Here is a 123,353-nt window from a genome sequence, read left to right as displayed (position 1 = left end):
ACCTGAGCTCCTGGTTCCTCTCCTGCCTTTGCCACCAAGCTGGGAGCTCCAGAGCGGGGGACGATGACTGCCATGTTCACCACTGTGTCCCCAGGGCCAGGCACAGAGTACATGCTAGATATTTGTCGAGTGCACCAAGCGTTGTGGTCTCACTGGATCTGAGTCAGTAACCCTTCCCCCACTTCACCAATGAAGAAACTGAGGCCTTGAGAGGCCAAGGGCCTGGCTGGGATCACATAGCCTGGAGTGGAGAATGTGATTCCTGGTCTCCCTGGCTCTAACGCCCAGGGCATTCCCCTCTAGCCTTGACCTTTCTGAGAGCCCCAGCTATTGCTGAAGGCTGATGATTAAACACATGAGCTCTGGGACCAAGTTTCTGGGTTCAAATGCAGTTCCGCCACTTAGCTGTGTGACCCTGGGCAGGCCGCTTACCATCTCTGAGCCTGTCTTTCCTCATCTGTGACATGGGATAATTATAGCTATCCCCACATGTGGCTGTGAGGATAAGACAGGATGAGCCATGCAGAGATGGGCGCAGAGGGCGTGGCCAAGGGGCAGGGTGATGGAGAATGAGCCCTCTTCGTGCCCCTGTGTCAGTAACTCCCTTAGAACAGAGCTTGTGCTGGGCCCATGAGGGGTGCTGTGCACTTGGGGGCCAGGGAGAGCGTGGGGTGTGGAGCTCAATCCAGACGAGGCAGGCCCACCTCCAGCAGTAAGAAGGAGCCAAGTGAGTTCAGGGCTGAAATCCCAGCATGCAGGGCAGGAGGAGTGTGGGTGACAAGAGGAGGAGAGACCAGCAGTGAACAGGTCACAGGGCTTCTGTGAGCCCTGCTAGAGGAGGGAGCTGAGCTGGAAACGTGTGCCACCGTGTCCTACGCCAGATGCTAGAGCCCAGTGACTCCCCAGAGCCAAGAGGGAAGGGTGGTTGGACCTCTCTGGCCTAGGGTGGAAGCAGGACCAGGACCTGGGGTGGAAGCAGGACCAGGAAGCAGGACCAGAATGGGTCCCTGGCTCCTGGCTGGGGGTCCTCCACTCTGAGAGGGGGGAACCTCCCGCATCCCAGGACATGGGTTGGGGCTGGGGTTGAGTGATCCGGAGGGCCAAGCTGTCCCTCCCGTGAGGCCTGGAAGCACCAGGAGCCAAGAGCCAGGCAGGGAGATTAATTTCAGGCCCTTAGTAAGTGCAGAAGCGAGACACGTCCCACACAGTTACTCTGGGATTTCCTAATCCTTGGGCTGACGTGCAAAGCCTTTTTAAAGTTCCTCTGCTGCAGGAAGGAGTGATGTCAGTTCAGGATTCCTGCTCCTCCCCCTCCCAGCTGCATCACTACAGCTTCCTTGCTGGGTATCACGGCACTGAACCTCAGGTCCTGTCCATCCCGTGGCCAGCATGTTTGCTGCTGGGGCCCACACTCTGTGCATTAGCATAGGCTCTGCACCCAGGCTGCCTGGTTCCAACCCCAGATCTGTGTCACCTGCTGGCTCTGGGACCTCGGGCAAGTGACCTAACCTCCCTGAGTCTTAGTTTCCTCATCTGCAAAATGGGAATAATCACTAGAACCAGACTCACGGCTGAGAGGATGAAACAAGGTAAATGTACAAAGGTCCTGACGTGGTGCCTTGCACACAAGCCACACTCAGAATCGGGGGCTTCTGAGGCCACATTCCCAGGAGGGGAGAGTACTGTCCTGCTTGCAGAGTTGGGGAACACAGCATTTACTCGTGGACTCTTTCATTCTCCAAATATCTAAAGTCGGGGGATCAGAATGGTTATGGACACCATAGGCTCAAGAGGCAGGAATACCCTCACTGGCTATGTGACCTTGGGAAAGTGACTTAAGTTCTCTGAGCTTTGGGATAATAACAACACCTACCTCTAGGCCTGAAGATTCAGTGAGAAAACTTCAAAAAGGGAGTGGGATGCTTCTGACGCATAGTAAGGTCCTGATCAACCTTTGCTAACCCTCACCTGCCGAGTGAGGAAAGTACTGGGCTAGCCTGGGACGCATAGGAAGGACACTTGCCCGTCTGTCAGGGCTGGGGAGCCCTCCTGGAAGCATGGAGGGTGAGGAGCGATGGGAGTTTGCTGGAAGGACAGAAACGACAGAGCGAGCGGCTTCTTCTGAGCTGGGACAGAGACAGGTTCTGCGGAGGTGATCTAAGCCACCTCGCCGGCCAAGTCTCTTCTCTACCTTCACTCCCTCCACCGGAGAGGGTCTCTGCTAGACTGGGTCAGGGACTTGGTGAGAATGGCATGGAAGCCGGCCACCAGATCCTGAGATCAGATGCAAACTTCACCGACATGATAGGGGTTCTCAGGTTTCCCTGAGGCCATTCATGAGGTTTTGAGGACAGTGGCCTCCACCATGAGTGCACATCAGAACCCCGTAGGGAGATGTTTCCTGTGCAGGTTTCCACCTCTCACCCATAATTCAGCAGGCCTGGGATGGCCTTGGATTCTGCATTTTAACGGATACTTGTATGAGTCTGAGGCCGGAGTCCCTGGACCATACTTGGAGGCACCCATCCACAGGCTCCCATTAAGAGCCCATGGCCATGGCCAACCAGATAAAGTCTGAGCTCCAGGTGGGATTGTCAGGGACTCTTTGCACCCAGACCTCACTCCTTCCTACTTCCACCTCCACTCCCTCCCTCTGGCTGGCCCTGCTTTTCCCCCCTCTCCGCCCCACACCAGTCCTTCTCCTAGATTCCCTTTCTGCCTGGTGGACTCCTCCAACGCACCTTCTAAACCCTCACAGAAACACTCTGTCCTTTTTCCTCCACAACATCTGTACCCCCTCGTACCTCTACATAAGGGGGCTCTACACAAAGGGGCTCCCTCCAAATGTGTTGGACTTGAAAAAGTTAATGTCACATTCATGACCCTGCATATGCTGAAGATCTGATGAGGATGACCAGATGTGTTTGGAGACCAGGTCCGAGGAGGACGGCTAAGGGACCAGCACACCCAGCCCAAGATGCGGTGCCTCCAGGGAGCACAGGGCTGCCTCCACACACGGGAGGCCCATCGAGAGGCAAGGAGCAAAGCTGTCGGGGAGTCCAGAATGCAGCACTAAAAGGGACAGGAGGTGCCCCAGGGAGGGAAGAAAGGGCTACAGCTTTCCGACAACAGGAGGCAGGCAGGTCACCTGCTGGGGGGTGGAGTGGAGGGGTGAGAGGAATGGTCTTGGCCCAGTGGTCCCAGGAGTAGGGAGTGGTGACCTTGGCTGAAGGCTCTGAGAATCCCCAAACTGGCTCTGAGTCTTCCCCGAAGTAACTGGGTGACCCAAGGTAAGTCACTTACCCTCGGTGACCTTCCCCTTTCTTATCTCTCCAGTGGAGATAATATGCACTTGCTGGGTCCGGGTGGCCCAGGCCTGTATGAGAACATGGAAATGAAAGTGCCTTGTAAACAATAAATGGCTCACCCTGCCTAAGCAAGACATGAAACCCAGAAGCCAGAAATGAAAAGACCAAACGATTTGACGACGTATAAGGTAAAAACTGTGTACGTAAAGACACCAAAAAAGAGGGTTCAAACAGAAATGGTCGAGTGTGGAAGATACCTCAACATATATGATGTTAGGGTTAATAGACATAAGAGAGAATAGAAATAGTCCCACAAATCAACAGAAGACAAAAACCCATAGAAAAATGGACAAAAGATAGATGTAGAAGAAATATACTTAAAAAAACGTGTGGCTAGCTGATTACTTGCTATCCTTCCATTGGGAAGGCTGTCCTTCCCCACCCTGCAAACTCACACTGCCATCTCCATCATTTACCAAATGCCTGCATGTAGAGATCTCTTTCTAGGATCTTCCTTTTGTACCATCTGTCTGTCTGTGAGTCAGTAGCAAACTCAACGGTACTGTCTTCATAGTATTTCTTCATACGTAGTAGAACAAGGCTTTCCATTCCTTTCATCTTCTTTAAGAATGTCTTGGCTAGTCTCAACCCTATACTTTTCATCTCCATTTGTTCTGTTTAAGGTTTAAGTAACAGTAAAATTCACCCTCTTTAGGCTGCAGTTCTTTAGTCTATAGTGCTACTTCCATTTTGTTTTGTTTTGTTTTACTTTGTGTAATCTCTACACCCAGCTTGTGTCTCGAACTCAACACTTGGAGCTCAAGGGTTGCATGCTCTTCAGACTGAGCCAGCCGGGCACCCCCATCGTGCTACTTTTGTCAAATGTATATGTTCATGTTATCACTACCACAATTAAGACATAGTTCCATCACCCGTTATTGGATGTATCATTTGCTAGTATCTTCTCCCACTCAGTAGGCTGTCTTTTCATTTTGTTGATGGTTTCCTTTGCTCCTTTGCTAGGCTAAAGATTTTCATTTTGGTGTTGTCCCAATAGTTCAGTTTTGCTTTTGTTTCCTTGCCTGAGGAGATAAATCTAGAAAAATATTTCTAAGGCCATTGTCAACGAGATTTCTTCTAGGATTTTCATGGTTTCAGGTCTCACAGCTAGTTCTTTAATCCATTTTGAGTTTATTTCCGGGTATAGGGTAAAACACTAGTCCAGTTTCATTCTTTCCCATGTAGCTGTCCTGTTTTCCCAACACCATTTTTTGAAGAGACTGTCTTTTTCCCATTGCATATTTTTGTCCCCTTTATCATAGGTTAATTGACCATATAAACATGGTTTGTTTCTGGGCTCTCTATTCTGTTCATTGTTCTATGGGTCTGTGTTTGTGCCATTACCGTACTGTTTTGATAACTACAACTTTCTAGTACATCTTGAAATCTGGGATTGAGATCTTCAATCCCAACTTCGTTCTTTTGTCTCAAGATTGTTTTGGCTATTCAGGGTCTTTTTTCGTTCCATACACATTTTAGTATTGTTTGTTCTAGTTCTGTTAAAAACGTTGTCAGTATTCTGATAAGAATTACATTATATCTGTAGATTGCTTTGGGTAGTATGGACATTTTAACAATATTCGTTCTTTCAATCCATGAGCATGGAATGCCTTTCCATTTGTGTCATCTTCAATTTCTTTCATCAGTGTTTTATAATTTTTGGAGTACAGGTCTTTCATCTCCTTGCTTAATTTTATTCCTGGTATTTTATTATTTTTGGTGCAGTTGTACATGGGATTGTTTTCTTAATTTCTCCTGCTACTTCAATGGTAGTGTATAGAAATCTAACAGATTTCTGTACGTTAATTTTGTGTCTTGTGACTTTACTGAATTCATTTATCAGTCCTAGTAATTTTTTGGTACAGCCTTCAGGGTTTTCTATATATGGTATCCTTCCATCCGCAAATAGTGAAAGTTGTATTTCTTCCTCATCAGTCTGGATCCCCCTTATTTCTTTTTCTCATCTGACTGCTGCAGCTAGGACTTCTGGTAATATGTTGAATAAAAGTAGTGAGGGCGGACATCCTTGTCTTGTTCCTCATCTTAGAGGAAAAGCTCTCACCATGCAGTATGATGTTAGCTGTGGGTTTTTCATATATGGACTTTATTATGTTGAGATATTTTCCCTCGAAACCTACTTTGTTGAAAGGTTTTATCATGAATGGATGTTGTATTGTGTCAAACGTCTTTTCTGCATTCTATTGAGAGGATCATACCAGTTTTTTATGTTTTCTCTTGTTAATGTGATGTAGCACACTGATTGATTTGCAAATACTCAAACCACCCCTGGAATGAATTCCACTTGAACGTGGTAAGTGATTTTTTTTTTTAATGTATTGTTGGATTTGGTTTGTTAATATATTTTTTTAAGATTTTATTTATTTATCTGCCAGAGAGAGAGCGAGCACAAGCAGGGTGGAGGGACAGGCAGAGGGAGAAAACAGGTTCCCCGCCGAGCAGGAAGCCTGATGCGGGACTCAATCCCAGGATCCAGGGATCGTGACCTGAGCCAAAGGCAGAGGCTTTACTGACGGAGCTCCACAGCTGTCCCTGATTTACTATATTTTTGAGGATTTTTTGCATCTGTGTTCATCAGTGATATTGGTCTGTAGTTTTATTTTCTTATAATGTCCCTGTATAGTTTTGTTATCAGGGTAGTGCTGGAATAATACAATGAGTTGGAAAGTGTTCTCTCCTCTGCTACATTGTGGAAAAGTTTGTGTGAACTTGGTATTATCTCTTCCTTGTTTTGTAGAATTTGCCAACAGAAATATCTGGGTCTGGAATTTTGTTTTCATTATCTGGGGTCTGTTGTTATTGTTAGAAGGCTTTATATAAATACAGGGCCATTCACGTGAAATTGGCACTTTGTGTCATTCAAGGGATTAGTCCATTTTATCTCACTTAATGATTTATGGTCTTAGCATTGTTTAGAGCATTTCCTTATTAACTTTTTAGAGTCCAAACGGTTAGTAGTAATGTCTATGCTTTCATTCTTGATATTAGTAATTTGTGTCTTTCTTGTTTTGTTTTCCTGGATATTTTATTCATTTGTTTCAATGGTTTTACTGGTTTTTCTCTAACATTTTTGTTCTGATCTCACTGATTTCTGGTGGTATCTTTAGTTTCTTCCTTATAGTTGTTTTGGGTTTTATTCTTCTTTTTCTAGTTTCTTAAGATAGAAGTACAAATCATTGATTATTTTTTCATTAAATTCTAAATATTTTCTAATTTCTCTTGTGATCTCCTCTTTGACTCATGGGTTGTTTATAAGTGTGTTATTCAATTTCCAAATATTTGGGATTTCCCAGATCTCTTTCTGTTAATGAATTCAAGTTCAATTCTGTTTTGGTACGAGAAATAATTTATGGGGCTCCTGGGTGGCTCAGTGGGTTAAGCCCCTGCCTTCGGCTCAGGTCATGATCTCGGGGTCCTGGGATGGAGCCCCTCATTGGGCTCTCTGCTCAGCGGGGAGCCTGCTTCTCCCTCTCTCTCTGCCTGCCTCTCTGCCTACTTGGGATCTCTCTGTCAAATAAATAAATACAATCTTTAAAAATAAAAAAAAGAAATAATTTATAAGATTTAGTTATTTGTGTTTTGTTTTAAAGATTTGATTAATTTATTTGAGAGAGAGAACAAGATAAAGAGAAAGAGAGAGAGTGCATGAGCAGGCGGAGGGGTAGAGGGACAAGCAGACTTCCCACTCAGTAGGGAGCTGACTCGGGCTCCATCCCAGGATCCAGAGATCATGACTTGAGCTGAAGGCAGACGCTTAACCAACTGAACCATACAAGTGCCCCTAGTTATTTGTGATTTTTATTTTATTTTATTTTATTTTATTTTATTTTCCAGAATATAGTAATCTTGATGAATGCTCCATGTGCCCTAAAGAGGAATGTGTATTCTGCTACCATTAAGTGGATTATTCTATAAATCTCAATTAGGTCAGGTTGGATTATAGCCTTGTTCAATATCCTTACTCTTTTCTCTCCCCCGGTGCTATTTATTATGGGGAGAGAAGCGTTGCCAAAGATTTGTCTGTCTGTTCTTTCCATTCCATGGGTCTTGTTTCCTATATTTCGAATTACCTGCTGTAATTGAGGTGTGTATGCATTTGGAATCTTTACGTCATCGGGGGTGATTGACTCCTTTGCCATTACGTAATGTCCTTCATTATCCTGAGACGTAGTCCGTGTCTGAAGCCTACTTGGTCTGGTATCAGTGCTGCACACCAACCCTTTCTGATTATTGTTACATGGAATATCTTTTTCCATCCTTTTGCATTTATCTTGTCTGTGTCTTTATTTTTAGAGTAGGTTTCTTGTAGAAAGCAAATAGCGGGAGTGTGCTGACCATCTCTGTCTTCACTTGGTACGTTTGGGCTGCTTACCTCTAGGACACGAGCTGACGCTTAAGCTAATAAGACAAACCTCTCGTCTTGTTAGATGTTTCTTTTTGTTTTACCGGTCTTCCCTTCCTACTCTTTTTCCTTCTTTGGATTAATTGACTATTTCATGACTCTATTATGGCTCTTTCTTACCTCCACTGTTGGCTTATAACATATACCTTTCAAACAATTTTTTTCTTAGAATTAGACTTTCTTTTTTTTTTTTTAAGATTTTATTTATTTATTTGACAGAGATCACAAGTAGGCAGAGAGGCAGGCAGAGAGAGAGGGGAGAAGCAGGCTCCCCGCTGAGAAGGGAGCCCGATGCGGGGCTCGATCCCAGGGCCCTGAGATCATGACCTGAGCCGAAGGCAGAGGCTTTAACCCACTGAGCCACCCAGGTGCCCCACCTTTTAAACAATTTTAATGATTATTCTAGATTTTAAAATATATATCTTTAATTAACCAAAACCTGCCTGCAAATCATATTATACTGCTCTAAATATAGTATAAGCCTTACAGAGTACACTTTTGTGTCTTCTGTAATATTCTTGTCCTACATTGTACCCCCACCAGAAGCCAGACACACATAATGCTCGGCTACCTTCTGTGCTTTAAGTCAGCCCACACCCAGCCTGCGCTTGTTTCTGTAAGTCAGGTCTCCCTGGAATACAGCTGTAGTCAATAGCCGGGGTGTCGTCTGCTCTGCGGCTGCTTCTTTACAATGATGGCCTCGTTAAGCAGTTAGTTGCCACCCAAACTGAATGGCTTGCCAAACCTAAAATAGACACTATCCGGTTCTTTACAAAAAATTTCAACAATGTCTGCTTCAGACAGTCTGTTATCTTCTTGAGGGAGAAGCAGGCTCTCTGCTGAGCAGGGAGCCTGATGTGGGACTCGGTCCCAGGACCCTGGGGTCATGACCTAAGCCGAAGGCAGCTGCTTAACTGACTGAGCCACCCAGGGGCCCCAAGGTTTTTGTTCTTTTTTTTTTTTTTTTCTTTTGTAGTGCTGATCTCCTGGCAATGAATTTTATGGTTTTGTTTTTCCAAGAAAGTCTTGATCTCTTCTTCTTTTTTTAATTGAGGTAAAATTCATATAACATGAACTTCAATACCCACTACTTCAATTCAGTGATGTCGAGTGCACTGTGTTGTGCAACCATCTCCTCCCTCTAGTTCTGAGACATTTTCATCACCCCAAAAAGGAACACTCTCCCCATCAAGCTGTCACTCCCCACTCTCCCCTCCAGCTCCTGGCAACCACCAGTCAGCTTTCTGTCTCTGCAGACTTCCGTATTCTGGATGTTTCATATAAATGTAGTCGGACTGTAAGTGACTTCGTGTCTGGTTTCCTTCACTTAGCATAACGTTTTTGAGGTCTGTGCGTGTCGTGACATTTATCAGTATTCATTCTCTCTTTTCTTATTATTTATTTTATTTTTTTAGTAATCTCTACAACCAGTGTGGGGTTCAGACTCACAACCCTGAGATCAAGAGTCTCATGCTCTTCCGACAGTGCCTCTCATTCTCTTTATGGCTGAATAACATTCCGTTGTGTGGAGATGCCAGGATTTTTGTCTATCCACTCATCAACCCCTTCCACCTTTTAGTTATTATGAATACTGCTGCGTTAAACATTCATGTGCAGGGGTGCCTGGGTGGCTCAGTGGGTTAAAGCCTCTGCCTTCTGCTCAGGTCATGGTCCCAGGGTCCTGGGATCGAGCCCCCCATCGGGCTCTCTGCTCAGCAGGAAGCCTGCTTCCCACTCTCTCTTTGCCTGCCTCTCTGCCTACTTGTGATCTCTGTCTGTCAAAATAAGTAAATAAAATCTTAAAAAAAAAATTCATGTGCAAGTATTTTCTTGAATCTCTATTTTTAATTCTTTTAGATATGCCTAAGAGTGGAATTGCTGGGTCATGTGGTAATTCTGTGTTTAACTTTTTTTTTTTTTTAAAGATTTACTGATTTGTTTGAGAGAGAAACAGAGCATGCACGAGCTGGGGAATGGGCAGCGGGAGAGGGAGAGAGAGAATCCTCAAGTGGACTCCCCACTGAGCACGGGGCTCGATCCCAGAACCCTAGATCATGACCTGAGCCGAAATCAAGAGTCAGCCTCTCAATTGACTAAGCCACCCAGGCGCCCCTGTGTTCAACTTTTTGAGGAACTACCAAACTGATTACCACAGCCGCTGCACCATTTTATAGTCTCACCAGCAATGCACAAGGGTTCACTTTTCTCTGCATCATTCACTTGTTATTTTCTGATTTTTCAATTATGGACAACCTAATTGGTGTGAGGCTGTATCTCCTTGTGGTTCTGATTTGATGATGAGCGATGTTCAGCATCTTTTCACGCTTGTTGGTCATTTGTACATCTTCTTTGGAGAAATAGATACTCAACTTTTTTGCTCACTTTTAATTGAGTAGTTTGCCTTTTTGTTGGTGAGTTAGAAGAGATATATATATTCTGGAGATCAAATCCTTATCATACATATGATTTGCAAATATTTTCTCCCGTTCTGTGTGTTGTCTTTTTATTCTTGATAATGTCCTTTGATGCACCAAAATGTTGCATTTTGATGGAGTCCAACTTATTGACCTTTTCTTTGCTTGCGCTGCTGGTGACATATCACAGAGGCCATTTCCATGCCTAGGTCATGAATATTTACCCTTATATTTTCTTCTAAGAGTTTTTTTAGTAGTAGCTTTTATATTTAAATCTGATCCTTTATCATTTTTATATATGGTGTGAAGGATCTAACTTCATTCTTCTCTATGTGGCTATCCAGTTCTTTTAAGACCCTTTGTTGAAGACATTGTTTTTTTCCACATTAACAGTCTGGGTACCTTTATTGAAAATCAATTAACCATAGATATAAAGGTTTATTTCTGGACTTTCAATTTTATTCTGTTTATCTATATGCCTATCCTTATGCCAATACCACACTGTTTTGGTATCTGTCGCTTTGTAGTAAGTTTTGAAACTGAGAAGTGTGACTCTTCCAACTTTGTTTTTTTTTTAAGATTCTTTTGGTCACTTGGAGTCCATATGAACTTGAGAATCAGCTTTCCCATTTCTGAGCAAAATGCCACTGGGCTTTCAATAGGGACTGCATGGAATGTGCAGATCACTTTGGAGAGGACGGCCATCTTTACGATGTTTACACACAATATTTACAATACAATACCAATGCATAAACACAAGATGTCTTTCCATTTATTTAGTCTTTTTAATTTCTTTCAGAAGTGTTTTGTGGTTTGCAGGGCAAATATCTTACATCTTTTTGGTTAAAGTTATTCCCAAGTATTTTTACTCATTTTGGTGTTATTGCAAATAAAATAATTTTTAAACCTCTTTTTTGGATTGCTCATGGTTACTGAATAGAAATAAAATTGAGTTTTGTGTGTTGATCTTGTACCCTACAACTTCGATGAATTTATTAGCTCTAATGGGTCCCCCCCCCCCATAGATTCTTTAGGATTTCTCTATACATAGGATTATCTCATACGTGAAGAGAAATAGTTTTACTTCTTCCTTTTGACTTTGGATTTTTTCTCTGTGATTGCTCTGCCCAGAACTTCCAGTATAGTGTTGAACAGAGGCAGTGAAAGTGGAATCCTTGCCTTGTTCCTGATTTAAGGGGAGAAGCTTTCAATCTTTCACCATTGAATTAACTGTGAGTTTTTCACCTACTTATTTTTTTTTTAAGATTTTATTTATTCACTTGTCGGAGAGAGAGAAAGCACAAGTAGGGGGAGCAGCAGACAGAGGGAGAGGGAGAAGCAGGCTCCCCACTGTGCAGAAAGCCCGATTCGGGGTTTAATCCCAGGACTCTGTGATCATGACCAGAGCCAAAGACAGACAGTTAACCAACTGAGCCACCTAGGTGTCCCTCATTTACGGTTTTAATCATGTTAAAGATGTTGCCTTATATTCATAGTTTGTTGGTGTTTGTCAAATTTTGTCAAATGTTTTTCCTGCATCAATTGGGATGATCACATGGGTTTGTTTGTGTTTTTTTTCCCCACTCTGGCAATGTAGTGTTTTAGACTAATTTTCATGTGTTGAACCATCTTCGCATTTCTGGGGGTAAATCTCACTTGGTCCTGGTGTACAATCACTGTAATGTGCTGTTGGATTTGGCTTGCTAGTATTTTGCTGAGTAAGTTTACATTTATGCTCATCAGGGACATTGGTCTGTAGTTTTATTTTCTTGGGATGTTTTCATCTGCCTTCAGTATCAAGGTAATGCTGTCTTCATAGAATGAGTTGAAAAGTATTCCCTCATCTTCTATTTTTTGAATGAGTTTGAGAAGAATGGGGGTAAATTTTTTGGGGGGGGGGTAAATTCTTTAAGAAGTTTGTAGAATTTACCAGTGAAGCCATCTGGTCGTGGGTTTTTCTTTGTTGGAGGGTTTTTGTTTATTGATTTAATCTCTTTACTAGTTATAAGTCTATTCAGATTTTCTATTTCTTCTTGAGTCAACTTTGGTTGGTATTCATGGTTACTTGAGGTTCAAAACACTTTTCTGGAAAAAAAATGTATATATAAAATATATCATATAGGGGTCCCTGGGTGGCTCAGTGGGTTAAAGCCTCTGCCTTTGGCTCAAGTCATGATCCCAGGGTCCTGGGATCGAGCCCCACATTGGGCTCTCTGCTCAGCAGGGAGCCTGCTTCTTCCTCTCTCTCTGCCTACTTGTGATCTCTCTCTCTGTCAAATGAATAAAATCTTTAAAATATATAAATATCACATATACCTGGACATGGAAAGACTAGTCATTTTCCTGGATCGATGTTATATGGGAATTTTTTTAGTTTCAAGAAATAATTTTACAACCAAGAAATAACTTTACAACTTTACAACTTTAGAAATAAGGAGGAAAACTAAGGCAATCCATTAAAAAGGGGTAAAAAACAATTGACTGCAGGAAAGGAAGGAGCAGAAGAATGTGATTTTTCTGAAGAAATACAGCAGCAGAATTAGACTCTTCATAAAAACAAACAAAAAATAACTTAAGGGGCACCTGGGTGGCTCAGTGGGTTAAAGCGTCTGCCTTCGGCTCAGGTCATGATCCTGGGGTCCTGGGATCAAACCCCGCATTGGGCTCTCTGCTTGGTGGGGAGCCTGCTTCCTCCTCTCTCTCTCCGCCTGCCTGTCTGCCTACTTGTGATCTCTGTCTGTCAAATAAATAAACGAAATCTTAAAAAAAAAATAAATAAGTGATATAAAAAAAAAGTTCTACAACCAGGCTGTCTAGATCCAAATCCCATTTCTGTCACTCGGTAGCCCTGTAACTCTGGGTAAGTTTAAGGTGTGTGATCTCTCTGAGCCTCAGTTTTTCCATTTGCAAAATGGGAATGGCAGTAGTGCCCATTGCATAAAGGTTCTATGGAACTGGAAGAAACAGTGAATGTAAAGGGCTTAGCGCAGAGAGTCCTGGAAATGAAGCTGCTTGCTTCGATCACCAGGCTCTCCCAGAACAACCAAACTTTGCTTTTGGCTAAGCCAGAGCTGCCTGGTCACCCTGGAGACTCCCCCATTTGTGCTACTGACTGCTTGACTTTGGGCATGTCTGTTCTCCCAGGATTCTTTGGAGGTGGCTTGAGAAGGGCCCTAAACTTAGCCAGCTCCCCCAGGCTCAGGCTGGCCCTGTCCCAGTCTCCAACCCCTCCCTCTGGGGGTCATGGCTTTGTTTTCTTCTGAAGACCCAAGATTTCCAAACTCTGTGGTTGCCTTGCCTAGCTAAAAGGGGAAGAAGGGGATCGGCCCAAGGAGGAGGAGGAAGAGGAAAACAAGAGAAACAGCTAGTACAGCAGAGAGGAACGTGTGCCCAGCGATCCTGGTCCCTGTGGAACTAGAAGCTGAGACCCTCCCTGTGCCTTGCCCACCCCTCAGCCCCGCATCAGCCTGCCACCTCCCCACTGAGGCCATGGGCCCAGGGGCTCTGCTGGTCCTGCTGGGGGCCACAACTTGGCATGGTAAGAGCAAAACTGGGGACTCTGCGCGTTGGGGGGATGCGTGACAGGGAAGACCGCTGTGCAAGGATCCCGTAAAACCTTGCCCGTCCCCAGGGGTTGCCACTCTGGACCGCAGGTTTGCATGTGTCTGCTTTGGAAAGGCAGTGGAGGGAAAAGAGGGTGTGTGTGGGGTGGAACCAGCTCCACCAGGGCTGCGGATCTGTCCCAGCTCAGAGGCGGACTCCCCAGGTGTCCTGAACAAGCCCCTGATGCCCCAGGACGTCAGTGTCCCCATCTATTCAATGGCAGGTGTTGGGGGCCGTGGTGAGCTGGACTAAAGAATGCTGTTCAGACTCTACTCTGCACACAGATTCCCCGGGGATCTTGTTACAACGTGCATTTTGACTCAGTAGGTCCCAGGTACAACGTGAGATTCTGCATTTCTAACAAGCTCCTAGGAGATCCGGAGGCCATAGAGAGCTCCTGACGGCTCTGCTAGCTCCCAGCCTGTGAGCCTTAGAGAGCAGGCAGGACCTGACTCAGAAAGGCCTGAGGGGGCAGCAGTCATTCCTTGGGAGGCGTGGATAAGGGGCTGGAAGGGAGATAAGGGGTTAGCCTCTCTGGCCCAGGGCTCGGGTGAGGTGAATTTGGGAGGAGAGTAGAGGAGGACGAGAGGAGGGCTGGCGGGGAGGGCAGTGCAGGTCTCCCTGGCCAGAGTGCTCCCAGACACGGGCTGCTGGGCCTCGGCACAGAGAGCTGTGTGGCAGACCCGGTCCCACCTCCAGCTCCTGTGGCAGCAGCCCTGGTGGACTCCATCCCAGGAGGGCGCCTCACTGGAGGGGAGGGGCTGCTGCTTGGCTGGTAGCTTCAGTTATATTTTATCACATGCTTATTTGGGGGGATCTTAGGCCAGGATGGGGGTGGGGTGGGGTACGATGGGAAAGCAGCCTCAGCTCTGGCCTCCCCATAGTTCTGGGGCTGCAGGACCCTGGGGAGAAGGTGTATCTGGACCCCAGTGAAGAGACGGCCCGCTGAAGGTCTTTTTGTGGCCCCGTCAATCTTCTGGACTTGAGCGTCTGTTCTGTTATTGAGATGTAATTTACATACAGTAGAATGCTCAGATTCTTAAGTGTACAGTCTGATGAGGTTTGACAAATGCTTGTGCTTGGGTACCCACCACCGCAATGAAGACAGAAACTGTTCCCCTCTCTCCAGAAAGTCCCATGGGTTTTATTTCACTGCCTTGTCCTATCTGCCTGCCCAGCACCTGCTTGTGCAGCACTGTTGGGGGGTGGAAATGTTGTCCGGCATCTAGACCCAGAAGAAAGAACATAGGAGGCAGCAGGCTAGAAGCCTCAGGTTTCAGCCCCACAGACCAGTGGTGAGAGAGTAGGGGTATAGGGGTGGCCGTGAGGGAGTCAAGGGCCAGGTTCCAAACACCCTAGAGTTGGGGAGAGGCCCGCTAAAATTCTAGGCTGAGGAGGGACTATGTCCCAGGCCTTGGTGTGCAGTATGGGGGCAGCGTTGAGAGAGAGGAGTGGAGTTTGGGCCACATCTCAGTTCTGGGAGCTGAGACGAGAGACAGGCACAGAAGGCGATCTTGGTCAGTGTCCGCCAAGCCCCAGCTCCCACCCGCAAGGAGGATGGGCCTGAGCAGTCTTTCTCTTCCCGCCAGCCAAACCAGCAGGGGGAAGTTAGGGGCAGAAGTGGAGGGTGTCAGCCTGGCCCTGCGTGAATATCTGGGACAACAGAACAGGACAAAACAGGACACATTTCTCTGACCACATTTCCAGGAGGCTGAGACAGGGGCTAGAGGGACAGGCCAGGGTAGGGGAAGGAGAAGGTGCCACTGAGACCGGGTGGGTGCGGAAGCGGAACCCAGTGAGAATCACAGAATCTGAGACCTCGGATGAGACTGTGACCTTGAAAAGTTAAGAACTTTTGGCTCAGGCGGTTAGGCGTCTGACTCTGGATCTCAGCTCAGGTCTTGATCTCAGGGTCGTGAGTTCAAACTCTACGTTGGGGTCCACACTGGGCATGGAGCCTACTTTAAAAATAAAACAAAAAATAAAAAATAATAAAAAATAATAAAATAAAAACAAAAAAGTTTAAAACTTTAGATACTAGAGTATCAGAACCAAAAGGGAGGTTAGAAATGTCTCAACAAGCAGTAGCCCAGGGCAAGAGCGGTGGACTGGACCTGGGGCCGCTGTGGCCTCCCTGAATCCTCCAGGGACCTCCCAGGTGGAAAGGGACTATTCCCATTAGAAAGAAGAGTAGCCTGAGGGCCAGAGAGGGTAAGCAACGCACCCAGCGTAAGGGAGAACCAAATGTCAGGCTGTGTGGATGTGACCCCATAGCCCGAGCTCATCCCTACGGTCAAGCCCCAGCTGGGAACCCACGTTGCGGCAGCTCGGCTGGGATTCGCCCACAGCCTGACAGAAATGATGCTTGCCCCTCTCCCTGGGGGTCACGTGGCCCAGAGCGGAGGCAACCCCCAGGCGTTGGCCTTGGCAGTGTTCACCAGTGCGCTGGATTCTTCACGCTGACTGGAAGTTCAGGCAGCGAGGCCAATCCCTCTAGATGGTGTAACAGCAAAACACCAATGAGGCCATCCTGGAAGAACTCGACAGAGAAATCTTTCCAGGTCTGGAGTCTGTGGTGGGGATGGGGAGGAAAAAACCCACTTCGGCCACTTTTGTGCAGGACAGTGGAGAACCATGAATTCAGCTGAAGCCCTGGGGGCAGCAGGATCCAGGACCCTGTCCCCGGAGTGGAGGGGTCGGATTCAGTGGGGACACCCAGCTGGTCAGTGGCAGAGCCAGGCCCTGCAGCCCAGAAAGTTCCAATGGGTTGCAGGTGGCCCTCCCTCTTCCGGGGGTCTCTCCGCGGGAGAGGGGTCGGTAGCCAGGAGGGCCAGGAAACAGAAGTGAGAAGGGCTGCGGGCTGAGCGGAAACTAGGGGCCGGGCTGGACACCAGCAATGTGCTTCCGCCCACACGGGCTCGGGGGGCGCCTGGCTGCCCCTCCAAGGTCTTGAATCAGCTCTCACTTCCCTCCTTTGCCCCTATTTTAGGCCTGGAGAAATGCTGACACGGCAGAGGCAACGGGCCTTCTTCCCGGAGGGCCTGATAGGGGTTTCAAGTTCTCTTTTTTCCTTCAAGAAAATTTTCCTTAAAAGAGATTGGCTTCCTAGTAAACACAGCAGTGCCGCGTGCTGGGCTTGGCTGCCGAGCCGCCCTTACAGAGTATTTCCTTGGTGACAGATGAGGTTCCAAAGGCCTCTCATGTGCTCAATCCTCCTGGTATCCCGAAAAATGTGCACAATTATTGCCCCCACTTTGCAGGCGGGGCAACTGCGGCACAGAGCCTCTGAGCCGTCCCACTTTGCGGCAGGGCAGACGTCCAGTGGTGGGAGTGGGCACGACACAAGACCCCCGGTACCCTCCTAACTCTGCTGGGCCGACATCCCACGACCCTTCTCTTTTTCCCAATATGGATCATATGGACTTTGCCACGAACATTCCATTCCCTTATTTTTTTCCATTGCTTGTTCGAGCCCCCTGCTTTGAGCCAGGTCCTGGGTGTGGCACTAGGGACACAGCCCATTTTGTACATAGGGCCGAAAGGGTCCGCCCGTGGGGATGACATTCCAGTCACAGCTGGGAAGGCTGAGGCAGGAGGCTGGGGAGGACCAGCGGGACAGCAGCTGCCTGGGTGCCCAGAAAGCTCCCAGGGCCCGTTTCTCGGAGGAGGGGGCTGCTGGACATCGGGCCCTCCATGAGCAGATTAGAAATGGGGGGCTGAGCAAATGACAGAGTGAGCCAGGACTTGCTCAAGGTGACCCCCAGTCACAGCTAAACCCCAGCACCACACATCTGCCAAGAGGACCTCAGAGGCTAGGATCATCAGACCAGCGTGTGTCTCCTCAGGGCTTACTTCTGTCCCCTATTCACCACCTCGCCCCTCCCCCTGCCACCAGTACAAGGAGTCCCCATGATAGAACCCAGTGGCCCTGAGCTGGTTGTGGAGCCAGGCACGACGGTGACCCTGCGTTGTGTGGGCAACGGCAGCGTGGAATGGGACGGCCCCATCTTCCCCTACTGGAACCTGGACACTGAGGCCCCCAGCAGCACCCTGACCACAAATAATGCCACCTTCCTAAACACTGGGACCTATCGCTGCACGGAGCCTGGAGGCCCACTCGGGGACAGTGCCACCATTCACCTCTACGTCAAAGGTGAGGACTCTGGGCCCACTCAGTCCCAAGATGCCTGGCCCAACAGGAACCACCAAGAATGGGCAAGATAGCTGGGCCCTAACATTAGCAACCACAGTAAAGCAGCTCCACCCCAAACGAGGGCCTGCACTTGACCATGACCAGTGGCAGTGCTTCCAATTCAATGTAGTTCTCATAGCAACCATGTGACATAGGTGCTGCGATTATGCCCATTTTCCAATGGCTCAGACAGGTCGAGTCATTTGCCCAAAGTAACCCAGCACCGAGTAGGGGGTGCTGAGTCTGGCTCCAGCACCCCCCACTCAGAAGCATCCGCGGGGCTGCTCTGGTACATGGTGTGACCTCAGGCAAACCATCAGCCTCTCCGACCCTCCCCGTCCCCAGGGTCCAGGCACCACTTAGCCTGGTGGAGGGAGGGCAGTTGTAACCCTGTATCCCTCTTCCCCAGACCCTGTCCGACCTTGGAAGGTGCTGGCCGAGGAGGTGACGGTGATGGAAGGTCAGGACGCGTTGCTGCCCTGCCTGCTCACCAACCCCGCGTTGGAGGCCGGCGTCTCGCTGATGCGGGTGCGTGGCCGGCCCGTCCTGCGCCAAACCAACTACTCCTTTTCGCCTTGGTATGGCTTTACCATCCATAAGGCCCAGTTCATGGAGACCCATGGCTACCAATGCAGTGCCCGGGTAGGCGGCAGCATGGTGACATCGATGAGCATCTGGCTGAAAGTGCAGAAAGGTGCGTGGGGCTGGGAGGGACAGGCCAGGGCAGAGGGCAGGGCCGGAGAGCCCGCAGACACGGGAGCCAAGGGAGGACCTGGGCCTGATGGGGAACAACGGACCATCCCTCTTCTTTCACTTCTTCCTTCCAACTGCACCATGGTCATCCACAGGGCTCCTGAGGGGGCAAGACAAGCAAGCTGTGCTGGACAGAAAGAGACAGCCTGGGATAGTCCGGGTGGGTGCACGCGACAGCTTTCATGGTGGAGGTGATAATGGTTTGAAGTCTCCCCCTTGCCCCGGCTGGGTTGGTACACAGGATTCTCATTTCTGAAAGGCCTGGCATGAGTATGCAGAACCCCAGGCTCGACACCTGGCTCAATACAGGAATCAGGTTCCTGCAACAAGGGCCAGGGTCACAGCCGTGTGGCAGGCAACAGTGCCTGGGCCATGAAACCTGTTTGGGAAGTCATGGGACCCCACCATGTGGGCAGAGGGGGCCATTAGGTCTCTTTCCCCCACACTCCATCTGTCAAGCCCTGGGCCCTTGGTGACCTTGGATGAGTCCCTTAGTGTCTCTGGGCCTTGAGAAACTGGATTAGATCATCTTTCAACATAAGTAATAGCCATGAACTTGAATTCAATGCGTGCTCTGCATCAGGCACTGTACAAGCTGCTGGGGATAGCATCATCTTCCAGGGAGAGACAGAATAGAGAGAGCAAATAACAGGCTGACTGATCCACAAGAAGTTGCGCTGGAGAAAGCTGGATGTGTGTGGGCTAGGGGAGGCTCACCCAGCTGACCGGTCACAGAAGGCTTCTCAGAGCAGAAGATCTGAAGGGTGAAGGCAGCTGTTGGCTCCCGGTGTGGAAGGAAGAGCACTCCAGAAGCGGGTGGGGGGGTGAGTGTGCAGTTTCTGGTGGGAAGGCCAGTGAGGTTGCAGAGCAGGGCATGAGCACGAGGCGGCAGGTGCTTGGGGGGTCGGTCATGGGCCCGGGCTTGTATCCCAAGAGTGATGGGAAGCCACTGGAGACTGGCCCAGAAGATGCATGTGATCCAATCCACGTTCCTAAGAGGCCCCTCGGACTGCTTTGAGGAGTCTGCATCGTGCGGGAGTCCGAGGGGAAGTGGGGGCCTTCTAGGTGGGTGTTGCGGGTGCCCAGAGCAGAACACAGGGTGAGACTGGGGAGAGGTGTGGTGACAAAGGGGAGTGGACTTCTCAGAGTCTGTTTCAAAGACAAGACGAGCTGTAGAGGCCTCTGGGCTGCCTCCCAGGATTTTCAAGGGGACGTGGGGGGCCCCCAGCCAGTTTCTGGCCTGTGGCAGGGAGCAGAGTGATGACAGCTCCAGCCTGGGTGTTCATGGGTCGCTTCCCCTGACCTCAGTCATCCCAGGGCCCCCGACCTTGACACTGGAACCTGCAGAGCTGGTACGGATTCAGGGAGAGACTGCCAAGATCGTGTGCGCAGCCAGCAACGTTGATGTTAACTTTGACGTCTTCCTCCAACATGGAGACACCAAGGTCAGTCCGTGGGGAGACAGCAGGGGGAAGGGTGCCCATCTTCCCTGCACACCAGGCACTGCAGGATGGCGCCCTAGCCCCACTACCAGCTGGTTCTCTGGACTGAGGGCATAGCCCAGGCCCTAAGATCTTACTGCCAGTCAATAACTAATTCAAAACCAAGACTTGGGCTCATGCCACTGATTATTGTTGGAGGGGGAGGTGGTACTCTTCCCCCTTGACCCATGAACTTTGCCCCAGCCTGTAGACAAGAACCAGAGGTCAGTTCACCTCTGACTTAGCAAGGGGTTCCTTGCCACCTTGAAGCCCAGGAATATAAAGGCCATTTCAGAAAGACGAAGAGAGGGGGAAGCAGAGGGAATATCCCCAAATGGCATCGGGCAGCTTCTAAGAGCTCCTCCCTGCCCCACTGTGTCTACCCCTATTTACATGTAATAACTCGTTATTCTTCACTACAACCCTAGGAGCATGGGCTGGTGTTCATCCCATTTTACAGATGAAGACTGAGGCTCAGAGTTCAGTCCCTTGCCCAAGGAAAGGCAGATAGTAATCTTTAAAGGCTGACAATTCAAACTCAGAGTTCTCTAATTCCTAAACAATGTTGCTAACCTATTTCCACTCCTTCTGACTACAGCTCACAATCCCTCAACAATCCGACTTCGAAGGTAACCAGTACCAAAAGGTCCTGACCCTTGAGCTCGATCACGTAGGCTTCCAAGATGCCGGCAACTACTCCTGCGTGGCCACCAATGTCCGAGGCATCAACTCCAGGTCCATGGTCTTCCAGGTGGTAGGTGAGCGTCAGGGTGATGGGGGAGGGCTGCCAGGGATCCTGGGGTGAGGGAGTGTGTAGGAAGATTGGGAAGGAGGGAGCTGATGGTGGAGGGAGCCACACTGCTGGGAGGCTTCCCAGATCCTTCCCCAGAATCCCTCGCTCCCCTCCTGGAGCTCCTACAGGGCATTACTGCCTTCTGTTTTGTGACTGGCCTCCAGGAGCTCCCTATTAGACTGCTGTTCTCTCCTTCATTCATCCTTCATGCCTGGAACAACCATATCACGGGGACACAGGAGCAGACAGTGCTCACCCTGCGAGATCACGCCGGAAGCATGGGGTTGCTGGGAACACCAAGCCCCGCCCCGCCCATCCCCAGCTTGAACAAAGTGGCCTAAGCTAGGCCCAAAAGAACAGAGATAGGTTAGCGATGCAGAAGAGTGGGAAAGGACAGGCAAGAGCACAGCATGTGGAAGGCCCAAAGGGAAAGAGACGTGGAGAGAAGCTGCCCATGGCAGGGCTGTGAGTGGTGTGACATGTGGCCAGAGAGAAGCAGGGATGGAGGCAGCGTCCAGAGGGTAAAGCGGGTGTTGGTTTGCAGCCCATCCTGTTGGGAAGTCATTGAGAGTTGAAGAGAGAGTGACGGGATCAGACTGCATGGCGGGGTACGTCATGGTAGCCAGCAGCCCACACTCCTAGCAGTCACTATCTCATAGTTGTGAGAATTAAGTGAATCTGTCTATCCATCTATCTATCTACTCTGGACCAGAGTAAACACTAAGTGTGCACAGGAGAGGTCATCTGAGAAGGTCAGTCTAATGTCCTATGCTTTGAATGGGAGATCGGAGGCTGGACAAGCTAAGGGGGAGTTTCTCAAGGTCAAGACGGGCTGAGTGATTGCGGTCTGGCCACGCCTTGTGTGTTCAATGTTATGGGAGACAGAGGGGCATCGGGGAGAGCACGCATGACCATCACCCCCGAGAGCAGCAGCACTGCACGAGGCTTGCCGTCAATGTGAGCTCCGCCGTGGCCCCCATCCTGTGCTGGGAGCCACGCGAGGTGAAGGAGGAGAGGAGCACAGCGAATTGTTGCCCAGCGGTGGGCTCTGAGCCTGAGTGTTTCCCATGGCCCGGGTACAGCAGTCACTCCATGTTTGTGTTCGTGCCCACTTCTGGTCAGACACTGCTCTGGAAGGCTGAGGACACGGCTGCAAACACGGAGGCCCCTGCCCACGGGAAGTTTGCGCTCCAGCTGGGGAAAGACCAGCAATGAGCTGACATAAGTTCTGGAGACGAAATCAGTTCTCTAGGGTTTGCTGTTTAAAATAGGGCGTCCTCAAGGATGCTCTCACCGGTCAGCTGCCATCTGAGCCATGGCGTGAAGCTGGCGGAGGGGTAAGCTTGCAGGTGCGCGGCAGCATGGAGCCCCGGGCAGAGGGCGAACGGCACTGTGCTGGCCGCGTTCAAGGAACAAGCTGGCCAGCATGGCCAGGGTGGGGCTCAGGTGAAATCAGAGGGGTGAGCGGGAGAGGTGGCAGTTTCCACAGGGCCCTAATGGAAGGACTTGGGTCTTCTCCCCTTGAGAAAGATGGAGCACCATGGGAGGGTCTGAGTAATGGAGTGTGATATCATCTGACTTGTATGTAATGAGATTTAATATGCCTTTCCCGTGCTGCGTGGAGGGTAGAAGGAGGGGGACAAGGTAGGAGGCTACTGCTATTATCCAAGCTAGAGGAGAAAGTGGCTTGATTGAGGCGGTGGTGGAAGAGGTGGTGGGAGGATGGATGGAGGACGGGTAGACAGATAGATGACCGAGTGGGTGAGAGAGAAGAGGACAGAAGCCTTGCCCTGAAAGCTCACAGGCTAGTTGGACAGAGAGGATGGCTACCCAAAGGGAGAAGCAGATGCCGGAAGTAGCTTAGATGTGGTGCCTAATGAATGTGTAATCCAGAAGGGGCGCAGGAGTCCAGGGCAGGGAGGGCTCCCTGTGGCCTGGACTGGGGGGCAGAAACCCCTGACAGGGATAAGCCTTGAAGGATGAGAAGGCTTTAAATAGAAAAGAGGAAGAGGACAGGGCTCCTGGTGGAGGAAATGGCTTGAACAAAACCTCCAAGGTAGGAAAGACTGTTGTGTATTGGTGTGTTCAGGGGATGTTAAGAGACTCAGATGTGTGTGTGTGTGTGTGTGTGTGTGTGTGTAGGAAGAGGGGGCTGGCTACATGGGCATAAAGAGGAGACTTGATTGAGAGAGGCTTGAATGCCACTTTGTCTGGTGGAGGCAATAGGGAGCCATAAGGGCATTAGAGCAGGTGTATCACCGGGTACAAGAGTGAACTTTAGGTTTCATAGACCTGAGTAAGTAGAGGAACCCTTAGAGATCATATAGTCCAGGGCTTTTTGCAAAGTCTTGGGGACTTAAGAAAGCTTTTCAGGGGTTTCCCTAAGAGGCATGGAGAGGCTGAGTGAGCGGGATCCTTGCCATAGCTCCTTTTTGTGAGGTTCAACCAGAGCAACTTGATTTGAATTCATGCAAGCTTTAATTAGAAGAAACTAGTCTGGACTTTTTCAGGCATAGGGAACAGAAATCAACTTGAGCTAGCCTGATCATAGCCTGAGGATTTTTGTTGGCCTTCTAGCTAAAAAACTAGTGGATAGGAGAGTCAGGTAAATCGGATCTAGGGGTTCAGCTGATGTGGACAAGAACTCGTTGCTTCTCACCTCTACCTCTTGCTCTACATTTTTCTTGTGGATTCCTTATCATATAGGGCTTGACAACCCCAGTGACGTTAGGGCCTCTCCTTTCCCAGCACTCCAACAAAAATCATGGAAATAAGTGTCATAGGACCTATGGGCTCATGACTTACCCCAAACCACTCACTGTTCCAAAGGGGACATGCTACTTTGATTGGCTGGCCTGGGTCATATGCCCCCTTAGAGCTGGATGTGGAAGCTTCACTGCCCCAACTATTAGCAGGAGAAGGGGAAATAGGTGCGGGTGTCCAAAAAACAACCAAAAAAGCAGACTTTTTTTTTTTGCCACTGAAAAACATTTCAAAGAGTTGTAACAACACAAGTATATTCAATCTCTTTGTTATATAAATAAGGATCTAGAGGTACCAAGGAGGATAGGAATTTGTCCAGGTTCTCCCAAGAACTCAGCAAAGAGAAAAATTTGGACTTCTGTGGGGCAGTGGTGGGAGGGGAGGTATCAGAGGGCGAGTCTTGGTTAGGGGCGGGGACTATAAGCCTGGCACACAGTAGGCACTCAGGAAGGCTCCAGCTGAATGGCTGAATCAGTGGGTAGATCACCAAATGAGCAACCAAACAGAGACATCTTCCCGCTAATGCCAGATCTGTATGTATTCTGCTTTCCAGAGAGAGCTTACCTGAACTTGACCTCCAAGCAGAACCTCCTCCAGGAGGTGACTGTGGGTGAGAAGGTCGATCTTCAAGTCCAGGTGGAGGCCTACCCAGGCCTGCAAGGTTTGAACTGGACCTATCTGGGACCTTTCTCTGACCACCAGTCCAAGCTCAATTTTGTCACGATGAAGGACACATACAGGTATGGCCTATGAGTTCCCATCGGGATAGCCCCACAACCACAAGGGGAATGCTTCAGCCAGAAGGCAGGACACTGACTGGGTCATGTCTCAACCTTCCTGGTGACCTGGAGTAAATCCCTTCCCCTTTCTGGGTCTCACTTGCCCTGACTCTAGGAGCTCAATATCAGTCATCTGTGTTTGACTAGGACAAAATTGGCTTGCCCCTCTGTCCCACATCCTTGGGAAGTCCCATGCCCCCCTCAAGAATTCTACCATTTCCTGGGACATGCATTCTCATGCTCACTCAAGAACTCTGAATCCCATCAGTCTCTTCTTTCGTGGCCAATCCAAATGTAGAAGACACTGTTCCATGATTTCTACTCCTAGGTACACTCCTAATAATGATGGCTCAGGGGAGTCTGCCACATAAGCCATGGGCTTGGGGGGCAGAGAGAATCAACATCACACCAACACAGACACATCAAAATTCTTTAAAGGCCTGTGGTCACCCACCCCTGAGAATTTCTCCCTCATTCTTCTTCACAGGCTCAAAATGCTTCTCATAAAGTGCCATCTGACTCTATCTCCTCTTTCCTCCCTTCTCTCCACTTCCAGAATCTGGCTTCTCCCCCACGCACAGCATGTTAGAAGTCCATTTCCTGTCTCCTTACATCCTCGGGGTGTCACTTGCCCCTCCAAAGTGGCCTCACAGGTAGTTTCCTATGTAAGAGCCTTCTCCACAGGAGGAACACCAATACCATTTGTTAAAACGATAGCTTCTTTATCCACTTGTGTTTGAATGAGAGGACGGTGCTCAAGGACAACAAGCATGTGCTGTGCGTGCAACCCATTCCCCTTGCACGCTTTTGACAGACATCTCTAATCCGCTGTTGAGCCCTTTCCCACAGGGTCCGAGTGCAGCCTGGGAGTCCTTCTTGACACAGTCTCTCAGCCAGTATTTTCATTATAACTGACTCAGGAGAAGAGACGTGTTGGCCATTATTTGGGGATTTGCTAGATATTTGCTAGGTAATCCCTTAGCCATCTTCCAATTCCAGAACTCTCTGGGGTTCTCTTCCTAGCTCCTGAAGCCCAGACCTCATGAATGCCTGGCCTCCAGTTTGCCAATTGTCAGAATCAAAACAGAACAAAATGTTCAACAGGACAAAAATGTTCCCTTGTCCTCATTTTTCTCCTCTCAGTTCCCTTCTCATCCATTCTGGTCAGGATTTCTAGCTTCCCTTTGTCTAAAGCAGAAGTTCTGAAACTGGAGTCTATAGACCCCTAGGAGGGGGTTGGTCCACGGACAGGTTTCAGGGGTCCAAATGCAACAGGGACAGTGAGAAAGAAACCATGGAGATCCCCCAAAACACAGTAGCGTGGGGCCAGTTGGCACAGGGCAGATAAGCCTGGGCAACCAACAGCCGCAAAATTGAGCTCATGTGATGGGTGTGTTCATATGGTGACTTTGAGTCATGCAAAAAAGTTGAATTCTTTCCCCTTAAGAGGTAGATGTGTAGAGGGGTTCTGTATGCCAAAGGTCTGGCTGAATGAGAGTGCCCTTTGAATACCGTATGTATTAGTCCAGTATAATTTATAATTAAATGCTATAATCGACTTAAAAAAACTTACTACCTAAACAATACATGTCCATTAAGGAAATGCTAAAATAGAGCTTAAGAAAAAAAAATGAAAAATTACCTGGAATCAGCTGAGAATAAATTATATTGTCCGCATCTGCTTCTGGGTCTTCTGTAACAAAGGGCACCATTGAACAGTGTAGCTGCAATGAGTTGGGCTCTGTGTCAAGCACCCTGAATGTATGTCCCTTTAATCTTCAGGCCAAGCCTGTGGAAGAATTACCATCAGTGTCACCCTCATAGAAAAGGAAGCAAAGGATCAGAGAGGTTAAGTACTTGTCTAAGATCAAAGAGCTAAGATATACAGCGCAAGAACTTGAACCCCAGTTTCTGTAGCCCCGCGGCTACATCCTGACTCTCATCCCTCTCACAGTCCCTCCTGGCAGGGTTGGTGTTTCAGGAACAGCAGCTAGCCTGGGTGCTGGTGTTTTGAGCAGGGACTCCTTAGCCCAGTGACGATGGTGAAAGTAGGTACACTTAGTGCAGGCCTGGGGTGTGCTGTCCAGTGTCGGCACTTCATGGACATAATTCCTATTAGACCTCAGAACAAAACCACTTTACAAATGAGAGAAGCAAGTTGGCCTGGGCGGCTCAGGTCGTGATCCCAGGGTTCTGGGATGGAGTCCCGCATGGGGCTCCTTGCTCTGCGGGGAGCCTGCTTCTCCCTCTGCCTGCTGCTCCCCCCGCTTGTGTTTGCTCTCTCTCTGACACATGAGTAAATAAAATCTTAAAACAAATGAGAGAAGCAATTAAGGAAATTCGGTTAGTGGTTTTCCTATATCTTAATGGCACTCAGCTTGGGTCCCTGGCTCAGCCAAGGCCCTTGTGTCCTGGACACTTTACCAAAAATAAAACAAAGCCCTTTAGGAAGGTTGTCTGAGCCCACTGTCTTGCAGGGGCCATACCAGAACTGGGGTTCACACCAGATGGCTTGCCCCCTTTGTGCAGGTACACCTCTATCCTCTCCCTGCCTCGTCTGAAGCCCTCGGAGGCCGGTCGCTACTCCTTCCTGGCCAGAAACACTGGAGGCGAGACTTCTCTGACCTTTGAGCTCACGCTGCGATGTGAGTGATGAGGCAGGTGGTCGGGGGGTGGGGGGAGACAAGGGCTACGGGAGACTAAGGTCCCTGGGGCAGCTTGTGCATCCCTGAGGCTTGCAGATGGGCATGGAGGGTTCAGAGTGGTCAGACAGGGTGCATGGGACCTCCGGGGCTGATCCCTCCCTCTTCCACCCCTTCTTTTCTGCTCAGACCCCCCAGAGGTGAGGGTCACATGGACCGTCGTCAATGGCTCCGACGCACTGCTCTGTGAAGCCTCTGGGTACCCCCAGCCCAATGTGACATGGCTGGAGTGCAGGAGCCACATGGATAGGTAGGTAGCTCTGGTCTCCCTCTTCACCCCAGGCCGAGGGGCCAAGCATGGGGGTGTCCTGACACTCTAAGCCACACTCTGCTCTTCCCAGGTGTGATGAGGCCCAAGGGCTGGTCCTAGAACACTCAGACTCGCAGGTGCTGAGCCGGGAGCCCTTCCACAAGGTGATCGTCCACAGCCTGCTGGCCATGGGGAGCTTGGAACACAACCGGACTTATGAGTGCCAGGCCCTCAACAGTGTGGGGAACAGCTCCCAGGCCTTCAGGCCCATCTCTGTAGGTGAGCCTTCGCCCCTCCCAGGCAGGGTGGGAGGTGGGCCCAGGAAACTGCCCCAGCCCCAGGGAGCCAAGGAGCCCTGGCCTGAGTGCCAAAGTGAGCAGGTCCCAGCCATACTGAGTTCCTCGTCTCTGGGCCCAACTGCAGCCGCCTCCTGACCAAAGGTCTCCTGCAGAGGCCAGGTGGAGGATCTAGAACCCATGGGACTAGCAGCAGGGAGGAGAGGAACAGAGGGCAGGAAGCCATGAGGTCCAGGGAGACACCAGCTGGAAGCGTGGCCTCATCTGGGCTTCTGCTCATTTTCCTGCTTTTGAACTCCCCCATGAACTCACAAGTATGTACTTGGCATGAGCTGTGTGCCAGGCGCTCACTTGGTGTCAGGGAGCAGGATGTCCATGGAGATTACAGGCTGGGGAGAGACACAGGCCAACTGCACCCTAGCGCCAGCCCCGACCGCTTCCTCCATTCCTCCTGGACTCTCTTCCCTCCAGAGACACAGTCCTATCTGTTCAGGGCCACTGTCCCCGGGTGGGGCTGATGGCCAGCCCCGGGCGCTGACGCAGGCTGGGTCTCTTCAGAGGAAGGCATGCCTTTCCCCATGTGGCACAAAGGCCCCAGCTGTCTGAGCGCGAGAGGCCCGCAACTGTGGAGACCCACAGCTCCCCCCAGACTTCCACCAACCGGGACTCAGCACCGCTGTGTGCCAGGCCCCGGCCAGATTCTCTGGGCAGACAACACAGAATGGAAGCCTCTGTCTGGCTCAGAGATGGCCCCGCAGGTGCCTTGAAGCCGGGGCGACTGGGGCCGGACTCCACACGCCTGAGGCCTGTGGCTGCTCGGCCTCACTGCTGGGGTCCCACAGCAAACCTTCTAAATGGCCGTTCCACTGAGTGTGCCCCCTGTGCCAGGCACTGCGCTGAGCTCCACACAGTCATTATCTCCCTGAGCTCACACGGCCCTAGGAGGTTAGCACTGTGTTCCTTCCCACTTGGGAGATGAGGAACCAGAGGCTTAGGGAGAAGTCCCACATTCCATGTCACATGCCTCCTAAGTGGCAGAGGTGAGATTTGGCCTCAGACCCACACTGTTGATCTGGGCAAGAGGATGGACACTGTGTCCTTTACACATATTAAAGGAAGTAAGATTATGGATCTGGAGGAGGAGACCCAGGAGCTATAAGCGAAGCTTTCAGACCCTAAGAAGGGCTGTGTGGCTCCAAGGGACGCTCGGGAAAGCAGCGGGGGAAAGGCCAGGAGGACAGATTTCAGGCTAACCTCTAGGTCTTTCTGTCTGAGCTGCCTGAAGGTGCAGGGGGTGGACACCCATCACTGGTGTGTGTGTGTGTGTGTGTGTGTGTGTGTGTGTATCTGTGTGGTGTGTGCGCACGCACACACAAGCCACAGCTGGGCACGAGGCCAGTCTGCTGCAGAGAAGGGGGTACTATGTGACCCGAGGGGCTCCCCAACCACAGAGGCTGTGACTCCAGGCAGGGTCTGGGGCTGGGCAGGAGCAGAACTGGAGGAGCTGTCCTCCTGGCCCCTGGCTGGGGGAGGGTCTATAGGAAGACCCTCTGAGGCTCTGGAGGCTACTGGGTGAGAAAACGCTGTGTTCAGTCAACAGGCATTTATTGAGCACCTACTGTGTTCCAGGCAGTGCAGTGGTCTGATTTCAGTGGTGGCAGGAGGTCTCGGAGACCCCCTCTGCTGGCTCACTCCTCTGCCCCACCCCTTGCAGGAGCCCATGTGCAGCTTTCTGACGAGCCACTCTTCACACCTGTGCTGGTCACCTGCATGTCCATCATGGCCTTGTTGCTGCTGCTGCTCCTGCTGCTTTTCTACAAGTACAAGCAGGTGAGCCTAGGCGGGGCCAGGATGGGGGTGTCCAGGCACCCGAGTGAGTCAGACCTGGGACGCTGCCACCAGGTTGCAAGGATTCACCCTGTAGTCCCCCGAGAACCCACTCGTTCTGTCAGCCATTCAGCCAACAGCTCCTCAATGGGTGTCATCTCTATACCAACGCGGGCCGCTGGGTGTTGAGTGAGCCTAAACTTGGAGGCTCGGAGGCTCTTCCCTCATGGGGTTCATTGTCTAGAGCAGGAGATGGTTGCGCGTCCAACAACCAGAAAAGTGAGGGTGCGGAGGAAAAGATGCAATTGGGGGAGGGATGAATTATTCCAGGACAGCGTGAACATGGGGTCCTGTCCCCCCCTGGGGGACACAAGCACACAGAGAAGGCATCGTGGGGCCAGGCCCGTGGACCCCTGCAGGTGGTGGGTGGTCTAGTGGAGGAGGAAGGCTTAGCCATCATCACCCTCCTCATTAGTTACTACTCATAGAAGCTGCCGCTGATGGCCCATTGACATGTGGTGTGCTTCCTGTCACTGAGTTCAGAGTTGGTGATGGCAACTTTAGGGGCATTTTCGTGAAGTCTGTTACTCGCATCCTCTCGCTGAATGCCCTTGACAGTCACAGCATGTGGACAGCATCCCTAACCCCATTTTACAGAAGTGGAAGCTGAGATTCTGAGAGGGAGAGGCAGCTGCCCTCTTCTACAGCTGGCGGGTGGCAGAGGCTGGGTTTTAAGAAGCCGTATTTGTAGCCATTATGTGAAACACTGACTCATCTTATCTTACCCGCACAACCTGGAGGCAGGAACTGTAGCAGTCAGTATTTTACAGTACGGAAACTGAGGGCTGGCAAGGGGGAAGAACTGGCCCAAGGGTCCCCGGGGCCTCCCCACACGATAGCCCGAGGCCTCTGCCACCCTGCCTCACTGCCATCCTACGTGAAAGATGGTGTCCGTTGTCCCTTGTGGAGAAAGGAGCCCATTTGGAGAAGGTGGTAGGCATGGGCAGGACAGGTCTGGGAGAATGGGTGGTGCAGCAAGGGGAGACGAGACTCAGGGCAAGGGTATCTCTGGGGGAGAGGGCACTGTGTGCAAAGGTGAGGGTGGGGGGGACCAAGAGAGTTCCAGAAATATTGGTGCCTGGAAGAGGAGGCAGGCTGTGGGTCCAAGGACTTGGGCCCATCCTGTAGGCTCAGAGCCGTCAGTGGGTTTGAACAAGGGAGCAGTGTGATTTAGGGGTGAATAACCCACCTTGTGGGTCTCCTCCTCTGCATTTTCTCTTCTGCACCCCTGCCTTGGGGGTTTTACTATGAGAAGAGGACCAAGACACTGTGGATGGGATGTAGGGGCCCATAGGGGCAGCTCTCATGCTCGTGCCAGAACCCAGCATGGAGAGGCAGCTCTGAAGGCAGACTCCAAGAAACAAAGGTCCTGGGATCTGGGTCCAGCTCTGAAACTGTCTTGCCATGCGACCTTGGCTGACTCACTGCCCACTCTGGTCCTCAGTTTCCCTACCTGTACCATGGAAGTCACAGTCTTCCGCCTCTGGTTTAAGAGCCAGGGGTTGGGAATTGGACAGATGTGGGTCCTGCCTCTGCCAGTCTCCAGCTATTGTAACTCTGGGGAAGTTGGGGGGCGGCGGTTCTCTGCCTCTGTTTCTCCGTCTGTGAAATGGGTTTAATAATGGAGGCCACCCTGCCAGGCTGTCAGGATTCAGTGATGGACTGCATGCAGGGGATTTAGCAGGGTGCTGGATACAGTGCTCAGGGTGGACCCTGCACGCCCTTGGCCCAGGAGAAAGCTGACTGTAGGGAAACTGAGTTAGCTCACACTTCTCGGGTTTGTAGGAGTGTCTGAGGTTGGGCACCTCCTTGACCACACACTCACAGTGGTTGTCCGGCCTCACTCACCCACCCCTGTGGACAGGCCTTAACTCACTCTTATGAGTTCCTTCTCTGAACAGCTTCTTCCTTTTATGGAACAGAAAACTGCCTCCCAGTGCCCCACAGAGCTGTGGCCTCAGCCCAGGACAATTCTGCTGAGATTCTGGAGAAGGCCCAGTTCCCTCTCCAGCCCCTTCTACCTTTAGGTGCCCAGCCCCCTTGGCCAATTTTGGTTTGGGAACACCTTACCTTCTCTCCATGGGACCATTTTTGGAACATGTAGTCCCAGCTACCTCATTTCCCATCCAGGAAATGTAACTGTCCCCTGAACCCATCGAAGGCCAAGAAAAGGAGGGCATCTCATGGGACGAGACCTTGAAGGGTCAAGATGGTAATGCCCTTACCTCTGGGCCCTCCAGCCAATTCCCCTCTTCTGTGCCCCATGGGGCTCTGAGCATTGCCTCTGCCCTGGGGATTCTGTCTGGCCCGTCCTCACTGCCTGAAACTGCGGTGAGGGGTGGCTCTGGTGGGGGGAGGGGTTGGTTCTGCCTCAGAGCTGAGTCATCGCCTTTTTGGCCCCCAGAGAGACCACAAGGGGGGCCGAGGGGGGAGGAGAAAAGGGCAGGAGTCAGCAGGCTGGAAGGAGGAAGGACGCAAGGAGGAAAGGATGAGGTAGGGAGGCACGAAGGCTGGGATTCTGGAGTCAGAACTGAGCTCTGGGGCTTGGAGGCTGACTGGGGCCAGATGGGAGGCCCCCCAGGTTTTCCAGCAGGAAGTGTTGAGGTTGCTACCTTCCTAAGAGAGAACATCCAGTAGCCCAGAACAATCAGGCCTAGATGGGGAGGGTCATAGGACTGGGATGTCTCCCTGCCCATCTCGGTCACCAAGGGGAAGTGGGGTGAGCCTGGGCTTGTCCTAAAGAGTGAGATGACGCACACTGAGGGTGCTGCCCAGCGCCGTGCTCACCAGGGGCGATCAGGGATCACTCCCTCCTATCCTGACAACTACTTCCGTTAGGAAACCTGGCCGAAGTGGCCCATCCCAACTTCCCTGCAAGGGCTGTCCTTCAGAGGAGACCCCCGCAGGTAGAAGCCCTAGGTAGCCAAGGTGGTACAGAAGCAGAGCTGCTGGCTGTCTTCCAGGAAGGGGCAGGGATGCCAGAGGCGCAGGGGGAGGCGGGAGAGAGCTGTTGTATTCCTGCGGGTAGAGTCTGGGATTCAGAGAACTGAGATCCAACCAGATGACCTCTTCCTTCTTTGACAACCCCCTTTCCCCGACCTTACCCTCTTATCCTCTGCCTGGCTGGGGGCGGGGCCGCGCTGGGGAGGGGGCTGACTCAGGCTCAGCTGCAGGGGCCAGAAGAAGGAGAAGTGGTGAGAAGAAAAACAACTTTGGCCACAGAAGCCCCTGGAGATGGAAGTTGCTTGGGCGGGGGGTGTCCAAGAACCCTCTCCTGGCTTTCTCTCCATGTTTAGGGTAGGGAAGGGACCCACACGCGGGGCTTGAATCCTCTGTGATTCACAAGGTTCCTCCTTTGGTCCCACTTCAGACTCTTCCTCCCAAGCCACGGCATGGGTGTTCTTAGGTTTACCTGCAGCCTCCCTCAGAACCCAGAAGTTCTTCCTTGTGTCTAACCACAGTCTCCTCTCCCAAGTTCCGGAAGTTCTTCCCTACGGCTCTCTGGAGTCTTTCTCCTAATCCCGTGCAACTTGCAGCCACAGACTGCCTCCCTCCCCAACACCCACTCGCACACCCGTTAGGTCCCCCAGGCTGGGTGCCCAGAGAAGGAGCCCAGCTGCTAAACACAGCCCAGCTGGTCCCTGTCCCCTAGGACTGACCGGAAAGAGTGGGACTGCTGACCCAAGGCCTCAGTGTTCTCCACCACCCAGGCCCAGCTTCCACTTTCCACCCAAAGTCCATCTTCCATCAGCACTTCTCATGGGCACCCCCTGGAGTGACGCCCCCAAGCAGCTGCCATCCTGGGCAGGAAAGAGCGAGGCAGCTGCTCTCCTCCCTCCCTGCATCTGGCTGTGCCCCCTCCCTCTCCTTTGACAACATAAAGTCCGAAGTATCCCTCACCTGTGTCGCACCCTCAAGGGCTTTTCTCTGCAGTTAGGAGGGAATCCACTCACCTATCCCAGCGCTCAAGACCTTCCTGTCTCTGGAACATCCGCACCTCCTTCAAGCCCTCCACCCCTGGGGAAACTTCCTTCCTGTCCCTCAGACTTGCCAGGACTCAGCCCACCTGCAGGGCTCTGCATCTGGTCTTCACCGAACCTGCAAAGAGCTTCCTCCATCAGTCATCTGGCCGCCTTCTCCTCACCTCCTCAGGGGCCTTCCCTGACCTACCTTCAGTTGCACTTGGTGCTCTCTGTCCCACTACCTCAATTTACTATCTTCATGGCACTGTCGGAAAATGTCTGACCCATGTGTGTATGTGAGTTGAATGCCTGTCTTAGCCCCTTGCCTGGGGGAAAGGACTTTACATTTATCTTCTTTAGCTCTGAATCAATAGTGTCTGGCACAAATAGGAATTTGGTGAAATATTTGTCTGAAAATATTATTCAGCCTTAAAAAGGAAAGAAATTCTGACACACGGATGAACCTTGAAGACATTAGGCTGAGGGAAATAAGCCAGTCACAAAAGGACACTTGGAATTAAGTGAGGTACCTAGAGTCGTTGGATTTGGGAGACAAGTGGCCAGGGGCTAAGGGGAGATAGGAAAGGGGAGTCACTTAATGAGGACGGAGTTCCAGTTTTGCAAGACGGAAAGCATTGTGGAGGCTGGTGACACAACCGTGTGAATGAACACTTCTGAATGGTACACTCAGAAATGGTTGAGATGGTCAATTTCATGTTGTGTGTATCTAACCACAACCTGAAAACAAAACCAGACTGTATTTGGAGTGGAGGATGGACGGATGGAGAGATGGAAATGTCCCCCCTGCTGGGTCAGAAATTACCAAGTTATCAGGGCTGGCAGGGTTCTCGGAGGTGATCCTGCAACACCCACCCCCCAGGGATGGTCACATGGTGAGGCCAAGCCAGGCAAGGACAGGCCACCCCGCCTCCTCCCGCACGCCTCAGGCCTCCCACACCCCTGCTCTTGGGGGTCAGGGATGAGATACCAGATCTGCCTGCGGGCAGCTGACGTATGCTCCCCCCTCCCCCCGCTTCCCTCTACAGAAGCCCAAGTACCAGGTGCGCTGGAAGATCATCGAGAGCTATGAGGGCAACAGCTACACCTTCATTGACCCCACCCAGCTGCCCTACAACGAGAAGTGGGAGTTTCCCCGAAACAACCTGCGGTTCGGTGAGCCGGGTCCTAGCACACCCCCCACCCCGTCCCCCATCATGGGGTCGGCATGTGCTGTAGGGAGCCTGTGGGCCCTTAGACAAAGGGCTCTTTGTCACCAGGGACCTAAGGAGACTGTGTGTGTGTGTGTGTGTGTGTGTGTGTGTGTGTGTCCAGGGAAGACTCTCGGAGCCGGTGCCTTTGGGAAGGTGGTGGAGGCCACAGCCTTTGGTCTGGGCACGGAAGATGCTGTCCTGAAGGTGGCCGTGAAGATGCTCAAGTGTGAGTGAGGGGAGGGGGTTTTGGGAACTTCGGGGAAGGGGGAGGAGGAGGTGTCTGCTGGGGGAGGGCCTCCCGGTCATCACAAGAGTCACCACCCACATTTTGGGCCTGGGGTAGGACCTGGGATTGGGGGCAAGGACTCTTGGCTTCTTTTGTGAGCTCCAGCCTCCCCCTGGCTCCTGGGTGTGGAGGGGCTTTTGATGGAGCCCCAGAGAGGCTGGGGCACACAGAGGCCACCCTGGGCCACGGTCTGGCCACAGCTTGGTTTCCTGCCCCTAGAGAGCAGCTCAGGGATGGGCCATCTCTCCTCTCTCCCTAACTCCAATCTGTGTGTCCGAATTTTTCCTTTTCTCTCATTTGGTCACTGATCACTTTGGGGCACTGGGTGTGCCCTGCTTGCTCTCCTGGGTGTCTCATGTCTGTCTATGTGGCTATCTATACCCTGCCCTCTCCCCATCTATGGGACCTGTGGTTCCCTCTTCCAGCCACGGCTCATGCAGACGAGAAGGAGGCCCTCATGTCAGAGCTGAAGATCATGAGTCACCTGGGCCAGCATGAGAACATAGTCAACCTTCTGGGAGCCTGCACTCACGGAGGTGAGGGGTCCTGGCAGGCATTGGGGCCCATGGTCTTAGAGCCTCTTGGGTGTCTGAGGGCCCAGGGCCACCTGACTCCATCTTCTTACCACCTGCTCTAAGTGATGGCAGGATCTCTACCTCAGCATTCCTCAAATTCCTAGACCAGGTGCCTGGATTCGTCAGAAGCTACTTATGACTGAGGGACAGTTCTATGAGCTCTGTTCGTTGGTTCTCAAACCTTGGTGGATGTCCAAGTCAGCCAGAGAGGACTATAAAAGTGCAGTTCTCTGGGCCTTGCTGCCGGGAGTCTGGTTCTGGGAGTCTGGAGTGAAGCTTCCACCCAGAGACACTTGGACACTCATGACAGGGTCCAGAGGTGCCCCAGGGCCTGTCAGGACTCCCAGTCTGTCCCATTCTCTTCTGTAGCAGCCTTGACCCATATGGAACAGCCACAGATTTCCTTTGAAGGAGGAATTCTTGGGCTGCAGTTTTTTGAGATTCCTCTGCTTTAGACAGATGGGATTACTGAGGCACAGAAAGCAGAAAAAGCTGCTCATAGACAATCAGGATTAGAACTCAGGGCTCCTGAGTCCCATTTCAGAAGGCCATAGCACCCCACCCCATGTGTCTGTGGGCTAAGGAGTGCACTTACCCCTCGGTCCTGGATGCTTTAGGCCCTGTTCTGGTCATCACCGAGTACTGTTGCTATGGCGACCTGCTCAACTTCCTGCGAAGGAAGGCCGAAGCCATGCTGGGACCCAGCCTGAGTGTGGGCCGGGACCCCGAGGCAGGCACTGGCTACAAGAACATCCACCTGGAGAAGAAATATGTCCGCAGGTAGGACCCTGGCAAAGGACAGGAAGGAGGCTGGGACTGGAGGGGGGGGGCACTGCGTCTGTCTGTGAAGCTAACTCAGGCTTGGGTGGCCGTGTGACTCTCACATTCCCATCTCTGCCGTGGGGAGTAGTCACCCCAGCTTAGATGGGCCAACTCGGTTTTTCTACTACTTATTCCTATCATCCAACAAATATTTGGGCAATTTGGGCAACTAGGAGTATGGAGGCAAAGATGGGCAGCTCACAGTCTGGTGGAGACAGGCGTTAGTTAACAAAATCATCACTTTAATGTACATAAAAGATCAACCAAGATCCTTTCAGCACTCTAGCCAGAGATGGGGAGAGCTTGAAGGCAAACTGCCCTGTTTTTCCCACAGGCTCAGGCTGTCAGGGGCTGCACAGCACCCGGACAGAGTCTGGGGACAGGGATAAAACAGGGTGACTGTGGCCAGGCCCCTGATCTACTTGGGCCTTGGTTTCCCCGGGGTGAGCCATCGGGGGATTGAACCTCTCAGAGTCTTTCCTACTCTGTCATTCTGTAATGCTGTGATTCCTGGAAGCCACCCTTGAGGCAGATGGACAAAGCCACACAGGGAACCAGAGAGAGGAAGTGGCCAGTTTTGTGTCACACATGAGTCAGGGGCAGAGGCGGAGCCCACACTAGAACTAGGCTCCCTTGACTCCTGGCTCGGTACTCACCTAAGCCTCCTGGCTGTCCTGAAGTCTCAGTGCTGGGGCATGTGGGGCCTCAGGGCGAGGCTGCTGAGACAGAATCGGAACAAGAAGGGTGTACACGGGGCCCCTGTCTCAGCTAGCTGTTAGCTGCCAAGCCTGAGGAGGCAAAAGGGGAAGGAGGCCATTTCATTCCATCTGGTATCCTCAAAAATGAGGGCTGAGCAGGATCTGCTTCCTCTTCTATTCTCTGCCGCCCTTCTGACAGGGCAGCTCACACTGGGCCTCTGCAGGCTGGAACCTCAGGCCAGGCAAATCAAAATGAGAACTGAAGTAAACTATTAACTTCTGATCTTCAAATGTGCAGGTGGGGAAAGGCTTCAGTGATGTGACCTCAAGGGCACACGGCATGTGAACCAATCCTGCCAGTTGGTTCCCAGGCTACATTAATGGAAGTAGAGTTTCTAAACCAAGGGAGGGGATGGTTTTTGCCGTGGTCAAAGCGTAAGTGGGCCACCTCCTTCTCTTTCTGGGAACACTAGAGTATGGGCATTGTCGAGGTGCACATCTCCATCACAGAGGGGATCGGGGAGAGGGAAGTCCAGAAATCATACCTAGTTGGATTATTAGAAGCAGCAGTGGCTATTCAATGTAGAAAAGTGCTTTCTCCAACCGTAACCCAAAGAGTGAGCTCAAAGGCGTCACCTGAGAGCTGTTAGAAATGCAGGAGCTCAGGCCCCCAGACCTGCTGCATCAGAATCAGCATTTCAGTAAGACCCCCCACCCCAGGTGGATTATGTGCTCGTGAATTAGTTTAAGAAGCGCTCCTCCAGACCAGTGGCCTTCACCCAGGCTGCACACTGGAATCGCCTGGAGAGCTTTCAGAGTGTGACCGACTGGGTTTTGCCCCTAATTTCTGAGGTGGTCTGGGCACAGGGAGAGTTGACAGCTCCCCAGGTGATTGAATGTGAAGCCAGCCATGAGAGCCACTGTCTGGAGAAGGGGGCCTAGAGTATGTTCAAATCCCTGCAGGGCTGCTACGGGAAAAGCGAGCCTCATTCTCTGTGGCCCGTGAGGACAGAGTGAGGACGAGCAGGAGGAAAATCTCAGGGGCAAAGTGGCATTAGGAACAGTGAAGAACTTTCTAACAGGCAGAGAGCTGCCCAACGATAGAACAAATTGTGAGCTTCCTCCCTGGATGGCCAAGCAGAGATCAATCATCACACGCACAGAATGTGGCAGGGGATTCCCTGTCAGAAACAGATGTTTGAGTGGACCTTGACATCCCCGTCCTTCCCTGCCGATTGGAGAGGCCATGGGGAGCCAGTGGCCAAGGCCTGAGCTGGGCAGTGTAGCAACAGGTTCTCACCCATCCCCAACCTTTCTCCTGTATAGGGACAGCGGCTTCTCCAGCCAGGGTGTAGATACCTATGTGGAGATGAGGCCTGTCTCTACTTCTTCTTCAAGTGACTCCTTCTCTGAACAAGGTAAGGATGTACTGGGATGCAGGTGGGGGAGAGGCAGGGGAGAAGGGTGACTGGGGGATGGGCAGGAAGGGGCAGGGGTGTGGTGGGGCCGCCATGACACTTCTCCCCACACCAGACCTGGACAAGGAGGATGGGCGACCACTGGAGCTGCGGGACCTGCTCCACTTCTCGAGCCAGGTGGCCCAGGGCATGGCCTTCCTTGCTTCCAAGAACGTGAGTTGTAAACTGGGTCTGAATGTGGTCACCCAGGGTGGCCGGGAGGCAGCTGCCCCCCCACCCCCACCCCGCTGTGAGGCTGGATGATGGAGGACAAGGGCAGGAAAGGGGGTATATGATGGAGCCAAGGCAGAGCCAGAGTGCCACACAGCCTCTAGGAGTGCGCAGGAGAAACCCACGGCTGAGCGCTCCTCCACGGCGGGACGGTGGGAGCCACCAGCCTGAGCAGACCCGTTTCCCTGGTGTGCAGCAAATGGAGGAACCCATTTCCAAGAACAGGCTTTATTCCTTCAGTTTTGGTCAACAGTGTGAACAAGACAACCATTGTGTCCCTTTGTGAAGGCCCTGATCTTATGGGGCTGATAAAGGAACCTCCCTGAGTTGTGAGGGGATAAGACGTATGCAACACATTCAACCCACGAAGGTCCCAGTGAGTGGGAGCTGCGACCGTGCCCCTTACAGATTTGGGGGTCCAGAGTTTGATCGTTGGCTCTGCCATTTGCTGCGTGACTTTGAGCAACTACGGCAATTCTCTGAGCCTTGGTTTCTGTACCTATAAAAATGGGCAAAATCACAGGGTTGTCTTGAGGGCAAAACAGGGTTGTAAGGTGTGCAGATGCTTTGAGAAGAGCCTGGCATGGCAGGGCCCTGGAGGTGGCAGCTGCCATCATTGGTAACTGGTGGGGGGCGGGTCCAGAGGCTGTTCCCAGCACCAGGGCTCATTGCTTCTTGCCCAAGCGGATTGCCTCGCTGTAAGTCAGCGGCCGCTGCTCAGGGCCGGAGGGCCGCAGTGACAGTGGTTCTTAAACATTGAACTGACCACATTAAATTTCCTCAGACCTGGGTCTTGGTAGAAGGTGGGGACAAGAGCCAGAGTAGAGAACCAAAATGGATGCCAATTCCCTCAGTCAGGAGCCCAAGGCCTTCTAGGGCCCCGGCTGTTCCCCTGGCACCTCAGGCTCAAGCAGGGGAGGGGCCGAGACTAACCTGCAAGTGCTTCCCTTCAGTGCATCCACCGGGACGTGGCAGCCCGAAACGTCTTGCTGACCAGTGGACGTGTGGCCAAGATTGGGGACTTTGGGCTGGCCAGGGACATCATGAATGACTCCAACTACATTGTCAAGGGCAATGTGAGTGCTGGGGAGGGTGGGCCCGGCTGGGGAGGGGGCAGTGAGCCAGGGTCCGAGGTGACTGGGGTCTGCTGTGCCAGGCCCGCCTGCCCGTGAAGTGGATGGCTCCAGAGAGCATCTTCGACTGTGTCTACACGGTTCAGAGCGACGTCTGGTCCTACGGCATCCTGCTCTGGGAAATCTTCTCGCTCGGTAAGCTGCCGGCCCCGGGCTCAATCATGTTCGGTTACCACAGTGTCCTATGCATCATGGAGGATGCCAGTCAAGGATACTTGGTGCCCAGGGCAAAGGCTGGTGAAATGACGGGCAAAGCATCTGACAATGAGGCAGTGCAGCTCCTGTGTGGGCTGGGCCAATGCTCCACTCTGCTGGGCATTCCGTCCGGGCTCTTCCCTCCTCTGCCTGCCCGAGCAGATGCTGCTTCCTCGAATGGTTTTCCCTCATAACGTGCATATCCCACTTCTGGAGCACTAAGCACAGGGACTTGGGCTAAGCCTTTCATCGAGTTCCTCTGACCTCTTATTCCAAGCCCTGTGCTGGAATTCTCTGTGGGGTCTGGTGAGGCCTGGGTGAAGGCTCCCCAGTTCCACTGAAGCCTATGCCCTTTGTAACTCTTCACAGCCCAGTCTCACCAAGATGCACGTGGGTGTGGGGGCAGGTGAAGGTGAGCACTGAGCATGGTCTCCTACATGATCTTGGCCTTTGCAGGGCTGAACCCCTACCCTGGCATTCTGGTGAACAGCAAGTTCTATAAGCTGGTGAAGGATGGATACCAAATGGCCCAGCCTGCGTTTGCCCCAAAGAACATGTAAGTGAAGGACCCCAGGGAGGAAAGAGGACACCCCAGGCTTTGGCTGAAGGGGATGAAGTGTGTGTGTGAGCCTGATCTCCCTGCCCAGTGTTCCAGGGCCAGGCTTTATCTCCCCCACAGTAGGCTAAACCAAACCCTTTTCCAAGTGAGTTCAGGGTTTCCACTGGTTCCCTAGGTAGCCTAGAGGATGTGCTCCGAGGTCTCTTAACTGGGACTGATCCTAACTCAGATGATAGGTTTTTAAGTCAGACTCTCTTATTATGACCTCGGGGAAGGCTCTTGTCATTTCTTCTGTCCTGGCAATCTGTGGTGCTGACCAGCCAGCCACCACAGCCCCTCCACCAACTCACTGCAGCTGGCCCATCACGAGCCGCCTCCCTACCGTCACCTTTGCACAGGCCAGCGGGCCATGAATTCACCCACTGCACCTTTCCCCTGCCACTCTCAGCACAGCCACCCCCCATGCCCCGCACTCACTGCTCGAAGGCTCGCCAGATCCATGGCCCCTGCAGCCCACATGCCCTATTCACCTCTTGCTACAGCTGGCCACTCACTCATCTCTCAGTCCACCTGGCAAACCTACCTGTAAGCAGCAAAAGTGCCCCTTCTTAGTTCTAGGAGTTGGGGAAAGAGAACATCTCTGAACTTCTTCTCCTTTCAGTTGTCAAATGGGCAAGATGGAAATACCTTCCAAGGGCTACTGGGGAGATTGAATAAGACAATGCATGTCAAGGACGTAGCACAGTTCTTGCGTCAGGCTTGCTTCTCACTAGGCTTCAGGACCTCTGCTGGGCAAGACTGCAGGGTGTGTGCGTGCGCATGCGCACAGGCACGTGGGTCACGGTCCCCAGACCCACAGGCAGCCTCTGTTCGGTCTCAGATACAGCATCATGCAGGCCTGCTGGGCCCTGGAGCCCACCCACAGACCCACCTTCCAGCAGATCTGCTCCCTCCTCCAGGAGCAGGCCCCAGTGGACAGGAGAGCACCGGTGAGTGGGGCCGACCTCAGGGTGGGTGGCTGGCTCCAGCAGGCCAGGCTGGGCCTAAGCCAGGACTGACCTCTCCTGGGCTCTCGCACCCTCAGGACTACACCAATCTGCCAAGCAGCAGCAGCAGCAGCAGCGGTGGCGGCGGTGGCAGCGGCAGTGGTGACGGCAGCAGTAGCGAGCCAGAGGAGAGCTCCAGTGAGAACCTGGCCTGCTGTGAGCAGGGGGATATCGCCCAGCCCCTGCTGCAGCCCAACAACTACCAGTTCTGTTGAGGGGATGGCCAGGAAGCACTGCTTTCCCCTTCCTCCAAGCTTCAACTCCACCGTGGATGGGGCACTGCGGGGAGAACATACAGACTCTGCCCTTGGTCATTTCACTCAACAGCCCGGCCCAGCTCTGAAACTCAGGAATGTGAGATCCACAGGAGTGTGGGGAGGACCCCACTTCCAGGGCCTGGGCCATCACTGCCAGTCAGGGGCTAGGGCTGAGCCCCCCGCCCACTGTTCTCAATGCTATGGCCTCGTGTTCACTATGCCAACTGGTAGAACCCCCATCTCACTCTCTTAACCTTGTTCCCACTTCTAGGAACCCCTTTTCCTACTCCCCACTATCTCACTGGAAATGGATCCGTGGTGTACCTCCCAACGCTGAAAAGCCCAGGCATCTCAGAGCCGTGGCATGGCTCCTTTCTAAGAAGGAACTATACCTCTTAGTCCCCACCTTCTGGTCCCTATAGCCCCACCCACCCCGGATCTGGTCGCTACAATGAGCCAGGTGGCAGCTAAAGTTCGGGGTTCTGCCCAGTCCCCCATCACTCCGAGCTGGAAGGCTGGGGGCCCGTGTGGCTGGCCACACCAAGCAAGCGGCATGCATGCCACCAAGCTGACTCCCTGTAACTAACAGTCACCCTGCGGGATGTCTCGGTCATTAAACTAACAGCATTAACACAGCTGGCCTCCAGTTCCCTCTGCCACTCGGGGGCCTGCGGATTCCCTGGGACCTCTTCCATCCTCCTTCATGTTGAGTGACCAACTCAACACCTGGGGTGCCACCACGCTGTGCCCCACACAATGAGCATGGAATTGACTCTTGCTTCACCAGATAATTTAATAAATTTTATTCTTGGCGGGGGAAGAAGGAGGGAAAAAAGCCACCTACTCCACTCCTCTCAATAAATTAAGTAACACACGGCCAATTCCCGTGCCCTAAGCAAACCTCAGGCACTTGAGCCAGTCCCGCTGTTTCCTTATGGCCCAGTCTGCTTCCCCTTCACAGAAGGGAGTTTTTCCTACTGCCGCCAGGTTATGTCATGCCAACGGGCCACATCCCCTCTATGGTGAGGGTCCAGAGCCCAGAAAGGATGTAGGGTGCAGCAGCAGTGGCCAGGGAAAGGAGGAAGGGGATCCTCTTCCTCAAAGCTCAGGGCAGAGAAGACAGTCCTGGAAGTAAGCTGTGGCTGTTTCTCCCCTCCTCAGCTTCCCCCCAATTTGGGTGCAGGAAGAGTAGGAAGGATATGCATCCCTCCTCTGAGAAGATCAAGAGCCCAAAGGGACCCCTAGAGCTAATGAGGCCCCCAAGGCCCCAAGTCAAAGGCAACAGGCTAAGAAGTCGTGTGGCTGCAGGGGCTGGAAAGAGTGAACCCCAGGGGTGGGAAGAGATACCTCTGCAGCCTTCCCCCTCCCCCGTGCTGGATTCCACCTTCGCCTACCCCAGGACCTCCACCCTGACCTGCAGGAGGCCCCAGGGAAGCCACCAGCTACCAGCATTCCTTCAGCCTCCTTTCCCCTCTGTTGAACATACTAAGTCCCCAAGTAAGGAGTGTTCTGGTGCTTCTCCTGACCCCGGGCCCCACCGTGCTCAGGAAATGGAAGCTCTTTGGTCAGTCCCAGCATCAGAGGCCTCCCCAAAGGTGAACGCGCCGGCCGGTCCCCTGGATGGATCTGCCTTGGGCAAGGGCCTCACTATGGCTTGACGGTGAAGTCCCTGTGCAAGAGCCTGGCTCAGACTGTCACTGCAGCCACCTCCTCTTCCTCACCCTCCTCCTCTGCCTCTGTCTTAATCTGAGCTACCCCGAGGCGGTAGAGGGTATCTCGGATGACCACCTCGCCAGGCTGGCAACTCTGTACAATGTCATGGATCTGCCGGTTGACAATCTCACGGCTGGTGAGGAAGTCCATGAGGCGGTTGTAGAGGTAATAGTGGGTGGCATTGTCAAAGGCAATGGGCCGCTGGCGGACACTGTTTGGTTTGCTGTCTGTGATGGAGGCCAGGATGGTTGTGTAGGGCGCCAACTCAGGGCACAGGGCTGAAGAGTGGTGTCCAGTACTGGGGTCACCAGGACTGGGCTGTGTGTCTACATGGACGATGTGACGTGTGGCAGTCTTGGTGACTGGGTGCTGGACAGAGTGCTCAGCCTCCATCATGTCCACTGTGTAATGCTGGTCCAAGAGCTCTGGGCAGGATACGCTCTGGAGGAGAGAGAAGAAACCAATCTGACATGAGGGATGACTAAGGTAAAAGTTGTGGGGTGGGTGAAAGTGAAGGGGGGGCTGTCAGCACCATTTACACCCTCACGTCACCATATATGCTCACACCTCCTGGGGCAAGTCCCCTTCCTCTGTGCTTCCCTCTCCTCATGAAGACGGGGACAGTCACAGGGACCACCTCTCAGAACAGATGCTCGATTACCTGAGCTGCTACTGCTTAGTGCCATGTCTAGCTGACTCTGGCTGGGGCTGCAAGGAGTGGGCAGCAGAGGGCTCTTGCTGAGGCTGTTGACTTCCGGCAGTGCCAGGCACAAGCTCACACAGCCAGTGAGTCCCAGGGACTAAGGAAAAGGCTGAGTGGTGACAATAATGTCCCCTTCGTTCTGTTGCCAGTCCTAACATCTCTTCCCAGCAAAGGGCACGTGGGTCTAGGAAGAATCACTGTCTCGTACAAAGCACCAAAATACACAGTACAAGGGCTCTGCCACTTATCTGCTGTGTGACACTGGCTAAGTCCATCTCCCCTCTCTGGACCATTACCTTTTACTAAATGGAGAGAGTTGGATACGGTGGTGTTTTCTAAGTCTCTGTGCCTCTAGGTCACAACAGGTATGCCATGTAGTACATTCATGGGCAGACCCAAGACCTGACTGGTCCGGACCTTTAGTACACCAACGTGTTTGAGGTCTCCCAAAGGCAGCAATTTCACAGGCTTATCTGGAAGGCAACCGCAAAATACCTGTTTGGGACACCCTGGGCACTCCTAAGTGACATGCTGGGGCCTCACACACACAGGGTTTGGTGAGTAAAAATCTGTGGAGGAAATGTTGGCTCAGAGCATCAAGATAAAATATTAGTGGAGACAAAGGATGCTGGAGATGGCTCCCAGAAGGCCTTCCCAAACAACCAGGAGGTGAGACATGGGCTGAGGGATTTATTCCAGCTCTTCAGAAGGGAACTCACCACAGGTGGCTCTGTGGGGCTAGAGAAACAGCCCTGGTTCCTCCCCCACATCTGGTTGGTCAGCTCTGGGTAGCAGAGGTCAGCACAAAGGGCCACTGGTGTGGCCATGTCTACCACGTAGACAGGTGGCCAATGGCGAGAAGAGACCAGCAGATCCACATGGTCGCGGGCACTCTCGCCCCGCACAAGATACTTGGAGCCACAGATCACCTGAGCAGGGAGAAGGAAGTCACAGCAGAGGGTGAAGCAGCACACAGAGTTGAGTCTTCTTCCCATAAAGATGAAAAATCAGGTTTCATGACTAACGCCACAGCCATCCTTCCAGAGCCCATCACGTTCTACTTCCCATTTCTGTCCCCAAATGAAGTCGCCAGCTCATCCGTGACTTCCCGAGAGAATATGGCTGGGAGTCTTTGACTGAGGCTGAGAGGCCCCTATGAGCATCCACTCCAAACCCCACCCTCCACACTGCCATACCAAGCACCCTCTAGTCCAGGGACTCCAATTCCCAGCCCCACAGCACTGGCAACTACAGCTGGTTAGAGACGGAGGTTCCTGGGCCCCACCCCAAACCCAAGGCACTAGCCTCTGGGGGTGGGGCATTCTGAGCAGCTCTATTTTGGGCAGCTCCCCACCAGACCCAGATATGCTGTGCAGATGGGAACCTCATGGGAACCTCAACGTAGACTAGTAAACACCTGCACCGACAGTGCTTCCAGGCACCACTTTGTGGTTGGGGAGGCAGAGCTCTGTGTATAGTGGGAAATCCTGCATCAGCCGCCGCCTCCCTACCTTCGCCCCCCCAGCCATAGCTATCACCTCCTAGTAATGCTGCTCGCCCATCACAGTCTGGAGGCTCTGTAACTCTCACAGCCCCTTGTGGTCAAGTGCTTCTCACAAGAGGGTCCCTAGTCATATGAACACAGTCCACTGAACAGGCTCTGTTCCGCCAGGGCAAAGGCACCCAGTCTGTCCCTCAAATGCAGCTTTGGTTGAAGAAGTTGAGAACTGGATTCTCTTTTGACAGCCTGTTGACACGCCCACTCTCGCACCTGAGAGTACTGAAGATTCTGCTAGCAATCCCTCCCTCAGTTAGTACCCGTTCAGGGGGTTATCAACCCCAGTATCTTCCTGGGCCTGCTTTGTCATATAGTGCTCAGCCTTCCCAGTGCTATCCCAGTGCCTACCCTGTCCACGCTCCACAGACATGAAGGTGCTCTCCTTAAACCAAAATCAGAACTACGTGCTCCCCAATTCCCACACAGAACTGTCCAGTAGGCCCCTCAGCACTCTCAGAGGAAAACCTAGACCACTACTGTGGCCTACAAAGTTCTACATGATCTGCTCTCTGGTCCTCTGGAAGGTCCCAACCTTCCTCCTCTGGGCTCACCAGGCTTCCCCACTCAGGACTTAGTGGTCAGTCTTCCCTCTGCTGGAACAGTCTTTCCATAACTCATCACTGGGCTCAGCCTTCCCTAGCTACCCCAGACAGCAGGTCCCTCTCAGTCGCCTTCTATCTCAGGGCTTTGTCTAGTTCCTTTAGAGCTAGCTCCCTAAGCCAGGATGACTCTACCTCCCCTCTAACATGAGGTCAACTAGAGAAGAATGAATCTTCACTGCTCACCTCTGTACCCTCAACAGCTGACGCAGGGCCAGGATGTGAAAGGGTGCTTAATATTCATTGGTGATGACCCAGGTTCCCTTCCTAGTCCAAAGGGTGGCACCTGACCCATAAGAAGCTACCCCACAGGCTGCCCAGTGACCCAAGTGCTGGCTCCCACAGAATGAGCTGCATCAAACAGAGTCTCTGTGTGGGCAATCGGACACAGACAAATTCAGCCCAAGCTCCTCCTTACTACCCCCTTACCTGATGGGGGCACACCTTGTAGATTTTACCCCCTGTGAGATGAGATGGGGGCTGTCTAGCTCTGGTTCCATTCTGTACAGATTCATAGAGGGCCAATAAGGAGAAGCAGAGCTGTTCCTGGAGCAGGACAAGATTAAATACAAAGCAGTAAATGCTAAGGGACCAGGCCTGGTGTGCAGCACCAAACACTCACTTCAATACCCAAAGCAAAAGAAGAAACTGTCAAGGCCAGTGTGTGCCTTGGCGCCTCACTAGCTTAACGTCCTCTAGGTACAGATGGTGATTTTGAGGCCCTGAGAGGACCAAGTAGGTCTCAGGGAGAGGCAGCCAGAGCTATCAAGGTGCTATCTTGAGCCTAGCGGGTCTTCCTACTTCTCACAGGGCAGGGGGCTTCAAAGAGAAGCTAATATTTGAGTCTAAACTTGAAGGAAGCATGAAATTTCAGCAGGACTTTAGTATGAAGTGAATAATGTATGGATAAAACACGCCCCCCTCCCCTTCCCCAGATAGAACGATGCTCATTCCCTAAGGGCCTGGAGAGGAGATAAACCACACAGGGCAAAGTGCCTTCCTTACAACATTGTCAGGTCAGTAGTTTGGTTATTTCCAATTTGTGAACCAGGAAAATGAGGCTGAGATGAAAGGCAGCTTAGCAAGGTCATGCCCAGTCAGTGTGGGAGCCAGGACCTGACCCGAGTCTGGACCACAACCTTCGCCAGAGGAACTGATTGGAGGGGAAGGACTCGCATAGCTATGGTGACCTGGCTGTGAACGATCTACACCCCTGACTGCTAGCACCTTCTGTCCAAAACAGGCACTTGTCACAGGTGGCTCCTCTCCTCGCCCAGAAAGGCGGCCACCAGCCTGCTCCCTAAGTCCCTCTCTGCCCTGCCGCCCCCGCCACTCACCTTGGAGTCTTCTGTCCCAAAGGGGATGCCACACTGCGTCAACAGGTGCCGCAGCTCCTCCTCACCATAGGAGCCAATGTCCTCGAGCTTGCAGGCGCCCTCGTGAAGCAGCCTCACCAGGGCACTGCCATGGCCTGCAAGAGACGACCCTGCTGAGGGGAGGGCACTGCCACCAGACAGTACAACACAGGGAGCCTGTCATGTGTGAGGATGAGGACCCGGGGATGAGGCCCAAGTCCAGGAAGTGGCGCAAGCAGGCTCTACCCTGAGCACTGCCCTAGGTGCTAAGGGCGGTGGACCGAGGCAGATCTTCTAACTTCTGCAGATATACGAAGTCTCTCAGAACTGGCTTTCTGCCCCTGCAAAGGACCCCAAAACGGGTAAGCTTTTATTCTTTTAAGGTTTTTCAGAACCAAGCTCTCAGAGGCTTGCCACAAGGGCAGCAACATGATGAGCAGGAGGTCTCATTCCAAAAACACTCTCTTTACACTGTGTTCCTGAACCTGTATGAGCACGGGTGAGCTAGGTGGGAGTCTTAACAAAAACCAACTTCTGGGCCTTGAAACAGCAAGTATGAGGTGGGCCCTCAGCATCTGATGTTAAGAAGCACTGTGTGAGAGCCAGTGGACCACAACATATTAAATACTTATAAAGTCACCTCAGTGCGTCGATATCTTACCTCTCCATGAGCCTATTCCCATTCCGCTCTGCCACTGATACTGTCTAGCCATGGAAATGTTCCCGACTCTGGACTGGGCTGTTCCCTGATCCAAGTCAGCCACCAGGTGCTCTTACCAGGTACTGGCTGCACATCCAGGTTTTTGTCCTTCTCAGTGTTGACGACCACAGCTCCTCTCATGAGTGGTGGGAAGAAGGGGGCAATAACAGAAGCATCAAACTTGGTGATAGGGATGCTGGCAGGGAAGGCCACCTGCTCAATCACCTCGGTCTCCATCGTGGCCCAAAAGTCCTCCACGTTTACCTCACTAGGGCCCAAGAACTCAGGCCAGGTGAACTAAAAGGTCAGGATAAAAAAAGATCAAAATGTAGGAACCATAGACTACTAGCAACACAAGAGTCCCCCTTCTTGATCCACTCGGACACAAGGTGGGGGTTGGTGTCAGACAGCCACGCACTGCCAGGGCACCCGGCCCCAATTCTGACATCTTAGTACCTACCTGCCTTTGGCCACATTCCCCTCTCCCATACCACAGCTGTCCCCAATACCTGAACAGCCCTTAGTCCCTTCTGCACCTGCCTTTGTTCAAGCTCTTTCCCTGAGCCTCCAGGAAAGGGGAGCTACCATAGCCGAAACCTGTCACGTGTCGGGACACTGCCTGATTAACTACTGCACAAGTCTGGGGGGCTGTATGAGGCGAGACCACCGCAGTAAGGGGCAGAATAAGAATGGGAACGAAAGTCTAGTTCCAAAGCCCAAGTCGTGTGTCCCCACCACCTATGACGCCAGTGCATGCTGTGAGTACACAGCACGAAACGCCCACCACACTTCACAGCTACTGAGCCCACTCTCTCCCCAAAACAAAGGGACAAGGAATGCCAACTGAGAGCGATGTGCTGTCTTTAGTCTAGAGGGTCCTCCTCTATACAGTCCCTGAGGGGAAAGGCCACCAAACTGTCTCCTCCTGGACAACTGCCAATTTGAGTTTCGTTCAGTAACTTCTTATTTCCTCTCACTGACCTCAGAACACCCTCTACCAGCTTCTCTGCCCATGCACCACACCACTCCGCACACGCACAAGGGAGAAAATGAATTAGATTCGGTCTCTCAGAAGATATACCCAGTATTGTAGAAGAGGAGAGACAGGCACACCAAGAGTGAAGGGACTTCTACTCCATTCTGTGAAAGAGCCTTGATCAGACAAGGCAGATGCTAGGCAGGACTAGGAGATGCGAGCTTTTGCAGGGGGGTGGGCCTCTCTTCACTTCTGAAAACCAAATGGTCTCTGCAGCTAGATGTGTTTTTCAGTCAAGCATTGAGCACAGTGTAAGAACCCAGCATAGGTAGTAACGTGCTCAACGTGATTCTAGCTGGGCACTGCTAACACTGCCATTAGGGGCGTCTGGGTGGCTCAGTTGGTTAAGCGCCCGCATTCAGCTCAGGTCATGATCCCAGAGTCCTGGGATCAAGTTCTGCACTGGGCTCTCTGCTCAGTGGAGAGTCTGCTTTTCCCTCTCCCTCTGCCTCCCTCTGCCTGCTTGTGCTACCCCTCCCTTTGTCAAATAAAGAAATAAAATCTTAACAAAAACAAAAAACAAAAACCACCGCCATTAGATTACCATCAGACAAAGAGATCTGAATGAGTATAGAAATAGCCTCTTGGTTAAAATTATTTTTAATTTTTTAATTAAAAATTATTACCGGTCATTTTATCTACAAAGAACATTTAGAAGACTCCAGAAAGCATTATACTTACTTTCATGTATCTTGTTATGCAACATCATCCTTTCAAATGGGATATGTGAGCAAAATGTATACTTTTTTTAAAATTGGGAATAAAAGGAGATATATGTATTAAATCCCTCACAGGATCAGCTGGCCATGCCAAAATGCACCCAAGCTTTTCTCTCAAGGGCCTGTACCACCCCTGGTGGTGAACAGGTGAGCTGCAGGTCCAGTGCCTAAAGGGAGAGTTCATGTTCCAGTCCTCTCTGTCTCTGTGCTGGAGTTCAGGGTTGGAAAGCTCACCCCCCCTCCCCAAGTTATTACTAGCATACCCATGGGGCACTCCATAGCTATGCACACAGACCACACTTCTCAGCATGATCACGGGAGAGAGTTCAGCAATCTATGTGATTTTTTTTTTTTAAAAACACTGTGTACCAGGTCAAGAAAGATTCTTACTCTTCTCAGTTTACTAGGAGTTTTATCATAAATAGGTGTTGAATGATAATGAAACCCTTTTCTACAACTATTAAATAATCATACAGGTTTTCTTCTTTTAAACTGTACAGGAGCAAATTACATTAGTATATTTTCAAGCAATCTTGCTTTCCTGGGTTAAGCCTGTCATTATGGGTTACTTCCTTCACTGTTATAGATGACTGGCTATTATCTTATTCAGCACTGGGGCAACTATAGTCAAGAATACAATTAGCTCCAATTTGTTCTCTTATATTAAATGTCTGGCTTTATTTTCAAGGTTATCTGGCCTTATACAATGAAGTGGGGAAATTTATCTGCTTTTGCCAGTCTTTTATGATCAGGATCATGTATTTCTTGGCTGTTAGAATTAATGTCTAAGGCCATATGAATTTGGTATTATCTTCATGTGAACACTTTTTTAGTTAAGAACCAAGCCACAGATCAGGTGTCTCTTTTCCATAAAACCCACCCTTGGATCTCCAGCTCACTGGGTATAAGTCCTCACAGTGGCCCACATGCCCCCATGGAGAGCATGGCCACCCGCAGCCTCTTGAACCTCACAAGTCCTACCACTCCCTTCGCTGCTCTATGGCTCCAGCTACACTGGCCTTCTTGCTGCTCCTCAACCAAGCACAGTAAGCCCACTTCAGACTGTCTTGCTGCTCTCTCTGCCAATATTCCTCCCCTGAAAGCTTTGTGGGCTTCAGATCTCCCCTCAAATGCCACCATATCAGAGGGGCCTCCCTCTGACTATCCTCTAGATAGTCTCTGTCTCTCCGCCACACTGTTCTCTCCTTACCTGCTTTACTCTTACTATGCTACTTTTAATTCTACATACTGCCTATACAATAGACATTAATATAACATATGCAATTATTAATAATGTTTTTTCCTATCTTCTTACACCAGAATTTGAGCCCCCTGAACACAGAAACTTTACGGGTTTTTAACTGCCCTGTCTCAAGTGTCTAGAAAATGCACCTGGTTCACATTTAATGAATTCATTGGAAAGTAACAAATGCTTCTATTTCCATCCAGCCTTCCTTAGATGAAAAAGCCACTCATCTCCCCCAGGCAGGACTGGAGCCATCTGCTCCTGGGGCAGCTTGCAGGAACGTGGCTGCTGAAGTGTGAGGACAGTTCTAGAGGTGGCCAGGAGGCACTTACTTCCACACTCTTCAGTGCCAACACGTTTTCTTCATTCCTCTGGGCCATTTCCACTTTGGGGGCCACACCACAGATGCCACAGATCATGTCATTGTAGTCTCGGACAGTGAGGCATTCGAAGGCCCAATAGCCATTGCACAGCAGCTCCTGCAGCTGGCTCAGCTCCTCTGAGGTCAGAGTCTTCTCTGCAAGGAGGGCAAGAGCTCTGAGAAGGTCACAAAAAAGACCCTGAGGCCACTGGGGATGAGCCAGTGGCCAACAAGAATAGCAACTCCACAAGATTCCTGCCCAAAGGACACCCGAGAGTACTAACCACCCTAAGGGTCAAGTACCCTGGCCTTCGAAGGTGCAGATGGCAACCCCAAAGGGCAATTCCAAACAGAATTATTAAAACCGCCTTGCGCTAGCAAACTACTAGGCACCAGATCATGTGCTGACAGCTTCAAATACATTATTTCATTTAATTCTCACATCTTTATGAAACAGAAGATATACTCATCCTCATTTTACAACTGGAGAAACTGAGACATAGGATAACTGCTCAAAAATCATGCTGCCACTAACTGGCAGAGCCAAGACTCAAACACAGGCCTCTCTAACCCTAGAACTTTGCCCTACTCCATCTGACCTCATAGCAGGCAAGCTGCAAGTGAACTGAAGTTTACAAGGATAGGAAGGGGAAAGCATCAAAAGAAAGAAGGAAAGCAAAGAGAAAAATCATTTCTAATATTAAGGAGGGTGACCTCCACCTTCAGGTCTCAATATGAGCCTCAGGACTGGCAGCAGACCTCCAGAAGCTGTGTATTCAGAACAAGTACAATTAACATGTGGCGAAGCCAACTCTACCGATCGTCAAAGGATCCACTTCTAAAGAGTCAGCTTAATCTTGTGCTGAGGGTCCCTGGGTGGATGGAAAGACTCACGCTCTTGGCATATATAAAATTCAGAAAGAGCAGTGTATCAGGAAGTCAAGAATGTCTCCTTTTCAAACTACCAGATTCTTCTCTCTTTGGAGAAGCAGCGCTGAAAATTCCCAGGAAACTCAGGACTAGTATGGGAAAGGGAGCAAGCCAAGCTGTACCTGTCTGCTCCTGCACCGACTTCAGAACAGCGCTGATGGACACTCTGGGGTCCTCTCCCAGCTTGATCTGGTTCCGCACTGCAAAAAGCAAGTCCAGGCTCACGAGTAGCTTGTTCCCCACATTAAAGAGACCTGCAAAGTTAAAAAGAGGCAACAGATAAACTCACTATAAAACATCCACAATGGCAAAAAATTAGAAACAAACTAAATATCCAGCAATAGGGGAATAATTAAATTAATAATGGTACACTCCTAAAATGGAAAATTATGCCTCATTAAAAAAAGAATAACATAGACTTAAATGCTCTGGCATGGAGTTGTCCATAATACAATGTTAAATGAAAAAAGCAAGCAGTGAAATCCATACAAAAATTTTTTAATTAAAAGAACAAAAACAAAACCCTCCATACCACCCAGCTCAGCCCTCATGACCACCGAACCCCACTCTTCCTCTACTTTTCAACAACTGCACCATAAGTAAAGGCCAGGAGCACCTTCTAGCCCAAGGAAATAACAATAGCTATCAATATCTCTAGCCAAATCCGGGGATAGATGACTCAGAAGGATTTAAATGCAGTCAATTTAAGACAAATAAAAGAGAGTGATTTTATATTTGCAGGAAGTATAATGCACAAATTTGCACAAAATCAAGTTCTGGAATATGTGTTTCCATAAAAGAGTACAGAGGAGTGGGGAAGACCTTTCTGAGCGTAATACCATATGCTGAAACCATAATGGAAAAGATTTAATCTGATTACATAAAAATTAAAAGAAAAACAAAAGACAATCTCCCCCTGCAAAAAAAAAAAAAAAAAAAAAAAAGAAAAAAAATTCCTTTGTGTCCAGAAAAAAAAAAAATGACAAAGCAAATTAAGAGACAACTGATAAACTGGGGAAGAACTTGGTCAATATTCCAATAAAGAATGGAAATGTTCACAAAATTCACAGAAGAGAATAAAAGACAAAAAAAACATACAATCCTCCTAGTAATCAGAGAAATGCAACAAATTAAGAAATGATACACTAGTTTTTACCTAACAAATTGGCAAGCTTTAAAATATTGTAATACTGATCTACAAAAAGTTCCTTAAGTTGGTAAGTTTAGCATGGTCACTGGATAAAAATTCAATGGACTGGGTTTTGTCTACCCAATTGTGTTTCTACATTAACACTGAAGTTAGAAATTGAACCATATCGCTTACCAATGAAAAAACTGAAATAACTTACGTATAAATCTAACAATATGTGCAGGATCTATATGCTGAAAACTACAAAACACTGATAAGAAAATAAACTCTAATAAAATAGAAAGATGGACAGGTTTAGGGATTAGAAGACTCAGTATTTCCAAGCATGTCAAGCTTTCATAAATTGGTCTATAGATTCAACGTATTCCCTATTAAAATTGTAACAGGATTCTGTAGATACTGAGAAGTTGATTTTAAAATTTATATGGAAATGGAAAGAACTAAAATAGCCAAAACAATTCAGGTAAACAATCCAGGAAGAACAAGGCTGAAGGACTCACACTAACTGATTCTAAGACCTACTATCCAGACTACAGTAATCAAGACCAGTGTGGTACTGGCAAAAGAATGGCCAACATAAACCAATGGGTCAGCACAGACCACAGAAATAAGACACACACAGGGGCGCCTGGGTGGCTCAGTGGGTTAAGCCGCTGCCTTCAGCTCAGGTCATGATCCCAGGTCCTGGGTTCGAGCCCCACATCGGGCTTTCTGCTCAGCAGGGAGCCTGCTTCCTCCTCTCTCTCTGCCTGCCTCTCTGCCTACTTGTGATTTCTCTCTGTCAAATAAATAAATAAAATCTTTAAAAAAAAAAAAAAGAAATAAGACACACACATATGATCAACTGTTTTTCAACAAAGGAACCAAAGCAATTCAATGGAAGAAAAGACTACCTTTCAATAAATGGTGGTACAACTGGATGTCCATATGCAAAAGAAGAAAACAAAGAACTCAATCTGGGCCTCCCACTTTATATAACAATTAATACAAAATGAACCGCAGATCTAAATGTAAGTCATAAAATCTTAAAACAACTAGGAAAAAAAACAGAGAATACTGATGATCTTCACCGAAGGAGAGAGACCTTACAGAGACCATCAAAAGCATAATCCCTAAAAGAAACAACTGATGAAGTAGTCTTTGTCATGACTAAGAACTTCTGCTCTATGGAAGATTCCACTGAAAGAATGAAGTCAAGCCAGAGACCATAAGAAAACATTTATAAATCACTTATCTGACAAAAGACTTGTGGATCCAGAATATATAAAGAATTCTCAAGAAAAAAAAAAAAAAAAATTCAATAGTTCAACAGGCCAAACATGGACCAGATTCTTCACCAGAGACAACACATGGCTAGCAAATAAACCCATGAAATGATACTCAATATCATTGAGGAAATACAAATCAGAACCACAATGAGGTACCACTTCATAAAACCATCAGAATGACTAAGAAAAACAAGAACCAAAAAAATAGTACCAAATGCTCACAAATGGAGCAAATCAAAACTCTCACTCCCTGCTGGAAGTAACAATGGAATGGGACAAACATTCAGATAAACAGTTTGACAACTTTAAAAAAATTAAATGTATACTTAGCATATAGCCCAACAATTTGACTCCTAGGTATTCACCCAAGAGAAATGAAAGTTTGTGTTCACACAAAAGCCTTTATGTGAATGTTCACAACAGCTCTATTCCTAAATGTCAAAATCTGGTAACAACACATAAATCCTTCAACAAGTGAACAGACATGTAAACTGTGGTACTCCACACAATGGAAAATTACTCAACGTGAAGAAGGAACAAACTACTGATACATGCAACAATATGGATTTTTTTTTTTTTTTTTTTGAGAGAGAGAGCATGCGAGTGGGAGGAGGTGCAGGGAGAGAGGCAGAATGCCAAGCAGACTCCACAATGAACAAAGAGCCTGATGCCAGGCTTCATCCCAGGACCTCGACATCAAGACCCGAGCTGAAACCAAGAACTGGATGCTCAACTGACTGAGCCACCCAGTTGTCAACATGGATGACTTTCAAAGGCATGACGTTTAATGAAAGAAGCCAGACTCACTTAAAATGCTGCATATACTGTGTATCAACTCTACTTAAATTTTTTTTTTTTTTAAGATTTTATCCATTTGACAGAGAGAGATCACAAGTAGAGAGAGAGAGAGAGAGGAGGAAGCAAGCTCCCTGCCCAGCAGAGAGCCCGATGTGGGACTCAATCCCGGGACCCCGAGATCATGACCCGAGCCGAAGGCAGAGGCTTTTAACCCACTGAGCCACCCAGGCAGCCCTCAACTCTACTTAAATTTTTTAAAAATTTGTAATTTTAAAAAAACTTTTAAAATGCTACATACTGTGGTAAGCGACATTCTGGAAAGATGGAGTAAAGAGAAATGAAGAACATTATCAGATGGTTGCTAGAGGTGTGGGGTGGGTTTGAGTACAAGGCACACTACAGGAGAAAGGGTGTGGTCAATGGAACTATTCTATTGGCTGTGGTGGCAGTCACACATCTTGGTGCATTTTCAGAACTCATGTAAATGTCAAACAACAAGGTAAATTTTGCTGTATGTAAATTTAAAAGTAAAACTAAAATTAAAAATATATATATATATACATATATATATGTGTGTATATATATATATATATATATATATATATAAAATAAAATCCTAGGTACTACTGGCCCAGACAGACTACAGGGATATAGCATTCTCATTAACTGCTGGCTAGAGCAAAAAATACGAGATTCAAATGGGCAACACAAGACATTAAGAGCATAAATTCAAAACAAGGCACCATAAGGTTCTAAAGATAAAGAGAATAACAAACACTCCTTAATCTTCAGCACTCAATTCTACATGTGAAATTCAAGATCCAAATTCTAACACTGTTGGCACATGGTGAATGCTCTGTGGTGTCTGACGCTGATGAATGTACAGGGGGAATGGGTGAACACGCAGCAATTCCATGTGTAGTACTCGCCCAAAGGAAATAATGAAGGCTTGTACACCGTGAGTTAATTATAAAGAGATTCTAAAACGGAGTCCCACACACCCCTTAAAAATGGTCACGTGTTTCTCCGTTTGTTGGCACGGGAAGATGCCCATGAGACACTACTAAACTTAAAAAAGAATATTCCAGGGGCACCCGGGTGTCTCAGATGGTTTAGTGTCTGCCTTTGGCTCAGGTCATGTTCCCCAGGGCCTGGGATCGAGCCCCATGTCAGGCTCCTAGCTCGGCGGAAGTCTGTTTCTCCCTCTCCCTCTGACTCTTCCCCTGCTTGTGCTCGGTCTCTCTCTCCCTCAAATGAATAAATAAAATCTTAAAAAAAAAACAAAAAACAAATCAAATACTCTAAAATAACACCCAGCACAATCCCACTTTTGTTGAAAGAAAAACTATATACCCCTCACCCTCCTACTTCCTTATATTCTGTGCAGATGAATACCACACCTGAAAGATTCAAGAGCGTAACGTGAAGTGTCTGTCTCATGGCAGCACGATTGCTACTGATTTTAGTTTCTTCTTTATACTTGTCAGCATGTTCCATTTTTTCCACAAATAGGATCTATTCTTTACGAATGAACTTTGTTTCAAGAGTCCCAACACTTGAGAGAGAACATCGTCTTCTGGGGCTGAGATATCCAGGAGGAAAACTGCCTCTTTCTCAGAAGCCCCATCTGAGAGAAGGTCCAACGCTCAAAGGCACAGAGGTCTGACCCACAGAAGCTGCTCCGAAGCCTGCCTTGGGGCTGTCTGCGGGAAGAAAGAATGACACCCACCTGTATAGATGTCCATGAAACTGTGCAGGGCCAGACAATGAGGATTCAGACACATCTTCACCTGCGCAGTCACCACCTGCAGCCGGCTGGCTGTCAGCAGCCAGCACTCCTGGGGCCCAGCCAGGGAGCTAGTACCAAAACATCACCAACAGAAAAAAAAAAAGAAGGGAAATCGACTTAATGCAGTTCTGAGGCTCAGTGATCAATGGCAAAATTCTCAAGACTAATGAAATAGGCAGATGAAGGTGCTGGGGCTTGTGTCCCAGGGTTTTCTAGGAGGGTGGTCCCATTCTGTTGGAATGAGGTCTGTGGAATCACCCCTAAAGTTAATGTAACTCTGAATTTATTACCCAATTTAACCAATCCCCTTGAACTTCCAAATCCAAGCATTATGCTGGCCAGTCCAGATGTAAATAGAATCCTAACTTGGTGGCAATACTTTCAGACATTTTTCAATAGAAATAATATGCGATTACTAATTATTTTACTTTAGCAATTCAAAAGCAAAGGAAACCTAAGAGAAGCAGAGAATAACACCTTAAAGACTGTAACTTTATAGTCTGAAGAAAGGGGCAATACGGGCCAAGGAAGACAGGGCAGCTGGGGACAGGGCAAATCTGAAAGGGGTGCTTACTTTTGTCCCCCTTTGAATAATGGGCTGCTACAGAGTAGGCACTGCGTGGACGGAGACTCATAATAATTCGACCAAGAGGTTTGCTCGATGGTGACTGTCTCTTCACTCACGTTGGACAGAATGAGTCGAGAGCTGTTGAGCTCGTGAATCAGGGCGAAGACCTCGGCCAGCTCTGACTCGTTCTCAGGAATCTGCAGGACTTTGCGCAGCAGCTGTAGCGTGGACTGGCGCTGGATCTCCCTCTGGGCCAGGCTCAGCGGCTCTGTGGCACTCAGCACATCTGGGAGAGGTGAGCTGACCTCCTGGGAAGAGAGCGGACTGAAGGATCAGCCAGCACCCAGGGTACCACAAGCCTCAGGCTAAAACATGGGAGAGACTGCAAGTGACAGAGGCATGGGCCCAGCCATGGTGGAGAGGGGAAACCTTGGCTTTGAACCAGCTCAATTAGTAACTCGCTGTGTGACTCAAGGCAGCTGCTTCCTCTCTCTGGTGTCAGGTTCTCTCTCAGTTAAATGAGAGGATGATACACACTGCTTGGTAATAGTTGCAAGAGTCAGCTTCCATTCACCAGGGATGGGGTTTGGAGAATAACACACCCAGGTCTCAATTCTGGACTTGCCATGAAACACCTATAGATGTGTGAACCAAAGCAATTTACTTATCTTCCTGAGCCCAGTTTCCTTACCTATGAAATGAAGGATGAAACACTAGCGATATTCCAGAATTGTTGAACAGAGTCAATAAAATATTCCAAGTAAAGCCCTTAGAACAATACTGGAGATGCAATGAAAGCTCTATGAACAGTTGTTTTGATATGTAAACAACCATCCGTACCGCTTCAAATATTTCTCTTTAACGCTTTTATCGTCTGTGTACAAGGGAACTATATTAGACACCAGTCAGAGGCTTTCAGAAACAAGGTTCTGAAACGCTCATTAAAAACAAGTCCTGGGATGCCTGGGTGGCTCAGTGGTTTAAAGCCTCTGCCTTCGGCTCAGGTCATGATTCCAGGGTCCTGGGGTCAAGTCCCACATCGGGCTCCTTGCTCAGCTGGGAGCCTGCTTCTCTCTCTGCCTCTGCCTGCCACTCTGCCTGCTTGCACGCTCTCTCTCTCTGACAAATAAATAAAATCTTAAAAAAACAAAACAAAACAAAACAGTTCCTTTTCAGTGGAGGTTCCTCCCTAATCCTTTGTACAAACGCAGCAGGAATCAATCTCTCCCCCATGCCCCCAGAGTCCGTTCTTTACTGCAGAATTCACTAACTCCCAGTTGGTGAGATTATTCCCCCATCTTTTACAAGTCCTTGCTTATTTACAGATTCTCAATACCAGCATAAGGGCACACAAAAATGCTAATTCATATTTTACATGTTGTTTTGCAGACATAACATGCTAAATAACAAGAAGGAACTTTTGAGTAACTGCACACATGCAGCAACTCCTGTCTAATTATTTGTAAGTTTGGCTACCTTTCTCCCACACTAGACTGTGAGCTCCTCAAGGAAGGGACCATGTCCTATTTATCTTTGTATCTCCAAAGACCTGACCTATAGTAGGTATTCAATGTATGCTTGCTGAAAGAATGAATGAATGGCTGCAGAGAGCTGACTGACACTAGGAGTTGCCTTAGGAGATAGTGTGTTCCCGGTCATGACTATGTTGAACCATGGACTGGAAGAGCTGGCAGGAATACTATATCCTTTTGTTCTGAGCAACAGATGAAAGATGGAAGGGAATGAAGACCATTCCTGTCCAGAAATTGTTATAGTCTTAATTATACCCACCAAGGACAAGCTGCACAGGAAACATATGGCCACCAGGGGGCCCCCAAAGAGCACTACACACAAAGATCCCTGGGTCTCTGACTAGTGTTTCAGTTTAGTATATTTCTCTAAAATTCAGGAAGTTGAAAGGTGACAGAATGTCAGAAAGTAAGTGTCCCGTGGGTAGGCAGCTATTAGCCAAAGAGAGAAGAATATAAATTTCAAAGAGCAGGATTTGAAATCAATTGGCTCCAAGTCCCTAGACCATTCCTGGAAAATTAGGTCAGCTCATTATCTTAAATCTAGGGAGCAACATCCATTTGCATACTGCAAACCACATCAACAACTACAATCAAATAGGAGAAAGGAATGTTTGAGCCTCTACTGATACAGAACATAGACCTGCCCTAAAAGAGACTGTGGTGTCACTGGGAGCTAAGAGGAAATCAAGACAGAATGTCATCAACCCTAAGTGAAGAGCAGCACATTAAAGCACGGGCCTCAATGTGACCCTACGGCCTAAAAAACAAACTGCCTGGTTTAGCTTTAAAGATCTTCCACAATATGGCCCCAATGTGCCTTTTGTGCCTTATTTTCTATACTCCTCCCTACATATCCTTCTCTTTCAGGTGATTGGAACACCCTCTCTAGCTCCTTCCTCACTTTTGCCACTGCTTATCCTTGAGTATGGAATGCCTTCCCCTTCTATCCAAATCCTGCCCACCTCCCAAAGTCAGCTTAGATCTGGAGTGGCCAGGCTCCATGTTGGATATCCTGACCTATTCTGGATGCCATCCTCTGTTCCCCCAAAGCAGATCAAGAAGATCTGTCTTTTTTTTTTAAGATTTGTCAGAGAGAGAGAGAGTGAGTGCGCGCACACGCAGGCAGAGTGGCAGGCAGAAGCAGAGAGAGAAGCAGGCTCCCCGCCAAGCAAGGAGCCTGATGCAGAACTCGATCCCAGGACCCTGGGATAATGACCTGAGCCGAAGGCAACGGCTTAACTGACTGAGCCACCCAGGCATCCCCAAGAAGATCTGTCTTCTGACCCTCATCTCCTGCCTCAGGTGCTAGGTCTTTCTGCTCACTTAAAGAAATTCAAAAGACCTCTAAAGATACCCATTTTTCCTGGTTCTGATAAATAAAAAACAAGCCCTAAGGAGCCAAGTGGAATGTGTTTTACTATCCAAACAGCTTGGTCCAACTTCAGAGAGATTTGCCAAGACTACTAGAAGTAAAGCTTTGTATTGAGCCAAAAGCTCTGCAAGGAACCTAAGAAGCAGTGATCTCATCTATGAAGTCTAGGGCTGGCATTCTCTACTTACCAAGACAATATTTACAGGTCTTCCACCAGGTCTCAGATCTAAAAGAATGTAACCCTTCCATCCCGCTCCTTCCAAATTCTCTTTAAAGCCTCTGTTCCCATTCATCTTGGCGAATGACCTCTTGGTCCACTGGGCTAGATGGTTCTCGGAGATTAAGGTACCTACCCAGCCTTCTCGACCTAACAATGAAGTCAAGGAAGCCCAGAGAAAAGGCAGCTCGATTCAGAACTTAACAACTGGTTACAGTTCTGGTGTTCTAACTACTATCATGTGCTAAAAAATCATTTTATTTCTACTAAAACAGGCACACTAACAGAGCTCACACAAGGCGATGGTATGTGTTTAGGGAAGGAACTCACGAGAGCCTTGGTGGTTTTCTCAGTTCGGTCTTTGGCAAGGTTAAAACCACAGCTGGGACAAATCCGCGGTTTATGCCTGTTGGTGTAGACGTAGTTACAAGAGGGATTCTTGCACTTTCCCCTGCCTCTTGAAGTAGCCAGGCCCAAATCCTAAAAAAGTAAGACCAATATTCAGTTCTACAAAAGTTACACTCGGGCAGAGTCAAACACCAGGATGACCAGCTATCAGTCAATCAGAGATGAGAGTGACAACTGCAAAAGTACATGTAGAATAGTCAATCAGAGATGAGAGTGACAACTGCAAAAGTACATGTAGAATAACTTCCAAGAGCCTTGAAATAAGACCCCCAGAGTCACATATTTGCTTACTGGGATAATACAAGCAGTGTTAAAAACAAAAGATGGGTGGGGAGGGAAAACCTTGGTAGGATATGCCAACTGAAACAAAGCTGCTTTACCAGAGCACTTCTCAAATGTTCTGAGATACCACTACTGAATGTAACTGGTATTTTAAGAAGAAAAATACAGCTTTCTCAAGCATATGTATGGAAAACACATCTGAGGTTAAAAGGTCCAAAGACTGCTGAATGCTAGAGCTGGACTAGATTTTCATCTCCAATTACTCTCCAAGAAATATCCGGGACTCAGCTGGCCTGTACCCTTAAAGATATCACCTGGGACAGGCACCTAGGTGGCTCAGTGGGTTGGGGCCTCTGCCTTCGGCTCAGGTCATGATCTCAGGGTCCTGGGATCAAGCCCCACATTGGGCTCTCTGCTCAGCAGGGAGCCTGATTCCTCCTCTCTCGCTCGCTCGCTCTCTCTCTCTCTCTCTCTGCCTACTTGTGATCTCTGTCAAATAAATAAATAAAATCTTAAAAAAAAAAAAGATATCACCTGGGAGAAACCCAGCTGATTCACTCAGCAGCTATTATTTGTATCAGTGATGGCCTCTTCAGAACCAATGATCTATCCCTGACCCTACTACCACTCTGAACGACCACTCCCCACCTCCCTCAGACTTTTACTCACCCTCTGCCAGAAAACCAGAACCATCTCTCCATGTCAACCCACTGGCTACACTTACCAGCGTTACAGTGCAGCTGTACTTGTATGGAGGAAACATATCAGGCTTGACCTCTACAACTTTCACCTGAGATGTCCTACTGGCCGGGCCATTTGGTAGCTGTGGATCAGAACAAATGATTTGGTGTTTTTCCTAAAACCTCAAACTGCTGAGGTCCTGTGTCCTGAAACAGCTTGAGGAAATAGTTTCCCAAGGGAATGTACACAGCTATGCTCCATGTAAGCCCTCTAGGATGCTAGTCAGCATCAGCAGCCCACCAAAGGCTGAGTGTCACTTCCAAGTCCATGGATGCCATACTCTTCTGTGCAACTTCTAATACTGCATATTAGAAATACTGTGAATCAGATGGACAACTAATACCAAGTGAGAAAAGCTCATGATTATTATACACGCAAATATGTGGTTAAATGTTGGCACAGAAGTCTGAGAGATTACTCATGAAAATGTCACAGGATGAGAGGAAAATCATGACTGCTTCCCCATTTATCACCACTTACGAAGTTTTCCAATGTTCGGGGCACCTGGGTGGCTTAGTCGGTCAAGCATCTGCCTTCGGCTCAGGTCATGATCTCAGGGTCCTGAGATCAAGCGCCACATCAAGCTCCCTGCTGCTTTTCCCTCTCCCTCTGCTTTTCTCCCTACTTGTGCTCTCTTCCACATACTCTCTCAAATAAATAAAATCTTAAAAAAAATTTCCAATGTTCTATACAGAATGTAGATATTACTTACAAAACTGAAGAAGATGAAGATACCATTCTAAAGGTAATTATTCTATAATACTGAATTTAAGTTGATATTTAGAATATAAAAGTTCATGTAATTTGACAGGCTTAAAACTAGCAAAAGGACTATGGCTTTTAACAAATAACCCAATGTTGCCAGTCAAAAGGAAACTACTTACATGGATGACTGGGGAGTTTACACAAGTAAAGGGAATCTCAGGGCTGGGAGTCTACAAAGCAATGGAAGCTGACTAAATAATCAGCCTTCTATACCCAGAAATCACTCACTCACACACACACACACACACACACACACACACACACACACACACACACACAGTGCTGACACCACATCCGGGTGACAAACACATCAGCCTTCAAAGTAAAAGTCAGTTGATATTCTTTTGGGGACAAATCTGGAGCAAGGGAAATTGCCCGGCAGAACACCCGGTAAGGGATAAGCCAGCCTGATTTTCCTATTTCAATTTTGGTCTAACAGGGTTTTCAACTACAGAGGGGTCGTGAAATTAATTAAATGAGTTGAAACCAGCATTTTGCAAAATGAAAAATAGCAAAGTGACTGCATATAATAAAGGCATAAATAGCTTCCCTCTACTTCTTAAGTATACAGGTACAGATAAGTTTACTGGGCTGTGATGTAAAAATGTGCATGACCCAAAAAAAGATGTCTAGTAAAAAAAATGCTGATTTAGGGAATTCTGATCATAACTATTCTAGTCACATATGGAAAAAGAACTAAAACAAGCAAAAAACAAAACAAAAAACACCTAAGAGTAAATGTGCTTGAATACACTGAATTTTTGGCATCTGGGAAGCCTCTAATAACCCTATCATTAAGTTTAAAAGATTATACTGGCTACAAACCACAATGTGAAGTAAGAGCCATGTTTTTGGCTTAAAAAAAATCATATTAAAAAACACAAACACAGGAAAGGACTCAAAGGCTGAATGGGCGCAGACTGCCAATAGTAGTTAGCTCTGGGTGGCAGGATTACAAAGGACTTACTTTCTTTCTGCCTTACCTTTCTACAACAGTCATGCATTCATTTTTTTCAAGAGGCTGAAGAAACAAGACAACTAAATGCAATTATCCAATCCTAGACTGAATCCTCTAATGGAGTGGAAAAATGCTATAAAGGACATAATTGGGTAAAACCGATGAAATGGGAATGCAAATGACAGACTGAAATATTGTATCAACGTGTCAGTAGCAGAATATCCTTATTCTTAGCAAATACACACTGAAGTATTAAGAAGCAAAAGGACATGTAACTTCTCCTTAAATTACCTGTATTTTAGAAGCACACAGGAGCACAAATGACAAAGCAAAAGGGGCTATTAACAGTAAGTGACTATGGGTAAAAAGTACACGGGTGCTCTTCGTACTATCAATTTGTTCACTAAGTTTCAAAATTATTTTTTTAAGATTTATTTAAGAGATAGAAGAAGAGTACAAGTGGTGGGGAGGGCAGACAGAGATACAAACAGGCTCCTCACTAAGCAGGGAGCCAGATAAAGGACTTGATCCCGAGACCCCAGGATCATTACCTGACCCAAAGGCAGATGCTTAACTAACCGAGCCACCCAGGCACCCCTCAAAGTTATTTCTAAATTAAAAGTTTAAAAGCATGCATTCATTTTATAACAAGAAAAGAAATTTCACTAAAAATAAATAACTCATCATGCTCAACTTCATTCCAGAGGTCTACCAGTATAAGAACAGGCTTTTTGCTTATGGCTTTGAGACACTAAATAGAAGTCCTGTTCTCAGAGCAGCAGGCCTCCTGGAAAGCTCCACCTCTGGAGAATGAGTCTTACCTTCACCTCGCTGGTGTTAGATGGCTGTTGGATCGGCTGGCCCAGCTGCTTCAGTGTGCTTGGCTTCAGGCCACAAGTCCTCACAGAGGAGGTTTTATCTGAGACAATCAGGAGCCAAACTGGTGACTTCAGTGCATTCAGAGTCTCCCTAAGTCTCTCATCTCCATTCTCAACAACACCCACTCCTGTCCCCTTCCCATAAGACAGCTCCCCACTCCCAGGTTTGTCCCAGCCCCTTACCACTTAGAGGAAAGGCCTGCCTGGCCCTAGGCAGTCCCATGCTGTTGCCTCGGCCCATGTTAGATGGGGCTGGGAGAATTGCTCTCATGGGTCTTGCTGCAGCTAGTAATGAGGGCTTGCCCCGAGCTTTGCCTTTAAGCTCCGGGACTCTAGCCCCAGGGGTGAGCAGGTCAACTCTGGAAAAAAACAAACAAACAAACAAACAAGGCAGCAAATCTAAAAATTCCAGACAAAGGGGTGAAGAAAACCAAAATATAATCTCCAGATAGCATCTGAGTAGAGGGACAGTATAATCAACTGTCAGGCTTTAGAGAGATATTTCATGGGGTCATTATGAAGATAAAAAAGCACAAAAGAGTGCCTACAATGCAGAACATCGACAGCTACTGTAGTCATACTATCTGATCTGCTTCTAATTAGTATTTCAAGTTGCTCAGTCTCCCACATGAGGGCAGCTAAGAGACCCAGCAGAACAAAGTCACATTTTCTTTGTAGCTCTGGCGCTGAGCATAGTCTACATCACAGAAGGCCTCAATACACATTTGCCAAGTGACTCACTTGCCCAAAGCAAAAGGTCTAAACCGCATGGCTTCATTCTCTGAGGATACAGAACCATCCCAAAGTATACTGTTAAATATAAACAGGCAAGGGGTGCCTGGGTGGCTCAGTGGGTTAAGCCTCTGCCTTCGGCTCAGGTCATGGTCTCAGGGTCCTGGGATCGAACCCTGCATCGGGCTCTCTGCTTGGCAGAGAGCCTGCTTCCTCCTCTCTCTCTCTCTGCCTCTCTCTCTGCCTGCCTCTCTGCCTACTTGTGATCTCTGTCAAGTGAATAAATAAAATCTTTAAAAATATATATATATATATAAACAGGCAAGATGCACAAGTATTTAAGTTATGCTTCCATCTGTGTAAAAAAGGGAGGGAAAAAATACATATATATATACACATACACATCTATACATATACACATTGTGTAAAATTATGTCTAGAAACACAGGAAGATGGGAATACTGTGTATGGAAAATGGAAATGGATGAGTGAAGGATAGGCTAGAAGAGAGATGTGTTTCAGTTTATATCTCGAGTTTGAAACATGTGAATATATTTCCTATTCAACAATAAAACATCAAATTGAATATTATACACCACATTTTCTAAGCCTTGACACTGCTGACATTTTGGGCTGGCTACTCCTTGTTGGGGGCCTGTCCTGTGCACTGTAGAATGTTGAGTCGCACATCTGGCCTCTGCCCACCAGAGGCCTGCAGCACCTCTGCCCCCCGTTTTCACAACCCCAAATGTCTCAATGTCCCCTGGGGCCAAAGTGCTCCCTGTTGAGAACCACCAATATAAACAAATAAGGGCAGGTTAAGACAACAACAATGTCTGGAAAGGGGCCACATGAAAAATCCAGTCAGGCCTTTAAGGAGGTAAGGGAGAGGAAAAATCACCCATATTTATGGGCTTCCTCCCATCAGCAAGGCACTGGGCTGTGTATGCTTTACACATAATCCTTTTCGGTCTGTGCAGGCCAGCCATTAAATTTTAGATTTTTTTTTCAATACCCAACTCAAGATTTTTTCAGAGGCGAGAATGAGCATGAAGGGACAATGCCAAAAGTCAAACGGAGAATGAGACAGATCATAATCAGAACAGAATCCTCTGACCACCAGGACAGGAATCATTCTAGAAGATGGCTTAATAAGGGTTTTCTTTCCAAATCTAGTATCCAGGATTGGATACTAGTTTGTAACACCGCCCTCAGCCTGTACCAGCAGGACCCTAATAACTGCTTCAGAGAAAATGACAAGAGATGTACAGGAACACAACAGCAATGCACAGACAGCAGAGTATAAGAGGAAAGGCAAAATCATTCCGTGGCTCTAGGCCTTGGTTTATCTCTAAAATAGGAATCATTAATTGGGCTCTCATCCCTCTCAGGAATGCTCTAAGGACACAGGATAAAACAAGGAGCACTTCCCAACCTGCTATTCTAAATACAATCCTACAATATATGAGCACATTAATTTACCCTGTAGGCTTTTTAGGAGCTGGGAGAGGACTGGAGGTGCTAGTCCTCTCAGCTGGTGGTGTTATGTCTGGTCCAGGACTGTCATTCTCAATTGTCCCCAGAGAGACCTCAGGCTGCACACCACTCTTGACCACCGGCGTCTTCACGGCTGCTATACGATTCCGAGGAGCTTCCTTGACCAAAACATGGGCATCTGAGATGATCACTTCCTCCCACTCATTCTCCTCACCCACTTCTCTTGGAGGAACTACACTTAGGAGCTGGCTTACAGCTTCCGAGTTCTCCAGAGTCAGTTTGGAGGCGTTTTCCTTAGGGGAGTTTTGCTCAGTGTTGACAGGCTGCTGATTTCTTTTAACCACCGAGCCTTTGGAGGAGATACCAGGAGCCAATTCCACTTTGACTTTGGCTGGCTTTTCCTAGGAAAAAAAAAATAAGAATACCTTTACGCATACAGCATTTTACGATAGACACCACATCCCAAGTACTCTCTCGTGATCCTCACGACAAAAATGGATGGGTATCACATAAGGAGATGGAGACCCAGAGAGACTAACAGGTTAACTTTCGGGCTCAAGTACAAAATTGGCCTGAATCTAAGTCTTCTGACTTCTGGCTCCTTTCACTTATACAACACCTTACTTAGGATAAAGCTGTTCTTCTCCTGACAAGTCTCTTATTGATAGCTTCAAGTTTCAGCAAACAAATGTTGGCATTTCAGGCCTGACCTTTAAAGCCTGCTTCTCTACGTCTAGATAGAAGCTGACGTATTGCCATACTGGGCCTAGAAGTCCTAGATTGTTTGTTTTGGTGATCCCTTTACGAGATTCCGTTAATCCCAATGTGGTCAAATCTCACACGGAGAGACTCAAAGCTTCCAATTCTATTGGGGAAAACTCTTTTGTCCCAGATTCTGTCAGATAAATCTTAAGGCTGACCTACACACATGCCACAAACTTCTCCCTTGGTCAAATTAACTCATACATATTAATTACTTACTAGAAAATAATCAAACTCACTAAAAATATCAGCAGCTATTTCAGATCAACCTACTTTAAAAAAATTCCTTGGTGCCATAGCTTTTATCCCGTCAGTACTTCTGTGGAAACATACTATTATTTATACAGACACCTATATTTATATACATACAGGTACACAATTTTCTTTTTTTTATAAAACAGTGGTTGTCTTCAGAACAGGTCTCAGAAAGGTTTTTAAATTCCATGTGAATGGCGAAAGACCCTATCAACGAGGATAAAAGCTGGGTTCTATCTATGCTGTGCTTCACATCTAATTATTCATGTCACCTACAACAAACTTCATTAGAACCCTCACTTTGTCACCATGAAATAAGAGCCAGGCTCTCAGTGTTCATCAACAGCAGTACATAGCCTTCTGCGTGGCCCAATTCATGGTGCAGGGAATCCTGCACATTGTGGAAGATTAGCATCTGTGGCTAATGTTATTCAATTTCAGTATTCACCCAGTCATTGACTACCAAAACCCCTCACATTTCCAAAGCCAGCAGGGCACCACACTGCCTCTGGAACCAATATGGATAACCTTTAAGAAATTGCCAGTAAAGCATTCCCAGATTCTCACACACAGTAATAATCCATAAGGACAAGTAAATACAGAGAAAAATTCCAAGTAAACCGCATAGAGCCTACTGACTCCTGGAGACTGAAAAGTCAGCAGAAAAACAGGAGACAAGTTTAACTAAATCCCAGCAATGAAATCTTTGAGCAAAGCACTGCCCACTAAGTGGGCTATTTCAGATAAAAATCCTCTGCAGGGAGACTGAATAATTTAAGGAATCAGAGCAAAAAGCTACCTAGCGAGTTCAGATTTCCTTAACTCAGCCTACCCTTTTTAGATGTCACTTTCTTTTAAGATGGAAGGTAAACACTACCAGTTGCCCGCTCAGAGACCTCAATTACCACAATCAGAGAGCCAAAGGAGTGAGGCCTTGGGCTAAAAAGCTTTATATATACCATCTTTTGTTCCATCCAATTCATTGGGAACAGTGCCAAACTTTCTTGGGCTAATTTTAGCCAGTATGAACTCTGGAACAATACAAGAAAAGGTGAGTCATTTCCTGACGGTCATGAACACATTCAGAGCTTTTAGAAACTATTTATACTTGCTGCTTCAAAAATCAGAACTCCAGAAATCCTAAGATTCTGCAGCTAAACAGCATAGCAATGACTGAGAAGTGTGATTTAGTGGAAAAGCACTGACATAATTAGCTACGTGAACTTAACAAGTCACTTCTCTTGAATCTATTTTTCCTCAGCTAGAGACTTGAACTATCTTGAAAACCAAAGTCACTTTTATCTCTAAAATTCCAAGTGCAATGATGCTCAAATGTTACCCTTTTTCTTCTTACGCTCACCAATTCTGATCCTATGAGACTAAGAAATCACAGCATCTACTCTTTACATTGTAATTCTTATAAAAACCTTTGGAGAAGAAAAATCTGACTTAGCAAGTCAAGATGGGGGACAAGTAACTAAGAAAAAAAACTGGTTTCCCATCATGAGTTTCATCTCAGAAAAGGAACCATGGCTCAAAAGTTATTTCAATCAAAGGGGGAAAACAGACATAAATGGAAAAGAAAAGAAAGCCAAAGTAAAAACAGAACAGAAGGAGACAAGGCCACAGGAGCAGTTAGAACTCTTCCATGCAAAAGCACAAGAAATAAGGTCATTTGACAGACCTGCTGTGCATCTGTGAAGAAGGGCCAAGAAGGATCCTGACTACCCTATTCATTCAATCTCTCTACTGCAGCTTAGGAAGTACATTTTGGGGAGAATAATTAAGGTGGGAGGAAACCGAATGGCTGCACAGCAGCACAAAAAAGGTGGTGAGCAAAAGAAACTCAACACAATCTCCTGAAATACACTAGCACTGGATCCTTCCTGCCCCCTGAAGTGACAGCGTGAAGGGCAATGACAGAGACAATTACACTGCTGCCAAGAGTGGCAGCAGTGACCCCTGATTGAGGATTTAATCTACACTAGGAATGTGCCATCCACTTTTCAGGGATAATCTCATTTGATCCTTCCACCAACCCTAATGAGGTAGGCACTACTGTTAACTTCCACTAACAAATGAAAGATAAACCAGTAAGAACAGACATAAAGTGACTTGCCCAAGGTTTCACAGCTAAAATCCCCAGGAGGCAAATGTTTAAACTGAGGAAAGCTGAGCTGACGCCAGAAGTGTACTCCACCACCCCCCCAACCCCGAAGATGCTCCTCTCTCTTCTATCACTCAGGAAATCTCTAGGGGTTTAGGAACTCAGTGCCAGGAACCTGGTATAGAGACCAAATACCTGTTTCCTTTCTTTTTCTCTTTCTTCTTCCATGTTTGTGTATGTCTGTATGTAATCTCCACTCAATGTGCAGCTTGAACTCACAACCTGGAGATCAAGAATCTCATGTTCTCCTAACTGAGCCAGCCAAGCACCCCAGAAGTGTGTTCTTAATTATTAACCTATTCTGTCTCTTGGGATTTGTGATGCTCTGAACTCCCAACACTCAGCCAGAGGGCAAAAGTCACCATCCCAGTATTTTTCAGATGCCCTATGGAAACTGCCCCCAGGGAACTCAATAGGTATGCCACTACATCAGTTTTCTCTACACAGCTAAGTTTGGATCATGCTGAATTAAACACCTAACAAAGTATTAGGTGTTTAAAACATACCCAGCCTAAAGATTTTCACAAAAACAAAGCACTCTCTTTCCTTTCCTACCTACCCAAATTCTACTAATCCTTCAAGACCATGCTTCTATAACCCATCCTTGACTACTCTAATTCTTTTGACCTTTATAGTCTTATATAAAAAATGTGGCAAGTATGTATGATTTATATCAGTGCAAAGCATAAAACAAGTACCAAAAAAACATGCTGAACTGAACTTCACAGCAGCACAGCTCTAGTGCTCATTTATCTATCAGGCGTCATTTATTTAGAAAGAAACAGAGACACAGGTATACATTTGGAAAGTTAATTATGAAAGACCTAAATATCAGGTTAAAAACCTCTACACTTAATAGGAACTACAGGATACTGAAAGGACTTTGAGCTAGTAAGTGAGCAGATGTGAGTTATGCACCCAAGTAACTAAGCAGTCAGTGTGGAGGGTGGATCGTTAAAAATTTAACCGTAACAGGAAATGAATAAATCAACATGGTGTAGTCATTCATGGGAAGTTATAAAGCAATTAAAGATAATGGTCTTGAAGGGTATTTAATGGCATGATATATTAAGTTAAAAAAAAGCGGGGGGGTGCCTGGGTGACTCAGTGTGTTAAAGCCTCTGCCTTCGACTCGGGTCATGGTCCGGGGGTCCTGGGATCGAGCCCTGCATCGGGCTCTCTGCCCAGCCGGGAGCCTGCTTCCCCCTCTCTCTGCCTGCCTCTCAGCGTACTTGTGATCTCTGTCAAATAAATAAATAAAATCTTTAAAAAAAGGAGGGGGAGCTACAGAACTTGTATATTCACAGAAAAAAGACTGAAAGAAAATACACCAAGATGTTAACAATGATTTTTCTTTGGATGGCATAAGATTATGGATAACATTTTATTCTCTTTTTTAAAGAGTCACAATGAAACTTATTTGTATAGTCAGAAAATAAGAACAAGTACTTATTTTTTAAGTCCTCTGTTCTAAAGGGGACCAGGAAGCCTACTTTGTAGGGCTTCCAAAGCAGCAATAACCACTGGAGCTTACCTTTGGGACCCACTTCCCTCCTAGGAAGTTACCACAGGTGGGGCACTTAGGTGGTTTGTGCCTGGTGACATATGTAAAGGAGCAACCGGGGCTGGTGCATGTCCCATGGCCCCGGCGGGTGTACGTAGTGGTCTGTAAGGAAAAGAGGGGGTCAGAATCAACACCACAGTGTAACCCCTCTTGGAGCATGATGACCATTGTAACCACAACAATGCCAGGAAGATGCCAGCTTGTAGAAAGATAGCCAATTCATGGTATCTTAAATGGTCAGAATTGGAAAGGTCCTAAGATTAATCCATTTTTTAAAAATGGAGAAACTGGGTTCACATGATGAAGGATAGCTGCCCAAGGTTACACAGATAGGTATCAGAAATATAAAGATAGCGATAATTACTACTAATTAAGCCAAGTACCACATAGTGCTAAAACACTTTACCAACATCTCATTTAATGCTCTCAGCAACTCTATGAAGTAGGTACTGTAACTACTGTGGTTCAATGTGGTTAAATGCTTTGCCTCAAATTGTACAGTGAATGAAGGGCACACCTAGACCTAGAACTCTGAAGTCTTTGACTTTTGGACCGAGACTGCTTCCATGGACCTGGCTGCACCCTACAGTTCTAAATACTTTGAAGAATTTGCTTCATCTTCATTCTTATTAAAAATCAGAGAACCGGGTCGCCTGGGTGGCTCAGTAGGTTAAAGCCTCTGCCTTCGGCTCAGGTCATGATCCCAGGGTCCTGGGATCGAGCCCCACATCGGGCTCTCTGCTCAGCGGGAAGCCTGCTTCTCCCTCTCTCTCTCTGCCTGCCTCTCTGCCTACTTGTGATTTCTGTCTGTCAAATAAATAAACAAAATCTTAAAAAAAAAAAAAATCAGAGAACCAAGGACTTAGGGTTCAGAGATATAAAACTAAACAATGGCACTAAAAATAAAAGGGAATTCCAATAGAAATCAAGTCCTCTGATACACAACAGAATTTATTTGCATATGAATACATTCAGCTACTGGCTCTCACCATCTCCCCTGACTTCCCTTTGAACGAAATGATTACAGTGACTTCCCTTTGAATAGAATGTTTACAACGGGTTATTACATTTCAGCTGCAAATAGAAATTAGCCATGCTCCATTTCTTGATTAACGCTGCAAAGAAAACATTTCCCTGTCAGATTTGTTCTGTCCCTCATGGGTGTTTACTAAGATACTAATCCCACCTCCCCAAGACTGGCCAAAAAGCAAAAAGCTTCCTTGAGGAAACACCAAGCTGCTACTAGGTTCCTTCTGCCAGAACACCTAGGGAAAAGGGGTTCGTATTAGTGGTAGCAAGTCAAGGATGAGGGTGGGTGGTATGGCACCCAGAAGAGACCGGGCTTTGAGTTCCAACTCTAGCACTAACACACTGGGTGACCTGGAGTTAAGTCACTTTAGCTCTTGGGCCCTGGGTTTCATCTCTGTAAAATCACCCACCCTTCCTATACCCTAAAGAGCCAATGAGGTAAGAAATAAGGAAAAACGCCACTTAGTAACTTGTAAACGACTTGTAAACTTGTAAACAAGTTAGTAAACTTGTAAACAAACAAACAGGTTTGTGAGAAACTATTATCACTGGGATATAAAACATCTCTCCTCTTTGCTCAGACTGTGGCTCTATACAGAATATTCATTATGAACGCCACCAGAAAGCAGAGTAAAAATTTAAGTTAGGTCACGACTATAAATAAATTACCACAAACCTAAACAGCAGTTTATAGAAATAACTTAAGGAAAAAAATGCTAGTGTTCGAGGCTGATTTTTTTCATTCTTAAGTATTATTTATAAAAGCTTTCTGGAAGAGTCTGGCTGACACTTATTTAATCATGAAAGAATAATAATTTCCAGGACAGCAAAGGCTCAAGAGAAACCTGTAATTTCACCATGAATTAGGTTGCAGTGGCTGTTCTTGTTGAAGATATAACTACTTTCTCATCTAAAAATAGATTGTTTATCCACAGGTTTTACAAGATAGACTGTGATAAGGTAAAGATGTACACTATTAATCCTCAAGAAAGCACCACAAAAACTAAAACAAATAGCTAATAAGCCAGTAAGAGATAAAATGGATTCATAAGAAATATTCAGTTCAAAAGAAAGCAAAACAAAACAGAAAACAAGGAGTAAAATGACAGATTTAAACCTAACTATATGTTCATACATTAAATGTATATGGCCTCAATACTGCAATTAAAAAATAGAGATTTTCAGGTCTTACTCTTAGATCCAAACTATATACTGCCTATAAAAAAAGTACCCTACATATAAAGATAAATAGATTGAAAGTAAAATGCTGGAAAAAGATTTAGCTTCCTAATAATAATCAAAAGAAAGCTCAATATCAAAGTAAACTTCATAGCAGACAATACTGCCAGAGATAAAGAAGGTCATTTCATAATGATGAAGGGATCAATTCATCAAGAAGACATAACAATCCTGGGATGCCTGGGTGGCTCAAATGGTTAAGCATCTGCCTTCATTCAGCTCAGGTCATGATCTCAGGATCCTGTGTGTTGGCTCTCTGCCCAAAGGAGAGTCTGCTTTTCCCTTTCCATCTAGCCCCTGCTCTCTCAAATAAATAAATAAAATCTTAAAAAAAAAAAAAGACATAACTCTCTTAAATGTTTAAGTACTTCATAACAAGAGTCAAAACACATGACACAAAAACTAAAAAAAAAAAATGAAATAAGATACAGATAAATAGTATTTACAGTGACAGGTGGATACCGTCTCTCAATAACTGACAGAACAAGCAGACAGAAAATCAGTCAGGATATAAAAGAGTTGACCACTACCAATCAACCTGACCTAGCCTGACATGTATAGAACACTCCAACTCAACAGAAGACACATTCTTTTCAAGTGCACACAGAACATTTATCAAGACAAACTATATTTTGGGCCATAAAATAAGTTTCAATGAAGTTAAAAGGAAGTAAGTCTTATAAACTACAAAGTTCTGACTATAATGGAATTAAATCAGAAGTCAGAAAAAGGAAGATATCTGGAAAATCCCAACATTTGGAAAGCAAATAATGTACTTTTAAATAACTAATGGGTCAAAGAATAAATCAGAAAGTATTCTGAACAAAATGACAATAAAAATATACCATATCAAAATTTGTGGGATGCCACCAAAGTAGTGCTTAGAGGGAAATGCATAGCACTAAGCAGCTGTAACAGGAAAAAAAGGTTTCAAATCAATGACCTCAGCTTCTATCTTAAGAAACTAGGAAAGAATAAATTAAGCCAAAGTAAGCTAAAAAAAAGATAATAAAGATCTGGGCAAATATCAGTGAAATCCAACAAAGAAAAACAAAAGAGAAAATCAATGAAACCAAAAGCTGATTTTTCAAAGGTCAATACAATTGATAACCTCTAGCCAGGCTTGTCAGGAAAAACAAGAGACCCAAATTACCATTATCAGTGATGAGATAGGTAAAATTACTACAGTCTACAGATACTAAAGGATAAGCATTCCTCAGGAACTTTAAACAGAATTACCATATGATCTAGCAGTTCCACTCCTAGGTATATTCCCCAAAAAACTGAAATCAGGGGCTCAAACAGACATGTATCCACTAAAGTTCATAGCAGCAGTATTCACAAGGGCCCAAAGGTAAAAACAAACTAAATGTCCATCACTGTCTGTGAATGGATAAACAAAATGTAGGATATACACACAATGGAATATTATTCAGCCATAAAGAAATGAAATTTTGATATATGGTACAAGATAAGTGAACCATGAAAACATACTAAGTGAAAAAATGAGACCATAAGGACAATATATGCATGATTCCCTTTATGTGAGGTACCTATAATATGCAAATTCAGAGATAGAAAGTAAAACAAAGGTTACCAGGGGCTGGGGGAGGGAAGAATGTAGAGTTATTGTTTAATGGGCCCAAGATTCTGTCTGGATAACAAAAACTTCTGGAAATAAATATTGGCGATGATTCCACAACACTGTGAATATACTTAATGACCCTGAATTGTACCCTTAAAAAATGGGTAAATTCATAAGTTTTATGTTATGCATATTGTACCATAGTTTTTAAAAGGAGTAGTGTTTTGAACAATTTTATGTCAATAAATTTGACAATTTAGATGAGATGGACAAATTCCCTGAAAGACGAACTACCAAAGCTCACTCAAAAATAGAAAATCTATATCTAAATAATCTAAAGTTATTTAAAAATAATCTAAATAGTCCTATGCGTATTTTAAAAATTGGACTTGAGATTAAAAATCTTCCCACAAAGAAATCTCCAGGCCCAGACTGACTTATTGGCAATTACCAAACATTTAAGGAAGAAATAATACCAATACCACTACCACACAAACTCTTCCTGAAAAATGAAGAGGAAAAAGTATGTCCTAACTCTCTTTGGTAAACATTACCCTGATACTAAAACCAGACAAACACTATACAAGAAAATTAAAGACCAACATCCTCATGAATATAGAGACAAAATTCCTGAGCAAAGTTTCAGCAAATCAAATCCAACAATATACTAGAAGGATAATACATGATTGCCAAGTTGGGTTTATTCAAAGAAGGCAGGGTTGGTTTAACATTTGAAAAACAACGAAATTAACCACATTAACAACTAAAAAAGAAAATTCCTACAACCATCTCAAGAGACCCAGGAAAAACATCTGACAAAATCCAACATCCATTCCTGATGAAAGCTCCCAACAAATTAGGAATATGAGAGAACTTCCCAAACTTGAAGAGGGCATCTACAAAAAACCTATAGCTAATATTATACCTAATGGTGAAAGACTGAATGCTTTCCTCCTAAGATGAGGAACAAGACAAAGATATCTGCTCTCACCATTTCTAATCAATATGGTATTGGAGGTCCCAGATAGTGTAGTAAAAAATAAGGAATCCAAATCAGAAAAGAAATAAAACTGTCTTTATTCAAAGACAACATGATCAACTATGTAGAAAATGCAACAGAAACTACAAAAAGGCCACCAGAACACGAGTTTAACAAAGTTGCAGAAGTTTAATATGCAAAAAAATTAACTGTTATTATATATTACTACTGAAAAATCAGGTATTGAAAAAAGTTTTAGGAGCACCTGGGTGGCTCAGTGGGATGGGCCTCTGCCATCGGCTTGGATCATGAAAAAAAACATGAAATATTTAGGGATAATAAATCTCAGCCCTGATGCTACAGTACGTGATGAAAAAAAAAAAACATTAACTGAGAATCAAAAGACCAGGGTCCTAGTTCTGGCTTGTTTTGCAGCCCAGTGGCTTTGAATGATACAGAGAACAAGTCCTTTCTCTTCTCTAGGCTTTTTTTGTAATCTGTATGATAGTAAGATTGAATCAGACCAATGGCCCTCCATTTTTCTAAATCATGTATGCTTCTGAAAATTTTATAAGAGGCACTGAACCTATCCTAGGTAAATACTCTTAAAGAGAAAAGTTTGTATGTACCTTGAGGAGTTTAAGGAGCCTGCAGAGCTCCCTTCACAGAACCTCCCACCACCCCTATCCCCAGTAAAGTGTACCTGGAGCAGGTAATTTGAGGCCTTTGCCAGTCCTACTCTCTTAATGTTATCAGACTTTGAAAACTACCTGGAAGAGGATTCTTTTGGAGCCCTATCTCCATCAACTCCCCACACACTGACCAGTTTGATGGAAGTGGGGTTCTCCACGACTGAGTAGGCAGGAAGAGGCAACATGATGAACTGTGTGGCTGGCGCAGAAGAGCTACTCTCGCTGGAATCCTGTGGGCACACGGAGAGAAGGACAGTTTTACTGAGATGGAATGAAGAATACCCAGGGCCACCCACAACAAACACTGAAAGACAGATCAAATCCAATAACCAAGATAGTGTGCTTATCCAAAAAAATAAGTCTACAATTATCTCAAAACTTATAAGAAAAAAAGATATAGAAAACTTTTACCACAAAGAATGTGCTATCCTCATTTTACAAATAAGAAAACTGAGGTCCTAAGAGACTTAGGACTCCTAAGATCACATAAGCGGTTAGTGAAAGAACCCAACTGTTGTGACCCAGTCAAGTGCTGACACCGTACTGATCTGCCTTAAGCAGGCAGGTGGCATGCTTCATTATCACAAACAGTCCTGAGGCAACAAACAATAAAATGGACTTAGGCCTACCACAGATTCCTTTCCAAAGAGCTACCTGCTCTAACATCCAGGCCATCCTACATTCCTCTTGGCCTGAGCAGAAGTCCTACTCTGAGGATGCCACATTACCCAGGGTAACAGAGGGCATGGTGGTAGCTCCCGAGCCTCCAGGGGGACCAGGCTGTGGGATCACTGAGACTGCTCTTCCCCTCAACTGTGCATAGCTGAACTTATGCCACTGGAAAGACTATCAGCCTGGCCTTGAAGAGAGCTTCCTTTTTCCTACCCAATCTGCACCCAGGAAGACCATTTGAAAATTCTCCTAAACAGTTCAAGGTGCCATTGTGTTTGCTGAGACAATCTTCAGGGAACATAAAATCCTAACAGCTTGAGAGACTCTAGCTTTGATTCATGGACAATCCGTATCATTGAAATGCTGTTACTGCACCTCATGTACTCTCTTAGGTGAAGAAAGTCCTGGCTGTGCTGGGCAAAAAGAGTTGGTAAGAGGGCCTAAGAAACTGAAGAAAACTTTAAAGTAAGCAAGCCCAAAGGAAAAAGGTTCAAGAAAACTGTAGTCCTACTAGAAGTCCACACCAGCACTCTTAATTACCACTGCATGGCGCTAGCTACCTTTATAGTAACTCCAGATGAAGTAAAAGAGACATAAGTACCAAAGTCACTTACCCTCATGACAGTTACCACTGACATGCTCTCCCCAACCTGGGCGTGGGGCACGGCCAGGCTTCCAGTAGGGAGGTCTGGTGAGCCGTTCACTAAGGTCTCTTCAATTACCAGGCTTGTCTGGTATGGTTGGTGGCTCTCCCCTACCTCCAGGGAAGCCTCCTCCAGGAGCACATCCTGGCTGAGGATCTCTGAGGTGGCGATCTCTTGCACGGCACCCGGCTGGGAAAGGGCTCCCACCTCCTCAGCTAGGGACTCCACAGCCAGGCACTGCTCTGCCATGCCTGCATGGCTAGGCACTGCCTCCGGGGCACTGCTGGACACAAGTGATGGCCCTTTAGGGGACACCTGGTTCTGGGCCACACAAAGCTCTAGCTGAGGGCAACTGCGGTCTTCCTGCAGGCTGCTCTTGGGGATGATGATGTAATCTGAGCGGGGGAGGATCTTGCGAAAACCTGGGATGTCCGGAACCACAGCAGTCAGTGCAGAAAGCTTGGAGTTCTGAGGACCAGGAAGCCAGGGAGGGGGAAGCAAGCAGAGAGAAATGGTGTGAGACCACATGCACATACGTCTGTAATTTTTTTTTCATTTTTTGGATTGTTTTCTGCAAAAGGGACCACAAAAACTCCTCTCTTGACCTAAGATTTCAAGAGGGTCAGCCTCTGTCAACAGCAATGTCATCCTCCTCTGAATCACACTTTAGCCCAAGTAGCTTACTTGCTCAGTCACACAGGAGACAGGCAACAGGGATCAGACTCTGGAAAGGACACTGATCTTGGCATTTGAAACGGTAAGCTGGAATCTCAGATCTGCAGTCTTGAGCAAATACTTTTCAATTTTTGGGTCTTGCTGCTCCATTTGAATTTAGCTATTTACGAGTTCCTTTCCAGCTCTGAAACATCAGGATTCCAAAGTAGCCAAAGACTTAAAAACCAGAAAGTATAATGTTCAATAAAATCCCAAAAGGCATAAAATACAAGTCAGCAGGCCAAACTGGAACTCAAGGCAGCAAGCAAGAATTCTGATAATACTGGTTTCTCTCCCAGACTTATAAAACAGAGGATGAACCGATCACTTCACAAGAAAGAAAGTATGTATGCATGGGACTATCTGACAGAACCTGTATATACTGGGGGCAGCAGAGGGGGGATATAAATATTAACACTAACTAGTAAATTAACATTCAGAAAATACCTTCCTGACCTTATCATTAACAACACTATTAAGTTGAGTACTATTATTGTTCCTATTGAAGCTCGGGGAGGTAAACTTCCCCCAAACACAAAATTATTAAGTAGTAAAGACTCCAAACCAGGTCTTCTAAAGAGCAAGGAAACCAGGTACTAAAAGCAAAACGGTTCATGGCCAAGAAAAGGGTACTTTTGCTTTATTTTTTCAAATTAAACTGCAAGTTACCAAATAAGAAAAACAGGAAAAGTTCAAAGTCAACAATTAAAGTGAGAGCTGAAATTAAAAGGAAATAATTTCAGATGCATCTTTTAAAAGGAACACTAAGTCCATTACAAAAAGATCCTTAAATACATCAGAAGCAAGAAGTCGATGAGACTACTTAAGGTACAAAGGAAGCACTCAGATGAAAGTTGAAAGCAGCACTCAGATGAAACATAAAAGCGGACAGGCCAAATCCTTTATGGAGCCTTTACTGGAGAGATAATGGAGAAATAACATTCTCAAGTCACCCTTTGAAGCAGACAGGTTAGAACAAGATTGAGTGGTAGTAAATGCATAGAATGATCTGGACTTAATCAACAAATCCAGGCACCTAGACACCAGGGCAACCTGAATGACACTGGAACTATGGGCCTTGCTACGTGGCAAGAGACTGGAACGGCTGCCGAGAAGCCAGGCTGCCAAAAGGTCTCTGACAGGCTCCCGAAGTATGAAGACAGGAGGGTCTCACCTTCACACCAGGCAATCTCAGAGAGGTCAAACAAAGTACCCAAAGCCTTACTAAGTCTTGGCACATTCAGATAACTCATGCTCTTAAATACCACCTTTTCTTATCATGTGGCCCCTGGACACTTAACCTACTGAAGAGTGGTATTCACTGACCAAGGCAGCATATGTCAAGGACTCAGCTAAGAGCTTATATTATCTATTTTAAACGCTAAACGCTGTGAGTAGATAGTATTATTTCCCACTTTACAAATGAGGAAACCAACACTCAAAGGTTAAGTGATTCTTCCAGGGTCACAGCTAGTTAATATCAGAGCTAATCAATTCATGTTCTTGATAGTAGTTCTAGAGAGGATGGCAGATATAAAGTCCCCACATGGATAAGAAAAAAATAATTGCAGATGATTTATTTAAAAAATGTTTTGAGGCGCCTGGGTGCTATCAGTAGGTTAAGCCTCTGCTTTCAGCTCAAGTCATGATCTCAGGGTCCTGGGATCGAGTCCTGCATCGGGCGTCTGCTCAGAAGGGAACCTGCTCCCCCCCTTCTTCCTGCCTCTCTGCCTACTTGTGAACTTTCTGTGTCAAATAAATAAATAAAATCTTTTAAAAAATGCTTTAAAAGACTTAATAAGGGCCTACATTAGTGTGTAGCTTTAAAAACCATTATCACTCTGGGAATAGGCAAAATTTTCCTGTATCGGGGTAAAAAGGTTGCTGATTTTATTGATGGGGAAACCACAGGGAATATATACTTTTCCTAGACTCCACTTCCCCTTCCCCACAGGAACTGTCTCCCAGATTCAGTTTATAAACAAATCATCTAGGAGGGGGTACAGGGATGCCTGGGTGGCTATCAGTTAAGCATCTGCCTTTGGCTAAGGTTATGATCCTAGACCTGGGATGCGGTCCTGTATTGGGCTCCTTGCTCAGCAAGGTGCCTGCTTCTCCCTCTGCCTGCTGCTCCCTTTGCTTGTGTTCTCTGACAAATAAATATCCTTTAAAAAAATTTTAAAAGGAGGGGGTACAGACGGGTATCTCGAAGACCTTAGATAACACAAAACTCTTCCAGAAAGAGAAATGGCAAGCCACTAAGCAAAATAATCTAAATGGCAGTGGTAGACGGCCTCCACTAGGAAAACACAACCTTCTCTGCTCTAACATAGCTGTTGCATTCCTGAAAAACCTTTGCTCTACATTATCAAAGAAGAAATCAGAGACAATCTTTCAATTGAAAAAAGGAGTTAAGGTTAACCCTGCAACAACAAGGTTATTTTTCCTGCAGCAATTTCAGTTTAATAAAAAACCAGCAGTATTAACAGTTGTCAGTGTTGTTATTGTGAACTAGAAATACAAAATGGCCGACAGACACAATCTAGAACACATCCTTACGCATTCTTTAATTCAGGCCTGTCTTCCTCCATCATCTTCTGCTTCTGGCATAGTGCACAATCACCAGTGTTAATAGAAGAACGTGACATTATACAAAGCAGCTGTATCTACTTCCACACTCACCAGCCTAACTGCTGATTATGTTATAACTGACAGCAATCAATATAACACATATTTATTACTTTCAATTAGTAAGGTGAAAACTGATGGTGTGCAGGAAAAATGCCTTATAAACTACTAAATTAAGGAAGATAAAACGGACTCAACTCAAAGTTTTTCCAAGAAGAGAAAAGAAGAAAAAAAGAGAACGGGATGGGCTCTTCCCAGGGCCTTTACCATTGACCAAATGGAGAAATTAGTTGGGGAAAAAAATTACTTACAGGATCCAAACCTTCTTTCTCTAGTTTGGCTTTCTCCAGGTAGTAACTCCTCTCGGCCACGCTGAGGAGCCTCCAACTTTCACTAATCTTCTTATTGATCTCAGACTGAGGGAGGTGGGGGAGTTCCTGCTGCACTTTCAAGTAGATGTCGTAATAGTATAGAAGGTAAGCCGACCTAAAGGAAGGAATAACTTAAGGTCTTCCCTCATTCAACCAGTGAAGTGTCAAGGTTTGCGAGTGAAGAGGCAAAAACCTAGCTTTTCATTTCAAAGCATTTATCTAAATAGGGACTGAAGCAAACAAACATTTAAATAATAGCCCTGCACCTGGGTGGTTCAGTTAAGCAGTTAAGCATCTGGTTAAGCAGTTAAGCTCTGTGCCTGATGAGTCTCACAACCCACTCCCTGCTCAGCAGGAGTCTGCTTCTCCCTCCACCCCTCCCCCCAGCTTGTGATCTCTCTCTCTCTCTCTCATATAAAATCTTTAAAAAAATCTTTTAAAAAGAAATAAATGAATACATAAATAACAGCCCCATCGGTGTACAGGAGGATTCTCCCTCCAAAAACCTGGAAGCAAAGCCTATCTGACTTACTTTTCCTTGGACCAGTTTTTCTGTAGGAATGATCGGCTCTATAGGCAAGTATGAGCAAAGATAAACAAGTACACTGCCATCCCACTCTTGGGGAAAGGTTACTTAGGGGCCTAATCACAGTCTGGTTATCACCCACATGCTTTACTTCTCCACAGAGCCTCTGGTCATTTCACTGGCCAACAGCACCTCCCCAGGGCTGAGAAAGGAAGTAAATTAACTACCAAAGTAACCCAAAAGTGGTAACTTCAGCAAGAAGTTTTAGAGTATTCAGTTAAGAGCGAGATTAGAGCTATAGCATGGATAATCTTTATAGTTATCATTGATCTATTACAATTCTATATTTTTATGAATTTCATATTTTAAATGCTTAAACATCGATAATGTTAATAATAAATAACATTACTTCATTTGTACATAGCTTCCACCATTTGTATGGTACAATTTCCTGTGACAGCAGGAAAACATGATCAAGATCCGGCCAGGAATAGCAACTGCTGGTATCAATCCACAACTTCCTATTCCCCATCTCCCTCACCCCACAACACACTGTCCATCCAGAGACTTCAACAATGGATATGGCACTCTCAATGAGTCTGGATGCAGCCGGCAGCCTAAAGTCTTCCTCAACACAGCTCTCCAAGCAGCTTGTGTTTATAAATGCTAGCTACCAAAAGGTGTTGGCTAACCTGGGTTTCTTGGCCTTTTCTCCATGTATTTTATACTTTTTCTTCTTCTTGGGTGGCCCAGGGGAGGTATAACAGTAGGCTTCCTCAATTTCCTCCATCACGACAGTTACCTCAGTACCATCATATGATGCATCCATGGCTAGAGGAAAGTCAAACACAAACAGGTTTCAAGAATCTATTTTCCTAAAGAGGACAGTAGCCACTTGATCCAACGATCTCCTATCTCTGCCAGGGCCTCAAGGTTCAGTCATTTCCCAAACTCAGCAGATCCTAAGAAGCACTGGGCGTACTTGATAAACATACAGATCCCAGGGTTCCACCTCAGCTCTTCTAAATCAGAATCTCCAGAGGGTATGGAAATCTGTATGCTTAACAAGTGCCCCAGGTGATTCCTCTGACCCAGCAAATTTAGGACCACTAGCTTTGACAGCTCATTTGCTTATATTCACTCCTGGGATATAGTTATTAATCAACTCAAAGATTAGCCCCACTTTATAACAATTTCATATGGTAAAAGATGAAAAGACGAAATCTGGCCAGTAGTCAGAGGTTCCAGACCTTCTCTCATGTTTCATTACCTTAAGCAAACTGCTTCATTGACTCATTCAGGTATTCATTCAGACATGCAGTAAATACTTATATGTAAGAGATTCTTTACACCCTGCCAGTTTCTGTGACTTTGAGCAGATCCTTTAGCTACTTCAGGTTCAAATATTTTCACATATAAAAAGACAGGTGTTCTTCGGCTTAGGTCATGATCTCAGGGTCCTGGGATTGAGCTTGGCATTGGGAATCTCTGCTCAGCAGGGAGCCTGCTTCCCTCCTCTCTTTCTGCCTGCCTCTCTGCCTACTTGCGATCTCTGTCAAATAAATAAAAATCTTAAAAAAAAAAAAGATAGGTGTCTCACCCACCTTACCACAGATTTATAGCATAAGGCTCAAAGGATACCACAGATATAACTCTATTTGAGAATGCCCAGGTGCTACACAAAAGACAGGGCTCATGAGTAAAGATGAAAGATCTATAGCTGAAGTGCTTCATGATCTGCCTAAGGCCACCACACCCAAACAGGTACTTGAAAGATTTTTTTCATTCAAAAAGCCGACTTTTTTTTTTATATGACACTCTCCCCATTTCCACTAGCAACCCTCGAAACCAGCACTGTTCAATGACCTTTCTGCAATGATGGAAATGTTCTGTATCTGCACTCTCCAATATGGCTATCAAGCACCTGAAATATGGCTACTGTGACAGAGGAACCAAACTTTGTTTTGTTTAATTGTAATTAATTTAAATTAGCCACATATGGTTAGCGACTATGGTACTAGACAGCTTAGGTCTAAACAGTAATCTGACAAACATTAGCTCCCTGGCCTAAGAAACAGAAAATGAACAGCTTTTCCTAGAAAAGGAAGGCATTAAAAAACCTGAATGACTAGTTCAATAAGAGTTAGCTTATTTGTGGCCACGTTCTCAGTTGGGAGTTTTACCCAAAAGACTCAATCCTTGGAGGAAGAAAGGTTCCAGAAACCACTTCAATTTAATTAGACAGAAATGATATACTGTGTTTGCTCTTGAAAATCTGTCGGAAAAGAACTTGGGATTCTGGGAAGATGGAGTAGCAGTAGATACAGGGCAGATCTGTGTATTATAAACCCACTCACATCTCATTTAAACCTCCCTCTACAAATTATGAGGTATCTGGTTAAGGTGTAATGAGAAAAAGAGCACTGCTTGTTAAGCAAGGAGGCCTGCCTCCAAGGCTCAACTCTAACCATGTGATCTCAGACAAGTCTATACTACACCCTGAATTTCAATTGTTCCTCCCGTGAGAGGAAAAGGCTGAAATCAGTAGCTCCTAAGTCTGGGGGAGGCAAGAATACCTTTTGAGAATGTTGTAAAAGCTAAAAACCCTCCCCTAGAAAATGTAGACAAGCAACATGTCCCCTATAATTTCAAAGATAGTCTCCAGTTAAAAATACACTATTCCTAAGGTTCTTTCTTGTTGTCATCTCTAATGATTTCTCTTCCCATTAAAACAAATAAATCCTGCATCCTGTCTCAGTGCAACCCAAGAAGAGAACATAATCCACAACTTGGTTAGGTAATAGGCCAGTGCCTTCACAGGGTAAGGGTAGCTAGAATTCAAATCAAGACTATGTGGCTACTATGCTTTATTTATTTATTTTGCCCTTAATAATTGACTTCTTAGCCCTTGAGAGTGTTGCAGATAAGCAGTAACTGCAGAAGAGCATCTGTAAAAAATGACATGTAGAATTCTAGCACCCAGAGCAAAACAATTTAGGAAGCAGACCCATTACAACCACCTTGGGGTGGGGGCAGGAAGAGACTACCTTGTTTTTTGCTTGCTTGACTACTCCCATTTTAAGCCTAAGATTATTTTCAGACCCTAGGCCTCAGTTCAGCAATGCCTCCCCCCGAAAAGGCAGAATAATATAAAGGTAAAAACCAAGGTCTGTGGAAAGCAAAAAAATCAAGACTAAGTTACACATTTTTATAGCACCCGCACAGAGCTCTATGACCTTGAGCAGCCTACTTATTCTAAGCCTCAGTTTTCTCTTCTGTAAAACAGGACTAAGGGCAGTAGTTGAAATTTGAGACACTTTCACTGTTCCATCAGAGGCGCCTCAAAACCTCGGGTGATGGCCTTTGAGTTTGTCTAGGGGTCACGGCTTGTCTTCGGGCTAGTTCCTTTCCCTCTCGGTTTTAGATGTCCCAAACGTACCGAATGCGGCAGCAGAAGACTAATAAGGCTTACTGGTCCTACTCTGTGGAAGGGACAACAGGGCTCAGAGAGCCGCAGCATCCGGCTCGAGATCGCCCAGCATTTCCGCGGCACAGTGCAGCGAGGCGCTCGAGGGCGGGACTTACCCTGAGGAGCGTGCAAGCCGCGCGGCTCACATTCCCGGAGGCGCCCGGCCCTGGGGCTCGACGAGGGGGCTGGCCGGCGCAGTCGCGCTCCCCGCTGTCGGCGAGAGGCGGCTCCAGTCGTGACAGCGGCAACAAGGAAGTGGAGGCGAGGGCTCGCGCGCGCATCCCGGGGGCTGGAGGAGCCCCGGCCCCGCGGCCCCGCCCGGCGACACACGGCGCGGAGTCGCGACAGCTCCTCTCGCTCCCCCTTCTCGGAGTCGCGATATAGGGTCGTGGAGAGCGGGTATGGGAGCACAGGCTCGCTCCGCAGGCTCTTCACCGACGCCTGCCGAGGGCCCCGGGGGTCAAGCCCCGGGGAGCCCGAGGAAGACAGCAGGGACACGAGCGTCGCCGCAGCACCGGTTCGGCGGCGGCAGCCGCAGCAGCAGCACACCTCAGATCGCCAGGGAGACCCTTCCCGGCAGCCCTCGCGGCGCTCCGGAAGCGGCCGGCTGCGCGTGACTGCGTGCGTCCTTTTGCGCATGCGCAACAGTTCAGCCTTCGTCGAGGGGCGGGCCCATAGGAACTGCTTAGATGCTTAGAGGGGACTGATAAGGCGGACGGACTGTTTCCGGCTAGAGGTTCCGGGAGGAGGAAGCTGCGGCCGCCCGCGGTGGGACGCCCAGGCCGCTTAGCCTCGGGGCATTGCCGTAGGGCGCTCAGGTAACTGGGACGGGGCTGTGCCGAGCGTAAGGGGTCGAGGCCCCGCCTCACCTCTCAAAGCCACGTCGGGCCCTGGGGAGCCCCAGCACCACCCTCTCAGCACAGTGTTCAAGGCCAGACTCCAGCCCTGTCCAGTCTGTCCCCGCTCGTTCAGCGCAGGGTTCTTGGTGCCGCATCAAGCCGTCCTCCTCACCCAATCGGTCCTTCCCGCCGTCCCACACACAGTTATGCTAGTGAGTTCTGGAGTGATTCAACCTGAGCCGAATCACCCAAGTGGAGAGGCTCTGGAGTCGGACAAGAATAGTATGCCGTTTTCCCGCCAGTGTCACAGATCGTTCCACATTTGTACAAGTCCTTGCACGACCCTCACTATCTTGCAAATGTATTTTTTCCAATCTGCGTACTTTTCTCTATGTGCCACTGTCACCAACCTCGTCGTCACCAGTATCTCCTCCTGGACTGATGGCGTTTTTTCCCACCTCCCCTCTTGTCGCTCTGCAGTCATTTCTCCACACAACAGGCAGATTGATCTTTTTGCACTGTAACTGATCCAGTCGCTCCCTGCTTAAAACCTTCTAGTGTCTTTTCATTCGCTTAGAATAAAATACAAGCTTAGCTTGACCTAAAAGACTTTGGCTTGTCTCTTACTTCATTCTCTTTCCACGTCGCCTCTCGATACTGGTAGTTCCCGGAACAGGGTGTATAGTACTCTGTAGTGTTCAGAACACTGGCTTCGTGCTGAGTCTCCTTGGATTTGCATCCAAGTCCTGCCATGTGTAAGCTGAATTAAGCATGTAAAGGAACAAATTAAGTTTATGAAGTAGATCTTCAGTAATTGGTTTCCATCTCCTCGGTTCTCATCTCACTAAATGGCACAACCATACATTGGGTTGCTCACTGCTCCAGCCAGAAATCTAGGATTTATCCTTAAACCTTCCTGCACCTGATATCCAGTCCATCAGCAAGATCTGCGAAAATATCGCCCAAACTGGCTACTTCTTACCACATCCACTGTAACTCTAATCCAAGCCACCATTATCTCACATCTGGACTCCTGCAGCAGCCTCCTAACTAGTCGCCTGCTATTTCCCTGACACCCTTCAATTCCATTCTTTACATAGCAGTCATCTTTCTCCTTGATTAAAATCCTTCAGTAGCTTCTCTTTGCATTCAAATTAACATATCCCAGCTGTCTGTGGCCTACAAGGCTAGCTTCCTTTTATCTTCAGATTTAGGGCCACCTCTTAGGAAAATGGATTTTACCCTTTAGGTTCTCCACTTTGCAACCAAAGGACTCCTTCTGAAGTGCAAACCTGATCACATCATTCAAATAAACAGACCTCTGTGGCCTCTTACTGTCCCAGGATCAAGCTAAAATTTTATGATTTGGCTCTTGTTCTCTTCTCCAAAGACTTTTTTTCCTGGCTATACTGTCTTGTTTTCTATAGTACTTGATTGCCTTTGCACATATTTCCTTCTATCTCATGAACTTCTAGTTGTTTATACTTGAAGGCCCAACATCAATATTGTTTCCTCTTTGAAGTGCACTGCCCTTTCATGTCCCACCCAGTTGATCATCTCCACTGCTCAATTCTAGTTCACAGTACTTTGTAACCTCTTTTATAGTTTTAATGCACTTTAGTGTTTGTCTTCCCGGCTTCCCTGATAGGCTTCTTTTTTTTTCCTGATAGGCTTCTGAATGGTGGGCACTATGCTCCATCCGTCTCTGGATGGCTGATATTGAGCATAGTGCTTAGCACATAGAGGATGCCAAGAATGGATAGATAAATGTGTGGAGGTGGTGGTAGGAGTCAGCCCTTGCAAAGGGGCAGTCACAGCCTCAGGTCACAGCAGCTTCTCTTGTCCTGTGAGGACTCTCATGATAAAATGTCTTCGCAGACAGTTACAAAAACTGCTTCTGCCTGATCATGGTTATTTCCTTCATAGTCATAGCACACTCTGTAATTATCTTATGTATCTGTTCTCTTTTGGCTCATCTTCCTCCACTGTATTGTATATTTCCTAAGGGCAGGGACCTTGACTGTGTTGTTCATCACTGTATCCTTACCATGTAACACCTATGAACACCAAATGAATGAAACATATTCCCACAGTGAAAATCCTTCCAAGGCAAATAGTAATAGAGCTTTAAAGACCTCATTTTGATGGAATATCCAGCAGGACTATGGAGTTACAGAAATGACACTAATTCTGAGTCAAGAAATCCGAGGTCTATGAGCTTGGATAGGCCCCTTCTCTGAGCCTCAGTTTCTGTTATAAAATGAGCCAGATAATAATCCCTTTAATTTATACAGTGCACTGCTATTTGCCAACATCTTTTACCATCTATTTTTTCAATCTATTCCCACAGTAGACAGAACAGACATTATTTTTACAGAAGCTTGGAAATTTTAAGTGAACTAGATTCTCTGTAATGGTGGGCACTATGCTCTGTAAGGTCTCTTTTTTTTCAAACATTCTGTGAATCTGTATAAGTAATCCCTACAAGTCAGTAGTATGAATCCTATTTTCTCTTGACTTTGGCCTTATATTATCATTTCCTAGTAGGATTTTGAAAAATCTGACCCACCTTTTAGAGGGAATCCATTATCTCTGGTTCCTGACAGGAACTCCACATTCTCTCTCCTCAGTTTTCTACACTTGTGGCAAAACAAGCCTAGAGGAGGGACACACTCAGCCCTGGTAATTGTGGCCCAGCACTCATTCTGTGAATATGGCAAACAAGGGGAACAAGAAGCGTCGGCAGTTCTCCCTGGAGGAGAAAATGAAGGTGGTGGAAGCTGTAGACTCAGGAAAGAGGAAAGGTGATGTGGCAAAAGAATTCGGTATCACCCCTTCTACCTTGTCTACATTTTTAAAGGATCGCACCAAATTTGAAGAGAAGGTACGGGAGGCATCTGTAGGACCCCGGCGGAAAAGGATGAGGAACGCTCTCTATGATGACATTGATAAAGCTGTTTTTGCTTGGTTTCAAGAAATCCATGCCAAAAACATTCTTGTGACTGGGTCTGTCATTCGGAAAAAAGCACTAAACTTGGCCAACATGCTTGGCTATGACAATTTTCAAGCAAGTGTGGGTTGGCTGAACAGATTTAGGGATCGCCACGGAATTGCTTTGAAAGCAGTCTGTAGAGAGGATAGTGACAGATTAATGAATGGTCTAGGAATAGATAAGGTTAACGAGTGGCATGCAGGGGAAATTATAAAACTGATTGCTGACTACAGCCCAGATGATATCTTTAATGCTGACGAGACAGGAGTATTTTTCCAGCTGCTTCCCCAGCACACGCTTGCTGCTAAAGGAGACCATTGTAGAGGTGGCAAGAAAGCAAAGCAGCGGTTGACAGCACTCTTTTGTTGCAATGCTTCAGGGACTGAAAAAATGAGACCATTGATTGTTGGTAGGTCAGCCAACCCACACTGTCTCAAGAACGTCCATTCCCTTCCTTGTGATTACCGAGCCAACCAGTGGGCATGGATGACGCAGGATCTGTTTAATGAGTGGCTGATGCAAGTGGATGCCAGGATGAAGCGGGCGGAACGCCGCATCCTCCTGCTGATCGACAATTGCTCCGCTCACAACATGCTGCCACGCTTGGAAAGGATCCAAGTGGGGTACCTACCCTCTAACTGTACTGCCGTCCCGCAGCCCCTGAATCTCGGCATAATTCACACCATGAAAGTGCGGTACCGAAGCTACCTCCTGACCCAGCTCCTCCTCAAGCTCCACAGCAGTGAGGACCAAGGAAAAGTGGACATCGGGCGGGCCATCGACATGATTGCAGCAGCATGGTGGTCAGTCAAGCAGTCTACAGTGGTGAGATGCTGGCAGAAGGCAGGCATCATCCCCACGGAACTGACAGATTGTGACACAGAAGCAGCAGCCAGTGAACCAGAGGTAGCCATTGAAAAGTTATGGCACTCTGTGGCTCTTGCCACCCGTGTCCCCAACGAAATACATTTCCAGGACTTTGTCACTGCAGATGATGACCTCATCATCGCTCCAGAGCTGATAGACACAGAGGTCATCCAGGGCATGGAGGATGCTGAAAATAGAGATGAAGCTGGAAGTGAAGAGGAGGGGGAGGTATCTTTACCACTGCAGCCAAAAATCACCATCACGGAGGCCATCTCAAATGTACAGAAACTTAGACAGTTCCTTTCCACTTGTGTAGGTGTTCCTGACACCGTTTTTGGACAGCTAAATGGAATAGATGAATATTTAATGAGGAAAGTGACACAAACTCTTGTTGACTCCAAAATTACAGATCTCCTCCAAACAAAATAACGTAGACATTAATTGCCTCTTTTGATTTAGAAAATGTAGTTTATAAGAATAAAGTTTTTAGATAGGTTAATGAACTTAAATTTTAAGCAATATTATAATGACAACATTCCAGTCCTCTGAAATAATCAGGAAACTTCCTTGAATGAAGTTTGACAAATATGTGTGTTATCTTTTGATTAATCAAATGGTCTCAAAAGTTGTCTGCACCTTAGGATCTCTTGAGCATCTTTAAAAAAATTTCTAAAGCCCAGGCCTTATCCCAGACCAATTAAATCACAATCTATAGTTAGAGGTCACAGGCATTAGTAGTTTGTGAAACTGCCCAGGTCATTCCAATGTGCAGAAAAGTTTGGGAATTGCTGATTTGGCCAAAGGAAAATCGAGCACACGGTGGGGTAGGAGCCAACCTCTTGCCAGTAAGTCTAGCTTAGTGGTTTCCAAATGTTAGCTCACTTCAGAATCACTTGAAAGGCTTGCTAAAACACAGATTGCTGGGCTCCACCTCCAGTTTTCTGATTCAGTGGGTATTAGATGGGGCCCCAAAATTTGCATTTCTAACAAATTCCCAGGTCCTGCTGATGCTAATGTGGTCCAGGATCCTTACTTTGAGAACCACTGGTCTAGCTGGATCCTAGTACTTCTCTCTTCAGCCAGCCGGCCATCCGAATACTCCCACTCACTATCAAAAAAGAAAAGAAGACGGGGGGGGGGAAAGCATTAGCACTTCTTATTCCAGATCTGTTAACTCCTTTCTGCTGATTTGGTAACTCTAGAATCTTCTTAGCTTTTCTCTTGAATGCTGCTGCACCAGCTAGCCAAGTAGTGAGCAGAGGTACATCTGTCTGTGCCCAAAGAATTAGCAGGAACCACCTAGAGTAGGAACACATCTTGTAATGCTTATTAGTCAGAGGGAGCTGGGGCACAGGGGAATACGAGGAGAATTAAAAAGGAGATAGGACACAACTTGGGGGCCTTATATATCAGAAAATCCTGGGAAAGGACATATAGCCCAGTGTACCTCTCACTTTCCAGACAAGGTGAGAGGGAAGTCTGTGGGAGAAAGGACACGTGTGACAGGATTTGGATCGTTCCCTATTTGGATTATTCCACTTGTGAGTAATCCAGCCTGTACTTTGTGACTAACATGAAGGCACACTGTTTGCCTTTGCTAAAATTACTTCACCCTTATTCCTTTATGTTTGTCCTGCAGAGACATCTGCTAGAGCAGAGTTGATCTTAAGTTATTTAGAACAAAATAAATTTATAATCTGATTTATATTGAAGTTTTTCTCCTATAAAGAAGGCATTTTTAATATCCTTTATAACCCTAGTATCTGTTTCTAATATGCGAGATGAGTGTCTTTCATTTTTAGAAGGTAAATACAGTACCTGTCAGTGTTGTAGTGTAGTTCCCCCATCCAGTACAGATTAATTTTTTGGTTATTTCAGAAACCCATAGAAATTCAGTTATTTTTCTTTCTATAATCATTTAACTGAAACCCTAAAACAGATTAATGATAGACTGCTTCCGTGTTGAACAAAACAACAATTTTTTAAAAACCCCAGCAGATGTTTAAATGGATTTTTGAAATCTTATTTTGTATATTTTTCATTTTAGCAAACTAGAATAATTTGAACCAAAAGTACTATACATATTTTAAGTCCTTAACACATAGGAGAGGAAAACTGTCTTCTGGCGAAGTCCTGTGGTTCCATGCACTGTCAGCACCTTTACTGCTGTCATTTTGTGTCAGGATTACTAATATAACTTTGAATTCCTTTGTTCACCTTTCTGCCCCTGAAGTGCATTTGGCACATAATGTTAAATCTCTTGACATCATGCTATTTCCCCTGCCCAAGTGTCTGTGGTGGCTCCCAAATGCCTAAAATAAATAAATAAATAAAAACTGGATTATTCAGTTGAGTTTTAGCACCCTCTAGAGTTGGTTACAACCTGCATTTCCGCTTGCCTGCTCAGTACCATCAGTGCCGCCCCTGGATAAGGCCCTGGAGAGCACACACTGTATCTGTGTGTGCTTGCATGCCTTCACCGGAATGCCTCTCCTGCTCTCCACTAAGGCAGGCCTTTCAGGAACTAACTGTGGAGTCCTCTTTCTCCCAGCTTTTTTTTAAAGACTTCAGCACCTGCTCCAGCCTTCCCTCAACTCCTTAGCACTTTTTGTCTCTCTACCACTTACCTAAGCACTTAAATTTTTATCAGTGTCCTGTGGCTCTTTGAGTAGACTGTAAGCTCCAGGGGAGCAAGGACCTTTGTAACCTTAATGGTGCCTAGCACTGTGCTGGGCACATCATAGGCACTTCAATAAAGAGTTGTGTATAAACTGATACATACATTAATGGGTGAACACCACCTTTCTTTAAGGCTGAATGAAGCATTGATTCTACTTGAAGATAGGGTAAGGCTGTCCTCTGTAAAAGAATTTGCAAATTTTTCCACGAATGTCATTGCCTCAACTAGTATTCCAGCCCAGGTTATCTATCATCTGTTCTTTGATAGTGAGGAATTCCAATATATAAAGTTAAGCCTATTTCCGTCCACACAAAGTCATTGTAGGATTTACACACACAAAACTTTGGTATGAAAGGCTTCATTTAAGTGCCTTGCACATAGTACTATTCGGTAAATATGTGCTTAAACTTGTTTAAAAAAAGAAGTCTCACGTTCTTGACTCATTTGATGTATCATAATGAATTAGATCCTTATAGATGAAAATCATATCCAGAAGAGAGAGCTTTTATAGTCTGGTTTACATTGGCTGAACAAACCTTTGATTCTGTCGGGACATTAACGTTTTATTTGTTTGATACTTTTGTTTTCTAAAACTAAAAGAAGATATTATCCCTTCTGAGTTGCCTGTCTTCGTCAGGCCCTCTGTGGCTTCTCCCTGATTCTCTGGTGCCTCTTGCCCCACTTGAGGATTTAGTTTGCCCCAGCTGACCAATCCTCTCTGTAAGCCAGCATTCTGGAACTAGAGATTTACCTCAGCTGAGCTGTTATGAAGATAAAAAATATATACCTGACACAGACTAAGTTCTATAAATGCTATGTCATTAGTACCCATCCCTATTTGAAACTTTACAGGTACTGTCTAGAAGCAGGGACCTCCTTTTCCAGACCTCCCTTTCACTAACAGATCTTGGGGTTTAGTGTTCCAGAACCACCAAGGCTGATCATTAGATAAAACTCAAGTTTTCTTTGCCCTGTTCTTAAGATGGGCTCTTTGATTTAAAAGGGAGGAAGCTAAGAATTGTTGCCTGTTACTTGCCAAGCACCATTTTACTCCTTATCATTTAATCTTGACAATTAATTGTAATGCAAAAGTACAAATAGGCTCAATCAATGTATTCTAAAATTGCCTATTAACTGTTCATGCTACCAGAGGCCATACTTCTTTGAGGTGAAATGTGGTAGCATATTCTGGCCACCAGAGGGCAGAGAGAGATTACACAATAGAGACAACTGGCCAACCCAGAACACTTAGAAGCAGCCATGTTTAATTTCTCTGACATGGTAGAGACTGAAAAGGAAGACAAGGAAAGATAGAAAAGACATAGAATGTGAGTCCTGTTCAGGCAACTAACTAAGAAACAATTGTGCCTTGGACCACCTAATCCAACCGCATTACACACCTATCCCTTCACCAGAGACTTTTTCCAATGTATTGATAACCACAGGCCATGTAATTGACCCAAGACAGACATGCTCTGTAAATGAACCAGTTTTAGAGAAATAAATATCCACCAAACGTATCCATGCTTAGTACTGATACCCACTGCTGGCCACAGAGGCTCTAAGGATGAAATACACAGCCCTATCCTCAGGGAGTCCAGTTAGCAGATGAGATGGAGAAGGAAAAATAAGAGTGGTAAATGCCATTTTAGAGAATATGCAGAGATGAGGTCCAAAGGAGACTCTGCATGAGAGAAGAGGAATTCAATAGGAAATGTTGCCAAGAGCAAGGGACTTTAGTAAGAAGTATTTGGAAAGAGTAGAAAAGTTTACACATATGGGGCTGGGAGGCTATTCCTGGAAGAAAGAACAGCATATATAAAGGCCTAGGGCAGGACAAGATGCTGAAGATGTAAGCAAGGGCAACTTTTTTTTATTTGGGTTTTTTTTTTTTTTTTTAAGATCTTATTTATTTGACAGAGAAAGACACACAGAGAGAGAGGGAACACAAGCAGGGGGAGTGAGAGAGGGAGAAGCAGGCCTCCTGCCGAACAGGGAGCCCAATGCGGGGGCTCAATCCCAGGACCCTGAGATCACGACCCGAGCCAAAAGCAGACACCTAACAACTGAGTCACCCAGGCACCCAAGGGCAAACTTTTTAAGGTCTTATTGGCTATAGCATTGATTCTGAACTTACTCTGAAAACACTGGAGAACCACTTAGAAGTAACAAAGGTCTTTTTTTTTTTTTTCTTAAAGATAATAATCGGTAACTAGTGTGGAGGCTGAGTTGTAGAGAAATATATTAACTAGGTAGACTGTGGCATAGTCCTGAAGATAAATGAACACTGAGGGCAAGAAAGAGATGTTTGACTTGAGAGTCTTACCAGGTAGATGGATTTGAAGAGGAATATTCTAAAATCTTCCAAGTTTCTGGATTGAGTTGCTGAATCATGCCATGATCAAGATGGGTTAACAGGGGAAGAGAAGATGAGTTTGTATTCTATGTGAGGTGCCTCTGGGCATCCAGCTGTTACTGGACAGCTCTGGAGATTTATGTATAGATAGATATGCTGGCTGGTGTTCTGGAAAGGCTAGAAATCATGTTTGGCTGCCATCATCACACAGATAACAAATCAATTGAGGCCATGGATGTAGTCATCTGGAGAGAGCTTATAATGCAAAGTATTCATGACATGGGGGGCCATGAACCAGCCTCCATATAAATCGTGTGTGTGTATACATACGAATGTGTTACTTCTCCAAGAAGAGCCATACTTTCATCAGGCTCAATCAGATCTGAAAATCCAAAGCTTAAGCAATGGTGCTAAATGAGAGAAGAGGCCAAGGACACAAGCACTGAAAGGAGATGGGGAAGCAGAGCCCTCCAAGGTAGCTGGAGAGATGCTGGAGAATGAGTGTGTGAGGCACCGCACATGGCTCCGGGTCCCGCGTGCTGTGTGCACACATGGTAAGTATACAGGATGGTAAAATTTGAAGGGCCCTTCGAAGACCATTTAGTCCAACTCCTTCACCTGCATACAAGGTGGTAGCCTCAACTTACTGATGACGAAAAGATGGCTCAAAATTCACTTACCAAAATTCAGAGTTAGGAGTAGTAAAACATGAGCCAGTTTGGGGTTTTCTGATTCCCACAAGGTACAGAATAGTAGTCATGCAACATGAGAACTGGACAGGTCCTCAAGCAATCTCGTGCTCCTCCCCTCTTCATTGATGAAAAAATTGAGTTCCTGAAGGATTAATGTACTCACTCAGGACAACAAAGCAAAAAAGGAAAGAAATGCATATCTTTATGCATTATGTCCTTCTATAAGGACAGATCCTCTTGTTATAGTTGGGAAAAATTAATGACTGAATCACTCTCCAAATGTAAAGCGATGGTATTCCAAAGCTCACTGGTGACCTATGTGCATTTCTTAGTTGCACTTAAATAATTTAGACACAGAGTAGTATTTTATTAGCACAACAATTTATTATCAGAAATGAAATGACACCTCTAGATCTCAGCACATATAGTATCTTACATAATAAACATGAATTTACCCTCCCAAAAGAAAAACAGTTGCTATTAACCAGCCCCCACCCCCACCTCCCACAACAGGCTGCAACCCATCAACTCATCTCCATCCCACAGGTTAAGCCTGATTTATATGGAATGGCATCAAGGCACTTGCTTTAATTAAAAAAGAGTTATGTGGTATAAAACATGTTCCTAAAGGTAATTAGCTGTGAATAATTTTTTTAAAAGGAGCAGTTTACTTTTTTAGGGAATAGACAAAACTGAGAATTTATGTTCATTCATCTGTCTTGATTTGTATATAAAATTGCAAAGGAGACCAAAAAAACATAGTATTTTATATGGATTGGTTTGTTCCCACTGATTTTTGAGAAATCACAGCAGCATCAGAACTCAAATAGTGATTTCCTAACTGATCTGAATGGAAAAAGCATGAGCTTTCTGATTCCCAATATCTTATTATTTTAGGGATGGGGAATGAGGAAGAAGGGTAGAGAACTTCCCTAAAGTAAGGTCATTAAAGCTGCAGTTAAAAACCCTTTTTGGCTAAGGCTGCTTGTCTATTTGCCAACCAAAAAGCCTTCAGTTAGAAAATTTTGTCATTGGTATTTTGTAATAAGATTATAATTACCTGGCCTTTTTCAGAGCCATAATTCAGGTCTAACACAGGTACAAGTTTCCACTATAGGCTTGCAAACATGGTATCTCAAATAAAGACATTTAGTGTCCTTCATTATTTTAGTTTTCATAACTCAATTTGTCCACATTTTATGTCATGAACAGAAAAATGGAATACATACCTAAAAAAATCCACTCTTTAGTATATTGCTTATTTAACTTTTCCAACTGTAACATGTTTACTTAAAAAAATGTTAGGTGCAAAACACTTTTAAAAATAATAGTCCTTCAAGGGGAGATGGAGAGGAGAAGGGAGTTGAGGGAAATTGGAAGGGGAGGTGAACCATGAGAGACTATGGACTCTGAAAAACGATCTGAGAATTTTGAAGGGGTGGGGGGTGGGAGGTTGGGGGCACCAGGTGGTGGGTATTGTAGAGGGCACGGATTGCATGGAGCACTGGGTGTGGTGCAAAAATAATGAATACTGTTATGCTGAAAAAATAAAAAATTAAAAAAAAAATAATAGTCCTTGTCAGAATAAAAATTACCTTATAAAAATAAATCTTCCCCTACTCCCACATCTAAATTCTCCTTCACTGGGGGCGCCTGGGTGGCTCAGTGGGTTAAGCCGCTGCCTTCGGCTCAGGTCATGATCTCAGGGTCCTGGGATCGAGTCCCACATCGGGCTCTCTGCTCAGCAAGAAGCCTGCTTCCCTCTCTCTCTCTCTCTGCCTGCCTCTCTGTCTACTTGTGATCTCTCTCTGTCAAATAAATAAATAAAATCTTTAAAAAAAATAAAATAAAAACAAATAAATTCTCCTTCACTAAAGTTACTAACATTTTTTTAAAAAACTAAAATGTACCTTTAACTTACAATGTTTCAATAGTATTTCACGTTAATAATAACAGGCTATGATAACAAAGCAGTAGGTTTATTATTTTGGCATGTTCCTTTATACTTTTCACTCTTTTTTTTTTTTTTTTTTTAGGATTTTATTTATTTCAGAGAGAGCATGAGCAGAGGGAGAGCCAGAGGGAGAGGGAGAAGCAGACTCCACTGAGCAGGCAGCACAACACAGGGTTCATACAGGGCTGGATCCCAGGATCCTGAGATTGTGACCCGAGCCAAAGGCAGACACTTAACTGACTGAGCCACCCAGGCACCCTCCATTATACTTTTCATTCTTATATTAACACTTGGTGATTCCAATCTTGATTATCTAATGAAATCTTAATACAAAAGAAAAAAAATCCAAATTAGTTCAAAGCCTAAAAGCCTTCTGGATCTAATTTCCTCCTCCTTGCAGTTTTGAAAACCCAGCTTCAAATTAAGGCATCACTAGAACAGATAAAGAAAACAGAGGGAAAAAGAGAAAAACCTCAAAGAACAGAAAAACGAAACAAAGCCTAAACCCTGCTGAGTGGGTTTTTGCCATCTCACTGTGGAATCATTCCCTGAAGAGACCAGGAGGACCCATGCCTCCTCCTTTGCCTCAGTTGCCGGTCTCCTATTCAGACCTCGGTCCAGGCTCAGCTTAGCCCCTCCATAAAGCACCTCCAAGTGCCCCAGGTACTACTTAGGAGAGTTACTGTATAGCCTACCTACTAGACTGAGTACCAGAGTCCCAGGGCCTGACCCAGGGCCCTAGATCCCTGCACGGGTCTCAGCAAGTATTGAGTTGTTATCTACACAGGTGCAGAAGGAACCTATAGCTCATCTGTCACAATACAGAGAGGAAAACAATTCATTAATAACATTAACAAAGATCCCAGAGCTCAAATTTATCATCGTAACTTCCAGACTCCATTTAAGTTCCCAAGAAATTCACTGCGTTTTTCTCACATTTATATTAAGAGCAGGGCTAACACCCAGGCAATGTGTTCTTCAGCGACAAACTGTTAGGAAAGTACGCCTGCAGAGAGTAACTGTTCGTTGAAACATATTCATTAGCATTGGAGTAGTCTAATGAACTCATCTAACATCTTGATATATGTTTAAAGATCACCATGTATCATACTGGAAATTTACCCAAATTTGGGTTTCGACGACTACTATTGGTTTTTTGGTTTTTGTTTGTTTCTTTTTAAGATTTTATTTATTTATTTGACAGACAGAGATCATAAGTAGACAGAGCAGCAGGCAGAGAGAGGAAGGGAAGCAGGCTCCCTGCTGAGCAGGATCAGGACCTGCGGAAGGTAGAGGCTTTAACCCACTGAGCCACCCAGGCACCTCTCAATGACTACTATTGTTTAAAAGCTAAATTGCACTATTCAGATTTCTTTTCCTTTGGTCCCACTCAAAAAAAAAAAAAAAAAAAATTTGTCAACTAGACATTTGTTACTTTTACCACCATCGTAGGCTACAGTCCCTCAGTCTATGCTCCAGAGTAGGTCAGTTGCGCCTTTGCCCCAGCCCTGGGGTACCACACGCTCTTCAGCTCCTTCAGCTTTGGTAAATCTGCCCTCCCTTTCTAGAAACAGAACCCAGTTCTGACCCTGCTGTCAAATTAAGGTGTGGCTCCTATTCTTCCTCTCCCTACTGCTGTGTGAGGCTCTGGGGATTGGATCCTACTCAAGTGGATCCCTCTCCTTTCTCCCCCATTTGGTCAGAGGCTTTTTCAATGGTGTATTCCTTTCACTCCTCTTGAATGTTATCCTTTCTCTTTCTGTGCCCTGGAATACCCCACCCCTCCGGCTCTCAGAGTTTTAACCATCAAGAACGTAGACACTACGTTTCAATTAAATGACCGTTTGAAGATATTTGGAATTTTATACATTTGTTAATAAGCAATGAGAAAATGCTTCCTTTAGACTCTAAAGTTGAGGGTAAGCAAGATATTTTTGTATCCATAAAGTGTGTAAAATATCAGCTATTAACTAAAGTCCAAGCCTTGAGCAAGAAAAAAAAAATGGAAATAATGGTTTTGTTGGGGAGTTAGATTTTGGTTTCAGATTTGATTTCTTTAAATACTAGCAATCAACAGTGTGTCAGTTTAGGAGGGCCTCAACCCAAGCAGAGAAGTGAGGTATAAATTCTAGTGAAATCTTAAATGTGTTTACAAGTGGATGCCAAAAGTAGATTCTTGTTTGCTTGCTTGGGTCGAAGAGGAACAAACAGGAACACAATTCAAGAATCTGCTAATCGCATGAACCTCCATAATTGTTTATATCCTCATATGGACAGAGAAGTCAGGTCAAAGTCAGATCTTGTTCCTCCATTCCAAGGCATTTTCCAGATTCTTTGGACACTTTTTTTTTTCTTTTTCTTTTTCTTTTTTTTTTTTGCTGTGCTAGTGTTTGCTAAATGATAGGGTTATCTTAAACATGTACTCACTTACTCTCTCTCACATGGCATTAGACATCTGTAATGGTCTGGATTCAAACCTGGTTTGGCAGGGTAGTTAAGAGGGATTAAAAACAACTAACCAAACACTGTGATTTCACTATTACTATTCCTAAAACTGGATAGAAAGGGCAAGTAGTGGCTAAAACCCAACAAAAGGTAGGGAAAAAACCAGAAATAACAAATAGCACTTAATAGTTCTGAAATTCTAGACTTAAGTTCTAAAAGGATGTCAAAATTTAGTACTTATTATATTTAACCACGAAGTCAATCACTTCCAAGACAGAAATCTGCTTTTTTTTTGAGAAATAGCTTTGTTTTAATAATAGAAAGGCATTTTCCATGTAAACAGATGGGCAGAGTTCTACCAATAGAATAGCAACACTTGGGGATTTTTGGAGCCAACAAGGAAGCTAAATATGTTTAAAGGTGTCCCACTCCAACAGATGCCCTACACATAGGGTTTGCTTCTCATAAATATTTAAGTTGTTTAGAATGTAGTAGGAGGTTAAAAAATGATTTGCATTTCTATAATTATTATTTTGCTTGTGTTAGTGTGGCTAAATGTTTCAAGCTCACATAAATTAGTCTCCTAGTCCTAACTTTGGAAAACCTGTTTTTTTGGTTTTTTTGCCTATCAAGGTCCACATACAGAATGGTAAGATTTTAATGTCGGACATTCTTGCTTTTAAAAAGGAACTATTCCTGTGGCCATAACCTGTGGCCAGCTGTCATAAATAATATACAAAGAAGATGGGATGTATGAATGTGATGTTTCTAAATCCTCCTGCATACTAGTTTTAGGTAACGCAGAGAGTTAAAAGCTGCCACTGTCATCCGTATTTATTGTACATCAATAAGGTGCATGGCAGTAAGCATTTAGCTTTGTTTTCGGTAAAACATCTACCAATTAATTATTGATGTTCTTTTGGAAGCATCTTATCACTTCCATGCACTCCTTTCCATTGGTTACAATAAAATATTCCTGCAAGAGTGAAGATGAATAGTTACCTTCTACTTGAAGAAGCCTGTCAATCCCCAGGGACCCTTGCTAAAATGCCATGGGAAGGGAAAAAAAATTCACTGCTAAGTAAACAAATCTTAAAGGAAACCATCAATAATTCCTTTTTCCAATCCATCCTTAACAGTGGCCTCAGGCTCATTTAAAATGGCTGTCTAGAATTGTGGAGTCAGCGTTCTGCCTCTTAACCTGGCAAGCTTGTCGCTGGTAATCCACAGCACTGTGAGACAGGTTCCATGAGAAACACTAAGTGAATGAAAGCTACCAAAGAGCTTAATGGTGGAGAAATACTCAGAAACGGGGAAAGACTGAGATCACAGAAAAGACAGGGAGGATTCCTAGTATTCTGGCTGATTAAGAAGAAGAGCTCTTCACTTGCGTACTTACCCTAAATAAACAGGCAAGACTAAAAACATCCAATATATCATGAAGAATGCTCTAAGTAACATGAGGCCGGCTGGTAGGATTTCACAAGCCTGCCCAGCCCCAAACCTCTAATAAGACTGTGCCTATGGTTCCCTGCCTTAAGGAATGGTGCTCTCCTACACCAAGCCAGAGATGCCACTGATGTCTAGGGAGCCAAGACTGGGAAGAGAGAAGTACAAGTAAGAATAAACCCTTTGCCCCAGAAGTCTCCTGACCTGCTGGTATCAGGGCAGGCAGGCACAACTCTGTTTCCTTGCCCCCCTTCTACTCCCTCTCCAAAGAGTCACATCAAGTGGGTGCCAGCGCTTCCCACATCAATGTCGGCTTTACCCCCTGATTCTGAAGGAAGAGTCCATATGCTTATCTTCTACAATAGCATGGTAATTGAGTTTGAGGGCTAGTTTACAGTTCAATATTTATGTAATTCCAAGAATACCTCATATCTGCAAGGAAGCCTGAAACCACATTATTTACTTCTTTGTGATTCTGTCCAACTATAAACTTCGCCACATATGTCTATCTACAGAGGCCATCAGCATCAAAGGAATAATGTCTAACAAACAGGTGAAACTTTCTTTTTTAAAAAATATTTATTTATTTATTTGAGAGAGAGAGAGCACGCGCACGCATGCAAGGGTAAACACACAGAGGGAGAGAGAGAAGCAGGCTCCCCACTGAGCAGGGAGCCCAATGTGGGGCTCAATGCCAGGACCCTGGGATCATGACCTGAGCCGAAGGCAGACGCTTAACTGACCGAACCACCCAGGCGCCCCAGGTTAAAATTTCAAGTGCAACAGTTTCCACTGTGGAACTACAAAATGTTACATCCTTCAAATCTTAACCTATTGGCTAGACATCATATTTCTTTCCATCTACTTTCTCAGTCAATCGCTGGAAAGGCTCAGACCATTGGAAATACATACTCCTTTCTGATTCTGATATTCTGCAAAGGCCACTGCTTCATACACACTATAAAAGAGGAGATTTTCTTCTTCCTCTTTGAAATACTCTCCGCAGGCCAGGGAATCCCTCACAGAGGGATTGCATTGAGCCAGCAGAACCTTGATGCCAATGGCTTCATAATCTCTACGAACTTCTTTCAGTGTATGGATCCCTGCTGTATCTAAAAACTGTATTGCGCTACAGTCAATCACTATGGTATGAAGATCCAAGGGATCATGGGAAAGTTGCACGGAAACTTCATCCTGAATTCCACTGAGAATCACTGTCTCCTTCATGATCTTTCTCTTTGCGGCCTTCTTCCGAGCGGCCTTTACTAAGACTGGGTTGAGAGTCTTTTTGTATAAAGCAGATTTAAAACATTCTTTGTTTATGTAGTAGAGAGGGGCTATAAAACGGAATATCTTGATGCCCGGCTTAGTCTGAAGATTCTTGTAAGCAGACACAGATTCAAAGATTTCAGACTCTTCCACCAAACCGAGCAATGAAGTCTTTGGCTTCTGAGTGCGGAGAATGACACAAAACATAGAAAAACAAACCCCAGTAAGCAGGCCTATTTCAGTACTTATCAGTGCAGAGGACAGCATGGTAACAAACCAGATAACTGTATCCATTCTGCTAACCTTCCACATCTTGGGCAGATCCTTAAATTTAAGTAGGGCTCCCCGGAGATTTACAATGGTGATTACACCAAGGACACTTTTCTGAAGGGAATAGAATAAAGGAGCTATTACCAGGAGGACCAACAGAAGAACCAAGGCTGTCACCACACCAGAAAGCTGAGTTTGGCAGCCTGTTGATTCTTTAACCAAGGTCTTTGCAAGAGCTGCGCTAGTAGTAAAGCAGTGGAAGAAGGAAGGGATGATATTGCAAAAGCCAATGGCGTACATCTCCTGATTGGCTTTGACTGTGTAGCCATGTTTTTTGGCAAACATCTCAGAAAGTGATACAGTGATAGCAAAACCAATGATCGAAATAGCTATTGCATCTACAGCCAAACTAGGAATTAGGTTCCAGTCGGGTGCTTTTGGTGGCATGAACCCTGTGGGAATAGACCCAGCAATACTGGTATTGTATTTCTCATTTAGTTTTCCAAAATGAGAGGCTAACGTGGCTGCCACAACGACAATGAGTTCAGTTGGAACTGGTGCCTTAAGCTTGGACTTGAAGTGCTCATTGAGTTCTTTGGTTGGCAAGAGAACCAAAAGGCACAAAAGGCTGGTGATGAGATCACAGAGATTGGTCTTATGGATGTTTCTGAAGATTTGTATCCAAGTGGCGATGAGCGAGCCCGCACCACTACTCCGAGGAAGGCTGAGCCCAAGGAGATACTTGGCCTGAGACGTAAGAATAGTGAAGGAGGCACCAGTAACAAATCCACTCAGCAAGGCGTCTGAGAGGTAGACAGAAACAAAGCCCACTTGGAAGAAGCCCATCGCTACCTGGAAGGAAGGATATATAAGTGTTAAATGTAAGTGGAAAAGAGCTTCTAAACCCTCTAAATAAATACTCTGGCATTGCTTTGCATGGAGATGTACCTGCAGCATCACAAAATGTCAGAGGTAGGAAAAAAATTAACTGTACATCAGTCCTCTCGTTCTACTGACACTCAGAGGGCTAAGAAACTAGCCCAAAGTCACACTGTTACTCAGCTCGCATGAGACAAGAACTGAAGATTCCTACTTTCTTCTACAATGTGTCTTAAGCATGAATAAAGTTCAGACCTCTTTGGAAAAGAAAAAATTCTTAAGGATCCACAAGAAATTATAAAAACTCAACCTGGAAAAATTCTCCTAATTAAAAAACCACGTGTTTTTATTAAATTATGAATCAGTACTATAAAAGTGAAGTTTTAACTGATAAAACAAAAAACTGGATTCACATCAAAGAATCATATTGAAAATTATTATAGCACACACTCTCGTCAACCTCATGCCGAGAAACTCTTCTCATTCAGTGTGTATGTGCTGGTATCAAACTGCCTCCCATACCAAATCTGCGTCCTCAAAGACAAAACTTTTTCATTTCTTTATTTTTTCTTCTTCCCAGTGATTCCTCAGAATTCTACTGAGCCTATTCTCACTGGTGAGACATACTAATAAAAAAGCAAACACAGACCCCGCAGAACCCCCCACTCTTCTGCCTGTCACCCGCTTCTGCCTCTCCTCTTCACCGGACACCACACGAAAGGAGCTACTCTCCCTCCCCAGCCCACACTGGAACCAAATGCCTATAACAGAGAAGAGGTCTAATGCTGGCATTGACTCCTGGAGGCAAAAGACAGGGGCAGGATGATAATGGTCGCTTAGCTGATTCTATGGGAGACCCGAAGAGAATCTAATTTTCTAATCCTTTCTTCTGGCTAATAATACAAAATGGTGGTTCTCAATTGTTCCCCAGAAGTCCAAGAAAATTGCCATCTTTGGTGAGAGTCACTCACCAGAGCAACAAATCTAAAGGTGGGGCATCTACAATTTGAAACCACCTGCTCTCCTCCCTTTGCCAACCTGCAGCCTGTTACCCTCCTCCTGGCTTGTTCATGCTGACTCTGCTGATAAGCAACCACACATCATCACAAGCAAACCCAACGTCTCTCAACGTGTAAAATGACGGAGTTGTCCCGAGTGATCTGAGGTCCCTAGCTGGTCAACGTTTTTACAACCAGATAATGACAGTCTGGCTGACTGAAATTCCTTGGTTAAGAGGCAGCCTAAGGTTGAGAGAAGAGAAGCAGCCTTATCTTACCTGTGGAGTCAAACCCGGGCTTGAATTTTGGCTCTATCCCTCACATGTCCTGAGCATTCAACGAATGACAGCTTTAATTATTACACTCTCTGAGACCCCTGAGAGATCTGAGATTTCAAGTACAGGGACTGCTTTTGCTAGAAAGAATGACTCGGGCCACGGTTTCTTACCTGGTAAACTCCAGCCAGGAAGGTCACTGTGCTGCCGATCGCGATCGCGTAGCAGCTTCTGTCACACATCCAGTCCGATGTCTGGTTTAATAGCTCGCTCCCATTGGAAACCATCCCGAAATGAGAAGGCGCGCCCTCGGCAGTGTCATAGCCGGCTTTGAGTAGTTCTCGGTCAACTACCTCACCTATCATAAGGCACAATATTCCAAAAATGCCCACAGAGATGTGACGGGAGGTACCCAATAAGAAATAAATGATGCTGGCAAAAAAAGAGGTATACAGCCCATAGATAGGTTCTTGGCCAGCCAACAGGGAGTAAGCAATGGACTGGGGCACTAACAGGATGCCCACGATCAAGCCAGACATCACATCCCCTAAAATGTTTTTCTTCAGATCATATTTTGGGAGCCACTGCAAAACAGGAAGGAAACCCAAAATCATATTTTTGGCTCTGGCTGGACTGCACTGGCAACTCTTGTGCAGTTTTTTAATGACGAATTGCTTGAAGTCAGTAGTTGACTTCTCTTGAGGCTCCATGTGGATACTACGGTAAGGTGTGCTTTGATCACTTGCTTCAAATTGCTTCAAGGCAGTATCTGAGTCCCTTTCGAGCTGCAGATGCATATCAGACAGAGAACGGTTTTGGTGGTTTTCTTCAGCTGAATTCTTGGGTGACAGATCATTTTGCTCTTTACTTTCCAAAGACATTTCTGGAGACAGACGTTTCAGCCTTCTACCCTGAAGAAAACACCAGAATTAATGGATTAAGTAATTCTCAATGCTCACACATTTTAACAGTTCTATTTGTCTTTTGTGAGAGTGAAGAGGAAGTTCAGTTTGGGGGCAAGTATCAGATTCACTTTCTTTACTTGAGCCTCGTATGTCTTGATCAGGGAAAACAAAAACAAAAACAAAACCAGACCAAAACCAGCCAAGTCAAAGCAAATAAGTCATTAGGTATGGGACTTCCCAAAGTATAAACTATCAAGAATTCTTCTCCATCTCTGCCTGGCTCCCCTCGCAGTTTTCCCCTCAGAAAAGGTGTCAGGATGGCCTGTCCCCTCCCACTATCACTGTCATCTTTCCAAGTTTTTCATTCCCTGGTATACCACAAAACAGGATCTAGTCGCAAACCTTCACTGCTGCCTGCAAGTCCTTGAAACTAAGATGGTCCTTTTCTTGTAATAGACCATAAACTGCTTACCAGATACTTCACAAGTGAATGCCTTTGTGTTAGCTGTTTGCTTAGCTTAGAATGGTGATCAACCTCTCTGACCATCAAGGTTCTAAGCATTTTTATACCCAGTTAAAATGCTACCTCTTCTACAAAGCATGACCAATCCCCTAGCCCAAGTGAATCACTATACTCTCTGTATCCCATAGCATTTTGCAGCTTCATAATAGTACTAATCACACTTTTGTGTTAGTTAAGTAAGAGTCTCTCCAGTTCCTGGAGGAAAGGATATCTCGTTCACCACTGTAATTACCAACAAATGTACAACAACTCTGAGACAGGAGACTTACAACGTATTTGAATGAATCAAAGGGCAAATGAATACACAACTTTATGACTGTGGCCAGAGATTAAAATATATTAGATGGAAGACTCAGAAAATTTCCTGTTTTGGAATTGACAGAAAAATACACCCTTTACTGTAAAAATAACACACATTAATTTTGTTTGGATGAAGGGGCTATAGCTGGTCATCCCAATTAACGAGAGTGAAATAATAGTTACTTTATGATCTTATTAAGTTATAAAGAAGAAAGAAACAGATTTAGATGACCACTTACCCTGAGCAAGTCAATCAGATTTATGGATACACACAGCAGCTCTTCATTCCTCAATGCAACCCGTCTATAACTCTCTTCTTACTTCCTACTCAGGCCAAGCTAGTTTGAGTACATTTCTTATGTCCTTCTATTTTGGAACAGCTCTTGGTGATTCCTGGGTCAAAAGGCTTTTCCAAACCTAAGATATGCAAAAGAGGCATAAGAAAAAACCAACAAAATCCTAATCTTCCCTGACATGGCTACTATCTGGGAAGGAAAAAGATAAAAGTTAATACTAGAAAATGCAACAGAGTGATGGAAACTGTAAGAAAGAATTGAATTGAAATACTAAAAGTGAAAAACACAGTTAATACATGAAGAATGAATGCCTCTGACAGGGTCATCAACATATTTGACAGAGTCAAAGAAAGAATCCATGAAATCGAGGACCAGTCAAAAGAAATTACCCAAACTGAAAAAGAAAAACAGAATTAAAAAAAAAAAAACAAACAATAACAATAATGTAAGAGAATATCCAAGAGCTATGGGACATATTAAACAATCTAACTTATTTATAATTAGAATCCCAAAAGGAGAAGACAAAGAATGGGCAGAAAAAAATATTTGAAGACACAGTAGCCAAGAATTTTCCAAAATTAAAGACAGACACCAAACTATAGATCCAATAATCTCAGAGAATACCAAAAACAACAAATTTAGAGGGACGCCTGGGTGGCTCAGTTGGTTGGACAACTGCCTTCGGCTCAGGTCATGATCCTGGAGTCCAGGGATCGAGTCCCGCATCGGGCTCCCAGCTCCACGGCGAGCCTGCTTCTCTCTCTGACCTTCTCCTCGCTCATGCTCTCTCTCACTGTCTCTCTCTCAAATAAATTAAAAAAAAAAAAAATCTTATAAAAAAAAAACAACAAATTTAGAAACAAAAATAAAACAAAATCCCACACCTACATATATCATACTCAAGCTGCTAAAAGCAAAGATAAAATCCTGAAGACAAAGATAACATCTGAGACAGCCAAATTGAAATGCACAGGAACAAAGACAAAAATTATAACTGATTTCTCATTTGAAACATCAGAAGATAAGGGGGTAATGCCTTTATCACAGAAAAAACAGCTGTCAACAATTCTATAACCAGAGAGAATATCTTTTAAGAGATGGAGAAATAAAAACTTTCTCAGACAAATACTAAGAGAACTTCCAGTAGACCAGTGCTACTGTATTTACATATATCAAACAGAAATAGGTCTACACAATACACAACAAAGAAATAAAGTCCAGGAACGGAACACATGAAAATAAAATAAAATCCATTTTTAAATTTGTAATATCTTTAATTGCTCTAAAAGATAAACCTCTAAGTAACAACAGGAATGCATTTTGCATATGCAAAATAAAATAATAAATGTAAAATTGTATAAACTATATAAAAATAGCACAAAAAATGGGTGGAGGAATTGGGAATTGTAAGGTCTTAAACTAGATATGAAGTGATAAATTATTATTTGAAGGCAGGCTCTGATAATAGATGTATATAATAGTTACCCAAGAGTAACTACTAATTTTTTAAAAATACAAATAATACGACAATTGCAGAGAGAAAACAGGATCATAAAATTTTTTCAATCCGAAAGAAAGCAAGGAATGAGGAAAAAAAGAACCAAAAGTAGGTGGAACACAATGGGAACAGCTTGCAAGACGGTAGAATTTAAAACAAACAAAAATAATTACAACTGTGAATAGTCTAAATATGTCAGTTAAAAGGTAGTGAGTTTTAGATTAAATTTAATAAATAAAACCCAACTATATGCTATCTATAAGAAGCCCAATATTTATTTATTTATTTATTTGCTTACTTACTTATTTTTGAGAGAGCATGAGGGGAAGGGCGAGGGAGAGCCAGAGGGAGAGAAAGAATCTTAAGCAGGTTCCACGAAAGGCATAGAGCCTGACACAGGGCTAGATATCATGACCCTGACATCGCGACTTGAGCCAAAATCATGAGTCAGTCACTTCACCAGATGAGCCATCCAGGCCACCCAAGAGACCCACTTTAAATATAGATAGATTATAAAAGTGAAAGGACTTGCCTAATGCAGTAATTTATTTAGCTTGTAAATGACTGAGCCAGGTAACAAAATCCAGATTTTAGGACTCTAAGCATAGCTCTTTTTGAGCATGGTGCTATTCCTACCACCTATCTAATTAGCTTTCTCTAACCTCAGATACTTACAAACATGTTAGAATTCAGCTACCCTACACATCCCACTTTCACCTACCTGCTCCCTAGCACTGGTAACTACAAACTTGTACCCTACTCTCCATTCACTATAATCTTGGCCACGGTCCTTTTCATCTCTAGCTCTCAAAAATTTAGGTATTCGTTCACAAACAGTTCTAGATGTGGAACCGATAACAGCCATCAGTCTGAATTCCTAGAAGTGGAACCGATAACAGCCATCAGTCTGAATCTAAAAGCCGTCTATAGTCTCCATCATCTGTCCTACTCACCTCCTAAAATTCTCAACACTACATATTTTTTCCCTTTCACACTATTTTAAAACCCAAAGCAACATAAAACTACATTAAAAATTGTCTTAAACTAAATTGTAGGTATGACCTTCATACAAACTAAGCTCCTTGAGAACAAGCTCCATTCTAAGTAGTCTTTGTATCTTCCAAAATGTCCAGGTATATGCTTTCTAAAATAGGAACTACAACACTGGCTAAGCAAATAACTCAAATACAGAAAAAAAGTAGGATGCAAAGCAATATTTATTTTCAAGTGGCAATATCTACTCAGGAACATATTTTTCAAATACCCCTTTTTGCACAAAAATCCTCTCACTTCCCCAAGACAATTACTGCTTTCAATTATAGTATTCATCAATTGCTCCATGAACATTAAGAAATGACAGTGTTTGTCCTTGGAATAGAGCTTATAGCCAGACATCCATTTTAAGGAGGTTGAAATACAAACTATACATTCCATTAAGTTTAACAAAACATGATTCTACTGTAATGTCTAGGCTAGTTTCTCCCTCTAATAACACTGATCTTTGAGAGTGAGAGGGGAAAGGTTCAAGAGGAAAACATTCGAGCTTTCCACATTACTTTGCAGGAGTCCGAAGTGGGGAAAAAAACATGTGAGGGGCACCGGGGTGGCTCAGTGGGTTAAGCCTCTGCCTTCAGTTCAGGTCATGATCTCAGGGTCCTGGGATCGAGCCCCACATTGGGCTCTCTGTTCAACGGGGAGCCTGCTTCCCCCTCTCTCTCTGCCTGCTGCTCTACTTGTGATCCTTCCCTCTCTGTCAAATAAATAAAAATCTTTTTAAAAAAACCATTTGAAAAATACATTTACATATGCATACATTAAACAACAGTAGCTCAGGCAACACAAAAAGGAAAGACATTTCTGTACTTCCTTCTTTTTTTTTAGATATTTATTTATTTATTTATTATTTATTTATTTATTTGACAGAGAGAGATCACAAGTAGACAGAGAGGCAGGCAGAGAGAGAGAGAGGGAAGCAGGCTCCCTGCTGAGCAGAGAGCCCGACGCGGGACTCGATCCCAGGACCCTGAGATCATGACCTGAGCTGAAGGCAGCGGCCTAACCCACTGAGCCACCCAGGCGCCCTGTACTTCCTTCTTCAACAGCACACACGCAGCTGTGACCACCTAGAAGGTGGTCTGATCCAAATGAGTACCAGCAGCTCTGGCACAATATCCATGTGAATAACCAAGAGGTTAGAGCAATGGACTAGAAGAGAGGTTACACCTCTTCTGTATATGCCCAACAGTGGTCAGCAAACTTCCTTTTGAAGATTTGGATATAAGCAAAACAATGTCTACTTTTGGTAATTATGGCATAGGATTTTAACAAGAGTGCTTATATAACAGTTGTGCAATTCGTGAAACTGAAATGCCCTTTCAGACGGCAATTATGTTCAGAGGAGAGCAGTAAAGTCAGCCTCTGAAACAAAATGGCTCCACAGTCATGCTTTGCTCGACCTGTCTGTACATGCCACACACTCGTTGCTACATAAAACTGAAGCCGCCAACCACCATGATCACAGCATCTGCACAGGGGAGAAATCTCCAGGAGCTGGAAGAGTTTAGAAAGGCTTCAAGGGAAGAACCTGTCTCATGTCTCACCTGGCCTCTAAAGTCTGGGTCACAGTTGAAAGAGTAAGAGAGGACTTGGAAAATGTATGAGGCAGAAGAAAACTCAGAGATCGTTCTGAGATTGGGAGAAAAGAATCAGAAATTAGAATGTTTTCAGCACCAGATGCACATGGAAAATTGGTTTAAGAGGAAGCTGCAAAGGTACCTGGGAAAGATTCTGGAGGATTCTGTATGCCAGCTTAAAAAAGGCAGACTTTGATGTGCAGGCAGTACAGAGTCCCTGAAGGTTTCTGAGAAGGGTTTAAAATATCACTCATTTAATAAATAATTATATGTTATCTTATTACATCTTCTGTTATGCTAATATTTCTTTTCCTACTAAGCAATTAATATTTTAGCTTTTTTGTCTTTTATGAATAAGGAAAGAACTTAAGGTTGTTTTAGAAAAAAACTAAACCATAAAAGGTACAACTAAAGTAGAGTCTCCATTTACACAGTGCATCTGGTCCTCCAACCCACTGTTGCCAGACAAATCCAGGGAAGATCATAGCTCCATACCTATCTCCAACCTATTCAAGGGTACCTGCAGCCAGGATGGCTGGAGCCTAGGCAAACTGTTCCAGGCCCTAGACTGAGAAGCTAATGCTGTGAGAGGGCAGGCCTCCTGAAGCAAAAGAAAAGACTGTTTCCCATCAGATGAAAATTCAGACCCATCTTTGTTCCGTGGGTTTGCAACCTTTGCTTATTCTACAAATGTTCATTAGTGTCAACAAGCCTTCCAATGCTGGATTGGTTGACTTTTCTATGGGAGCTCCTAGAGATTGGATACTGGTCTTCATTACATCATAAATATTTACTAAGCACCTACTATAAGCTAATCACTGTGACAGACACAATGCATCAGAACCTAGGCCCCAAACCAAGGGGTCAATCTTTCTTTTCCCTACCCCACTAATCCTATATATGATCCTCAACAAGTCCTATCTGCTCCATCTCAGACGGCTATCCATCTTCTCCCTACTGCCCGAAGTACCTGGAATCTAACCACTTTTCACTCCCCTCCACCATCTTATCTGGGCCACTCTAATAGCCTATGAAATCTGAGCCCTGCCCACCTCTCTACCTTCATTTCCTACTGCCCTTCTTGCTGTTTCTGGAACATGCCAAGTTGATTCTCTTTCCAGGGTCTTTGCACTTGCTCAAGCTCTCTTTGCCTGGAATAATCACCCCCAGATTTTTGCAGGGTTTTTCTCATCCTTCAGATCTCAACTGAGTATTATCTCCTTAGAGAGACCTTCCTTGATCATCCCAAATAAAATAATACTCCACCCCATCCTTCTCTAAACCCTTACCTGGCTTTATTTCTTCATAGCATTATTATACTATGTATTTATAAACTAAAGAAACTATTACAGTCTTTCTCACACATACAGTATCCCCAGTAACAAAAACAATGCTTAGCACATAAGGATCATTAAGTTCTTGCTAAAATGAATAAGAACCCCAGTTTCTCCGCACAATCAGAGGGTTAAGACAATGATAAACAATGAGCTATCACAATCTAAGTGCCATCAACAGAGGTCTGGCATATTCGGAGAGTGCAGCATAGAGCGCAGGCCAATGTGAAGAAGTTGCAAATAAGAAAGGAAAGGAGACTGAGGCCAGTGAAAGGTCCCAGGATAATCTATGACCCAGGAAAACGTCACCCAGAATGCCAGATTCCTGGGGTGAAGCTGCAGGAGATTAAGACTAGACTGAAAGATTAGTTTCTCATTTGATCCAAAAAAGCCTGGACTTCATCCCATGCACTACGGCTGACAAAGGCATGAACTCCAAGGCGGGGCAGGGGTGCAAGAGGTTTGACATTTCAGTGTCATTTCAGTGACATTTCAAACCAGACAAGAGACAATAAAGGAGAAGGACAAGTCTAACACAAATCGTGAGGTGGACCACATACAAAAGGAAGAATGATGTCTAGGAACATGGAAGAGGAAGTGGAAAGAAAGGAGACAACAAAAAGTTTGACTTTGGGTTTCACAGGTTTGACATTCCCCTTAGATATCCAAATGAGGATGTCCAGTGAGCACTTAGAAATGGGGTGTCGGATGCCTGGGTGGCTTAGTGGGTTAAAGCCTCTGCCTTTGGCTCAGGTCATGATCCCAGGGTCCTGGGATCGAGCTCCGCATTGGGCTCTCTGCTCAGCGGGGAGCCTGCTTCCCTTCCTCTCTATCTCTGCCTGCCTGTCTGCCTACTTGTGATCTCGGTCTGTCAAATAAATAAAATCTTAAGAAAGAAAGAAAAGAAAAGAAAAGAAAAGAAAAGAAAAGAAAAGAAAAGAAAAGAAAAGAAAGAAAGAAAGAAAGAAAGAAAGAAAGAAATGGGGTGTCAAGTCCAAGAGGGAAGCGGAAACTGGAAAAATAAATGAGAGGAGGAGTATGTTGGTCATTAACACATAAATGGTATCTCATTTTTCTCTGAATTTCCATTGTTTAGATGTTCAATGAATGAGCTGAATATATGCTTTACCTTCTCAACTAGATTACAAATTGTTCAAGGAGATGTTTTATACCTTTTGCAAACTCTCATAATACCTCGCATAAAATTTGGCACACGGAAGGCATTTAATAAATATTTTGTTATGGACAGACTGATTTCTATTTTTAAAAAGTTATTTTAACCAAAAAAAGTCCAAAAAAAATTACCTTTGCCTTCTAAAATCTGAGTTCTGTTTCTCTGAAAGGTAATTGATACACTGCTGGTGGGAATATAAAATGGTACAACCCCTGTGGGAAACAGCCTGGTAGTTTCTCAAACAGGTAAAGAGAATTACTACATGACCCAACAATTCCACTCCTAGGGATATAAGCACCCCCCAAAACAATTAAAAACAGGAACTGAAATATTCGTATGCCACCGTTCATAATAGCATTATTCACAGCAGCCCAAAGGTGGAAACAACCGAAGTATCCACCCACAGATAAATGGATAAACATTGTGGCACAAGCCATACAATGGAATAGTGTTTAGCCACTAAAAAGGAATGTAGTTCTGATATTCTTCATCTACATCATGGATGAACTCTGAACCTGTGTTGCTAAGTGAAAGAAGCCAGGCACTAGAGGACAAACACTGTATGATTCTGCGTACATGAGGTATCTACAATAGGCAAATTTACAGGGACAGAAAATAGATTAGAGATTACCAGGGACTGCAGGGAATGATTTCTTTCTCAATGGTTACAGTCTCTTTTAAGTTTTAAAAGTAACGACTAACAATAGTTACACAACATTGTGAATCGTACTTGATGCACTGAACTGTAAGTTTAAAATGGTTAAAATGGCCAATTTTTTTTTTTTAAGATTTTATTTATTTATTTGACAGAGAGCAGGAAAGCACAAGCAGGGAGCAGGGAACCTGATGTAGGGTTCAAACCCAGGGTCCTGGGATCGTGACCTGAACCGAAGCGAAGGCAGTCATTTAACCAGCTGAGCCACCCAGGCGCCCCCAATTTTATGTTTAATATATATATTTTAACATAAACAAAAGTAGGAGAGGAAGCATAGTACTAAAAAGTTCTTATCCTATACACGAAATGGTTTACTATTACTGAAGGTAGGCTGTGATAAATTAAGGATTTCTACTATAAACCCCAATGCAATTCCATTAATCACAAAGAGTAATGGCCAATAAACCAACAAAGGAGATAAAAACGGAATCACAGGGACGCCTGGGTGGCTCAGTTGGTTAAGCAGCTGCCTTCGGCTCAGGTCATGATCCCAGCGTCCTGGGATCGAGTCCCGCATCAGGCTCCTTGCTCGGCGGGGAGCCTGCTTCTCCCTCTGCCTCTGCCTGCCATTCTGTCTGCCTGTGCTCGCTCTCTCTCCCTCTCTCTCTCTGACAAATAAATAATAAAAAAATAAATAAAACCTTTAAAAAAAAAAAAAAACGGAATCACAGAAAATACCAAATAATCCAAAAGCAGAAAGAGAAGGGGAAAGAAGTAGCAATCATATAAAATAACCTAGATCTAAAGTTTGTGGAAAACTTGAGAAGTCTTAACATTAACCTAATATTGATGTGAACAAGTCCTCTACCAAAAGACTCTCTTCACTTATGTGGAAAAATCTCAACTAAACTAGACTGTAACTGGCGTGGTCTATGTAGTCTGGAAATAATATCCCAGGACCCACACTGCTTGTAAGCAGAGGTACAGTGCCTGGAATCAAAGCCTGTCTGATTCACACCTATTCTGTCTCTGGACTGCTTATTTTGAAACTTTTCAAATCTTCAGAAAAGTTAAAGAATGATACATAGAACACTGGTATATTCACATTTCCTATTACACAACTTAACAATTCACCCATTGTTAATGTTTTGCTACATCTGCACTTTTGCACTCTGCAAACATACCTGTTCGGGGTTTTTTCCATTCAACTACTTGAAAATTACAGACTTAATGGGAACAACACTGTTTTTATTTTTTAAGATTTTATTGATTTTTCAGAGAGAAAGAGAAAGCACAAACAGGGGAGACGGCAGGCAGAAGGAGAAGCAGGCTCCCTGCTGAGCAAGGAGCCAGACTTGGGACTCTGATCCCAGGACTCCAGGATCATGTCCTCAGCCAAAGGCAGACTCCCAACCAACTGAGCTACCCAGACATCCCGGAACCAACATTTTTTAACCACCACGTATGCTGCTTCTTCTTCAAAAGCAGCATTCATTAACAACATGAGAGCAAACCATTTGGATACACTCTTCAAAAATCTGCAATGGCTCCCCATCTCCCACAGCATATAATTAAAAAGTTTAGTATAGGTTTCTCTCCATAAATGAGCTGAACCTGCCTTTCTTTTGCTTCCTTCCAAGCACTACGGTTCTAGTCACCAGTCCATGAAAACATTAAGCATCCTATGTTCCTCTAGGTCTTCGCTCAAGTTGTTCATTCATCTGGAATGCCTTTTCTTTCTATCTCCAACTATCTTGGTCCTTTTCCTACTCCTTTAAAGCCCACCTCAAATGCCAGAGGACAAAGGGGTTAAAATTTCTTTGGCTATGCTACCCTGACATATTCCATATAACTACTTAGCACTTAAAGTCACATGTCTTTCAAACTAGAGTGCATATTTAAAGGCAAACACCAAGTCATCCTCATTCCTACGTAACCCAAGACCCGACACAGTGCCTCCCATTGGTGTACGGTGGTATACCTATATTTATTGAAATAAAGGTGGAGTTTCAAGTAAATGTAATGAAGACAAAAAAGTCTTATTTCCAAGCCATCACCAGTGATTAGCAATGTTCACTTAGGTCTGTGATGCAAAAAGTAGAACTACCATAAAGCTTAGGCGAGTAGCACAAGCGCTATGACATATTATTTCTGGTCTAAAGCCCAATGTAAGACAGAAAAGTAAAATACCCAAGAGGAAAATAACTTAATGTAAAACAAGGATCAAACTATTAAATAGTTCCTTAACAGTAATTCACTGCTTTCAAACAGATTTCATATACATCTCCCATTTGCCTCCTCAATAAATCTGAGAAGGGATTATGAATCCTTTCCTCTAGTCACTTGCTCAACTAGTAGGACCAGATTCTCAACCCTCATTTTCCAATTCCCAGGGTTCCCTCTCTTTCTAAAATACCACTTTACCGCCAAGTCTGTTTCCTTGCTATAAAGTTTTAAGAGCTAGATCAAGTCAACAGTTCGTGGTTAAGTGCTCAACTCATTTCTGAACCTTACTAATTTTACTAAGTGAAGGTAAACTGCTTGAAGCAATATACACATTATTGAAGCAGGGTTGGTAAAGGATTAATAATAAAATTACTTTTATCTTTCATATGACACCCACGCAGTGGTAACATTTTCATTTTCCTTTTCTATCAGGAGGAACAATGTAAAATTTACCTCTGTAACTACACTTTGGTTAGAGTAATTCATACCCCAGCCAAGAGTCAAACAAGCCAAGCAGGTTCCTACCTCCATCCACTTCTGCTGGACCTCTAACTGGAATGCTGCTTGGGGCTATGTTCATGGCTTTGCTTCTTGCTTCTTGTAGGTTTCTGCCCAACTACTGTCCTAATGAGTTCCTTCCCACACACAACTTCTAAAATAGCACCACTGCCATTGCCTTGTCTCCTTCCCGGGCCCATCCCTGCCCTGCAGTCCTATCCCCCTTACTTGGCTTTATTTTTCTCCATGGCCCTTCTCACCATTTTGCACTGTATACATTCATTCATTCATTCATGGTGAACTGTCTTTCTCATGAGGGCAGGAACTTGCTCTATTTTGTTCACAGCTGTATCTCCTATGCCTGGACCCATGTACAGCACCTAACCAGTGCTTAACAAATATTTCTTGAGTGAATGGATGAATGATAGCTTAATAGCTATGGAGTAAAGAAAAAGCAGTGACCCCTCTCTCTCCACCTCCATTCACCATAACTAAGCCATGTCAAGAAATTAGTTTGGTAACCATCTGCTTGGCGGTTTATGCTCAATAAAGGTAACGTCAGTGCTCAAAATGCTCACCCCTCATAGATCTAATCTAGACCTGTCCAAAGCCCGGAATATGTAAACTCTAGATCTTCCCCCCCGGGGAGGCAGCATATTATAGCACAATGATATTCAAATACAGAGATCTTTTAAAATTCAGATTCTCAGGCAAATTTAGGAATGAGATCCAAGACTGCACCCTGGGTGACTCGGAGCCAGGGAGGTGAGGGCCACACTAGGAGAATCACTGGGTAAGTACTGGAGTCAGACAGATCTCTATTTAGATCCCAGCTACACTATTCAACAACTGCATGGCACTGGTGAAAAACTTCATTTTAGCCAGCATCAATTTCTCACCTATAAAATGGGCTAACTTGCAAGTTGTATAAAGCTAACCCAAGTACTTAACACAGTGCCTGGGCACATAGCATTTGTTCAAAAACACGACAGCTACTAGTCTGTCCTTGGAGATTCTTGAAAGGAAAACAAATGGGCTTATTTCTTCCAACAGGCTTGGCTCTCCATTTCTTACTCACTCGACATTCAAAAACAAGAATTTCTGCTTAATCCAATATTGGATATCACATTAGTTCCAGATTTTATATAAAGAGGACCATAAATAAGGAAATGGAAAAAAGGAACTAGAATGGGTGCCGGAAAGTTTAAGTTCTATATGCTTCTAACTCACGTGGTCCCCAATCTGTGCAAAGAAAGGGCCTAGCCTGATATTCTCTGAGTTTGGGAAAGCTGGGTACAAGTCCTAGCTCTGCGAAGGACTTGCTGTATAATGTCAGGCAAGTATCTGGCCCTCTCTGTGTCCCTTCAGTGGCCCCATCCATCCAGTGAAAGAATCCCAACTTAGTCTACGAAGAAGTACAGTTTCTGATTTGTACTTAACCAGATGTGTGTGGTTTTAAAAACCAAGATAATGGGGCGCCTGGGTGGCTCAGTGGGTTAAGCCGCTGCCTTCGGCTCAGGTCATGATCTCGGGGTCCTGGGATCCAGTCCCGCATCGGGTTCTCTGCTCAGCGGAGATCCTGCTTCCCTCTCTCTCTCTCTGCCTGCCTCTCCATCTACTTGTGATCTCTCTCTGTCAAATAAATAAATAAAATCTAAAAAAAAAAACCAAAAACCAAGATAATGAAGTCCTCTTGCGTGTCCAAGCCTCAGTTTCCCCATCCGTCCAAGGGTGGGAGGCTGGGTAGTCGTGGCGGCTCCAATCTCCTCGATCTTTTTCTCCCAGTTATCTGGGTTCCACATGGCTAGATGAGGACTCCGGCAGAAGAACAGCACCGTAGAAGGTGCGGGATGTGTGTGGGGTAGGGGGTGGGTTATTGAGAAGCAGGGTCGGGATCGCCGCGGTTGATCGCCCCTGCTGACCGAGGATGCAACCCCGACGCACGCCCACCTACCACGGCCTGGCCACGATGCCCCCGCTTCTTCCCACCACGCCTCGGACACAGGCCGGGATGCCCTCAAGAGGGGCCCTCTGACCGCGCGCAGGCCGGCACCTCTCCCTCCTCCCTTCTCGCGCCCCCTCCCCTCCTCTCACCTCTCAGTCTGGGTGCTCCAGGCTCACCGAGGGCTCGCGGCACGTCCTCCGCCGTGGCGAGACTCAGCGGACACCCAGGCGCGGGCAGGGAGAGCCCGGTACCCGACCGGCCTCCCTTTAACCCGCGCGGCCCCTTCCCCGCCCATCGTCCGGCCTCCGAAAAAGGCGGGGCCCGGGCGGGACCGCGTGGAGTGGCCAGGAGCTACCCACCGAGAGGTGCGGAAGACCCAACCCTTGCAACCGCTCCGGAGGTGGCAGTCACGTGGCCCCGCCGGCGAGCGACGCGGCCGCCAGCCAATGACGCGGCGCGGCCCGCGGGCGTACCGCCCCCTGGCCGCTCTCCTCCCCGCGATTGGCTGCTCCGGGCAGCACCGCCACGAGTCCCAGTTTCTTAGGGCGAGTCCTCCTCCGCTTGCGCCTGCGAGGTCTTATTACCGGTTTTCCACCCTAACTCTGAAAGCGTAGGGAGGAAAAAGTGTCAGGAGAAGTACAGAAGCGTTCTGTCTAAGCTGTTAAGTGTTCTACGTTTGCGGGGGAGGGGCAAGGTCTTTATCGCTGATTTCTTGGGACCCCCATTCCTTCCCACCTCCGCTTTGTAGCTGGTGAATGAAGGCCCAGAATGGGGAAAGGTCAGCTGGGACGTTAAGGAGTTTTGCCCTCAGTGTAACCTATTCTCTCCACTGAAGGTCCCAACAGCCAGAGTTGCCTTTTAAGATGTGAATAAAAATGTAAGAATAAATATGAAATGTAATTCCAACCTCATTTAAGATAATCAGTAGGTTTTCTTGACATGTATAGATAAAATCAAATTCCTCCCTGAATGCTCTGGGCCCTGGCGCCTTTCTCCTCACTGGACATCTGTCTCTGTTCTCCAACCTTTGCTCGCCAAGCTTATTCTCTTTTGGGACCCGAACACAGGTTCCAAATGCCTGATTCCTTTCTTGTCTCAGGTCATAGCCTAAAAGCCCCCCTCACTCCCAGGGAGGCCTACTTACCCTGCCAGTCACATCCCACCGTGTCATTCTGCTTTAATTATCTGCCCCCTAACTGGACACTCTCTGATACTGAATACATGTTTATTCATTCTGTCTTCCTCTTGTTTGTAGCCTGTTGGGGGGTGGGGGTTGTGAGGAATGAAGGGGACACTAGAGGGGAGTGGAAGGTCAAGAGCACCTGTGAAAGAAGCAAAAGGGTCAACTTCCTTTCCCTCCCTTTGCAGCGAACCTCTTCAAAGTAATTTTAAATAACTCAATTTCTTGTCTAGAGATGATCCTCAAGTTTCTGTCAACCATCAGATCCAGAGCTTCCAGAAGTCACAAGCCATACTGGGAATCAGAACACCTGGGTTCTACTCCTGATGCTGTCCCTTGTGACTGGAGATAAGTCAGTAGCTATTAGTGTTCTCATTTCTCCAAAGGTAGCTGATGCTCCACTATCCCCCACACCTAATGCGCCCCTCCTTCCCACTCCTGGAGAGGGTCAAGTGAGGTAATGAGTGTCAAGTACTTTGCCAACTACCTGTAGATTGCAAAACACACAGTGGCAACAGATGCTGATTTCTGGGTGTATACCTCTGGATGCACAAAAGTCTTCACATTCATTATTTAATTTAACCCTAATAGCAGCTTTCAAGGAGTTGCTATATTATGACGCTCCCTTTATAGGTGAGGAAATGAGACTCAGAGATGAAAGGTGACTTGCCCAAGGTCCCAGTTAGTAAGTGACAGTAATGTGATTTTAACGCAGTTACATCTGATGGCAAAGCCCACTCTTACCCACCACACCCACTGTGCTGGTCAAATGTAAGAATCCACCTTGCATCCTTGCCTCTAATAGATACCAGTAAAAACTGGTGTCTATTTAATAATTTAATAATGGCTATGATTTTTTTTCTCTTATTCTACACTTTCTAATCCACATTACAGATGAGGGTCAGAATATTAAGTTA

General features: G+C 46.0%; 4 protein-coding genes across 9 annotated transcripts; 2 read left to right on the top strand and 2 right to left on the bottom strand.

Annotated features, from left to right (window-relative positions):
* Positions 1 to 13,505: 13,505 nt before the first annotated feature.
* Positions 13,506 to 42,768, top strand: CSF1R (colony stimulating factor 1 receptor). The gene is made up of 21 exons (XM_047730610.1): positions 13,506 to 13,740; positions 17,701 to 17,958; positions 18,407 to 18,691; positions 20,059 to 20,195; positions 20,830 to 20,989; positions 24,341 to 24,527; positions 27,096 to 27,211; positions 27,398 to 27,518; positions 27,610 to 27,797; positions 29,529 to 29,644; positions 34,710 to 34,836; positions 34,996 to 35,100; positions 35,586 to 35,696; positions 36,353 to 36,515; positions 38,582 to 38,673; positions 38,789 to 38,886; positions 39,897 to 40,019; positions 40,100 to 40,211; positions 40,728 to 40,827; positions 41,711 to 41,819; positions 41,915 to 42,768. Exons 1-21 carry the CDS (start codon positions 13,692 to 13,694, stop codon positions 42,089 to 42,091), a joined length of 2,934 nt encoding a protein of 977 aa, XP_047586566.1. The 5' UTR covers positions 13,506 to 13,691; the 3' UTR covers positions 42,092 to 42,768.
* A 153-nt stretch (positions 42,769 to 42,921) lies between these two features.
* HMGXB3 (HMG-box containing 3) lies at positions 42,922 to 87,868 on the bottom strand. Of its 2 annotated transcripts, XM_047730609.1 has the most exons (21): positions 87,421 to 87,868; positions 84,528 to 84,666; positions 83,250 to 83,424; positions 79,567 to 80,064; positions 78,412 to 78,510; positions 72,727 to 72,858; positions 68,263 to 68,409; positions 67,994 to 68,166; positions 65,963 to 66,138; positions 65,723 to 65,820; positions 63,162 to 63,260; positions 62,078 to 62,227; positions 58,633 to 58,934; positions 57,999 to 58,126; positions 53,176 to 53,307; positions 52,095 to 52,279; positions 48,839 to 49,058; positions 48,044 to 48,177; positions 47,136 to 47,252; positions 45,269 to 45,478; positions 42,922 to 44,287 (listed from the first exon to the last, which is right to left on the bottom strand). In XM_047730609.1, exons 2-21 carry the CDS (start codon positions 84,662 to 84,664, stop codon positions 43,820 to 43,822), a joined length of 3,780 nt encoding a protein of 1,259 aa, XP_047586565.1. In that variant the 5' UTR covers positions 84,665 to 84,666; positions 87,421 to 87,868; the 3' UTR covers positions 42,922 to 43,819. The 2 variants fall into 2 exon arrangements, with proteins under 2 accessions (XP_047586565.1, XP_047586564.1); XM_047730608.1 differs by having other exon boundaries at positions 67,994 to 68,409.
* Positions 87,869 to 87,889: 21 nt separating this feature from the next.
* TIGD6 (tigger transposable element derived 6) lies at positions 87,890 to 93,136 on the top strand. 2 transcript variants are annotated; one of them, XM_047730616.1, is made up of 2 exons: positions 87,890 to 88,122; positions 90,774 to 93,136. In XM_047730616.1, the coding sequence occupies exon 2, from the start codon at positions 90,857 to 90,859 to the stop codon at positions 92,429 to 92,431; it is 1,575 nt and encodes a 524-aa protein (XP_047586572.1). In that variant the 5' UTR covers positions 87,890 to 88,122; positions 90,774 to 90,856; the 3' UTR covers positions 92,432 to 93,136. The 2 variants fall into 2 exon arrangements, with proteins under 2 accessions (XP_047586572.1, XP_047586573.1); XM_047730617.1 differs by having other exon boundaries at positions 90,750 to 93,136.
* An 11,137-nt stretch (positions 93,137 to 104,273) lies between these two features.
* On the bottom strand, positions 104,274 to 121,661 carry SLC26A2 (solute carrier family 26 member 2). 4 transcript variants are annotated; one of them, XM_047730613.1, is made up of 4 exons: positions 121,406 to 121,661; positions 109,233 to 109,414; positions 107,443 to 108,175; positions 104,274 to 105,969 (listed from the first exon to the last, which is right to left on the bottom strand). In XM_047730613.1, the coding sequence occupies exons 3-4, from the start codon at positions 108,148 to 108,150 to the stop codon at positions 104,452 to 104,454; spliced, it is 2,226 nt and encodes a 741-aa protein (XP_047586569.1). In that variant the 5' UTR covers positions 108,151 to 108,175; positions 109,233 to 109,414; positions 121,406 to 121,661; the 3' UTR covers positions 104,274 to 104,451. The 4 variants fall into 4 exon arrangements, with proteins under 4 accessions (XP_047586569.1, XP_047586567.1, XP_047586568.1 ...); XM_047730611.1 differs by having other exon boundaries at positions 107,443 to 108,180; positions 109,237 to 109,414; XM_047730612.1 differs by having other exon boundaries at positions 109,237 to 109,414.
* Between the last annotated feature and the right edge of the window lie 1,692 nt (positions 121,662 to 123,353).

The sequence above is a fragment of the Lutra lutra genome, chromosome 5 (assembly GCF_902655055.1).
Source record: "Lutra lutra chromosome 5, mLutLut1.2, whole genome shotgun sequence".
Taxonomy (NCBI): Eukaryota; Metazoa; Chordata; class Mammalia; order Carnivora; family Mustelidae; genus Lutra; species Lutra lutra.
This window is presented reverse-complemented; position numbering and strand designations above follow the sequence as displayed.

Coding starts and splice junctions, on each gene's coding strand:
- CSF1R (XM_047730610.1), top strand. CDS start 13,692: ATGGGCCCAGGGGCTCTGCTGGTCCTGCTGGGGGCCACAACTTGGCAT. Junction 13,741..17,700: donor GGGGGCCACAACTTGGCATG/GTAAGAGCAAAA, acceptor CCCTGCCACCAG/TACAAGGAGTCCCCATGATA. Junction 20,196..20,829: donor TCCAACATGGAGACACCAAG/GTCAGTCCGTGG, acceptor TTCTGACTACAG/CTCACAATCCCTCAACAATC.
- HMGXB3 (XM_047730608.1), bottom strand. CDS start 84,664: ATGGATGCATCATATGATGGTACTGAGGTAACTGTCGTGATGGAGGAA. Junction 49,059..52,094: donor TGGCACTGAAGAGTGTGGAA/GTAAGTGCCTCC, acceptor CTGACCTTTTAG/TTCACCTGGCCTGAGTTCTT. Junction 48,178..48,838: donor GGATGTGCAGCCAGTACCTG/GTAAGAGCACCT, acceptor CGTCTCTTGCAG/GCCATGGCAGTGCCCTGGTG.
- SLC26A2 (XM_047730613.1), bottom strand. CDS start 108,150: ATGTCTTTGGAAAGTAAAGAGCAAAATGATCTGTCACCCAAGAATTCA. Junction 105,970..107,442: donor TCCTGGCTGGAGTTTACCAG/GTAAGAAACCGT, acceptor CCTTCCTTCCAG/GTAGCGATGGGCTTCTTCCA.
- TIGD6 (XM_047730616.1), top strand. CDS start 90,857: ATGGCAAACAAGGGGAACAAGAAGCGTCGGCAGTTCTCCCTGGAGGAG.